This window comes from Schistocerca cancellata, chromosome 12 (assembly GCF_023864275.1).
Source record: "Schistocerca cancellata isolate TAMUIC-IGC-003103 chromosome 12, iqSchCanc2.1, whole genome shotgun sequence".
Taxonomy (NCBI): Eukaryota; Metazoa; Arthropoda; class Insecta; order Orthoptera; family Acrididae; genus Schistocerca; species Schistocerca cancellata.
The window spans coordinates 81,616,139-81,760,317 of NC_064637.1; the positions used below are offsets into that span (position 1 = coordinate 81,616,139).

At 42.8% G+C, this 144,179-nt stretch overlaps 1 pseudogene; it reads left to right on the forward strand.

Moving 5' to 3' along the window:
- Window positions 1-59,858: 59,858 nt before the first annotated feature.
- On the forward strand, window positions 59,859-59,976 carry LOC126110078 (5S ribosomal RNA; annotated as a pseudogene).
- Window positions 59,977-144,179: the final 84,203 nt, after the last annotated feature.

The following is a 144,179-nucleotide window of genomic DNA, read 5'->3' on the forward strand; positions in this document are numbered from 1 at the left end:
TTGGAGCACACACGACGAAGAATAAAACTACCAGGTGGGACCTACCGAGGGAAAGGTCAGAGAGGATGGAGAAGCAGGGGAGAGCATGGGGCAGCTGGGGAAGCAGCGGGATGAAGAGAGGAGGGGCAACCGTGGGTTCACGAAGAGGCAGGAGACACATGGGGCGGGAGAGGAAAAGGGAAGACAGGGCAGGAGGGAGCGCAGAGACACTGAAAGAACGCACAAGAGATGGAGGGGGAGTAGGAGGGGAAATCCGCTCAGAAGGAGGGAGGGGGAGGAGAGGGAGCTCTGAGGAGGAGGCAGGAAGAGGGGGTTAGAGTTGGTAGGAAGGGTAGATGTCAGGGCGAAGCTCATCATCCGGGAGGGGTAGACGGTGGAAGTTGTGTTGGGAAAGGAGATGGAGGGTTTGGAGATGGAGAGAGGGAGGGACACAACGGCAAAGGAGCGGCAACTGGTTGGGAGTGGAGAGGAAGGGAGACACCAGGGGGTGAGGGGGATCAAGTCGGCGGACAATATGTAGTGTGCGGATGTGTTCAAGGAAAAGGAGAAGGTGGGGGAAGGGGATGAGGTCATAGAGGATGCGCGTGGGTGACGGAAGGCGGATGCGGAAGGCGAGGCGGAGTGCATGGCGTTCGAGGATTTGGAGGGCTTTATAGAACCGGGGAGGGGCAGAAATCCAAGCGATGCTTGCATAACAAAGGATGGGGCGGATCATGGATTTGTAGGTGTGAAGGATGGTGGAAGGATGCAGACCCCACGTCTGGCCGGACAGGAGTTTCAGGAGGTGGAGGCGGTTGTGAGCTTTGTTTTGGATGGTAAGGAGATGGGGAGTCCAGGTGAGGTGGCGGTCGAGTGTGAGGCCAAGGTATTTGAGGGTAGGAGTGAGGTGGATAGGACGGCCATAAATGGTGAGGTAGAAATCATGGAGGCGGAAGGAGCGGCTCTGTGGAATCGATTCGTCAGTATTTGATGTGGTTTACGAAATATATCCAGCGGTAGCGTTAGGTGACTCACCCTGTATATCTTGGGTTGCCTCATGCAAATACGACTTACCGCACTCTGTAGCTCACTCGTGGCAACTATCTTACTCAAGACTATTCGTTCAGGATTTGAACCGACTTCTCGTTCGACTGAAACGGTACTACCCAGAGAACACCAAAAAGTCAGAAGTACAAGGTCGATGTTACGATAAGGAGACAGAAAACCACAGCAGCGCTTCGAGTGGCCTGACAGTGAACTTTGAATTCAGGGAAGTATGGTGCGATAACCTGTATTCTTGATTTGCGAAATACGAGCAGTACATGACAATATTTTTAATTTATACTTTGTGGGTGGATCTGGCAGTCTGATGGTAAAGTGTATTTACTTTTAAGACCTAGTATTGCAGTTTCGACGCCACTGCGGCTGTTACGAAGTGGAAATTACGTTCCTGATTGTGACCTTCTTGTGTGCACTGCACTCTCTAAATTGCATTGCAGTTCTGCTTAATTTTTCCTCTCATCCGTAGCACTGGATGGGGTAAATGATTCCATATTCGTTTCATATGAAATAGAAACTTTTTTCGTCGCATGGTATTCTGTGGACTCAAGTCTGTTTGTTACTGCATAAGAGTCCGTGTGTGAAGGGCTTGATTTAAATGCATTATTCTTGTGGTCTTCAGTCCAAAGACTGGTTTGATGTAGCTCTCCACACTACTGTATCCTGTGCAAGCTTCTTCATCTCCGAGTAACTACTGCAACCTACATCCTTCTGAATCTGCTTACTGTATTTATCTATTGGTCTCCCTCTACGTTTGCCTCAAGTGCTAATTTGATGACCTCTTGGTGATCCACAATGTGTCCTATCAACCGGTCCCTTCTTCTAATCAAGCTGTGCCGCAAATTCCTCTTCTCCCCAATTCTATTCAGTACCTCCACATCAGGTAAATGAACTACCCATCTAATCTTCAGCATTTTTCTATAGCACTACATTTCAAAAGCTTCTATTCTCTTCTTGTCTAAACTCTTTATCGTCCATGTTTCAGTTCCGTACACGGCTACACTTCATATAAATACTTTAAGATAGCATTTTCTGACACATAAATCTATACTCGATGTTAACAAATTGGTCTTCCTGAGAAATGCTTTTCTTGCTATTGCCAGTCTGCCAGTCTACATTTTATATCCTCTCTACTTCGACCATCATCAGTTATTTTGCTTCCCAAATAGCAAAACTCATTTACACCTTAAGTGTCTCATTGCATAATCCAATTCCCTCAGCATCACTTGATTTAATTCGTCTACATTGCATTATGCTCGTTTTGCTTTTGTTGATGTTCATCTTATATCGTCTTTTCAAGATACTGTCCATTCCGTTCAACTGCTCTTCCAAGACCTTTGCTGTCTCTGAGAGGATTACAATGTCATCGGCAAACCTCAAAGTTCTTATTTTTTCTCCGTGGGCTTTAATTCCTACTCCAAATTTTTCTTTTGTTTCCTTTACTGCTTGCTCTGTACTCGTATACACATTGAATAACATCGGGATAGGCTACAAACCTGTCTCACTCCTTTGTCAACTACAGCCAACCTTACGTGCCTCTCGACTGTTATAACTGCCATCTGGTTTACAGCTTTTCGCTCCCAGTATTTTACCCCTGCCACAACTAGAATTAGAAAGAGTGTTCCAGTCAACTTTCAAAATGGTTCAAATGGCTCTAAGCACTGTGGGACTTAACATCTGAGCTCGTCAGTTCCCTACACTTAGAACAACTCAAACCTAACTAACCTAAGGACATCACACACAACCATGCCCGAGGCAGGATTCGAACCTGCGACCGTAGCAGCAGCAAGGTCCTGAGTTCGAGTCTCGGTCTAGTACACAGTTTTAATCTGCCAGGAACTTTCATTATTATTACTACTATCACTAGTGGCAGCAGCTGCAGTCGTACAAGTACTGCTATTATTCACTTTATTAATTCAAAGTCAGTATGAATAACCTACCCTGCCACGTCAGACACTCAAATCATTTTAATACTAGTTGTATATTAAAATTGTTGTTTCTTAGGTAACTATGGTGTAAGAAAGGTACTGTACGAGGTGTGATGAAAAAGTAATGGGAAATTTTGCTTTTCTTGAAGTATATTTATTTATTCTTCAACAGAAACTTTGTCTACTTCAAAGCGCAGCGATTTTTCCCATCTTGGAAGCACTTCTGGAACTGATTTTTCGTTATGACGTTCAGCTCCTTCAGCGATTCTGTTTTTATCTCATCAAAGGCGGTAAAAGGACGTCCATTCATGGTTCTCTTCAACCACGGGAATAGAAAGAAGTCTCAGGGAATCGTGTCCGGAGAACACGGTGGCTGAGGAACATAACGGTTTTGTTTTATGCAAAAAACAAAAAAACAAAAAAAACGAACAAGACTCGCAGTGTGAGTGGTAACATTATCTTGATGCAATTTGCACGAGTGGTTTTGCCACAATCCTGGTCAGTTTCTTCGGATTGCTTTACCGCAAGCGGTGCATGGTTTCCAGTTATTTCTTCTTACTGACCGTATGAACATAAGCAAGAACTCAAAAATGGCTCTAAGCACTATGGGACTTGACATCTGAGGTCATCAGTCCCCGAGACTTAAACCTAACTAACATAAGGACATCACACACATCCATGCCCAACGCAGGATTCGAACCTGCGACCGTAGCAGCAGCGCGGTGCCGGACCGAAGCGTCTAGAATCGCTCGGCCACAACGGCCGGCTAAGGCAAGAACTCATGACGCACTATCCCATTGTTATCGAAGAAAAGAGTGAGAAGAACCTTCATATGTGATCGAACTTGTCGAATTTTTTTTCAGTCTTGGCTCTTCGGGCAGTTTCCATTGGGACGGTTGGACCTTCGTTTTGATGTCATACCCATACAGCCATGTTTCGTTACCTGCTATAGCCTTTTTCAGAAGTTCCGGATCATTATCGACTTCACTAAGGAATTCCTGGGCGATGTCTACGCGAGGACCCTCTGGTGACGATTCTCAGATTTTCCAGAACCGTTTCCCTTACTTCTTCCACATTGTCAGTAATATTGATGTGCTAGGGCGTCAAGGGCGGCCTCGACCATCTCTAAAACATTTATACCATTCGTAAACTCTTGTATTACTCATAGTAAATTCGCCAAAAGCCACAGTCTACATTTCCACTGCTGTTCTGCAATTTACTGTTTTTCAAACAAATTCTATGATACATCTTTTTCGAAAGTAAAAATCTCCATGCACCCGAAAACACATATAACCTTTTAGACTGTGAACAATAAATCACGAAAATATTCAAAGCAGCTGAAAATGCTAACATACAGGGTGAAAAGTATTTAATCCGACATACTTTGGTAGGTTGTAGGGGACATGAAAACAAATATTTTTCCATAATGTCATTTTTTCCTATGAGGATTATTTAAACCGGTGGAGGCCGTATTACGCTCTTCAGTTGTTAGTTTCTGCATTACGATCTTCAGTTGTAGGCAAATGCTGCCCACCAGTGTAGTATTGCATTGTCTCTGTTTACTAATGGAGCGATACACCTGGAGTGAGTACACAGATATGGTTGGTGCGTTACTACGTAGCGCACCACAGTGGACGAGCCTCACAGCGGGTTTATCAACAACAATATCCTAATTGCCGTATCCTGCATCATACGACCTTTGCTGCTGTGTACCAAAGTCTCCATGAGACCGGATCATTTAGCAGATTATTTGGACAGGGAGGCTGTCGCACGGTAAGAAAGCTGCAATTTGAGGAAGCTGTCTTGCAGCATGTGGAGCGGGATCCTTCAATCAGCACTCGTGCAATTGCACGTAACATGGGACGAATCAGACGAATGTAAGAACAGTCCTTCGAGAGCAATTGTTACGTCCATTTCTCTTACAGCGTGTCCACAACCGGGAACCAGTTGATTATCCACCAAGAGCACAGTTTTCGCAGTGGTACCCTCTGTGTTGTTTACCGATGAAGCAACATTCGGGCGTGATGGAGTCTTCAACATGCACAATTCGCATGTTTGGAGTAAGGATAACATACATGCCACAATTAGCCGACCGGGGTGGCCAGGCGGTTCTAGGCGCTACAGTCTGGAACCGCGCGACCGCTACGGTCGCAGGTTCGAATCCTGCCTCGGGCATGGATGTGTGTGATGTCCTTAGGTTAGTTAGGTTTAAGTAGTTCTTAAGTCTAGGGGACTGATTACCATAGAAGTTAAGTCCCATAGTGCTCAGAACCCATCAAGTGCGGCTCTTTGTTAATGTGTGGGTCCGTGTTGTTGGGGACTGTTTAATTGGGCCGTATCTGATACCTACGCCATTAAATGGCAGGCACTATTACAATTTTCTCGCCAGTTCATTGCCAGAATTGCTGGAAGATGTCCCGGTCCCTGCAAGACAACGCATGTGGTTCCAACATGACGGGGCGCTGAAACATTTCAGTCGTCGTGTGCGTCAATTCCTGGACCTACCGTTCCCAGAATCGTGGATTGGCAGAGGTGGTCCTCTACCATGGCCTGCTCGAGCCCCAGATATGCCCCCTCTGGACTTTTTTGTGTCGGGAGTGATGCGCAATCTTGTTTACGCAACTCCTGTTGCATCAGAAGAGGATCTGGTTGCCCAGATAGTAGCAGCAGCAGGAACAATTCAGGATACTCCTGGGGTTTTTGCCCGTGTCAGACAGAACGTGATCCGACAGTGTAACATTTGTTTACGTCTCAATGGAGGTATTTTTGAAAATCTACTGTAATTGAAATTGGGTTGTGTTAATGTGTTGTCTCTTGGTCATAAAAATGAAAAAGTATTTATTGGTTTAATTACTTTGCTGCCAGAGAAATCTTCCTCTACCAGTTTAAATACTCCTCATAGGAAAAAATGACATTAGGGAAAAACATTTGTTCTGATGTCCCCTAAAACCTCCCAGAGTTTGTCGGTTTTTCACCCTTTATATCAGGAACTCGTGAACCAACAAGGTTAAAAATAAGAACTGAAAATCGGATGTACAAAGCTGGCGAATTTAAAATATTCCTAGTACTATATTTTTTGTTCACACATAGTATGTGCGAAACCCTGGTCCGGTATAAGAGAAGGATGTTGCCCCTAATCAGATCAGAAATAAATGCAAATAAATAATAATGCTTGTTTACTAGAGATGAACTTTAGCTGTTACTATACACTCGAGAACTGAAGGTGGAGGACTTTCAAATAAACTCAGGAACCAGCACAGTGCATACCAGAGGTGTCATTGGCAAATTGGTTTACGGAAGACCTCAGCAGGGAGCTCGCTTGGCAGACTCGGCAGATGTGGCAGGGCGGGAAGGCGTGGAGCCCGGACCGCCATACGGGCAGGGCGCGGCAGCTGGTGCGGTAGTGGGGGGGACGCTCCCCCCGCGCCGGCTGGTCGCTCGCTATTGGCGAACCCGCCCTTACGCCACGCGCTCCCCTTTCAGCATTCCCTGACCCCCAGGACCACCCCTAGCTGCCGACTAACTGCGGGCGACCGACCCCAACAACTGCGCCGACGTTCTCCAAGCTCCTCGGCTGCATTCCTGCACTGACGCGTCTGGAATTCGGAACATTTCTCAAATTACATACCTCCTCCAGTACTTCTCTGTCCGACTGTCGTTGCATCGCTTATTAACTTCCGCTCTGAGGTGGCGCTACTGCCTCCTTCCGTATCTAGCTAATAGGAAGCGGATAGCTGCTCACCAGTGTCAACAACCCATTCATGCACACTTCGTATTCCATACGTTTACATGGCGAAGTAACCAATGTAAGCTAATGAAAGAAGGTTATGAATAGCCCTTTTCTCTGACATCAGTCTTCTAACTGGTTTGGTGCGGCCCACCACGAATTCCTCTCCTGTACCAACCTTTTCTCCTTCTCAGACTAGCAACTTCAACCCAGGTCCTCAATTGTTTGCTGGTTGTATTCCAATTTCTGTCTTCCTCTACAGTTCTTACACTCTACAGCTCCCTGTAGTACGTGGAAGCTATTCCCTGATGTCTTGACAGATGTGCTGCAATCCTGTCCCTTCTACTTGCCAATGTCTTCCATACATGTCTACTCTCCGATGCTGTCGAAAACCTCCTCATTCCTTAGCTTATCAGTTCACCCAACTTTCAACATTCTTTTGTAGCATAAGATATCAAAGACTTTGATTCTCTTCTGTCCCCGGTTTCCCACAGTATAGTCTCGCTGCCATTCAATGCTGTGCTCCAAACGTACGTTCCCAGATATTACTTTCTCGATTAAGGTCTATGTTTGATACTAGTAGATGTCTATTTCCTCCTTGCTCCGTCATGGATTGTTTTGCAGCCTAGGTAACAAAATTCCTGAACTTCATCTTCTCCTTGATCACCAATGCTGATGTTAAGTTTCTCGCTGTTCTCATTTCTGCTACTCCTCATTACTTTCGTCTTTCTTCGATTTCCATTCAATCCATATTCTGTACTCATTAGACTGTTCATTCCATTTAGCAGATCATGTAATTCTTCTTCATTTTCACTCAGGATGGCAACGAATCGCATCATTGATATCCTTCCACCCCGAATTCTAATCTCGCATTTGAATCTTTCTTTTATTTCGATCATTGCTTCTTTGATGTGTAGACTGAACAGAAGAAGCGAAAGTCTACGTGTCTGTCTTAAGCCCTTTTTAAATCGAGCACTTTGCTCTTGGTCTTCCACTCTTCCTGTTTCCATTCGTTTCTTGTACATATGGTATATCACTCGTCTTTCCCTATAGCTTACACCTATTTTTCTCAGAATTTCGAACAGCTTGCGCTACTTTACATTGTGGTACGCTATTACCAGGTCGACAAATTATAGGAAAGTGTCTCGATTTTTCTTCAGTCTTGCTTCCATTATCAACCGCAATGTCAGAATTGCATAGTATACTCGTACTGACATTTATGAGAATTAGTATATCCATACTATAAAACGGCTCTCAAACTAAACCCAAGTCCACTTCCAGGTAGCCCATCTAACGCCTTCCAGAGGCAACAAAAATTTGATTTTCACTGTTCCATATGACTTTGAAACTGTATATAACAATGGGAGTGCCTATGCTTCTTCACGGCAGAGAACCTTGGACTGGGAGAAAAAGGGAGAAACGTACCATAGGCCCCTACAGTCAGCAAGTTGCTGACAAGAATAATATACAGAAGAATTAAAAACAAAACTAAGGATCTATTAGACGACGATCGTCTTGGCTTTAGGAAAGGTAAAAGTGCCAGAGAGGAAATCCTGACGGTGCTGGTTGGTAATGGAAGCAAGTCTGAGGAAAAATGAAGACACGTTCATATGTATTGTCCACCTGGAGAAAGCGTTCGACCATGTGAAATGTTGCAAGATTTTCGACATTCTGAGGAAAACAGGTTTAAGCTATTGGAAAAAAGGGTAGTATAGAAAATGTACAAAAATCAAGAGAGAACAATAAGTGTGGAAGACCAAGAACGAAGCGTTCGGGTTAAAAAGTGGGTAAGATAGGGATGCGTTCTTTCGCCCCTACTGTTAAGTCTATACATCGAAGAAGGAGTGAAAGAAATAAAAGAAAGATTCAAGAGTGGGATTAAAACTCAAGGTAGAAGGATATCAATGATAAGATTCGCTGGTGACATCCCTATCCTCAGTGAAACCGAAGAAGAATTACATCTGTTGAATGGAACGAACAGCCTAATGAGTACAGAACATAGATTGAGAGTAAATCGAAGAAAGACGGCAGTAATCAGAAGTAGGAGAAATGAGAACAGCGAGAAACTTAACATCAGAATAGGGGATCAGGAAACAGACGAAGTTAACGTGTTCTGCCACTTGGGCAGCAAAATAGCCCATGATGGACGGAGCAATGAGGGCTTTTAGCAGACCAGCACTGGCAAAACGGGCATTCCTGGCTAAGAGAAGTTTGGTAGTATCAAATACTTGTATTATTTGGGAAAGAAATTTCCGAGAATGTACATTTGGAGTACAGCATTATGTAGTTTCTGAACAATGGAGCGTGGGGAAAACGAAACAGAAAAGAATCGACGCATCTGAGATGTGGTATTACAGACTAATGTCGAAAATTAGGTGGAATGATAACGAAAGGAATGTGATACTTCTCCGCAGAATTGGCGAGGAAAGGAGTATGTAGAAAACACTGACAAGAAGGAGGGATAGGCATCTGTTAGTACAGCAGGAAAAACCTTCCATGGTACTAGAGGGAGCTGTAGACGGGAGAAACTGTAGAGGAAGACAGAGATTGGAATGCATCCAGCAAATAGTTGAGGACGTTACGTTGCAAGTGCTACGCTAAGACGAGGAGGTTGGCACAGGCGAGGAGTTTGTGGCGGGCCGCATCAACCCAATCAGAAGACTGCTGACCGAAAAAAAAGAAAAAAGAAACAGAGATGAGTTTTGTAAGAACTGTCAAAGGTTACTCACATAAAAAAATTATGATATCCTGGCAGAATTGGGAAACTGTAATTTAAATGAGACGATGGAAGAATACAGGGAAGAATAGAGACAACATCCCAGTGGATGAATGATGACAGAATTCTAGCCGTTACAACCCTGTACAAGCCCTCAGGAAAAAGAGACGTAGGACGGCCTAGAAAGAAACGCAGTTAATTATGTGAAGTCGGAACGGGTGCGTTGCCTAAGTCCTGAGGCGCAGAAGAAGAAGAAGAAGAAGAAAAGGAGGAGGAGGAGGAAGACTACTTCATGTAATTACTGACTGATTAAAAAAATTAAAATTCTGTCAAAAGCTACATTAACAGCTATATAATGTTACGTTAAATGATTAACGTCATGTATTCAAGATAGAATCTTCGTATACTCGTATGTCTTGAGGTAATGTAACTGACGGCACGCATAGTTACCCAGATTATATTCATCAAGTATTTGAGAGAGACAGCACCTACTGTCTTCGAACAAATTTGAGACATGATTTCAATTCTTTAGAAAGTTTTTCTAGCTGTCACCCCATTACGAAATAATGAAAAGGAAAAAAAAATGTTTATCGCTTACTACATTTTCGATGTTAAGGCAGTTAAACATCGGTAACAGGCATGACGTTTTAATTGATTAATTATTTATTACTCATTTTTTAGACAGTAGCCACGTATACAACGACATGTCCCTGCAAAACTATATGATTATACGACACATAGTTAAGGAGATGTGATGTCATACTCTACTTGAAATTTTCAAGGCAGCAGGGATAAAATACAGGCAGCGAAAAGCTATTTACAAGATGTACAGAAACCAGATGGCAGTTATAAGAGTCGAGGAACATGAAAGGGAAGCAGTGGTTGAGAAGGGAGTGAGGAACGTTGTAGCCTATCCCCTACGTTATTCCCTCCATTAACTGTGCATTGAGCAAGCAGTACAGGAAACCAAAGAAAAATATGGAGTAGGAATTAAAGTCGATAAAGGAATGGACAGCATCTTAAATGGAGGATATATGATGAATATCAGGAAAACCAAAACAAGGATAATAGAAAACAGCCGACTTAAATCAGGTGATGCTGAGGGAATTAGATTAGGAAACGAGACCCAATAGGTAGAACATAAGTTTTGCTGTTTGAGCAGCAAAATAACTATGATGGCCGAAATAGAGAGGAATTGAAATGTAGACTGCCAATGGCAAGAAATGCGTTTCTGAAGAAAAGAAATTTTTTAACATCGAATATAGGTTTAATATCAGGAAGTAGTTTCTGAAAGTACTTGTATGGCGTTCTGGCGCTGCAGTCCGGAACCGCGGGACTGCTACGGTCGCAGGTTCGAATCCTGCCTCGGGCATGGGTGAGTGTGATGTCCTTAGGTTAGTTAGGTTTAAGTAGTTCTAAGTTCTAGGGGACTTATGACCTAAGATGTTGAGTCCCATAGTGCTCAGAGCCATTTGAACCATTTTTGAACTTGTATGGCGTATGGAAGTGAAACATGGACGACAAAGAGTTTGGACAAGAAGAAAATAGAAGCTTTCGAAATGTGGTGCTCCAGAAGAATGCTGAAGATTAGGTGGGTCGATCATGTAATTAACGAGGAGGTAGTGAATAAAATTGGGGAGAAAAGAAATTTGTGGCACAAACTGACTAGAAGAAGGGATTGGTTGGCAGGACACATTATGATACAACAAGGGATAATCAGTTTCGTATCGGAGGGAGGTGTGAGGGGTAAAAATCGCAGAATTCACTGCGAAAATATGATTTTAAGTTGTTTTTCGACCGCCATACAATATTATGGTCCCTTACGAATCTTTGTTCGCGTAAGATTGGCGTCTGTCGTATTCCTAGCAGTTGTCGCTTGCCATTTGTTGATCAGACTATCAGGACCGTGGATGGATGAGGTAGTGAACATAAACGACATACACAATCTTAACGAATGAGCTCACTGTGCTACAGCAGAACATTGCCTTGGCGCTGGTCGTCGTGTGGAACAACAATAAGATTTTGGCATGCACTTCTCGTTATTGCGATAGTGTTATTAAGGAATCAGTTGAAATTAAGTTAACAAATTACTTTTAAATAAAACTGGAGTTTTTTCTTAATTTTTGCATGTAATCCAGGTCACTCCCTGCCGAAGCAACAGATAGACAGAGTTAATGACACCTTAGTCGTAGCTGATTGATGTTCACTATGGATCACTTTTGGCATCGATTATCTTCAGCCGTGAGGTGGCGCACTGCTTACAGTATGTGTGTGTGTGTGTGTGTGTGTGTGTGTGTGTGTGTGTGTGTGTCTGACTGTATAATCTTTCGGCATATACTCTGCATACCGTGGTTTTAAATTTCTTTAGATTTCTGCCCTAAAAATGATCGGGTGTACACCTATCGAAGTATCGGCGGTTATCGAAGACGTCAGCCTGCACATCATGTATCGAAGGTAGGGCGTTGGTACCACACCGGTATTCATCTAGTCGGATGTGGAAAACTGCCGAAAAGTTACATCCAATATAGATGGTATACAGGGGTACGATTCGCAGCATAACCACGTTAATCTGTTGATAATACGTAGCTGATACGTCTTTTTTATCTTAGAAAGTTGCGTCTACGCGAGGTCGTATTCTTACTGTAACCGAAGTAATTGTACATACTGGCAGATTCGCGTTTGTCGGCGCAGATCTGAGTGTGGGAAATGAATTCAGTTACAGTACCACTTAATTCTTGTAAATTAGAAGCTGTCGCAATCTCATATACTTCGTTCTCCGTTGATTCCCGTTGCTATATCAGTCAGCAGCGATCTCTTCTTAACTAACTTTTAATGTGCTACTGGTCGACGTTTAACTGGTACAGTAAATCTTTTTAATTAGTCTATTTCGTTCATTACTTTACCGAAATTAAGTGATTCGTGTCCATTAAATTCACATGAAAAATTAACTGGCTTACTCGCAAGCGTAATTTCACTCCATCGGAGATGTTATAGCCCGCCACTTGGTCGACAACTGCTGTCTCTGAGAGGGAATGTTATTCTTCGGTAAAAATCATTAAACTGTCCTTTTCTGTCACACGCCCGCTTTGACTTATCATCATACGACTGCTTTAAACATGTGTGATAGTCTCAATTACTATATAAACGATAGTAGTCTATTTGTAGCAGTTAACTTCTTCGCAAAAAACTGTCGTAAATCCAGTACGCCAGAGGTAACATCCAATTCATAGCCGTTAAACCCTATCACCTCTGTCCTAGATAACCGAAATCAGTAACCGAATTCAGTAACAAGTCAGTAACAGGTCAAGATTGAAATTGGACCCACTTCCCGGGAAACTCGTTAAGGTTTGTTGCACGTCACTGTCCCTTTTTTAAGTGTAATGCAACCTGCCACAAACTCAGTTGCGTTTCCGCAAAATAACACTTTAATATTTGGTCGCCGGAGTGTGGAGTATTCTACCGCCAAATATCTCCTTGCGCATTTTCAGTCATTCGGATTTAAACTTGGGCTATATTTCCATTTGGCGAGAAATTCCTCCGATACGATCTTCTCAAAATTATTTTTAAATTACGATTCTGATTCTGGCAGATTTCAACTAAACACTTTTTTCATCACCGTTTTATTGACATAACACCTACCCCATGTACATGCACCCAATTGAAAGCACGTACAGAACTGCACTTCACAAAATTATAAATTCATAGGTCTGTTACTTTTTTTGTTGAAGTAGGAAGGAACTCGGTGCCCCAGTTATCTTCTTTCAGGAGGCGGAACTGTCTAGTTCGTTTTTCGTTTCAGTTCTTGCGGCTCCAAAGACCCCCTTTGCTGCCATGATGCTACCGTTCCGCTCGTGAAACAAAACGGTAACAAGTTCTGTTGACACAGTTACGAATAATTTACGTATTAGCTATATAAATAAAAATCAGTTGCCACATGTATGAGAGATCATCGCTTCAGAACGGCTGAACCGATTTGGCTGATTTCGTTGTTGTTGTTGTTGTGTTCGTAATCGTCAGAACAATCGTCATCATCATTTTCTTGGGCCTTTGTCCCACTGCAATGAGTGGTCGACCCTGTTACTATGGATTTGGCAATGTGTCAGAGGGTGGCTGGATGCCGTTCCTGTGGCCACTCCGTACCCCCCGGGACGGAAGTATTGAACTCCGGCTGTCTGCGTCCAGTGTAAGCCAACGTGCGAACGTTTTTCAGATGTCTGCGAGTCGTGTAACTGAGGCCGGACATGGGGACCAGCCCGGTATTCACCTACTGAGATGTGGAAAACCGCCTAAAAACCACATCCAGGCTGGCCGACACACCGGCCCTCGTCGTTAATCGGACGATCGGATTCGATCTGGGGCCAGCGCGCCTATCCGAGTCCAGGAAGCTAACTTGGCGGGTTAATCGTCAGAACAATATTTGTATGAAAGAAAATTTTTGGAACATCTACTGGAAAAGTTGAAAATTTTTGATGGTATTTTTGTACGAAAATCTCAATGAAAGAAATATGACGGTCGGCTTGACAGTTACATTTCTTCATAACAACAAATTCCGCATTGAATATTGATATTTTGCGAGGTAGAATACATTAAAAGCGATATTTCAGTCTGTTAGCGGTGGTGACCGTACCTTCGGTGTGTTGCAAAGATTGAACTGATGCCATTTCGTGGTAATTGGATGTGTTGCAAACATTTAATTGATTCAGTTCGTGGTTTATTATTTGTAAAAAATGCCACCAGCGAGGCGTCGAAATATCGGTCAGCGTACACGTATCGCAGGCCAACTAGATGACCATCGAATCAGTGAGACTCAAATGGTTCAAATGGCTCGAGCACTATGGGACGTAACTTCTGAGGTCATCAGTCCCCTAGAACTTAGAACTACTTAAACCTAACTAACCTAAGGACATCACACACATCCATGCCCGAGGCAGGATTCGAACCTGCGACCGTAGCGGTCGTGCGGTTCCAGACTGTAGCGCCTAGAACCGCTCGGCCACTCCGGCCGGCAGTGAGACTCACGAAGAGCGTAGACAGCATTTGCAGGAAAATCGAATAAGAATAAGTGCGATCCATTATGACTTCGGAACAACAAATAAAGGAAATCCACAGAAAAGGGGAGAGGAAATGCGTAGAAAGTAGGGGACGGAGGATATGGACCGAGAGATGAGGGAGGAGGAAATGTATATAGAGAGAGAGTGCGGGATAAGAGATGCACAGGGAGCGGGAGGAAGATGATGGATAGACACAGGGGAGAGGAGGAGCAGATAGACAAATGGAGGGGGGACGAGGAGTGGGATGGAGAGAAGGAGACAAGAAGATTAGGACGTATATTAATTTCTCATACATACTGAGCAAATGCCAAGTTCGCTAGTTAATAATAAAAATTCTATTCCTATTAACACACTATCCCGTAAACGAGCACACCATTTATCATCGTTTATGGTAGAGCCAGCAGTGACTTGTCCAAAAATTAAGCAACAAGCAGAAATTTTGCAAGGTTGCATTTATTTTGCGACAAAACAGTGTAAACGGGTTATAGTAAAGTAGAAACAATGTAAAGAACACAGCACGGAAACAACTGGAAATTGCATAACGATGGACAAAAATGTTCTTAGTTTTTTCCAACTTAACGGATCTGCACACACATTCAGACAACTGGTTAACGTGCTCAGTGTGGTGTGTGACCACTGAAACGTCCCCTTAGAAAAATTGTACATGACTGTGCTTAAAAAATGGTTCAAATAGCTTTGAGCACTATGGGACTCAACATCTTAGGTCATAAGTCCCCTAGAACTTAGAACTACTTAAACCTAACTAACCTAAGGACATCACACACACCCATACCCGAGGCAGGATTCGAACCTGCGACCGTAGCAGTCCCGCGGTTCCGGACTGCAGCGCCAGAACCGCTAGACCACCGCGGCCGGCGACTGTGCTTAAACAGACACACAATATTTTTAGCGCAACGCAATCTGACTTTCAAAAATCCCTACAAAAGAATGGCCCTGACTAACATTAACCTATACGTTTCACAAATCACTTACCTCACAAAAATCTTGGTTACTCGAACTACTGCAATACAGCGAGCGCCACTACTGCCAGCTAAATAAAAGATCCAAACTACGGGAGGCACTAACTACTGATAGGCATAATTAGCAAATGAAAGATTTTAATAGAGAACAAACAATGTATTTACCTTAATAGTCATCAAAAGTCATAATATATATAGCAGTTCATGACATCCAGTCTTACAAATTTCAAAACTCCGCCATTTCTCTCCCCACATCCACCACTGCTGGCGGCTCACCTCCAATTGCGCAACGCTACGCGCTGTTAACAGCCAACTGCCCAACGCTAGAACATTCCAACAATGCCAACCAGCCAAAGACTGCACACAGCACAGCCAATGATTTTCACACAGAGCGCTACGTAACGTTGGCAATAAGAGAATATAAACAGCCTACTTACACCACCCCTCGTACCACTATAGGGTTAACAACGACGGACGTGCTGTGAAAGATGTCACCATTCTCGTGTTGAGACAATAACGCCCATTCTTGCTGCAGAGCTGCTCTTAAGTTTTGGAGAGGGGTTGGTGGAGGCTGACGTGATGCATTCCGCCTCCCTACTGCGTCCCAGACATGCTCTGTGGGACTGAAATCGGAAGGGCGAGCAGGCCACGCCGCGCATTCAGTATCTTCCAAGAAAACATCGACACCCCGTGCTCGATGAGGTCGAGCATTAGCGTCCATCAGTACGAAGTGTGGGCCCACAACCTTTCGTAAAATCACACATGAAGAACCAAGATCTTGTCACTATACCTAAAACCAGTGAAACCTTGCCGATTCACCTGCACAATATCAGGAAGAGCAGTTCGAGTGGTCAACGTAATCACTGCCCATACCACTGGGCTATCTCCTCGATGTCGGTCTCTTTCCACAATGTTTGGGTCCCCTAATCGTGTCCCACGTTCCGTTCAGATGCGAATCCGTCGCGAATCACTCTCCAGACCAAATCGGGACCTATCTACGAAAAGGGCCTTGACCTACTGTTGTATCGTCCAGGTGACGTGTTGATGACTCTACTCTTGATGTTTCCTTGTGTGGAGACCTGTCAGAGGTACACACGCAGCAGGTCTCCGACAATAAAGGCTACTCTGCCGAAGTCTTCCGTACACCGCTTGTCTCGATACAATACGTCCCGTGGATGGTGCGAGGACAGATGCCAGTGGCCGTGCAGTACTGAGGCTGTACAGTCGTGCCCTTACGGTCAAATACCGGTTCTAAAAAAATGGTTCAAATGGCTCTGAGCACTATGGGACTTAACATCTGAGGCCATCAGTCCCCTAGAACTTAGAACTACTTAAACCTAACTAACCTAAGGACATCACACACGTCCATGCCCGAGGCAGGATTCGAACCTGCGACCGTAGCGGTCCCGCGGTTCCAGACTGAAGCACCTAGAACCGCTCGGCCACACCGGCCGGCCGGTTCTCTCTTTGTGATTTCACACGTGGTCGGCCCTGCCCTGGTCTTCGGGGTACAACTTGACTCTGTCTAAATTGTCGCCAAATCCGAGAAACAACAGAACAAGTTACATTAAGCCTTCGGGCCACATCCGTTTGTGACTGTCCTGCTTCCATTTTTCTTATGGCTCACCACTGCAGCGAGTCTGGTAGACGTTCTGTTTGTGCCATACTGCACCGTCTGTGACTGTGTACACAGCGGACAGTGGTTGTGAGTGTGGGACTACCCGACAAACACTATCCCGTCTGATAGGTGCCCTGACTTCATCGTCCTGCTCATACATAAAGCACACCAGTGGCAAGACAGAATCAATATCTTCACTGCGTGATAACAACGGCGAAGTCACTGATGACAGTGCCACTAAAGCAGAGGTTTTCCGAAACTCCTTCACCAAAGAAGACGAAGTAAACATTCCTGAATTCCAATCAAAAACAACTGCCAAGATTAGAAACATAGAAGTAGATATCCTCGGTGTAACAAAGCAGCTTAAATCACCTAATAAAGGCAAGGCCTTCGGTCCAGATTGTATACCAGTCAGGTTCCTCTCAGAGTATGCGGATAAATTAGCTCCATATTTAGCAGTTATATACAACCACTCGCTCTCAGAAAGATACGTACCTAAAGACTGGAAAATTGCTCAAGTCACACCAATACCCAAAAAGGGAAGTAGGAGTAATCCCCTGAATTACAGACTTATATCACTAACGTCGATTTGCAGTAGGGTTTTAGAACATATACCGTATTCGAACATTATGAAGTACCTCGAAGAAAACGATTTATTGACATATAGTAAGCACGGATTCAGAAAATATCGTTCATGTGAAACACGACTAGCTCTTTATACTGATGAAGTAATAAGTGCTATCGACAGGGGATATCAAATTGATTCCATATTTTTAGATTTCCAGAAGGCTTTCGGCACCGTTCCTCACAAGCGTCTTCTAATCAAATTGCGTACCTACGGAGTATCGCCTCGGTTGTGCTACTGGAGTCGTGATTTCCTGTCAGAAAGGTCACAGTTCGTAGTAATACAGGGAAAGTCATCGAGTAAAACGGAAGTAATATCCGGCGTTCCCCAAGAAAGTGTTAGGCCCTCTATTGTTCCTGATCTATATTAACGGTAAAGGAGACAATCTGAGAAGCCGTCTTAGATTGTTTGCAGATGATGCTGTCATTTACCATCTTGTAAAGTCATCAGATGATCAAAACGACTTGCAAAATGATTTAGATATCTGTATGGTGCGACAAGTGGCAATTGACCCTGAATAAGGAAAAGTGCGATGTTATTCACATGAGTACTAGAAGAAATCAGCTAAATTTAGATTACGCGATGCCACACAAATCTGAGGGCTGTAAATTCAACTGAATACTTGGGGATTACAATTATAAATAACCTAAATTGGAATGATCACATAGATAGTATTGTGGGTAGAGCAAACCAAAGACTGCGATTCATTGGCAGAACAGGTCTACCAAAGAGACTGCTTACACTACGCTTGTCCACCTTATTCTGGAGTACTGCTGTGCGATGTGGGATCCGCATCAGGTGGGACTGACGGATGACATCGAAAAAGTGCAAAGAAGGGCAGGTCGTTTTGTATTATCGCGAAACAGGGGAGATAGTGTCACAGACATGATACGTGAATTGGAGAGGCAATCACTAAAACAAAGGCGTTTTTCGTTGCGACGGGATCACCCGTTTTCTCCTCCGATTGCGAAAAGATTCTGTTGGCACCCACCTACATAGGGAGAGATGATCGTCACCATAAAATAAGAGAAATCAGGGCTCGCACGGAAAAATTTAAGTGATCGTTTTTCTCGCGTACATTTCGAGAGTGTGTAAGTAGGCTGTTTATGTTTTCTTATTGGCAACGTTACGTAGCGCTCTGTACGAAAATCACTGGCTGTGCTGTGTGCAGTCTGTGGCTAGTTTGCATTGTTGTCTGCCATTGCAGTGTTGGGCAGCTGGATGTGAACTGTGCGTAGCGTTGCGCAGTTGGAGGTGAGCAGCCAGCAGTGGCGGATGTGGGGAGAGAAATGGCGGAGTTTTGAAATTTGTAAGACTGGATGTCATGAACTGCTATGTATATTATGATTTTTCAACACTATTAAGGTAAATACATTGTTTGTTCTCCATCAAAATCTTTCATTTGCTAACTATGCCTATCAGTAGTTAGTGCCTTCAATAGTTTGAATCTTTTATTTAGCTGGCAGTAGTTCGAGTAACGAAGATTTTTGGTGAGGTAAGTGATTTGTGAAAGGAATAGGTTAATGTTAGTCAGGGCCATTCTTTTGTAGGGATTTTTGGAAGTCAGATTGCGTTGCGCTAAAAATATTGTGTGTCAGTTTAAGCACAGTCATGAATAATTTTTCTAAGGGGACGTTTCAAGTGGAACCGTAGAGAGACAACATGAAGGTGGTTCATTGAACCCTCTGCCAGGCACTTGATTGTGAATAGCAGAGTAATCACGTAGATGCAGACGTAGATCGTTGACATAGTTGTCCGTTAACAGGAAATTCCATCTTCCGTGCGCAACACGTATTGTACGAACGCCTGTTGACGTCTTGTGTGATTATACCGAGAATTAGATACAAGACGGGAAACAGTGGTTTGTTTATTTAATTCTGGACTCCAGTGTATATTCTGGATCAGTACACCGGATCACAGGCCGCCATCGGTCGGATTCAGTTCAGGACCGGCGCGCCTCCCCGTGTTCCGACAGCGGTGCTCTAACGCGCTCGGCTATGCGGCTACGAGGCTGCTTGCGAACTGTCTCTCATTCATTACATGTCTACTGAAAATGACCAATCAGTCAAAACGGGATTAGCCATTACAGCTTTTACGTAACCATTAGACTGAAATTAACTAGCCTCCAGACCATTGTTTACGCCCTGAACGTGTTTGTTTACACACATTGCGTTAGGCGGGACATAAAGCTCCCCTGGCGGCGGTACATACCGCTACTGTGCGTAGAACAGGACACAAAGAAGCGCTGGAACGACGCAGTAACAATGCGAAGTCGCCATTCCCGGTGTAGCATTCAGACAGCCGCTCCGCCATTCGTCAGGCGAGGCACTTTGTATTCACGGCAGGAGGCCGCTTTTACGACGCAGGCGCCGAGCGCATCATCCACCCTCTGCCACATGGCACGTTACACCGGAACTTACAGCATCGCTCAACGTAACACTAAAAAAATTACGCAACCAAAACGCAGATGTTCTACCATTTCCAGCCCTCGATTCGTAACAATTTTATTTTATTTTTCTGCCTGAGAAGTTAATACTCTTTTTTACGGTTCCCTTCGCTAGCAGTTTCTGTGTTGAAGCCACAACGCGAGAGGCCAGATATCGCCAGGTCCTGGGGGGATCCCCTTCGGAGAATATTTACAACCCTGGACCGTCCCCGTTTAGTGCTGGCTGACCATAAATTATCTTCCCGTAATTAAATGCCTTCGCCGGCAACCCCAAGCGAAGGGCATTCTCCCCTACAATCACACTTCCAGTACGGCAGTATGACTGCAAATACGGACGAAACCGGAAGTTCGCTTACTGACTTCGCCCAGTGCCGAACCATGATATACAATTACTGTGTAACCTAACAATTATTATTATTAAATTAGGACAAGAAAGGGAAGAAATAGTTGACAACTGAGTGAAATAAGGTTGTTGTCTATCACCGATGCTATTCATTCGGTACAACTGAGCAAGCAGTGAAGGAAACCCAGGAGAAATTTGGACAAGGAATTGAAGTTTGAAGAGAACAAGTAAAAACACTGGATTCTGGCGATGCAATTCTGTTAAAGATGGCAAAGGATTTGGAAGAGCAGTTGAACAAACTGTTAAGCGTCCTCAGAAACGGTTATAAAATGAACAGAAAAAGAGTAAAAGAAAGGTAACAGAAAGTAGGCGAATTAAACTGGGGGATGTTGATGAAATTAGATCAGAAAATGATACTCTAAAAGTGCTGAGCTAGTCGTAAAATAAATGTAAACAGATTGATAAATTAAATAAACTACGATGTCTTTATGAAGATATGCTTTCGAAATCGCATGTAATGACAGCCTATCCCACTAAAAGCAAGAGAATATGAAGACAGTATTAGATCCATAAGAAGCATAGAGCTATTCCTATGACTGACTCTTTTTTGTCACGTACAACAGTTTTGCCTGACGTGAACAGATTTGCTTACTGATGAGCTTCGCTCGAGTTTCCAATTTTTAATGAAGCTATTTCTTCCTCAAAAGACGAACTCTGTTCAAAAATTCTAACGTCTGTGGCTCTAACGAAACAATAAATTGTTTTTTTAGTCAGGAAACAATTTTATTGTTTTTGTTTGTTATCACGTCTGCGTGATAGTTTTCTCTTCAGCTGCAGTCATGCTAGCGTATCTCGCAGGTCAAATGAAGTAGGTACTGCATTCCACACGCCAGTTTCCTATTTTACGCATCCGTAAACCGGTTTGTTTGGAAGTGTAGAGGACAAAACTGGACATTCTTGCATAGATATACGATGTCCTTCTGCAGCTCATCATGTATTCTATTGTTTGCTGTGTCTTCAGAATGAAATTTTCTCTCTGCAGCGAATATTGTGCTGATATGAAATTTCATGGCAGAATGAAACTGTGTGCCGGACCGAGACTAGAACTCGAGACTCATTCTCTTTCGCGAGCAAATGCTCTACCATCTCAGGTACGCAAGTACGACTCACAACCCCCCCCTCCCCCTCCCCCACCCACACCATCGAAGCTCTAATTCCGCCAGTACCTCGTCTCCTACGTCCCAAACTTCACAGAAGCTCTCCTGTACACCTCGCAGAACTAGCATTCCTGGAAGAAAGGATATTGCGGAGGCATGGCTTAGCCACAGCGTGGGGGATGTTTCCAGAACGAAATTTTCACTCTGCAGCGGAGTGTGCACCGATATGAAACCTCCTCGTGGCAGATTAAAATTATGTGCTGGACCGAGACGAACTGCCAGGAAGTGTCTATGTCTTGTTCTTAAAAAGAAACTCAACATTTCAGTAAATGTCTGTGTGCAACAAGAAAACCATAGCTGAATAGTCCTATACTGGACTGTTTCACACTTTTTGAGGTCCTTAGCAACCCTTAGAATGACATATTTGGTGCTTTGTTTTTCCTGTAGTTACAACGTGTTACGCCATGTTCGCTCCCCTTTGTACAACCCATGTTACAAATCAGTACAAACTATGATATTCGCATTCATCGCATATCGTACTCAACAGCGAAGCTTACTGCCTACTTATGCTGCTGTCGCACTGTATAGCGAAAGTGAGCAGGGACTGTATAGATCAGTACTCTACCAGGTCACTACAGATTACTAATCGGAGTTCCAGATTTCACGGTGGGCAGTAGGAGCTTTGAAAACATTTTCATTAGGTTTCCACGAAATTTTGACATAAAATGCTTGCGTAATCTAGTCTTAGAGAAGATGGATAGATAATTTACTAAATCTAATCCACGAGGCATCCCACTGCAGGAGCTGAGAATCGTTAGAGTTGCTTACGCAGATTGTGAACCATTAATTAGTAGTTCCAAAACAGAATTAAGCAGAATGATGCGAACTGTTACAAAATCGCTGAGAAAATAGGAAAACATATTAATTAAGAGAGGCGTTCAATAAGTAGTTCAACCACGTTGTTTTCTGCAAGCAGGTTGGTTTTATTCAGGATTCTAATACGCCAGTGTGTCCGTGCAGTTCTAAGCGCTTCAGTTTGGAACCGCGTGACCGCTACGGTCGCAGGTTCGAAACCTGCCTCGGGCATGGATGTGTGTGATGTCCTTAGGTTAGTTAGGTTTAAGTAGTTCTAAGTTCTAGGGGACTGATGATCTTAGATGTTAAGTTGGTTGGTTGGTTTAGGGAAGGAGACCAGACAGCGTGGTCATCGGTCTCATCAGATTAGGGAAGGATGGGGAAGGAAGTCAGCCGTGCCCTTTCAGAGGAAGCATCCCGGCATTTGCCTGGAGTGATTTAGGGAAATCACGGAAAACCTAGATGTTAAGTCCCATAGTGCTCAGAGCCATTTGAACCATTTGAATCTAATACGCCAAATTATTCCCCATTCTTTTGGCTACAAGTCCGCAGCTCGTGGTTTCGCGGTAGCGTTCTCGCTTCCCGAGCACAGGGTCCCGGGTCTCCCGCATCGTTCCCCTACGCTCTGTCAAGGAGTATGGGACATCATCATCATCAGTTGGCTACAATGTCAGAGCCAACATCTTGTTGCATCAATAACCTCCCGATCATCCACGTACTGCTACCGTGGAGAGAATGCGTCATTGGGCCAAACAGACAGAAGTCGGAAGGTGCGAGATCTGGGCTATAGGGTGAGTCTCAACGGGCACACACCTTTGAATACCCCAACTGGTGGACGAGTGTGTTTGCATTACCAACAGTGACGACCAGTTGATCAGTGTGTTTAACCGTGATCCATCGATCATCTAGAATGAGAGGGTCCTCACCTTCCCACACTGCAGCAGTCACAGCTGTGTGCAGCTGGCCCGCACGAGAGATTTCGGATAGGTTTGTGCGACCTCGTAGCGGTGATGACAAACGCCTCGCCCAACGACTCACCGTGCTTTTGTTAGCAGCCAGGTCTCCGTAGACATTCTGCAAACGCAGTGAGTATCTGCGATGCTCTGGTTTTCCGCCAACAGAAACTAAATTACAGCTCTCTGCTTGCAACGCACCTCCGCTGCTGACGCCATTTTGGAGGCCGTGTATAGCTCCGCCATCTATTGGAACTTCATGAAACTACAGGGGCTGAAGCGAGGATATTCCATGATAGCCCACAAAAAACTCAGCATCCTTTCAACTGAAACTGAGATAGAAAAACTGGTGTTGCGTTACTTATTGAAAGCTCCTCGCATTTTAAAAATATTATTATTACTTTTGTATCGAGGAGGGCACAGTACAATTATTTACAAATTCAAAACATATTTACAACATATATAAAACACTATGAACAAGTCAAATTTATTTTCAGGCCCAGAATTCGGTATTCTTGATTGCTGGAACGCTTGCGAAACCAGATCATCCAGCGCACAGCCTTCAGGCAAATTCGGGCAGAGCAAGAGGTGCTCAGCATTTTGAAGTTCTTGTTCACAGATTGCTTGTTGCCCCGCTGCTGCAAGTTTTATTTGCACCGCATCACTCCGCTTCGCCATTTGTTTAGATACTAACTTAAGGTTTTGCTTATCACATCCTGTTACCTGTTTCGCCACAGTTCTATTGGACGAGCGGGTGATGACGTAGTTGCATCAGTTGTTCGAAGAAAGCTCTTTCTCGACTTCAGATTAGGATACAGTTCTTTGCTACCAGACATGGGATGTCTGGAATCTTTTTCCCTTAAACCTTTGCCGCAGTTCTTTGTCTAATATCCAGGCGTACCATTCCTATAAAATGCTAGAATTTGGCAACTGGATTTAGTCGCAGGCGTCCAGTTATGATGCTTTCTGTCGCGTTAAGAGCGATTCCAATGAACGTTGTGTGTGCAGAGTTCTGGCTAAATGGTGCTGCGTATTCTATATGGAGAAACATAGAGGTATATCAGACATACGTAGAACATTAGGTTGGGTCCCCATGTGATATTGGCGACCTTGGGAATAGTATTATTTCGGCTGCAGACTTTGAGCTTCATGTTACCGCAATGGTCTTTGGAGGTAAGTGTACGATCGAGATTGTAGGAGCGCCTCAGTGTTGTGCGAGGGGCGTTCAGTAAGTATTTTAACATTTTTTTTCCTCTGCCGACTTCGGTTGAAAAAATGCAGAATTTGTTGTGGGTTGTCGTGAAGTATTCCCGCTTCGGCCCCTTCAAAATGGCGCCTGTAACAGAGGTGCGCTCCAACAAATAGCTGTCTGCCCGAACACCAGAGCATCGCAGACATTCTAGACGGTTGCAGAATGTGTACGGAGACCGGGCAGTGAACAAAAGCACGGTGAGTCGTGGGGCGGGGCGTCTGTCATCATCGCAACAAGATCGAGCAAACCTATCGGATCTCCCGCGTGCCGGCCGGCCGCTACAGCTGTAACTCCTGCAGTGTTGGAACGTGCGGACACTCTCATAGTCAGATACCTCGCTGCCAACTGGACGTTTCGGTTGGTAGAGCTAATCCACCAGTTGGAGTACTCAAGGGCGAGTGCCCGCTGGGTTTCTCCCCGCCTAGTAGAAGACCATGAGGAGCAACGAAGGGCCATCTGTGCGGAGCTGCTTGCACGTTACGAGACTGATGGTCACTATTTTTCCTCCAACATCATCACAGGTAACCAGATGGCAGTTATAAGAGTCGAGGGGCACGAAAGGGAAGCAGTGGTTGGGAAGGGAGTGAGACAGGGTTGTAGCCTATCCCCGATGTTATTCAATCTGTATATAGAGCAAGCAGTAAAGGAAACAAAAGAAAAATTCGGAGTAGGAATTAAAATCCATGGAGAAGAAATAAAAACTTTGAGGTTCGCCGATGACATTGTAATTCTGTCAGAGACAGCACAGGACCTGGAAGAGCAGCTGAACGGAATGGACAGTATCTTCAAAGGAGGATATATGATGAACGTCAACAAAAGCAAAACGAGGATAATGGAATGTAGTCGAATTAAATCGGGTGATGCTGAGGGAATTAGATTAGGAAATGAGACAATTAAAGTAGTGAAGTAGTTTTGCTATTTGGGGAGCAAAATTAATTGATGATGGTAGAAGTAGAGAGGATATAAAATGTAGACTGGCAATGGCAAGGAAAGCGTTTCTGAAGAAGAGAAATTTGTTAACATCGAATATAGATTTAAGTGTCAGGAAGTCGTTTCTGAAAGCATTTGTATGGAGTGTAGCTATGTATGGTAGTGAAACGTGGACGATAAATAGTTTAGACAAGATGATAATAGAAGCTTTCGAAATGTGGTGCTACAGAAGACTGCTGAAGATTTGATGGGTAGATCACATAACTAATGAGGAGTTATTGACTAGAATTGGGAGAAGAGAAATTTGTGGCACAACTTGACTAAAAGAAGGGATCGGTTGGTAGGGCATATTCTGAGGCATCAAGAGATCACCAATTTAGTATTGCAGGGCTGCGTGGAGAGTAAAAATCGTAGAGGGAGACCAAGAATGAACACACTAAACAGATTCAGAAGGATGTAGGTTGCAGCAGGTACTGGGAGATGTAGAAGCTTTTACAGGACAGAGTAGCATGGAGAGCTGCATCAAACCAGTCTCTGGACTGAAGACCACAACAACAACAACAACATCATCACAGGTGATGAAGCATGGGTTCATCTCTTCGAACCAGAAACAAAGTAGCTAGCCACAGATTGGTGACCACACCACCTCTCCTCCGAAGGAAAAGTTCACAGCCAGGTAAAGTCATGGCGACGGCCTTCTGAGACTTCAAAGAACTTATTCTGTTTAATGCCAGCATCCTGCCTTGAGGAAGACCGTTTTTCTGGATTCTCCACCGACTTTTCTTGTTGTTCAGCGTGACAAAGTACCGCCTGTGTTGTAGTAGGCTGTCGATGAACTTCATTAAGGGGCAGTCCTTGGTGATTGTCTAAATATTCCGAGTTTGTTATGATTTGCTGTGCCATACGCCGCTGTTAGGTCCACGAATGCTACGCCCGTAATCTGTCTTCTCTCGTGCCAGTCCTCTATATGCTGAGTTAGGGTGACGACCTGGCCACGACATGATTTTCCCGGGCGAAATCCTGCGTGTTGTTTAATAAGCGTCTGGTCTGCATACCCTGATATACATGTTAATGAAGAGAAGAGAGAATACGCTGATGATCACAAGTACATCTGGCTGTAGACGGATTGACTTTCAAGGCTGTTGACCGCTTTAAAAAAATAGGAAGTTTTCTTTATAACAACAACAGAACGAATATAGAAATAGATGCCTATCTAGAAACAGAGAACAAAAAACATCTCAACTTTATCAGAATTCTAGGTAAAAAACATCTAGTACTAAACTGAAAATCCGCTTGTATCACTTGGCTGTTATAGCGGTAATGTTATACAGATGTAAAGCATTAATACTTACAAAAAAAAAAAAGATGTAGGAAAATAGATTCGAAAGAGAAATGTTAAGGAAATTTTTGGATCTGTGTATGATGAAAGAAACAAGGAATAGATGATCAGAAAAAAGAAAAATTAAGAGAACTGTAGAAATACCTCATGGTCGAAGTGCTAAAGAGGAGAAGGTTGAACTGGGTTAACGGAGAATAGACTACCTAGAACAGCATTCCACAAAACAATAGGTGGAACGAGAGGAAGAGGAAGACCCAGAAATAGCTGCAATATAACATCCGTGAGGACACAGTTCGGATGAATATAAGTACCGAATGGACAACCAGTGCAGTATAGTGAAAGAAATGGAAGAGGCTCATAGAGCATGCTTGTGGCCGATAAGGCCCTCGCCGATTCTAAAGTGAAGTAAGTATTTGGTAAGTAATTATTATAACACGCTTTGACTTGCTGTAACTCCGCTTTATAAATTTTATGAAGTTACTTCCCTACTTTATAAATCTCTATTACTGTGGAATCTGTGAACGGTTAGAAACTTATAACAGAGATACAAAAGTTGGCAGCGCATAGAAATCGTTGACAAGCCTTGGTGTAGATTGTGGTAATATCATAGAGTATGTGTATCTATGGAGTGAGCACTCTCTCCTGCGTTAAGCTCTCCAAATCAAACCGGGCTAGTCACGTGATTTTGAGACGACGCTGCTTGTCCACAATTTTCAATAATACTGAAACTTGAATGTTACACACATTCGCATTGATTTATATACGTTTATGCACGTTTAAGTTTTTTAAACATCTATGGTGCAGTATTGTCGTCGCTACGGATGTAAAGACAAGTATGTGAAAGGAGAACCGGTTACTTTTCATAGGTATGTACAAAAGATGGATAGTTGTAAATATTTTGTTGATACGGAGCACTTTATACACTGACGGGAAAAAATCGCAACTACCAAAAAGAAATTGTGTGGCGCAAGCGAAAGTTGGCAGTCGTGTTTCTATATCTGGAGGTGATGTGGCTTTAAACTTTGCACCAGTCGCATAAGAGTAACGGTAGTAACGCAAATACGAGGATGCAAATCAGATTTGCTTTAAATAAAAGCTGTAACGGTAGTGAGCTTTAGTTACTTTTGAGACTGGGCGTGGTCAGTTGATGTTAATCAAGAATGCCTTTAAGACTGCAAAGACTCCTTTATCAAAACCTCACCGAGTTTGAACGAAGTCGTGTAATAGGGCTACGAGAAGCTGGGTGTCCCTTCTGCGATACTGCAGTGACGCTTCGCAGGAATGTAGTCATTGTACACGATTACTGGGAGCGGTGGTCACGGAAATGTACGGTCACAGTGTAAGTTGGCTGTTTAGGTTTTTATGTTGGTAACGCCACGTAGCGCTCTGTATGAAAAATCACTGTGCTGTGTGCAGTCTGTGGCTGGTTAGACTCATTGTTGAAATATTCACTAGTGTAGTGTTGGGCAGATGGATGTGAACAGCGCGTAGCGTTGTGCAGTTGGAGGTGAGCCTCCATCAGTGGTCGATATGGAGAAAGAGATACCACAGTTTTGAGAGGTTGCTATAAGCGGACGATCTGGACGTGTGTCCGCCAGAAAAAGGAAATTTGTAAAGATGGACTACAGTGGGTCTGCTCTGTGATGACCTACCTACCTATTTTCTTCAAAACTTCGACTGACTCTGCTGTGGGTTTGCTCTTTTGTGGCCCATTACCTGTCTGCATGTCAAGAGTCAGCACTGACTTTCCGTTGGAAGGACAACACTACTTCTTCAAGACTGCATGGAAATCCACTACTTCCGTGTGCATTTTCTTTTACTGCTCAGACTTTGTGAAACAAAACCCGCAATTACTACTGTGATGAATGACCAGGACTGTGTTAATGGACTGTGAGGACAATTTTGCTTTTGACCAACAGTGTGTCAATAAGTGTGTGTATTTAATATCTTTGTTATTGTAATTAAGAAAACATTTTTTCAAATCAGTATTGGGCACTGGCCAAAACTATTTGTAAAATTTTTTGTGGGGAGCATGGGGGCTATGTAGGTAGGCTGTTTATGTTTTTATGTTGGTAACGCCACGTAGCGCTCTGTATGAAAATCACTGACTGTGCTGTGTGCAGTCTGTGGCTGGTTGGACTCTTTGTTGGAATACTCGCTTATGTAGTGTTGGCCAGTTGGATGTGAACAGCGCGTAACGTTGCGCAGTTGGAGGTGAGCCGACAACAGTGGTGGATGTGGAGAGAGAGATGCCAGAGTTTTGAGAGCGGACGACCTGGACGTGTGTCCGCCAGAAAGAGGAAATAAGTAAAGATGGATGTCATGAATTGATAGATATATATATGATGACTTTTGAACATTACTAAGGTAAATACATTGTTTGTTCTCTATCAAAATCTTTCATTTGCTAACTATGCCTATCAGCATTTAGTGCCATCAGTAGTTAGAATCTTTTATTTAGCTGGCAGTATTGGCTCTCGCTGTATTGCAGTAGTTCGAGTGACGAAGATTTTTGTGAGGTAAGTGATTCATGAAAGGTAGTATAGGTTATTGTTAGTCAGGACCATTCTTTTGTAGGGATTATTGAAAGTCAGATTGCGTTGGGCGAAAAATATTATGTCTCAGTTTAGTGATGATCAGAATAAGTAGGCCGGCCGGTGTGGCCGAGCGGCACTAGGCACTTCAGTCTGGAACCGCGCGACCGCTGCGGTCGTAAGTTCGAATCCTGTCTCGGGCATGGATGTGTGTGATGTCCTTAGGTTAGTTAGGTTTAAGTAGTTCTAAGTTCTAGGGGAGTGATGACCTCAGATGTTAAGTCTCATAGCGCTCAGGGCCATTTGAGCCAAGAATAAGTAAAGAGAGAAATGTCTGAGTACACTGAGTATTACTCAGCTGTCTTTGTAACAAATAACGTAGAAGTTAACCAGCACAGTCATTCATAAGTTTTCTAAGGGGACGTTTCAACAGGAAGACCGGGCTCCGGACGGTCATGTAGCACTACCGAAAAGGAAGACCGTCCTGTGTGGCGTACGACTCTGGTACGTCATACTGCATTTACACCAGCAATCTTCGCAGCAGTTGGCACCACAGTGACACAATGATCTGCTACAAATCGTTTACCTGAAGGACAGCTCCAAACCAGTCGCTCAGTAGCATGCGTTCCGCCGCCCCCACACCACCGCCATTTGCGACCTCAGTGATGTCAAGCAAGAGCTTATTGGAGGGCGGGGTGGAGGATGAAAGATGGTTCTGCATCGGTGCCAGTGATGGCTGTGTCTCGGTTAGAAGAGGGCAGGTGAGGGCCTGCAACAAACATGTCTGCGAGCTGGACGTACTGGATCTACACCTGGAGTTATATCCTGGACTGCCGTTCCGTATGATAGTAGTAGCACCCTCGTGGTTGTCCCACGTATCCTTACTGCAAATATGAACGTCAGTCTGGTGTTTCGGCCTGTTGTGCTGCCATTAACAGCATTCTGGTTGGTGCTTTCCAGCAGGATAACGCTCACCCGCGCACCGCTGTTGTAACCTAACATGCTCTACAGAGTGTTGACATGTTGCCTAGGCCTGTTCGATCACCAGATTTGTCTCTAATCGAGAACATATGGGACATCATCGGACGACAACTCTAGCGTCATCCACAACCACCATACCTTGAACGTCCAAGCGCGTCAGGCATAGAACTCACTCCCACAAACTGACATCCTGCACCCGTACAACACAGTGCATTGGCAGAGCGGTTCTAGGCGCAACGGTCTGGAATCCTGCCTCGGGCATGGATGTGTGTGATGTCCTTAGGTTAGTTAGGTTTAAGTAGTTCTAAGTTCTAGGGGACTGATGACCTCAGTCCCATAGTGCTGAGAGCCATTTGAATCTTTTTTTTTTTTTTTTACCAGCATTTCGCATTTGCTACGGCTGATCTCGCGCTTACATTAATCTGTGATCTGGTAATGTAAATCATTTATATATATATTACATAGACAAAGACGTTTCAGAAATTTCATCACTCTACATTAATTATTTTTTGGTGCTGTCATTTTTTGCCGTTAGTGTACACCGAAAAATATCGAGACACGGTATTATAAAGTCTTGCACTGTAGAGATATTTCTGGGATTTTATTGCAATGTGTAGGCTACGAGACCAGTACTAGATAAATCCGCAAGTGTGTCTGAGTAAACTGCCACTCACTGTATACATATTGATACTATGTTCACATGTAGATAAAATGTATACATGACAGTCTGAGTAATTTCCTCCAATTTATGCAGGTTCTCAAACCCTAGTGTGTATCGAAGTACAGAGTGATTATAATTGAAGTTAAACTTTCAAATCGTTGTAGAAATAACACCACTGGTCAGAATGACGTCAACTTGCAACGGAATATTATCGGAGAAGGGGGAAAATGTGTGGCACAAGAAAAATAAATACACTCCTGGAAATGGAAAAAAGAACACATTGACACCGGTGTGTCAGACCCACCATACTTGCTCCGGACACTGCGAGAGGGCTGTACAAGCAATGATCACACGCACGGCACAGCGGACACACCAGGAACCGCGGTGTTGGCCGTCGAATGGCGCTAGCTGCGCAGCATTTGTGCACCGCTGCCGTCAGTGTCAGCCAGTTTACCGTGGCATACGGAGCTCCATCGCAGTCTTTAACACTGGTAGCATGCCGCGACAGCGTGGACGTGAACCGTATGTGCAGTTGACGGACTTTGAGCGAGGGCGTATAGTGGGCAAGCGGGAGGCCGGGTGGACGTACCGCCGAATTGCTCAACACGTGGGGCGTGAGGTCTCCACAGTACATCGATGTTGTCGCCAGTGGTCGGCGGAAGGTGCACGTGCCCGTCGACCTGGGACCGGACCGCAGCGACGCACGGATGCACGCCAAGACCGTAGGATCCTACGCAGTGCCGTAGGGGACCGCACCGCCACTTCCCAGCAAATTAGGGACACTGTTGCTCCTGGGGTATAGGCGAGGACCATTCGCAACCGTCTCCATGAAGCTGGGCTACGGTCCCGCACACCGTTAGGCCGTCTTCCGCTCACGCCCCAACATCGTGCAGCCCGCCTCCAGTGGTGTCGCGACAGGCGTGAATGGAGGGACGAATGGAGACGTGTCGTCTTCAGCGATGAGAGTCGCTTCTGCCTTGGTGCCAATGATGGTCGTATGCGTGTTTGGCGCCGTGCAGGTGAGCGCCACAATCAGGACTGCATACGACCGAGGCACACAGGGCCAACACCCGGCATCATGGTGTGGGGAGCGATCTCCTACACTGGCCGTACACCACTGGTGATCGTCGAGGGGACACTGAACAGTGCACGGTACATCCAAACCGTCATCGAACCCATCGTTCTACCATTCCTAGACCGGCAAGGGAACTTGCTGTTCCAACAGGACAATGCACGTCCGCATGTATCCCGTGCCACCCAACGTGCTCTAGAAGGTGTAAGTCAACTACCCTGGCCAGCAAGATCTCCGGATCTGTCCCCCATTGAGCATGTTTGGGACTGGATGAAGCGTCGTCTCACGCGGTCTGCACGTCCAGCACGAACGCTGGTCCAACTGAGGCGCCAGGTGGAAATGGCATGGCAAGCCGTTCCACAGGACTACATCCAGCATCTCTACGATCGTCTCCATGGGAGAATAGCAGCCTGCATTGCTGCGAAAGGTGGATATACACTGTACTAGTGCCGACATTGTGCATGCTCTGTTGCCTGTGTCTATGTGCCTGTGGTTCTGTCAGTGTGATCATGTGATGTATCTGACCCCAGGAATGTGTCAATAAAGTTTCCCCTTCCTGGGACAATGAATTCACGGTGTTCTTATTTCAATTTCCAGGAGTGTATTTCCGGAGTCACGTTCAGAATGTGTTGCGCAGTGCGTGGCTTCAATGCATCTAAGTTTGCAATCGGAACACTGAACACAACATCTTTCAGACAGCCCCACAGCTAGAAGTCACGCGGATTAAGATCAGGTGATCGGGACGGCCAGGCTGCGGGGAAATGGCGGCTAATGATTCTAGCATTTTCCAAATAGCGCTTCAACAGCTGCTTAACTGGATTTGCAATGTGCGGAAGTGCGCCATCTTGCATAAAAATGTTCCCATCCACACATCCACGCTGTTGGAGAGCTGGAATGACAGGGTTGCGCAAACGACACTCATAACGCTCACCAATTACGGTACTGGCAACAGGACCGGAAGCAACTGTCTTTGAAAAAATTTGACCCTATGATAAATAATGCCGTAAACCCGCACCACAGAGTGACCTTTCAAGGATGAAGTGATACTGGTTGATTTGAGTGTGGATTTTCCGTTGCCCATATTCGGCAATTCTGTGTGTTGGCATATCTTGTCAGATGGAGGTGAACTTTTTCTGTCCACAAAATTTTTCACGGCCAATAATTATCCACTTTCATGCTAGCAAGAAATTCTAAGCCAAAGGTCTCTCTTGCTGGGTCAACAGGAAGCAACTCGTGCACACGGATAATTTTGAATGGACAGCAAAGAAGGATGTTTCGTAGAATTTTACACACCGTGCTTACGGTTATGTCCAATGTTCGGGCAATTCTCCGTGCACTACACGTTTGCACACCACCACTCGTGTCCGCCTGCATTACTGTGGCCACTGTTTCCACTGACGTCGAATCAACTCATTTCCTCCCTCTACGTGGTTGCACACCAAAAGAACCCCTCCTTTCGAATTTCCGAATTATTTTCTCCAGTCGCACGGCAGTTATCGGACTAACGCCTTTTTTCAAACCCGTCAGTGTCCGGAACTTCTGCAGAGCGACGTGTGCTCAGTCATCTTTCTTGTAACAAGCTTTGCACGCAGAGCGCGATCCTGCATTGAGACAGTCATGGCGAACGTCGCAGACGCGAAAGGAGGAAAAGCCGTTTACTCGGCGTGTTTATACGAACTTCAGTGGGTCGTGTGCATGACAGGTGTTTTCATTTACGTATTCTGACACGTATAGCGCCGTCTATTGATCAATTTTCACACTACTTTTTTTTTCTTCTGCAGTACGTTTTTCCCCTTCTCTGATAATTTCCGTTGCAATTGGACTTCATTCTGACCACTGCTGTTATTTCTACAACATTTTGAAAGTTTAACTTTAATTATAATTTCCCTGTATTTCTGAACGAGACAGTTTCCTATACCCTGTTGTTGTAAAGTAATTACACTTAATTAGGAGAGATTCATCAATATGAGTCAGCGCAACAGAAAACGTAAAAAAGTATTGTGGTTGTCTCTTATTTTATTACTCCAAAATTCGAGCATTGATTTGTACTTTTTATTTTATTGTGCGAAGTGTATGGTTTTACTTTTCCGATGAAATCGAGAAAAATGTATTAGATATTTTACTTGTCTATAAAAAGCAGAAGAGTAAAAAAAGAAAAACTGAAAATAAAAATGGATAAGCAGGAGGTGCAAATCGCTTACCGTATTTATTGTAACGATTTCATAATTCCAAAGGTGGTGTTTTTTCGTGAGACTTCGGCGCAACGCAATGAATTAGAACAGAGATTCGACAATATGAATAATGGCAGTAGAAAATGCAAAATAATTTTATTCATGTCACTTCTTATCCCGTTACCGAAAAATCGCAAATAAAGTGGAATCTGAGGTATGATACTGTGACGAAAGGCACAATACCATTGCTCTGCACATCTTTAAGCCGACTACCAAACTGTTAAGATATTAGTAAAACGCTTATAATAAATTTCACGGTACTTCTGAAGCTGGTCTGTCTGTACCAGCGAAGTAATATCACACAAAATACGCTAAGCGCCATACGGGCTAAAATGCGCCATTCCTGTATCACCTAACTTGAGCTACAAAGATTTTTGTTCTCCAAGGTTAAGTTCCTACAGCATTTCTTTGGAACAGCTGAAGCTGCAATCGTATTGGTCAAGCAGATACTATGACGTCATTTAATCCAATTACGCGCTCTGGGTGCTTCAGTTAACGCGCTATGTTCGGTGAGTGCTGTTTAAATCTACTACTCAGATTCCCACGCTTCTGTTTTCTTTGCTGAGGTCGCTGTTTCATCGAAGAAGAAGCGTTTCAGCAAAAGGTAAGCCTTTCTAACGCCTAATAAATTTATATGTCGTAGAAGTTGCTTGCGGTAGATCGGCTGGTAACCGAATTATTCGTCATGTTGTGGCTGCTTAGTAACTTCTTGTGTCAGCGTGAGCTCTAGAATTCTGATTTCGACCTGTTTCAATCTCACGAGTTGTCGATTGAAACAAAAGATTGTGACTAATGAATAACGATTCTTGTTAGCTTACGTTAACAGTATTACATGCTGTTGCCGGCTTCCCTATATGATTCTAGTGTTAAATGCCTGTCGTATTTCAAGAAACGTCATGAAAAAACCCTATACTTGCAAAACTGAACGAAGATAAAGGATATTTATAGCTGTTGCCTATGTGCGCGTGAATCACATTTGGAGGAAAAAAAAGTCCAGAACTCGCAGCATGTACTCAAACTGCATTTAGCTTCAGTTCTTAGAGTATTTTGTTCAACTATAAAAATAGATTTTATTTTCAGTAATCAGAAATAAAGGGGTTCGATTCGTAATGGTCAGCAGAATTACCTGATATTAAATGGTTGAAATTTTTGTCTTGTATCCTAGTGAATGCACGAGCTACGTTAGCTATTGCGCCATTCAAATTTACGAATAAAATGTTTTGTAAGTACTACTCCCGCGTTATTACACGTATATGTTTTTGTACTTTAACGAAAATCTGCCGAGTCCCGACATGTAAAGAAACTGGGTTGCGTATTTGGGTAGGATACTTGTGTTGTAGAAGTAATGATAGCTCATCTTTATCTTCTGCAACGATATTTATTTATAATTCATTATTTCAAAATTAGTAATGTCTTAAGACGTAAGCCTTACAGCGTTGGTAATTTCTCATCCCTCGTTTAGAATACACAATTATTGTTTTTCCTACCATTTTCAAGAGCAAGTACTAAAGGTTATCAAGTTGCTTCCACGCGCAGCGTTTATTCGAATGTTATAGCGGTGTTAGAACTGCAGTTCGAATCACGTAAGGAACTGTCTAAGCTAGCTTGTCCGCCGAGCGGGATCGACGTTTCGCGATGCTGCACGAAGTGTGTTGATGTCTGCGCGGTTCGTTCGAATGGGGCGCGCAGGCCGACGGAACGCTGCTAGATTGTCATCGTATATTGATGACGCAGTGCATTGTGAGCTAGCAGCTGATTAGTTTGTCGTTGTTCGTTGCCTACCGAAGACCGCCGAAGTTTACCGAGGGGAACCGAACTTAGCGAGAGCTGTAGCAATGGCTGTTCAGGCGCGATGCGGAGATAAACGCTGGTTGATTGCTTTTGCTTACGACTCCCTGTATGTATATGCTTGCTGTCTGTTGAAAGAGAGGTTTCACGTATTTCAATATTTTGTTTTGCGCTACAGAAACCAAGAGAAAATTAAAATGCAACATCATGACTACCTGTATTCTCTGTCCTATATAAATCTCTCTCCCTCTCTCTGTCGATCTCTATTTCGTACTGTTCTCACACATAGACACATACACACAAACACACACACACAAAAACACACACACAAACACAAACACGCACGCTACACATCTTATGAGTTTATGGCATGGACCATCTTGTACGCATATATTTTCAGGAAACACACACTGAGAATAACAAGATTAACAAGCTACCGAACAGGTCATGTAACAGCACTAAATATATGGGTTCAAGTTTTAGAACAATAGGGAAATATTTATTGTTAACATATCATATCATATCTTAAACACTATATCACAATTTTTCATTAATTGATTTACATTATTTTCTGCGTATTTGTACATACACTGTTTTAATTGCGAATATGCACTAAATATACATCTATACATTACTTTTTGTGAAGTGATGTATTACTAGGCATTACATGACAAATAATGCTGTACCAAAAGAGCGCTGCTAGGCAGAGGCGGAGGTATATTTTTGTTCGTAAAAATGTTAGCTAGCTCTTCTTGTTGAATCCTTAATAGGGCACATTCAAATGGGAAGGTGCTCGGCAACAGCGTCATTTACGCACGCGCAGTAGTGTGTCACACCAAGACCAAGGTTTCGATGGTATCTTGTCTGCAACTGCTGCATAGTGACTGCCCTTTAAATGCGAACATTTTAGGTTAGGCTTTACCGTGACTGTTATTGACTTTAAATGAAACAACAAGTTTACTGTTACCAGTCACTGTTTATTTAACTCCACGACGCGTTTCAAAGGTTTAAGCCTCCGTTATAAGGTGGATTTACATTTGTTAATATGACGTTTGTGCGTGCGTGTTGTGTTACGATTTTTTGGAGGAACTTGCGGCACTGTCAAGTGGAGAAAATAAAACACTATTTCAGAACACGGTTTTGGGTTTCTTTTGACAAAAAATAAACGCATATCTAACGGTAAACATAAAATAAGTAAAATAGAGTTCCTTCAGCGGTCACAGGTCCCTTCGCTGTCGTAACACATCACATGTATACCGTCATACTTCGTAAACAAGTATGGCGTCTGGAAACTACTGGGTGCAAGGGTCGTACACCAGAAGAGAAAACATTATCGCAAAGTACAAAGAATATACATTGTAAAAACATTGTCACAGAATAATTTTTTATAGTATTTGTAGGTGTTTGTTTTGAGGTGCCGGCCGGAGTGGCTGTGCGGTTCTAGGCGCTACAGTCTGGAGCCGAGCGACCGATACGGTCGCAGGTTCGAATCCTGCCTCGGGCATGGATGTGTGTGATGTCCTTAGGTTAGTTAGATTTAATTAGTTCTAGGTTCTAGGCGACTGATGACCTCAGAAGTTAAGTCGCATAGTACTCAGAGCCATTTGAACCATTTTTGTTTTGTTTTGAGATGTCGAATACTTGCGTTGGAATAAATACTTCAAGTGGTAAATAAATCCGAATTTGACAAGTTAAAATAGCTTAAACTTCATACTCGTTTATACAATAAGGTGAAATGTTAAAATATCTTAAACTTCATAGTTGTTTATACAATCATGTGAAATGTACAAACTTTAAATACAATAATCATATCGGCTACAGTGGTACAATTATACATAAATAACAACTTTGATTGGGATTAATAGACAGATATGAAAGGCTGGAGGAAGAGGGAGAGGAAGAGAAAGAAAAGGTGAGATGGGGAGAGAGGGTGGAAAGAGTGATTGTATGAGAGCAAGCTTTATATGGCAAGGGGTCTTAAGATTATATCTGTTACATGTAATAACTGCCTGAAGGTTGGGGTAATACATTGGTTAATGCTTTAAAATATGCAGATGAATGTACAATTTGTGCCACTGGTTGATGTACATATAGTTCCAAGCTGACAATGGGTACAAGCTGTTGGTGTGATGATACGAGTATAGATGTAAATGAGGCCAATATCTTGTACTCTTGGCAGCTGTCGTGGTAATATAACTAAATATTTATGGTAAATATTAAGATAGGTGTGTGTGTGTGTGTGTGTGTGTGTGTGTGTGTGTGTGTGTGTGTGTGTGTGTGTGTGCGTGTGTGTGTTTGTGCAATTTTCTTGATGTAGGCAGTTGCTGAAAACAGAGATGATACTATTGAAAATATTGTCGTTTTTGTCATTTAAGATGTATTCTGGTTGTTTTGTTTGGTGTTCGTATATTTGGATGCCTAGTTTTCTGCCTTTTGGTTGAATGTGTAGGATGCTGATACTTGTGTTGTTAACAAGGTGTTTTGTTTCATGCAGGTGGGTGGCTATTCTGATGTGGTTTTTTGTTTTGTGCTGCCACGTGTTCTCTGAATCTAACATCATATGATCTGCCTGTCTGGTCTAAGTAGAAGCAGTCACAGTCCAAACATTCAATTTTGTAGACATCTGTGTGATGAAGTGGGTTTCGTGTGCTGATGTTGTGGGGTAGCTTCTGTCCAATCTTGTTGTCTGTGGTAAAGGATGTGCTTATGCCTTTTCGTTTGAAGACATTGGCAGTCTGATATGAAATGTTACCTAGAAATTGGATTGTATGGAAGATGTTATTTTCTTTTTGTTTTTTGTGTTGTAATTGCTTTGCCATTATTGAGTGTTTTAGGGTGTCTACTATGGAGCTGTTGTAACCATTTGCAACAGCTGTTCGTTTCATTATTTCGATTTCTTGATCACATTTGTCTTCAGAGAGTGGTCGTCGGATAGCTCTATTGATCATGTCCTGGAATGCTGTCATTTTGTGGGCTGTGGGGTGACAAGAGGAGTTGTGGATTGTAGTGTATGTTTTGGAAGGCCTCCGAAAAATTTCAAACTGACGTCTGTTGTTGAATAACTGGTTCAAATCACTGATGTCATCTTTAGTGCCTTTGGTTAAAATGATGGTATCATCTACATATCTGTAGTAGTAGATGATATTTTTGAGGATGTGGTGATTGGAATTCAGGATTTTGTCTTCTAAGTTACTTATAAATATGTCTGCTAGCAATCCGGAAAGATGCGAGCCCATTTGCAGACCATCTGTTTGTTTGTACATTTTTATTGTTAACATTAAAGTAGTTGTGTGAAAATGTGAATTGAAGCAGGTCCTTTAGTTCAGTAATATGAGCTGAGGGATTTTTTTATGCTTTTGCAAGTTCGCATTGTCTGCCCTTTAATTTTCTTGGTGAGTACCAGTTTTTTTTTGCAAAGGAAATTACTGTGGGATTTGATATTTTTATGAAGTTAGCTATGGGGCAATTCCGTATTTAAACGTACCTCTGTTGATTCCGCTTCCTTCGCAAGTTCAACCACGTCTTCGTTGTATCTCACTCCGTAGTCTGCTTTCACTCAAGTCATTTCTATAAGTTTCCCTTTTGTTACACTGAATACACTATGTAGATGATATAATTATTCAAAGATGCTCTCCAGTTTCTTTTTGTCATTGACTTTAATACCAACGTAGAATAATTTATAACACTATGACCACTAATACTCCTCTTATGCGTAGAGACAATTGTAACACTTGTCACTAATTGTTAAAATTCATGCTGAAACCTTCAACTGACATTTACTTTGCACAATTCGCTACTAGTTTCGGTCAATGACCATTGTCAAGCTTGGCTGTCATAAACGGCAGGAAAGTTATACCATAATTTGAACAAAAGTAATTTGCTCTTTTAAGCCCACCATAGTACGTGGGGGGTTACTTACTGTCGGTGTGAACTTGCTTCTTGACGAAAATTATCGCGAGGAATTCTTACGTACTATTGTGGGAATAAAAGAGCAAATTACTTTTGTTAAAATTATGGTATAACTTCCCAAGTGTTTATGCCAGCTAAGCTTGATAATGGTCACTGACCGAAACTAGTAGCGAGTTGTGCAAAAGAAATGACAGCTGATAGTTCCAACGTGAACCTTAACAATTGTTTGGCCCCTGAATATCCCCAGCTGCAAACATACATAAACTAGTCACTAACACTACAAGATCAAGTTGCCGATAATGTTACTCCTACAGAAGGAATTTGAAAATAACCGTGGTCGTGTTGATGGAAAAGGTATCGGATTACGTTTCGGTATACAGAAGGTTATGTTCAATAGGGAGCAGTAGCTGAACTAGAGGTAATCGAACAGAAGTTATACAAGTTATAAAGTGAAGTACAAAAACTCCGTCCGAACAGGCCTTGGAAGGCCCAACGGTACCTACCGGCCGCCGTGTCATCCTCAACCCACGGGCGTCACTGGATGCGGATATAGAGGGAATGTGGTCAGCACACCGCTCTCCCGGCCGTATGTCAGTTAACGAGACCGGAGCCGCTACTTCTTAATCAAGTAGCTCCTCAGTTTGCCTCACAAGGGCTGAGTGCATCCCGCGTGCCAACAGCGTTAGGCAGACCGGATGGTCACCTGTCCAAGTGCTAGCCCAGCCCGAAAGCGCTTAACTTCGGTGATCTGACGGGAACCGGCGTTACCACTGCGGCAAGGCCGTTAGCATAATGTGAACTGTAATCATATTAAAGAAAACAATTTTTCTTCTTTATGTCCAACAGCATAATATATGTCAGATAATGACATGATTATTAGAAAGATGCATCAGACTGCTCTGGTTGTAATAACTAATCTTTATTCACGACAGCCAATTTCGGCATTTATCGCCATTGTCAAGTACGTCTAGACTGATGTGACGTCCATATTACGTCGTTACTGAACTGCCTTATAAATGTCACTGTTTTGATAAGATGGTAAATGAAGTAAATGTATGAAAAATAATACGTTAATTATGGTTTGACTGTAGTTCGACAGCTCAAATATTAAATAGTAAATAGTAAGACAGTCGAAAGAGTTGAACTGTCAGACTACTGCCAAACCATAATAAACGTATCATTTTCCACATATTTACGCCATTTGCCACCTTATCGAAACAGTGACATAAATGAGACAGTTCACTAACGACATAATATGGACGTCACATCAGTCTAGAGGTACTTGAAAATGGTGATACATGCCGAAATTGTCTTTTGTGAATAAAGATTAGTTATTATAAGCAGCTATTCTGGTCCATCTTTCCAATAATTAAAGAAAACGGTCTCCATTCTAATTACCCAGAATGGTACCAAGTGCTTATACCGTTCATTGAAGAAGATAACTAGTGTAAATACCTCTGCTTGGTACAAAAATTTTATTTGTAAGTAGTACCGATACACGAAACAGTAGCACAATTTGGCAAGCAATGGAAAACTGGATTGTCATGAGCAATACAGATGGTATCTTAAAACGTCCTGGAAACCATCTGTCCCTCACTAACTTATGCATGGTGTTCGGAAATTCCCATTAAAGACTTCTAGGACTTGTAGAGAACAGTGAGTACATAATATTTTGAGTAGGAACCCATATCCAGAAACGTACCGTTTCTGCTCTACTACGGTTTCAATTCAAATGTTTAGCCATCCACTTCTGCTTGAGGAACTGAATTAGAAGTGTCAGAGTGCAATTATTAGGTAACAGTTCGGAACGAATCATAACGAAACATATATTTATCACTTAAGCACATTCGATTGTATTAACACTTAAACACTACGTTCTGCACGTACAGTATGCTGGATTCTTTTTTGTTTTGGAATGAGCGTAAATGGTAAATGCATGTTTCGTTATCTTTCCTTTCTAAATCTTATCTAATAACCTATACTGCACCAAGCCTAATTCAGTTTGTCAAGCAGATCTGAATTGAAACCGTCGTGGAACGGAAACGGTACGTTACCAGACACGGGTTCCGATCCATAATATTATGTACTCACTCCCTGTGCAAGTCCTAGAAGTTTGTAATAGGAATTTTCGGGTACCCTATACTTTCTGTATTCAATACAAGAAAGCTAATGTGCATTAACAGTGTCACTAAATGAGGTAGGGGCACAAATGATTGGGACATGCGGAGCTTTTACTCATTAATTATGGGAAAACACTGACAAAGAACTGATTTTTAAACGGTTAGGTTAACTGATCTGAATACTACATGTTTTGATAATTTTTTCATAATGTGGGACCACAATCATAATATATTTCTTTAAAGTCAGTACCGCCATTAGACTGTTTTTTCTTTGCAAGGTTACATTTATACGATAATGATTTCGGCTTTAGATTGCCATTATCAAGTGTTTTAATGTTATACAGTGCCTAAGATGGCATACTGTCTAGTAGTGTATTTTAAATGCGACAGTATGCCATCTTAGGCACTGTATAACATTGAAACACTTGATAATGGCAGTCTAAAGCCGAAATCATGATGGTGTAAATGTAACACTGCAAATAAAAAACAGTCTAAAGGCGGTACTGACTTTAAAGAACTACATGTTTTCTTTGGTAACAGTTGATTCTTTGCATTAAGTAGGGCATATATGAAACATGGGTCCCTGGATCTGTTTTAACCTGAACAGTTACAGCCGGTTAATCGCTGAAGAACACAAAAGCTATTAAAATGATTTCTGCACCTTGTAATACTGGCTCATCGTTTAGATGGGGCGCCAGAAACTATTCCAACATTTAACTGAGATTATAAGCAAACACTTCTGATAAGACACAATGAAGAAACACTACCAAACACAAATCAATGAATGTAAACACTTCCACAAACCTTCAAAGCAGCTATTCATGAAGTTGACCCTTTACTATTGCAGCAAATAACCACATATTTTTATAACTGTTCTATTCATTTATCTTTAGTAATGAATATGGATTTTAGCAAGAATGATTTTTAAGTAAATTAATTTGTTCTTTCCTTTACATCTACACTTATGCAAAACTTCAGATACTCACCTATTAAAATTTATCTGGCGTATTTCAGAAACACATTACTAACTGAACAATTAAGGACCTGACTGCTCCAAAATAGTTAATGATCACTATTAAAGCAATAAATGTTTTAGCAGTTCCGTTAAATAGGGCACTCAGATGTACTGCATAACTAAGATAAAGGATCCTGTCTAGGTATAATGACTGAAGATTAGTACAGGGCTCTCGTCACTAAATTGAACTAAAAGCTATTATTATTTGTAGATAAAGCAGTTAACTGGTGCATGCAAGATTACGGCACTCAGCTTATAACTTGCGTAAGGGTGGTGGCCGTGGCCATCTTCTGTGGCTGATATAAAGACAGCAAACATACTCGTGGTTCTTAGTATATAAAATGCTTTGGAAATTATCTTCTTGTCGCATGACTTTTTATGATTCAGAGCAAACCAATAAAGATTATAAATATTTAGCCATAATCTTCCATATCTGAGGCACTGTTATTCAACATAGCTGCTTTTATTGCCTTATTCAGCAGAATCGATGCGAACAGTTCACATGATAGCAACCTTCTATGCTGTGGCACAAAGACTATTTAAGATGCTACCGCCAAATCCACCTTTTCTATTCCCGCCAAACGAGTTTCGTTGTGGAGGGACTTCCGAACGGGTTTTACATCAGCACAAATGTATTTGTCCTATGCATGAACAAGTTCTATAGATGTTATTTTACCGTAACCGCATTTAAACAGAACATAGATTTGAAAATTATGTGTACAGGTTAACTACAGTGAGAGAAATTGGCAGGAAATACGAACAAAATATTTACCTATAAGTTGCAGTTAAGAATATGACGACACAGATGTCACATTAAGCACAAGAAAACAGGGAAGTTACATCATGAAGAGAATAGATTGCTCCTCGCCATGTAGCGGAGATGTTGAGTCTCAGACAGGCACAACAAAAAGACTGTCAAACAAGTAAGCTTTCGGCCAAAAGGACTTCTTCCGAATTATACAACACACACACACACACACACACACACACACACACACACACACACACACAAACGCAACTCACGTGTGTGTGTGTGTGTGTGTGTTTTTTGTCTAACTCGGCCTTTAGGCTGAAATGTTATTTGTTTGACAGCCTTTTTGTTGTGCGTATCTGCGACTCACCATCTCCACTATATGGTAAGTAGCAATCTATCCTTTTCATAATATTGTCATTATTCCACTTTGGATTTTACATTGTTAGAAGTTAAAACATATAGGTATAGTCGATACTGTACGAAAGTGCTACATATTAACTATCAGTATTTCGTCTCGAACTATGTTCATAGGATTCTTCAGTGCCTCAAAGACAGCGATTAATTCTATAGTAAAAATTAAGGCTCCTTCTGGTACCTAACTTTTATATGCTCTCCTGACTATGGGCAGTGAAAGACTCACCCTACTTAGTCGTTGTTGAACAGTCGGTGTAGACGAAGAAATAATGTGGCCTTTTATTGAGCATCTTGCTATAAATTTTTGAGTGAATATTGACACGATCCTTGCCTGGATTAATGATCAGACTTGTAGATAAATGGTGCATCTTGGCGGAAAAATCACATTCGAAGATTGGGGGCTTCTTCGTGATACTAATTTTCTTTTTCAAATAATTACATAATTAATGACTATAGCGTACGACTGAGGTGATTGTTTTTCTAAAGTCACTTAGGCGACGATAGAGAAAAAGGTAATCCTTGCGATTAATCCGTTTGGATAATTTTTAGATGCCAGTAGTTGTCTTCGTAGATTAAGTGAGGTTTCGCATGCTTCTAGGAAGACAGCATTCGTTGAAGTTGACGTAATTGCTCCTAAGCATGTCCTGATGCACCCGTGCTGTAATTTTTCCAGCTTGTTCAGACTGGGCTTAGTTGCGTTGTGATACGCACATACACACTGATCAACCACAACATTATGACCAATGACTAACGACATAAACTCGTCCAGGCGATAGCAGCGTCATCTGGCGAGGAATGGCTGCTAGACAAACGGATGGTGCAATTAATAACAGTAAACGTGCTTTCCGTGTGTAGAATGAGGAAGGCCGCAGTCTATCTGAGTTTGATCGAGGACAGATTGGCCGGCCGTTGTGGCCGAGAGGTTCTAGGCGCTACAGTCTGGAACCGCGTGACCGCTACGGGCGCAAGTTCGAATCCTGCCTCGGGCATGGATGTGTGTGATGTACTTAGGTTAGTTAGGTTTACGTAGTTCTAAGTTCTAGAGGACTGATGACCTCAGATGTTAAATCCCGTAGTGCTCAGAGCCATTTGAACCATTCGATAACAGAATGTGACGACCCGGAAACTGCACGACTTGCCGGTTGTTCGAGAAGTGCGGTGGTCAGTGTATTCAACACATGGCGAAACAAATGTGAAAACAATTCCAGATGTTGTGGGGTTGGGCGGCCACCCTCCATTACAGAAGTCGAATGTCGTAGGGTGGACAGACTGGTAAAACTGGACAGGCAGCGAACTGTGGCGGAACTAACATCACAGTTTAATTTTGGACAGAGTGCAAGTGTGTCTGAACACACAACGCACCGAACACTCCTAACGATGGCTCTCCACAGCCGACGACCCATTCATGTGCCAACGTTAACACCACGAAATCGGCAAACAGCACTGAAATAAGCACATGACCATCGGCATTGGACGTCGCCGCGGTGGCAGAGCGTATCTGATAAATCCCGATGCCTTCTTCATCATACAGATGGGAGGGCGAGTATCCGTCATCTTCCAGGGAACATCTCCTTAGCACCTGTACTACGGGAGGAAGCTCCATTGTGCTTTGGAGAACAATCACGTCGGCATCATTGGGTACAGTGAAGCTCGTGCAAGACACCGTGACGGCCAAGGAGTATGGTGCACCACGTACAGCCCATCATGACGATCATCTTTCCCCTAAAGCAGTGGCATTTTTAAGAAGGTAATGCGCCATGTCTAAAGGCCAGGAATGTGGGGGTGTGGTTCGAGGAACATAGTAGAAAGCAAGTTCCAATTCCCGTGTTGGCCTCCCAACTCGCCAGTTCTGATCCCAGTCGAACACCCACTCCTCAAACTCCGTTCGTGATCACTGGTGGCAAGATTTCTTAACGTGTATCATCACTGTTTCTATATTTTGAAGGAAAATTGTAACTGCAGTCGAAACTTACTCATGAAAGAATACCATCAAACTCGAATTTTCGAAGACCGACAAGTTGCCAAAGCTTTAAAAGTGCACATCTACATCTACATCTATACTCCGCGAGCCACCTTACGGTGTGTGGCGGAGGGTACTTATTGTACCACTATCTGATCCCCCCTTCCCTGTTCCATTCACGAATTGTGCGTGGGAAGAACGACTGCTTGTAAGTCTCCGTATTTGCTCTAATTTCTCGGATCTTTTCGTTGTGATCATTACGCGAGATATATGTGGGCGGTAGTAATATGTTGCCCATCTCTTCCCGGAATGTGCTCTCTCGTAATTTCGATAATAAACCTCTCCGTATTGCGTAACGCCTTTCTTGAAGTGTCCGCCACTGGAGCTTGTTCAGCATCTCCGTAACGCTCTCGCGCTGACTAAATGTCCCCATGACGAATCGCGCTGCTTTTCGCTGGATCATGTCTATCTCTTCTATTAATCCAACCTGGTAAGGGTCCCATACTGATGAGCAATACTCAAGAATCGGACGAACAAGCGTTTTGTAAGCTACTTCTTTCGTCGATGAGTCACATTTTCTTAGAATTCTTCCTATGAATCTCAACCTGGCGCCTGCTTTTCCCACTATTTGTTTTATGTGATCATTCCACTTCAGATCGCTCCGGATAGTAACTCCTAAGTATTTTACGGTCGTTACCGCTTCCAATGATTTACCACCTATGGCATAATCGTACTGGAATGGATTTCTGCCCCTATGTATGCGCATTATATTACATTTATCTACGTTTAGGGAAAGCTGCCAGCTGTCGCACCATGCATTAATCCTCTGCAGGTCTTCCTGGAGTACGTACGAGTCTTCTGATGTTGCTACTTTCTTGTAGACAACCGTGTCATCTGCAAATAGCCTCACGGAGCTACCGATGTTGTCAACTAAGTCATTTATGTATATTGTAAACAATAAAGGTCCTATCACGCTTCCTTGCGGTACTCCCGAAATTACCTCTACATCTGCAGATTTTGAACCGTTAAGAATGACATGTTGTGTTCTTTCTTCTAGGAAATCCTGAATCCAGTCACAAACCTGGCCCGATATTCCGTAAGCTCGTATTTTTTTCATTAAACGTAAGTGCGGAACCGTATCAAATGCCTTCCTGAAGTCCAGGAATACGGCATCAATCTGCTCGCCAGTGTCTACGGCACTGTGAATTTCTTGGGCAAATAGGGCGAGCTGAGTTTCACATGATCTCTGTTTGCGGAATCCATGTTGGTTATGATGAAGGAGATTTGTATTATCTAAGAACGTCATAATACGAGAACACAAAACATGTTCCATTATTCTACAACAGATTGACGTAAGCGAAATAGGCCTATAATTATTCGCATCTGATTTATGACCCTTCTTGAAAATGGGAACGACCTGCGCTTTCTTCCAGTCGCTAGGTACTTTACGTTCTTCCAGCGATCTACGATAAATTGCTGATAGAAAGGGGGCAAGTTCTTTAGCATAATCACTGTAGAATCTTAAGGGTATCTCGTCTGGTCCGGATGCTTTTCCGCTACTAAGTGATAGCAGTTGTTTTTCAATTCCGATATCGTTTATTTCAATATTTTCCATTTTGGCGTCCGTGCGACGGCTGAAGTCAGGGACCGTGTTACGATTTTCCGCAGTGAAACAGTTTCGGAACACTGAATTCAGTATTTCTGCCTTTCTTCGGTCGTCCTCTGTTTCGGTGCCATCGTGGTCAACGAGTGACTGAATAGGGGATTTAGATCCGCTTACCGATTTTACATATGACCAAAACTTTTTAGGGTTCTTGTTTAGATTTTTTGCCAATGTTTTATGTTCGAATTCGTTGAATGCTTCTCTCATTGCTCTCTTTACGCTCTTTTTCGCTTCGTTCAGCTTTTCCTTATCAGCTATGATTCGACTACTCTTAAACCTATGATGAAGCTTTCTTTGTTTCCGTAGTACCTTTCGTACATGATTGTTATACCACGGTGGATCTTTCCCCTCGCTTTGGACCTTAGTCGGTACAAACTTATCTAAGGCGTACTGGACGATGTTTCTGAATTTTTTCCATTTTTGTTCCACATCCTCTTCCTCAGAAATGAACGTTTGATGGTGGTCACTCAGATATTCTGCGATTTGTGCCCTATCACTCTTGTTAAGCAAATATATTTTCCTTCCTTTCTTGGCATTTCTTATTACACTTGTAGTCATTGATGCAACCACTGACTTATGATCACTGATACCCTCTTCTACATTCACGGAGTCGAAAAGTTCCGGTCTATTTGTTGCTATGAGGTCTAAAACGTTAGCTTCACGAGTTGGTTCTCTAACTATCTGCTCGAAGTAATTCTCGGACAAGGCAGTCAGGATAATGTCACAAGAGTCTCTGTCCCTGGCTCCAGTTCTGATTGTGTGACTATCCCATTCTATACCTGGTAGATTGAAGTCTCCCCCTATTACAATAGTATGATCACGAAACTTCTTCACGACGTTCTGCAGGTTCTCTCTGAGGCGCTCAACTACTACGGTTGCTGATGCAGGTGGTCTATAGAAGCATCCGACTATCATATCTGACCCACCTTTGATACTTAGCTTAACCCAGATTATTTCACATTCGCATTCGCTAATAACTTCACTGGATATTATTGAATTCTTTACTGCTATAAATACTCCTCCACCATTGGCGTTTATCCTATCCTTGCGGTATATATTCCATTCTGTGTCTAGGATTTCGTTACTGTTCACTTCCGGTTTTAACCAACTTTCCGTTCCTAATACTATATGCGCACTATTTCCTTCAATAAGAGATACTAATTCAGGAACCTTGCCCTGGATACTCCTGCAATTTACCAATATTACGTTAACTTTTCCTGTTTTTGGTCTCTGAGGACGGACGTTCTTTATCAACGATGATAATGTCCTCTCTGGTAAGCCGTCAGGTATTTTATCGTTTCGCCCAAGGGGGGGTCCCTCTAACCTAAAAAACCCCCGTGTGCACGCCACACGTACTCTGCTACCCTAGTAGCTGCTTACGGTGTGTAGTGCACGCCTGACCTGTCTAGGGGGGCCCTACAGTTCTCCACCCAATAACGGAGGTCGATGAATTTGCAACCATTATAGTCGCAGAGTCGTCTGAGCCTCTGGTTTAGACCCTCCACACGGCTCCAAACCAGAGGACCGCGATCGACTCTGGGCACTATGCTGCAGATATTAAGCTCAGCTTGCACTCCGCGTGCGATGCTGGTTGTCTTCACCAAATCAGCCAGCCGCCGGAAGGAACCAAGGATGGCCTCAGAACCCAAGCGGCAGGCGTCATTCGTTCCGACATGTGCTACTATCTGCAGCCGGTCACACCCAGTGCGTTCAATAGCTGCCGGAAGGGCCTCCTCCACATTACGGACGAGACCCCCCGGCAAGCACACCGAGTGCACACTGGCATTCTTCCCCGACCTACCCGCTATTTTCCTGAGGGGCTCCATAACCCGCCTAACGTTGGAGCTCCCTATAACTAATAGGCCCGCCCTCTGTGACTGTCGGGACCTTGCCGGAGAATCGGCCACTGGCCCAACAGGCGAGGCATCCTGTGGTGGCTCGGAAACGATGTCATCACCACTAGGAAGCACCCCGTACCTGTTGGAAAGGGGTAAGGCAGCTGCCACGCGGCCAGATCCCACCTTCGCCTTTCGGCCAGGCACGCGAGAGCCCACCACTGTCCGCCATTCACCCTGGAGTGATGGCTGACCGGTAAGATGCTCACTGCCGGAAGACGCAGCGACATCAGGGGTTCCATGTGATTCCAAGGCCACCGAAGTAGGCATAGGTCTCACCACAGTTGCCCCAACGCCACTACGAGCCGACGCCTGCGCCTCGAGCTCGATGAGCCTAACAGACAAAGCCTCCACCTGCCCCCGAAGAGTGGCCAATTCTCCTTGCGTCCGCTCACAACAACCACAGTCCCTACACATGACTATGTTTACCCTACCCTATACGGTGACAAATTCCCAAGATAATCTTCTGATGAGCTACTCTGATAATCAAGAAACACTCACTGAAATACGAGACGCGAAAACTACGCTAGGTTTTCCCAGAAAAACTATTTAAAAGCTAAGCGCAGCAAATAAGTACAAAAACGCTTTATACAAACAGTACTCGCTGCTGCTGGTGCTCTCGCTCTGGCTGTCACAAGACAACTGCTGATTCAAGTGACTAGTGGCTAACGGCCGCGAAACAAACAAAGACGGTTTTAGGGCGCTTTCTGTTCTAAACGATCAAGAAAACACTAAGAAATCTAACACGAAAACTACGTAAAGTTTTATCAAGAACTGTTAGTTACTATGCAGAGCAGATAAACACAAATAGAATCCCTTCCTTAGTGGAAGGTCGTAAACAAAATGCAAAATAAACGCTTTATACAAACAGTACTGTGCTGCTGCAGGTGCTCTCGCTCTCGCTGTCACAAGACAACTGCTGATTCAAGTGGTTAACTACCACTCTAAAACTTACCAGATACCACGTAGACAGTATATAACTCAGTACTATCGAGTCTACGGTTTATTTCAAAATTTGTTCTAACCTAGTCTACGAGTTTATTGGTCAAGAGTGTTCAGGAAGCACTGAGATGACACCAACTTACGGAGTTGTAACCTAGTGTTGTGTTAGTGTTGTAAAATTCAACATGATTAATGTAAGAGTCTTTAACACACCAATGAAAACCCCGAACGAAGTTATAAAACAAAAGTTTTAGTCTGCTGGTAATATTTGCGATATTCGAATGAAGGTATGGGCTATTATCCGTTAACCTGTTCCAAATAGTATATAATCAGTAAACACTAAACTCTAAACCAATTTCTTCGGTGATAAGCATAGGATGCTCCCAGGACTATGTAACGTATACGGGCGAAATCCAAGCGTGTTTCATATGGAATTATACCGACCATACTAAGAAGAACTGCCAAAACAAAAATTTCGTATGTAGTTAAATGCTACAAAATTCAGTCTCTATTTACCAATTTGGGTGCTGGCGCAAACAGAGATTCAGTTGTAAACAGCGCAATTCCAGCTGGGAACAGTGGTGACGCTCTTAGTGGTCCTGCTGAAGCAATCTGTAATTTAGAACACCACAATGACGGAAGTAATGTTTCAAATGAACACCCACCGTTGTCAGGAACATTCCTCGCACGTAAACTATTCGACTTTGATAAAAATGAAACAGGTCTGGCAGCTAGTGCACAAAATCATAATAGCAACATAGCTAAGGTTAACAGTGCAGTTAATACCCTGTTGAAACACGAAATCAAGAGATACGGGTACATGACGTTTCAGACGTAGCAACAGACGTGAGTTAGCAATTAATCAAATCCATAACTTCGCGGATGGAACTGTAGCATTTCACGCAGAATAGATAGCAAACTCTGAAATACAAAAGACTATCCGTTGCAAAGAAACAGTCACAGAACAACTAGTTCAGTTAGCTGAGCAGCTAAAAATTCAAGCCCAGTGGTTAGTACACCTCGCTTTCTGGCCATCCAGATTTAGATTTTCTGTCACTTCCCTACATCACTGAAGGCAAATGCCTGCATGGTTCCTTCGAAAAGGGCACGGCCGATTTCCTTTCCCATCTTTTCGTCAACCGAGCTTGTGCTCTGTCTCTAATAACGAGATGTTGAACACTAATCTTCCTTCCTTCCCTCCTTCCTTCCTACATCTCAAATTAACAACGTAGGACCACATATTGACATACATAACGAACAATATAAAAAAAAGTCCGGGAGTAGCACTGGAGAAGCGGAGGATGGCGTAGTACAAGAACCCTCAACAACGTTAAATTGTGAACACGGTGGGGAGAAAGAGGAAGATGGAAAAGAATCACCGAAACACGGAACTCTGGCTGCTAGAAGTATTCATAAATACAGAAAAATGAGACGCTAAATCGAATCTGATTACAAACCCTTGACTTAAAACAATGACCCATTTCAAATGGTTCAAATGGCTTTGAGCACTATGGGACTTAACATCTGAGATCATCAGTCCCCTAGAACTTAGAACTACTTAAACCTAACCTAAGGACATCACACACATCCATGCCCGAGGCAGGATTCGAACCTGCGATAGTAGCGGTCGTACGGTTCCAGACTGAAGCACCTGGAACCGCTCGACCACAGCGGCCGGCTAATGACTCAGTATTAGCAAGATAACGGCATAGTAAGAAGCTGAAACTGATTATGCGAAACTATAAAATCTGCAATTTTAACATAAGTAAAATCTCATTACGGTTAAAATCAGCGCGTTCTCAAAAATTTTTATAAGTAGGTGAAAGATACATAGCACTACTACAGGATGTTGGTATAGACAATCCAGACACCGTAATATAATTTAATATGTAGTGAAACCGAAAATTCTGGCACAGCTATATTAACAAAGTATGATATACCATCAGTAGAAACGGGAGGGTTATTAAAAGGGAGAGTGATAGAGATTTTTACACCAGGTATACGTCTCATAAACGTGTACGCCCTGTCTGGAAGCAAGTACCGGGGGGGGGGGGGGAGGGGGGGCTGTAATTATTGTGAAGCTACTCACAGAGATCCAGTATGGGGGTGTAATTATCAAATGGCAACGTAACTTGGTAGATATGCTAACGCGTTATTGCGGAACCGATTTACGCTGGAAAAAATTTAGTTCCAATTTTGGTCAACGGTGCAGATCTAACACTATACACGGGTATGACGATATGATGTCCACGCTGTCATTTGACAAGCCATAAAGTGAGCAAACGTTGTGACTATCGAGAAGAGAAACCGTGCGCTGTTAGTGAAACTGTTTTATGTGATCGGCAGCAATTACAGTCCTGCACTGAGAGAGTATCGCCGACTGGAAGGTCTGAGGAAAGGCCCGATGGCGCAACATTTCGTCGTCGTCTTCGGTGCTCACGTCGAAGAATTGTGTAAGTGGCGGCTAATAATAAAATTAACGTTATGACTTTCTCAGACAGTCGACGGCCAGTTCCTAATCCATATGGGTATTATTTTATTTAGCGTATGGCAAGTACAAAAAAAAAAAGGTTCAAATGACTCTGAGCACTATGGGACTTAACATCTTAGGTCATCAGTCCCCTAGAACTTAGAACTACTTAAACCTAACTAACCTAAGGACATCACACACATCCATGCCCGAGGCAGGATTAGAACCTGCGACCGTAGCTGTCCCGCAGTTCCGGACTGCAGCGCCTAGAACCGCTGGGCAAGTACAAATCACGTTTATAGAGAAATAAGCTGCTACAATAACTCTATAACTTTGGCACTAAAAACAAGACATAAAGAATTAAATACAGTTACGTCACGAACAACATATATATACACTCCTGGAAATGGAAAAAAGAACACATTGACACCGGTGTGTCAGACCCACCATACTTGATCCGGACACTGCGAGAGGGCTGTACAAGCAATGATCACACGCACGGCACAGCGGACACACCAGGAACCGCGGTGTTGGCCGTCGAATGGCGCGAGCTGCGCAGCATTTGTGCACCGCCGCCGTCAGTGTCAGCCAGTTTGCCGAGGCATACGGAGCTCCATCACAGTCTTTAACACTGGTAGCATGCCGCGACAGCGTGGACGTGAACCGTATGTGCAGTTGACGGACTTTGAGCGAGGGCGTATAGTGGGCATGCGGGAGGCCGGGTGGACGTACCGCCGAATTGCTCAACACGTGGGGCGTGAGGTCTCCACAGTACATCGATGTTGTCGCCAGTGGTCGGCGGAAGGTGCACGTGCCCATCGACCTGGGACCGGACCGCAGCGACGCACGGATGCACGCCAAGACCGTAGGATCCTACGCAGTGCCGTAGGGGACCGCACCGCCACTTCCCAGCAAATTAGGGACACTGTTGCTCCTGGGGTATCGGCGAGGACCATTCGCAACCGTCTCCATGAAGCTGGGCTACGGTCCCGCACACCGTTAGGCCGTCTTCCGCTCACGCCCCAACATCGTGCAGCCCGCCTCCAGTGGTGTCGCGACAGGCGTGAATGGAGGGACGAATGGAGACGTGTCGTCTTCAGCGATGAGAGTCGCTTCTGCCTTGGTGCCAATGATGGTCGTATGCGTGTTTGGCGCCGTGCAGGTGAGCGCCACGATCAGGACTGCATACGACCGAGGCACACAGGGCCAACACCCGGCATCATGGTGTGGGGAGCGATCTCCTACACTGGCCGTACACCACTGGTGATCGTCGAGGGGACACTGAATAGTGCACGGTACATCCAAACCGTCATCGAACCCATCGTTCTACCATTCCTAGACCGGCAAGGGAACTTGCTGTTCCAACAGGACAATGCACGTCCGCATGTATCCCGTGCCACCCAACGTGCTCTAGAAGGTGTAAGTCAACTACCCTGGCCAGCAAGATCTCCGGATCTGTCCCCCATTGAGCATGTTTGGGACTGGATGAAGCGTCGTCTCACGCGGTCTGCACGTCCAGCACGAACGCTGGTCCAACTGAGGCGCCAGGTGGAAATGGCATGGCAAGCCGTTCCACAGGACTACATCCAGCATCTCTACGATCGTCTCCATGAGAGAATAGCAGCCTGCATTGCTGCGAAAGGTGGATATACACTGTACTAGTGCCAACATTGTGCATGCTCTGTTGCCTGTGTCTATGTGCCTGTGGTTCTGTCAGTGTGATCATGTGATGTATCTGACCCCAGGAATGTGTCAATAAAGTTTCCCCTTCCTGGGACAATGAATTCACGGTGTTCTTATTTCAATTTCCAGGAGTGTAATTACAAATTAACCTTGAGGTTTTTAATATATTGAACTGCACTTCGAGTCGCATCCAGGAAGTCCGTTGTTTGACCTGAGTAGGCTCTCAGAGGGCACTCTGCAATGATGTGCCGGATCGTCTGGTTCTCAGCGCCGCAGTCGCACTTTGGGGCTGGTGCTCTTCCCCATTTGTGTAGAGAGTCCGCACATCGACCGTGGCCCGTCCTGATCCTGCTGAGGATGGTCCAGGGGTACATTTCTATACGACCTTTCTTGCATCCACAGCGCCAGATTTACACCTGGTGACCAAAATTGGAACTTTTTTCCAGCGTAAATCACTTTTCCTCATTAAAGGGTTAGAATATTTACCAAGTTTCACTGCCAGGCAATAATCACAGCTCACATTGGACCTCTGAGAGTATCTGCAGCTTTAATTAAAACCATCCGGTACTAGACAGACCGACGGAATCTGTTTTTTGAGGTCAGTTTTCTCACTGTTTAAGCACATAACTACAACAAAGTATTACCTGTCCATTCCATTCGTACTTGCGAATCCGTGCCGTAAACGGAAACTGACTTTCGAATATTGTCGGCTGGTATTTCGAGAGGAACTTGAAGACAGCAATTCTCTGAAGGCCCAGTCCCGCATAACTGGTCGCAACCTTGCTTTTCTCGCCATTCGCATGAATAAAGTCTGCATATCCCTCAGTTTGTGACGTTACTCTAATCGAAGTTTCGCCATCACATAATTTCACTTGTACTGTATTTGCAACGAAAGTATACTGCAAGCCAGTAACCTTGTGTTGTGTTGCAACTTTATCTTTGCAAAGTGCCAGTCATCGAGTTCGGAAATTGTGGGGCATTCTAATCCGTACTGAAACGCAACGTTCGTAGCACATCTTTCGAATATGTTTTCCGTGGTGTTGACAATCTTACATCGTATTTACAATAGTTGTTCTGGTAAACGGCTGTCACTGCCAGAGTGAGCGAAGCAGAATCTACTAGACACGCCCTCATTCGGTGTCGAAACGGGAAGATGGGGGTAGGTCTCTGAACAAGTGTCAAATGGCTCTGAGCACTACGGGACTTAAAAGCTAAGGGCATCAGTCCCCTAGAACTTAGAACTACTTAAATCTAACTAACCTAAGGACATCACACACATCCATGCCTGAGGCAGGATTCGAACCTGCGGCCGTAGCGGTCGCGCGGTTTCAAACTGAAGCGCCTAGAACCGCTCGGCCACATCGGCCGGCCAAGTGTCAAAATTAGACTTTTTAAAATAAGATAAAGCCGTCATCAACTTGAAGTTTGGACTGAACGCCACAATGCTTCATTAGGCATGATCCTAGTACATGCCATTGTCTTCCTCCAAACTTTGAACTGACTTGTCCAGCCTGCTCTAGGAGTACCTGCAGTGTAACGTGGCCTGTGAAGCCTCACCCATCGGCATTTTTCACATTAACGAATATTGTCAGAGGCAAAAGAAGAGCTAATTGAACGGTAATAAACATTGTGCAATTTTATTTTCAATCGCGGTTTTTGTCTCCACTGAGTCGAAGACGACTTATTTCGCATAAATAGACACGTCTATATAAGACACATTTTTCGATGTAAACAAAGTTCTATTACATCACGTGTGCGACTTTAGAGTGAAAATGTAAAGAATTTTTAAAAGAGATGTCTTGCGTTGTATCTGGAAGTCGTCTTAGTCACAATTTAGTTACGCGTGAAGTGGCTCCGCAAGATTCACGAAGACTGTCTCGAAACCGTCAGCTTACGTGCCTCACCCGTAATACGTGGGAAATACCGCTCGGTAAACAGCGAATGAATGTTTTTTGTCTTGGCGTCTCACTGTTTTCTAGGCGCTTCAGTCTGGAACTGCGCGACCGCTATGGTCGCAGGTTCGAATACTGCCTCGGGCATGGATGTGTGTGATGTCCTTAGGTTAGTTAGGTTTAAGTAGTTCTAGGTTCTAGGGGACTGATGACCTCAGCTGTTAAGTCCCATAGTGCTCAGAGCCATTTGAACCATTTTTTTCTCACTTTTTTCTCTTAGTGATAGCGAATATTTTATCTGAAGTGCGGCTACTGCTTACAGTTCATACTGATAATATTCGGGTTCAAACTACGGTCTGAGATAACTTTTCGATTGTCATAATAGATGTACAATCTACATCTGTATCTGTGTCCATATTCATTTCCTTCAAAAAGGAGTTGAAGTGCACGGCAAAGGGAACTTCCCGTTTGACCACTTATTAGGGCTACTTACCGCGGTAAGTTATGTGGGCACTATGGAGGTCACTCCAATATCATAAGCGGAATCAAAGTATGTGGGACTGTGATCTGGCGTTGTTCAAAAAAGACATCAACGTATAGCCGAGAAATGGTTTTAAGACCAAACACAGAAAAACTAACGTCACTGTGCACTGTGGAGGTACTATGAAGTTACATGTAGGGGATAAGCGTACTTAGTGCTATGAGTGGGAGGGGAAGCTTAGGTAATCTACATGTGTGCATACTCTTGGCCCTTTAGTTAGCATAACAGCGCATCGTAAGTACATGTACGACTCACTGGTGAAAACCATATTTTATATTCTCTTTAGTTTCAAGAATGCTTTGTCAAATAGAAGAGATACGATTTTTAATTTCCGTACTTGTAATTTGGTTTCCATCTTTTCCACTGCAGTTTCTGAAGGTTAGGTCGCAAGTAAAAAGTATGTTATAGCGTCAGTCAGAAAATAAAAAAAAAATTATGATCACTTTCAATTGTAAAATTTTGGCATTAGAATTCTTCTTCGAGTGTCAGTAGTTTTTATGAGGTAAAACACGGCGTAATAGACCTCGACTCTTCTACTACTGGGCATGTTATGGCATTGGAGCAGTGTGATTGGTGCACTTTTCCTCGCCCTTTCCTGGAAGTTTTCAGGACACCGGAAAATACTCGGATGAGTCTAACTGCTCAAGTCGACCGATAGATCTAGTTTCTAATCTCTATCCTGCACAAAAAATGACTTGCCATGTCAGATGATTAATAAGAAATATAAATAAAAAAAATCAAGTCTCTAGAACGGATTCTCCAGTCTGAGAAAAAGACAAAAGTATTACGCTGGGAAAACTGTAAATAATATTTGCATCTGTCTTATAAAATGGTCATAGAAGAAAGTATCACACAAATGTAAATAGCTTAACACATTCGTGGGGACTGTTGCCGGTTTGCAAGTGACAGCAGGCTTATGTAATATGCTCCAAAACGTCCCACATAAAAATGTAAATTTCCGGTGCTCATATCTCTGGTTCATTGGTGATAAAACGGTGGAGTCAGGTGTTTTGGACTGCCTTTGGGCTCGGTGCCATTTGTATTCGCAACAATAGGATCGTCTTTGTGTTACTATGCTACAGTAGGTGGTCAAAGCATAAATATAGCATACTACCTCCGGCTTAAGCAAACAGAGCAAATCGGTTGGTTCTTTTTACATTTGATGTGGTCGACGGAGGGCTTAATGGGACTTACGGAGGCATTGGCGATTCATCGGAAGTTTTTTTTTTACTATACTTTTGCAGTCACCACGGACCAAAATCCAACCGAGGATTCCAAGACGTACTTGTACGCGTAAAATACGTATATAAAATCCAGCGTGAAGCGAAAACGTAGTTTATAAAGCGATTTAGCACAGAGAAATACGTTGTAAAGTATCTCCATCATCTGGAAACCCCATGTTGTAGTACTGAGGCACATGGAAAAATTTTTTGGGCGTAAAATTCGGTCTAAGGTATGAAATTAGTTTTGCGTTCTCAGATTCACATGAGTAAGCTATCAAAATTTTACTGACCAATACATTTATTTTCACATTAGTTACATGTCCTGCTGCAGTAGGAAAAAGAAGGGAACCAGAAGAAAAACGCTCCTATCGGAGAACAAAAAATGCGAACACGTTCCTGTTTATTTAAAAGACTCTGACTGAAAAGTTGGATGCCATGTGCCTCGGTACCTCCCTCAGCAACTTTAAAAATTTTCCGGAAAATATTGGCATGCGAACATATTCACCTTTGTTTGTGCTGAGAGAGAAGGCGACAATGACAAAGAGAAGGTAAAGTAATAAATGCTGGAAGACTGTGGTGGTGTTGTAGAAAGAACGAAGGACACAATACAGTGTGAGAGAAAGAGAGGGATGCAGTAGCAGTGGAGGTAGTTGACAGTGACAGCACGGTGCTAAAACGAGATTGAAGAAGACTTCACCAGGGGCGGTAGAATAAAGAGAAAGTGGAAGTGGGTAAGAGGCGATGATAATAAGGGACAGAGTATATGACAATGCAACGAGGAAGAGAGACACATCGAGAATGAGAAGCGACAGCAGAAGTAGGAAGGAAGGAATGCGATATTAGGAGTAAGAGCAAGATAGTGACAGTGGGAATAGACAGCGGTAGTAGGGCAGAACGAAGGGGACTGTGGCTGTGACAATGGCAGAGAGACACAGAGAGATAATGACAACGTTGGGCTGAGTGATTGAGTGAGAAAAGGGAACTGGGAGTAGATGGGTATGAGCGAGTTACAACAATCGACTAGTGGGAGTGAGTGAGTTAAAATTATGGCGCTTGAGGGAGTTTAAGGCAAGTTACATGTTAAAAAACGAGCGAATATGTTCGAATGCCAACATTGTTCGGAAATTTTTTAAAGGTGCTGAGGAAGGTAGCGCCAATGGCCTTGCCGCAGTGGTAACACCGGTTCCCGTCAGATCACCGAAGTTAAGCGCTGTCGGGCTGGGCTAGTACTTGAATGGGTGACCATCCGATCTGCCGAGCATTGTTGGCCAGCGGGGTGCACTCAGCCCTTGTGAGGGAAACTGAGGAACTACTTGATTGAGAATTAGCGGCTCCGGACTCGTAAACTGACACACGGCCGGGAGAGCGGTGTGCTGACCACATGCCCCTTCATATGCGCATCCAGTGACGTGGTCTGAGGATGACACGGCGGCTGGTCGGTACCGTTGGGCCTTCATGGCGTGTTTCGGACGGAGTTTAGTTTTAGTTGAGAAAGGTAGAATAAGGCAGCTGGTTCCCCAATTTTCAGAATCTTTTAAATAAAGAGGAACATATCCGAATTTTTTGTGCTTCAATAGGAACATTTTTCCTCTAGTAAGAGATATGCTGGAAATAAAGTGATCCTGTTGACTCAGTGAACGATTGAGAGGTGTTCAGACCTTGAAGTGGAGGGCAGTGTTCAAGATCACAGGTAGCAGTTGTTACAAGGATTTTTCGTTGAGATATATAAGACCGATTTCTGATGGAATATGGTTCAAATGGCTCTGAGCACTATGGGGCTTAACATCTTAGGTCATCAGTCCCGTAGAACTTAGAACTACTTAAACCTAACTAACCTAAGGACATCACACACATCCATGCCCAAAGCAGGATTCTAACCTGCGACCCTGATGGAATAGAATGACCATGAGAGCAGTTGTTTTTTTATTTCTGCGACAATGATTTTATATAAGCTGGTCTGCCTCATGTATAGTTGTATCCAAATGATTTATACATGTTAAGCTACATTCAGATCCGATGATGGCACCTTAAGTGTGTTAAAACCGGTCATCTAGTAAACAGTGTTTCAGCGATCTTGGCTTTTGAATTACTTCTACAACAGAGTGATCGCCCCACGACACACTATGTGTTCACTGCAAAAGAGTCAGATATTTTGCCTTCCAGCTCTTCAAAATTCTGAGCAAACAGCTGTGCAGGGTGTTAGCGGCATAAATGCAGATATTTTTGTTGATGACTGATGATAATGCGCTGAACAACGTTACTTCATTTGCGAACTAATAATTATAGCTATTGCTAGTATTATGTTTTCAGTCTGGTCAGTGCCTCAAAGATCACAAGGCAAAACTATTAATACGATATTTCAGAGCCTCTGTTTGTAAGAAGTACGATGAAATGTTTCTCCGAACGTGATGTGATTAGCTGTTGTATTTTTCAGGTTATTGAAGTGTATAATAGGGATATTGGTACATCTTATTTTAGTTCTAGTATGCCTCTTATTGTTAGTACTCGCAATCATCGTCAGGTTGATGAGTCAGAGAGGATCTATGAATGGCGTAAGGACGACGGTGTGTGTAAACACGAAAACCTTTTAGGTTTGCATGCATGTCCGGCGAAACATTACATCGTACTTCTTACAAACACAGACACTGCAATATTTATGCGCCGATACTAGGTAGTGACTTTCGATTAAATGGGTCGCCTATGTGGGAGTTACAGTAAGTGTGCGAGTGAAGATTAATGAGACATGGACGACGACGTACGGAAGTTGGGATCTGGCCGAGAAAGGTGCATGGATAAAGGAAATCGTTAAAGCGACCGCTCTCACTAGCAGGAAATCCGCTTTCGACTCTCGGTCGAGCACAAATTTTCAGTGTCGTAATTCCATTCTACAGTTGGAGGTTGCTCGTACCCGCAACAGTGAATACATTTCCTGTGAGCCATTAATGCTTATTTTCCTCGGGACAGTAGGTCACGTATTGACGTGTGGACGTGAGGACAGCCTACACTGACAGGTGTAGACACCTGATGACGCAGTTACGTCCATGCCGGACATATCAGGTTGAAAATTATGTGACATTTTTTCGGGAAGACTGTTAGACACTGAGAAAAAACAGCTAACACAATGAAGTGGGTACATATTGAGATACCAATGATCATAATATCTGTACCCGTTCTCCAGACACCCTGCACGCAGAACGAATCGCCTAACACTTGCAACGAAAATATTTCGGACATGGAAAGCACTATCCATACGCGGTTTCCACAGAATCGACCTGTAAATAAGGGCGAGTATCTGCACCCAATACACAGATTTTGATACATTGACGAAAGTGAAGGTTTTTACAACAGTTACAGATTTTTAAATAGAACAACGCCTATCGACAGTAAAATGGGAAATGTAGCGTTAATGAGAATGTCAGTGGCGTTTATTGCAGGAAGCTAGTGCAAGTAGTTACGAGAATTCGTGTTGTGTGAACATCGTAAACACCGAGAGCTGTTTGTTCCATCCTATTGCTTAGATGCTAGGCGACGATGTTAAGTTTGCTTACACTGTGTCGTGTGTACTGCGTTCCGACGGTCCTGTAACTTATTGTGTGATAGTGGACGTAACAAGACTTGCTTGGAAGCTAATATGTTTCAATGCGAAAAAAGGCGGACATGCTCATGGTTTATAGTGAATGTAGGAAGTATGCCGTTCGTTTGTGTACCGTGTAAGCCGATAGATGTCGCAACAGACGTCAAAATCTTCAATCTCCTTAGACAATTACAGTGAAACGGCGTATTACTGGTGCCTGCACTCCTCTGAAATGCTAGAACGTGTGCAGTAATCATTGCATGGCAGGCAGCAAATTTGTACTGACGTAGGTGATGGTCATTTTGAGGACAGGCTTTGAGGGTATATCGATTCTTTAACTGTCAGACACCACAGACAGACTGCATTCACGTCTTTCGTTTGTCGTAGGCAGTATCTCATATAACAACACGATACCTCCGTTGACATTAACTTACGCACCCACGTGAAATTCACATTCGTTTGTGCTATAATATTGAACTAACAACTCTCTGTATTTACGATGTTCAAACTACAATCTCTTGTAAACTACTTGCAAAAATGGTTCAAATGGCTCTGAGCACTATGGGACTTAACTTCTGAGGTCATCAGTCCCCTAGAACTTAGAACTACTTAAACCTAACTAACCTAAGGACATCACACACATCCATGCCCGAGGCAGGATTCGAACCTGCGACCGTAGCAGTCGCGCGGGTACGGACTGAAGTGCCTAGAACCGCTTGGCCACCGCGGCCGGCTACACTACTTGCACATACGCCTGCAACAAACACCGCTGATATTCTAATTTTGTGTACTTTCATTGTGATACGGTCAATAGGCAATGTTCCACTGACATATTTGTAACTTTTTAAAATCAATACTCATTTTAAACTCACAACACACTGTGTATGGGCTGCATAGGCGGCTCCCTGTCTACCATTCCAATCTGTGAAATTCGCACAGCCCCTTCCACTATCGAAATATCTGCGGTGCATGTTTTATGTGATTCACCCTGTGTTTAGCTATGTGCTAAGATAAAATGTGATGGGCCATCCCATTATGATCACCTGCTTAACAGCGTCTTGGTGCACATCTGGAACGCAATACAACAGGATTTCTATGTGAAATGGGCCCAACATGTCATTTGGTAGGCTTCCGGAGGTATGTGGCAACAGGTATCTATTGCACATGTTGCACAATTTCCGGAAATTACAGGCTGGTAGTTTATGGACATGAAGCTGACGCCCGATTGCGTCCCACACGTGTTCCACCGGGTCCAGAATTTGGTGCTTAAGAGGAAATCAATGTGATTTGAGTATCGTGCTCCTCAAACCGCTGTAGCACGATTTTGACATTATGACACGAACATTTATCTTGCTGGAAGACGCCATTGCCATGTTCAAGACTGAAGGCATGAGGGGATGCAGGTGGTCAGCAAGGACACAACTCTCATAGCGTTTTCGACTACTACCACAGGTCATATGGAAGTGCAGGACAATGTCTCCCATAGCTTAATGCTGCTCAACATTGGCTTGCACCCGATGCACTGTGCGCGATTTGAACAGCCGTTTGCCTGGTTGAATGTATATCCCGATAGAACTGTCCACCTAGTGTAACAAGAAACGTAATTTATTCCACCAAGTGGCATATTTCCATTGACCCACGGTTCAGTCTCCATGATCGCTTGCCCACTGTGGTCGTAATTGACGATGTCGCTGGATCAACAAATAAAAACCTTAGGTGTAGTCTGTAGCGGCACCCTAGGTTCAACAGTGTGCGCCCTAGCACTTGTGCCTGTACAGGCACTACGCACTGTCATCAAACCTGGCCAGTTCGGTGCCCAGCCTGCTATGCAAAGCGGGCAAGCATGCAGTCTCCAAGTTCTGCCAAGTAGGGTGGACACCCGACAACCGGTCGCCCACTCATGGTCTCACCATCTTTCAACCACTCTCGATAGATGCTCAAGGCAGCCGGCCAGTTTCGCCATTTCCCCCGTCCTCGTACCCAGGTACCAGGCCCCGAGAATCCGTCATATATAAGTATCAGTGGATTTCCCACCTGCGTCCCGTATTGTCGTTAGATGGTGTCCCAGTTTGTCTCTGCTCCACTTATATAATTTCCTTACTGCATCCATCACGTATCCGTAACGTCAGCAGGAGTCATTTAATCCAGAGGGCTTATTCGTATATACTGGTTGAACATTAATAAAACCTACAAACTGTGAGACGGATTCCTGACTCAAAATCATGTGGCAGGTGCCGGCCGCTGTGGCCGAGCGGTTCTAGGCGCTTCAGTTTGGAACCACGCGGCTACTCCGGTCGCAGGTTCGAATCCTGCCTCGGGCATGTAAGTGTGTGGTGTCCTTAGGTTAGTTAGGTTTACGTAGTCCTAAGTCTAGGGGACTGATGACCTCAGATGTTAAGTCTCATAGTGCTTAGAGCCATTTGGACCATTTGAACCTTTCTTTCTCCACTTCCAGTAAGGAATCCGTCCCTGCAGTTTGTCGGTTTTATTGATGTTCAATCTTTATTGGCAGTATTTAGGTAGTAACGATGATGCTAGAGCGTGGCACATTGTCGCCATGAGGAGTAATGGGTTTTGTAATGAAACTAAACGGGGCGCTCTGTTTACCTTCAAAGTACAGTTGATTGTGCTTGGTCAGAGTACACAACGAAAACAACGTCACAATGAGAATAACAACTTAAGTATACAAAGGGTTTTATTCCTTCTTTATCTTTCGCTCGCCATAATATTGACAATTTTCTGTGAATACACAACTGGCCATTAAAATTGCTACACCAAGAAGAAATGCAGATGATAAATGGGTATTCATTGGACAAATATATTATACTAGAATTGACATGTGATTACATTTTCACGCAATTTGGGTGCATAGATCCTGAGAAATCAGTACCCAGAACAAACACCTCCGGCCGTAATAACGGCCTTGATATGCCTGGGCATTGAGTCAAACAGAGCTTGGATGGCGTGTAAAGGTACAGCTGCCCATGCAGCTTCAACACGATACTACAGCTCATCAAGAGTAGTGACTGGCGTATTGTGACGAGCCAGTTGCTCGGCCACAATTGACCAGACGTTTTCAATTGGTGAGACATTTGGAGAATGTGCTGGCCAGGGCAGCAATCGAACATTTTCTGTATTGAGAAAGGCCCGTACAGGACCTGCGACATGCGGTCGTGCATTATCCTGCTGAAATGTATGATTTCGCAGGGATCGAATAAGGGGTAGAGAACGGGTCGTAACACATATGAAATGTAACGTCCACTGTTCAAAGTGCCGTCAATGCGACCAAGAGGTGACCGAGACGTGTAACCAATGGCACCTCATAGCATCACGCCGGGTGATACGCCAGTATGGCGATGATGAATGCACGCTTCCAATGTGCGTTCACCGCGATGTCGCCAAACACGGATGCGACCATCGTGATGCTGTAAACACTTTCCTGAATTCATCCTAAAAAATGACGTTTAGCCATTCGTGTACCCAGGTTTCTCCGAGCTGATTGTCCACGCTGCTGCAAACGTCGTCGAACTGTTCGTGCAGATGGTTGTTGTCTTGCAAACGTCCCCATCTGTTGACTCAGGGATCGAGACGTGGCTGCACGATCCGTCACAGCCATGCGGATAAGATGTCTGTCATTTCGACTGCTAGTGATACGAGGCCGTTGGGATCCAGCACGGCGTTCCGTATTACCCTCCTGAACCCACCGATTCCATATGCTGCTAACAGTCATTGGGTCTCGACCAACGCGAGCAGCAATGTCGCGATATATAAACCGCAATCGCGATAGGCTACAATCCGACCTTTATCAACGTCGGAAACGTCCTTACACGAGGCATCACAATAACGTTTCACCAGGCAACGCCGGTCAACTGCTGTTTGTGTATGAGAAATCGGTTGGAAACTTTCCTCGAGTCAGCACGTTGTAGGTGTCGCCACCGACGCCACCCTTGTGTGAATGGTCTCAAAAGCTAATCATTTTCATATCACAGCATCTTCTTCCTGTCGGTTAAATTTCGCGTCTGTAGCACATCATCTTCGTGGTGTAGCAATTTTAATGGCCAGTAGTGTATTAACTTCTCACTAGGAGCGATGTGTGTGCCTATGATATTTTAACACTGTTCTCCTGCTGACGCGGCTTAGCCGCCAAACCGGTGGTGTTTTACTAAGCAACAATTTTACGAGATGTGAGCGGAATTTTTCCTAACATCATGCCTTTCAACTTCTGCGATTGCCCGGAATATAAGATAGATTGTATTTGTTATCTGTGGGTCACGTAATCATGGAAAAACTGTAGGGCAATTAAGCAATCTTGAAATCTAACTCGGGTCTGGGTATAACTGATTTTTATTTGCTCCTTATGATGCACAGAATTCATATAAAATTGACAGAGAGTAAAGTTCTCCAAAATTTTAATAGAAATGGCACAAAATTACGCTTACACTATTTGCGTAAGTGTGTGTTTGTGGCAGGGGGAGGGGGCTGGAGGAGGGAGACGTACCAGTTTTTATGGAAGACAGTACAGGGAAAGGAAACCAAGACTTCCTTATCTGGTAGCTCGCAATTCAAAAGTTAAAAACTTGCGTGGCAGAATAAGTAAATTGTGCGTTGCTCAGAATATGGATCGTGCTACCGCAATTACAACACTTACCCTTCCCAAGAATCAGCTAGCGTGCACCAGTCAGCATCAGGAGCCGGCCAAGAGACAAATAGCCCAGAAACTTTCTTCTCCGCCCTCAATTCCCAACTTAAAAGACCTCCACATGGAGTGGATGACTCAATGCTGTTGCCAATGTATCAAACCAAAATACAAATTATTTCAACAAAAAACAGAGGAGTGCAGCAGCAATTTCCCATTCTTGTCATACAAACATTAACAAAGAAGGGGCAAGAGGTTGGTACTGGCCCGTAGCAGTGGCCCACAGATTGGTCAACCGCTTGGTGCCAAGTGCAGTGGTAGGGGCAACTCATTCAATTGGATATACCAAAAATTTGGAGCGAAAGCAAGCTACTTAGTCACGCTGGTCTGGCGGTGCCACAGCGTCCCATTCTTTGATGTCTGCAGAGAAAAAAGCAAAAATGTCAAGCTCAATTATTGTGTGGAGGGTGGCACTGGCGGCACAACGGCCTCTTCCCTCAGCGAGGACAGGCACTCGCCCTAGCCTAAAAAGGAACGTAGTGTGCTGCCGCTCCACTTCCCCGAAAGTTCTCGGGATGCTTGCCCCTATTAACGAGACCCACTGACCGCCTTATGCCAACAAACTGGAACTAGAAACCATGCCAGGAGCACACATCGTCAGTGAGAAAAATGTAAATCTTTGCTCCCAAGTAGACATGCACAGTACTCTCAACAACATAACCATGAAATAGTGACAGAAAAATGAAACAGTACCACACAGTAATATGTGACAGTCTTGCCACATCAGCTCTTCTCCCTATTTCAAAAAGAATAAAAAAGTGACAAAATTGCAATATTCGTTCATATCCTAGTTTAGGCATCGCAGAAATTAACTAACTCAAACAACTATCAGATCCAAAAAAGGGCACCTGGTAGTTTTCCATCAGGATATAGAAAACGGCAAGGTGTTTTACTGTCTACCACGTGTTTACATGCAAAAAAAAAGTGTGTGGAAAATTATTTACAGTGCTTGAGATTCCCAAGTTTTCAAAAATAAACTAATTACTTTTGCACGCAAAATTGTTCTCCACAAAATGGACAGTTTTATGGGGGTCTAGAAAGCAATATAAGAGTAAAAATTTCTCTTCCTCTGAGATACAACTCACTTACGTCGTGTTGTTACACAAAATTACACTACTATGAAAAAACAACTGCTATCCTTGTGGCTTACAGTTTGCTAACAGCCGGGGTTTGTTGACACTTGTGTGGCTAACACGACAACAGGCGCAGCGGTGCCACTCCGTTTATAACATTACCGCCTGTAATTTCGTGATAATTCGCTTTATTTTCTGTATCTAATATTCAAGAGCGTCAACTATTATGCAGAATTATTCTGTAAACTTCATCTCTGCCGACAACGTTATAAGAAAACTAGGGCTTGATACTCTTTTGTTTAATCTCAACTAGTTGCGTAAAAACCAAGAATGGTAATAAAACTGTTAAATTTCATTTACTTTGAGAACTGCAAAATAGCTGCGGCCCACAGATAGGTTGGAAACAATTCGTTTGGTATTTTATTGATCGTGAAAATAAATCCAGTTTCCTTTCGTAATAACAGCTCTTAGAAAAGTCAACGTACTTCGAGAAAAATAAATGACTGCATGTATATGCAAATAGTAATTACACACAAAATGGCTTCTGAAATAATAGCGAAGCAAACGGAAGGCTTGCGTATTTAATTTTCTTACTTTTAATGAACGAAATCTATTTTTTTTCTTTTTGTCTAAAATGAAAGACAATCTCAAAATAACGTACTGGTAATATGCAATTTTTTGTGCTTTAATGAACATTCAGGGTACATACATAAATCAAACTCGCTTTCATTAGCACAGCTCCGTGACAAGAGAGCAAGAGCACAAGATAACAAGAGAGAAAGGCGACAAGATAGCTTTTCACACTGCTACATGTCCGTTTCTAATATTCTAATAGTGTTATCTTCGCTTATTTTTTACCCCAGTACTAGGTACAACGTTCACGCATCACTGCACCATATAGACGATGGTACCAACAAAATTAAATATTGTTTCACGTAAGCGTAATCGACTCTGTCATTTAGTAATTATTTCTCGTAATACGTGGGAAAATTTGTTAACTCTGGCTCTGACGTCACGTTTTGTGCTTTAGCTCATGGGGTGGTTGCTGATCTGTGTCGTCCGAAGGGAGGCAACCACTTCACTGTGCCTACTGGGTGAGACTTTTCTCATATCTGCTCCACGGTCCATTTGCTTCTGTAACAATCGTAACATTTAATTAGTAAATTTTGCAACTGTATGCAACAGCAAGTGATACTCCTGACATGAATGTTTCCCATGAGTGAACGTTAGAATGAATGTGCAACTGTACAACATTTAATAAAAATGACCGTAGCTCGTTAACTTACTTCATCACAAATCAAGGCGAAACAAAACACGATTTTCACAGCAAAAGTTAAGCGCAGATCTTGATCCAGAGAATCTCGTTAACCCAAAACTCTTATGTTTAACAGTTTTTGGTGCACTATCATAGATCTGTCCATGCGATGACCCAAGTCAGATGTGCCCTATGGCCTACCAAGTTCAGAACGGGTGGCAAATCCAAATTAGATAACACGTTCCAGCAGTACGGGCTGGTGAATATACAAAAGTGACACAGAGGAAACCAATATTTCAAACATAAACGTGGGCGAGATCGGTCAGCACTCTATTGGAAAGAGCTGGTGTGTGAAAGATCCTCTTAAAGATTTTGGCAAGTGCCCCAGGGCATAGTCTTCAATTGTTGCAGCTAGCGGTAGGTCAAAAACCTCATAATATCGACAGCATTGCTTTCTGTGACGACATGAACAGAAAATCCGTAACTGAAGGCACTGGTGCAATAACGAGATACGTCTATTTTTGGACGAAAATGAGATTTTACTACCGCTGCTTAGTTCGAAAATTGCCCAGTCATGTGGAGAAAGAACGAGAGCTGTCCATGTAACCAATTCAGAATAACACACGGAATCGACTTGTCGACATTGTGTGTTTGGGGCAAGAACCAGACATGTCCAGGGCTTGCTTTGTCATTGCAGCAAACAGTAACCTGACTCTCCTATGTGAAATACATCCAAGAAGTTCTCTGTGGTTGTTCTTTCATAAGATCTATTTTTAGACTTCTTGTTCCATCCAAAAAAGCTGTTTCGGTGTGCTGCTAATGAGAAGTTTGCTGTTTCAGGGTACAGGTTCTATGAGTGCTCCACTTATAACCACCCACCACACTGCCTGCTAATTAGGACTTAAATGGGCCGTTACCTAATGTTCCCTGTTGCGCGGGAAAGGCATCTACTCTGAAGAATAAATGAAATCCGTGAAATGTGGGTGCAGTTAAAACTGAATCGCCAATGCTTATTACTCGCAGCAGTGACGACAAGCAGTAAAACTCGGATAAGGTTAAATGAATACAAAAATTGGCTGGATGGAATTACAGTAATTAGTTAAATTTGGAAAATGTTACAAGTTTGGTTAATGAATGGAAGAAAATTAAAGGTCCCCAATTACTGTCATTATACTCACTGTCTGTTAACAGCAAGAAACTTACGTAAGAATGCTTGGTCTTCTAGCAAGGCGAAAACAGCACAAAATTGGTAAACATTAATCTAGCAGGATTTCAGATGGATATGCCACAGTGAACAAGTACCTTTCAATTAGGTAGCAGCTGATGGGAATCAATTAGTGCTAATGAAAGAACAACAAAATCTCATCACCAATAAACAGTTATGTAAACCCAAAAATCCGTGACACCACTCGCTGTAATGCTTACTGTCCTTAATTTTAGTCAAAAAGTTTTTATATTTACTCATAACTCAGTGCTGTCGTTTAGCTTAAAATTCATCGTAATGATACAGCGTCATTCAATAATCGCCTTGCTATGAGCTATAGTCACGTAACTTGCAAAGTCAAAATTTCGATTATAAAAGAATGCAAAGTGCGTGATATGATTTTACTGACTCGTTGGTTTCTTGTGCCTTCAGCTTTTATTAATATTCATTAGGAATCACTGCTAATCACTTTGTACAATAACTACTATTATTGGCTCTAGACGTTAACGCACAGTTCTGACTGTAGTTGCGTAAAAATGAAAATTTATTAATCCATGAAAAAGTACTATAAAATATCTTTTACTGAACTTTACTTTGTTAAGCACAGCCGTACAAATTAATGTCTACTGGATTGAAGCACTTGAGTTAATCGTTGTTTAGGAAATTATTGAAATTTTAATTACTATTATTTCTTTAATGAAAACACTGTAATAGTTTCTCAAACATTAGGATTCTCTCGGTTCAGCAGTGGTTAGCGCAATGGACTCATCTCGGAAGGACGGTGGTTCAAACTCGAGTCCCACCATACTGATTTAGGGATTCCGGAATTTCCCTAAACCGCTTAAGGCAAATGCCGGGACGGTTCTTTCGAAAGGGCAAGGCTGCTTTGCTCCTCCATCGTTCCCTCAGCCGAGCTTGTGCTCCGTCTCTAATGACCTCGCCGTCGACGGGACGTTGAACACTGATCTCTTACCCTCCTCCTCTGGATGGAATGGACCCTACTTAGGTATTTAGTTTTGCGCAAAAGTGAAGGTCGTCACTTTGGTATAGCTCGGTATTATCCGAACAAAAAATGAACTACGGCGCTGACTATCAGTATATGAGTCTGACCATATAATTAGTTGTATCTCGCTTCGAGTTGCGAAGTCGTCGTTGCAATGTAAGGAACAGTTCGTTGACAGTGTGGGCCACAGGCTCTTCCCTTTGTAGCTTCGCAACAAATGAAACTGGGCCTACAGTACTACTCACGTTAATTTGCATAATCTTGCGGTAATTATACTGTGTCCATTTAATGCCATGTGCTCCGCCCGTCCACAAGAGACGTACGCGGAGCCATTACACACTTTACCATCACTGCTTTATGACAATTTCTCAATAAAAAAGCCGCAAGGCAACTCGACTCGACTGTCCCTCTCAACATCCTCCTACGTTCTCCTCTGCGCTGTAGTGAACCGTTGGCGTACTTACACGCTCAGCGATTATGCAGCTGCCACATCTCCATACTCTCCGACAATATCGCATCGACCCGGTTAAGCCAGAGTGTCGACTTACAATTAGCTTACAACTAATATCTGTTTAGCTTTACAATAGAAAACATTCCATTTCAACATACAGACATCAGTAAACTTATTTACAAACTCAGATCATAGAAAAAAAAAAAATACAGCGAAAAGTAAAATTGCAAGGAAAAAATATGCTAGCCCACAGAGTTGTTGTGTAATCCACTGAACACAAGCATATAGTTCGTTGTAGTGCATCATTATCACAACTTACAGGGTGACAATTATTGAACTATATGAAATAAAAACGTTGAAACTGCACGGTTAGCCGCGGGGCACGATGGGAATTAATATGCACACGCACGGTTTGGTGTAGGGACGGAGTCAACTTTCATTTAGATGGGTCCGTTAATAAGCAAAATTGGCGCTTTTGGGGGACTGAGAATCCGCATTTCGCGATGGAGAAGTATGTTCACTCTCAACGGGTGACGCGCGGGATTAGCCGAGCGGTCTAAGGCTACGCACTTTGCGGCTGGTCCTGGCGGAGGTTCGAGTCCTCCTCGGGCATGGGTGTTTGTGTTTGTCCTTAGGATAATTTACGTTAAGTAGTGTGTAAGCTTAGGGACTGATGACCTTAGCAGTTAAGTCCCATAAGATTTCACACTCGTTTTTCTCAACGGGTGACTGCGTGGTGTGCAATGTCCAGTCACGGAATGATCGGTGCGATATTCCTTGATGGCACGGTGACTATCTGACGTTACGTGAAGGTTTCGGGACATGTTTTCATTCTAATTATCTGAAATGACCCTTTGGGCTGTAATTATCGTATGGTAGTGAAACCTGGCAGACATTCTAATGCGTTAATGCGGAACCGATTTACGCTGGGAAAAAAAGTTCCAATTTCGGACACCAGGAGCAAATATTGCGCTGTGAATGCAAGAAAGACATGTAGAAATATTTCCATATGTAATGTACGAGGCACGGGATGTGGACAGAAAAGATCAAACAAGTGGGACAGGCATAATGTTGATGTTATTCTTAACCGCTACTTACGCGATTTGTACAGTATGGGCATCGGAGACGTCGAAGAGATTCTAGATTCTGCACAGAGCTATCTTTGCACCTGGTAGCCAAACGTGGAACTATTTTTTTCCCAATGTAAACCGGTTCCGCACTAACGCATCAGAATATGCCGGGTGATCAAAAAGTCAGTATAAATTTGAAAACTGAATAAATCACGGAATAATGGAGAACGAGAGGTACAAATTGACACATATGCTTGGAATGACATGGGGTTTTATTAGAACCAAAAAAATACAAACGTTCAAACAATGTCCGACAGATGGCGCTTCATCTGATAAGAATAGCAATAATTAGCATAAAAAAGTAAGACAAAGCAAAGATGATGTTCTTCACAGGAAATGCTCATTATGTCCACCCTCATTCCTCAACAATAGATGTAGTCGAGGAATAATGTTGTGAACAGCACTGTAAAGCATGTCCGCATTGGCGTCGGATGTTGTCTTTCAGCATCCCTAGAGATGTCGGTCGATCACGATACACTTGCGACTTCAGGTAACCCCAAAGCCAATAATGGCACGGACTGTGGTCTGGCGACCTGAGAGACCAAGCATGACGAAAGTGGCGGCTGAGCACACGATCATCACCAAACGACGCGCGCAAGAGATCTTTCACGCGTCTAGCAATATGGGGTGAAGCGCCATCCTGCATAAACGTCTTACGTTCTAGCAGGTGTTTATCATCCAAGCTGGGGATGATGCGATTCTGTAACATATCGGCGTACCTCTCACCCGTCACGGTAGCAGTTACAAAACCAGAATCACACATTTCATCGAAGAAAAAAAGGCCCGATAACGGTAGATGTGGTAAATCCAACCCATACCGTGACTTTCTCGTCGCGCAATGGACTTTCCACGACAGTTCTAGGATTTTCGGTAGCCCAAATTCTGCAGTTGTGGGCGTTGACAGACCCTCGGAGCGTGAAATGAGCTTCGTCGGTCCACAACACGTTACTCAACCAATCGTTATCTTCCGCCATCTTTTGAAACGCCCACACCGCAAATGCCCTCCGCTTCACTAAACCGCGAGGTAACAGTTCATGATGCCGATGGATTTGTACGGATGGCATCTAAGGGTACGCCTAAGTGCCAACCAAACAGTAGTGTATGGAATGCCGGTGCGACGTGCGACTGCACGAGCGCTGACTTCCCCTTGCATAGACGAACCCGCTACAGTCTCCATTCTTCCTGAACTGTCTCAACAGCATTACGCCTTGTGCTCGGTCGGCCACTACGGGGTATATCGTCTAAACAACCCGTGGCTTCGAAATCATTCTCGCCACAGCTGCATTTCTCAATGGATCTTTACCCGTTCGAATTCCCTTCCTCTGGCGATAGGATCGTAACGCTGAACTAGCACATTCCCCATTCTGATAATACAGCTTCATTAAAAGCGCCTCTTCAGGTAACCTCAACATGCTGCGACTGCTGGCGCATCTGATTCTCTCTCTTATAACAGCTCCTTTTATACACGATTGTCATGCGCAGTCACTGACGTTTTGCTGTCCAGCGCCATCTTCGGACATTTTGTGAACTTTGTTTTTTTTTCTAATAAAACCCCATGTCATTCCAAGCATGTGTGTCAATATTTACCTCTCTAACTACATTATTCCGTGGTTTATTAAGTTTTCAAATTTATACTGACATTTTGATTAGCCGGTATAGCTAGTTTCGCTGCGATACGATAATTTCAGCATACGGCTTGCCTCTGCATGATGACGATGTTTGGTTTGTGGGGCGCTCAACTACGCGGTTATCAGCGCCCGTACAAAGTCCCAATTTTGACGTAGTCCAATTTGTACACAATCTAATGTGGCCACTGCCACGAATGATGATGATGATGATGAAATGATGAGGACAACACAAACACCCAGTCCACAGGCAGAGAAAATCCCCAACCCGACCGGGAATCGAACCAGGGACCCAGTGATCCAGAGGCAGCAACGCTACTAGACCACGAGTGCGGAGTGACCTCTGCATGTAGCTGCATCTTAATTATAAACGTAACATGTGCAAAGAGCACCAGAAGACTGCCTTGGAATCCGACACAGCTCCTATGAAATAGAAAATTATTGAAATACTGACCACAGTAACTTTTCTTGTGTAAACCTTTCGATTAAAATCTTTCACCCGCGCTGTCAAAAGCCTGCTGCGGATATTGCTGCCGTCGGGTGCAGCATTCGATCGTGAGCGTGCTCCACATTTTATGTGACATGCCGTCGCGGGCGCCTTTGGCTGATCTCGCCATTGTCTGCCGGATGCAGTAGCGCCGGTTTTACGCGGCGGACGTAAAGGCGAGAGGAGCCGCTCGTCTGTCTACAATGGCGGCGGCGTTAGTGTCGCCGATTGTTCCTGCGGCTCTGCGAAGCCGTTCGCGACTCGGAAGAGCACTTTGCAAAGTTTATTAGCCGAGACGAGTGCGCTCTCGGCGCGAATCGCTCTATCAGATTTATACTGCGGGAATTGGAAAGGCGAGGCGCAGTCGCAGCGCGCAGCCGTAAAGAGAGTCTGCCGCTTTCATCTCGCGGCCGCTGCAGGCGACTGGCCGTAAATCACTGCCGGACGAGGTTCTCGTTCCGGCTGCCTGCAGCAGCAGCTACTGGCGGTCGGAGTTTGCAAACATGCGTGTCTGCAAACCTCCGGAGTTTGTAAACATGCGTGTCTGTAAACCTCCGGCTTACTGCCTGAAGGAACGATCGTAAATCGCCGCTTTTGTTTTCGTTACCGTTACCTCACCGAGGAACGGTGTGTGGTTACGTTCTAATTACGGTGTAAATGAAGGCCTTTGGCGAAGCCGTCGTCCGTATCCTACCTTAACTACAACGTGTCCCGAACTGCGTATTTAAACTCGAACACGCGGTAATGTGAGTCCTAATCGACGCGAAAGAAAATACCATGTTTGATTTGAAGTACCAACTGAAATTGTTGTCTCTCCTCAGCACAATGCACATTGCACATCTTGGAAGTCCACCGCAAATGCAAATCTTTAAAGGCACAACTGTTTTATAGAAATTATGAATTACGTGATCTCTCATGTTTTATCGTCATCGATTCATGGCGTGCTTCCGAATGTTCTGTCTTGTTGTGGTTTCCATTTCACGCACAATATTTCGATTTCCTCAGGTGTTGCGAGTTATCCTGTTAATATGCACCTGCTGTCTGGATTCCAATCATACTATAAGATATGGTTCGATTATGAAACAGTGTATGCACAGGCTGATTGGGAAGAAAGAACTAGAAAAGTAAAAAATTCCCCCTAGACCCGTAAACGAACTCTTGTATTCTAGCACAAACTTCTACCAACTGCGCTAACTGTGCAGTACAGATACATGGTAATGATAAAGGTAGCCGGCCGTTGTGGCCGAGCGGTTCTAGGCGCTTCAGTCTGGAACCGCGTGAAGCAGGTCGCAGGTTCGAGTCCTGCCTCGGGCATGGATCTGTGTGATGTCCTTAGGTTAGTTAGGTTGAAGTAGTTCTAAGTTCTAGGGGACTGATGACCTCAGATGTTAAGTCCCATAGTGCTCAGAGCCATTTCAACCATTTTTTGAAAAAGATAGTTGACTTAATTGTGATTACAATGTTGCTTCATTGCGAGTCTTTGATGTCAGTTTTCTACTGAAAATATTCGTCAGCATCATCATCATTTTTATCGTCAGCTCGCGAGTATTCTATGGTTCATACCGCTTTTCGCATCCACTTTCTCCGATAATTGCATTCTTCTTCTTTTAGTCCTCTGGCTTTCATCGTATCCCAAGCTCCTCCTAGGTCCTCCACGCTTTCTTCTTCCCTCTAGGATGCATTGTCACACTTTCTTTGCCCATCGCCTATTGACAATCCTTTCTAAATGTCCATACCATGATTCCCATTACTTAGTCTTAAGAAGATCATTTGCGGTGCAACCATCTTGTTTCTCTGACACTTCTTTATAACCACGTTTCTGCTCCATATGTATCGGTGTTTTCAACAACGGTGATGTATCACCCGTTCGGCCCTTTAGTCATTTTGTTAGTCCAAAGGACGATGTTCAGATGTCGTACGGCTCTTGGTTCAAATGGCTCTGCGCACTATGCGACTTAACTTCTGAGGTCATCAAATGCCAAGAACTTAGAACTAGTTAAACCTAACTAACCTAAGGGCATCACACACATCCATGCCCGAGGCAGGATTCGAACCTGCGACCGTGTCGGTCGCTCGGTTCCAGAATGTAGCGCCTAGAACGGCACGGCCACTCCGGCCGGCCGTACGGCTCTCTTGCCCTGCCCTGTTTTATCATTCATTTCGTCTTTAGTTTTTTCGTTTGATGATATCATAATCCCTAGATACTTAATAGACTTTCATCCTCTGATCTTACCGTCTCCGACCACCAGATCTTCTACGGCACTGTCGCCATTCTTCATATATTCGGTTTTTGTTCAGATAATTGCGAGGCCCCCTCATTCACACTCCTCTTTTAGCTTCCGAAGCGTGTACTCAGCATCATCCTGATCTCTTGCTTCGATGATACGTCATCAGCGAAGAAAAGTGTGTACAACATTTCATCACCCACAGGGACTCCCATGCCTCTACATTTGTTCCTCCAGGCTTCTTGTGCTTCGTTCATACGCTGTTTAAATAGCATCTCTGCTACGGCTCACCCTCGGCGTAGTGTTTTCTAACAGGAAATTTCGGTTACACTGAATTTCCTATTTTGACGGCACTCATACAGTCCGTATAGAGCTGTTTAACTTCTTTAAGATAAATAGTTGACTTTTCTACAAACTGTTTTGTAGTACCACATCATAGGTCTTCTGCAAATCCGCGAAGAATAAATGGGTTTCTATGCCTTTGGCAATTTTCTTCTCTATTAGAGACCGCAATGTAAATATTCCATATCTGTATCAGATATATGTACATCTTCAATATCTATGGGTCGAAATTTGTTACAGACATTTTCATTTTGTCAGTGTGCAAAAAATCAACCCGTAATGTTCAAAGTTAAAGTGCGCGTATTATGGTTGACCCTTTTTTTTGTATATTTGTACCATGCAAAACGACTATGGATTCGAGAGATGAATGATTTTCTGTAAGCTTTAGTAGGTGCCAGAAACTGTGTTTTTTTATTCTGATTATTATCACACTAGGTGAAAAATTGAGGCAATGCAGTGGTCATACTGCCTTCCTGTAATACTGGCTCTCTGAATGTACTCAGTAGGATTTCACGAGAATGACGAGACTTTCCTTTCAACAATTCTGATTTATGTTCTGTGTGAATCGCAGTCACATTTCTGTGTGGTACAAACCCACCTCTCATACTTTGATGTTTGCTGCCATACCTACTTTATAAGGAGCACCAAATATTGCAGCAGCACTCTAGAACTGGTCGTAGTAGAGCGCTGTGTGCAGTTTTATTAACACACGCCAAACGTTCTCGTATGTATGTTATTCACTGTTCTTTTTCACAGCTGAATTTGAAACTCTGCACTCAAATTCGGAATGTGCGCGCGCAAATTTTCGTGCACCCTTCCACATTTTGTACCAATAAAACCCCGTGACTGGTTGTTTACGTTTACGTTAAAATCTAGTCATCTTGTAAAATACTTAAAACGCTAAAGCACTTTCTGAGTTGATTCGCTACACTTTGTCGAAGGACATGTTACTGCGTTATGAAGGTCACATCGCACATCAGTGGAGCATTGAATCATTTTTTTATTTATTTGTAAACATGTCTCTGGATTCCTACCTAGAAAAAAAAAGCAAACAGTATGCGACCATGACGTCATTATAACAACTATGATTACGAACGTTAATAAATCATTTAAGAAGGACAGGGGAATGTTTCTGCTAGAAGCAGCAGATAAGCTGCTATTAACATCTTACTTAGAGAGAGAAGTGGCGCGGCTTAATACCAGTAAGATGAATATAGAGGAATTATAAGCAAAGTTTAGACAGATTGTAGTTCGTGGTCTAGAGATATATGTGCCTAGGAAGTAGCTAAAGGATGAAAAAGATCCATCATGGTTAAATAACGAAATTCGTAAGATGCTGAGGAAGCAGAGGCTATTGCACTCTAGGTTCAGAAGGGGACAAAAAACGATGAAAAGCGATGGTTGGGAGTGATTCGTGTGTCTGTGAAAAGATCTATGCCCGAAGCATACAACAACGACCACCGTCACACCTTAGCAAAAGATCTGGCTGAGAAGCCGAGAACATTCTGGTCGTAAGTAAAATCACTAAGCGGGTCTGTTACCATTCAGTCCCTTGTTGACCAGTCTGGTGTGGCAGTTGAAGATAGAAAAACGAAAGCCGAAGTTTTAAATTTTACATTCAAGAAATCATCCGCGCAGGAGGACCGTACAAACAGACCGTCTTTGACCATCGGACAGACTCCCGTATCAGCGACACAGAAATAAGCATACCTGACGTAGAGAAGCAACTTCAAGATTTGAAAACAAATAAATCATCAGGTCCGGATGGAATCCCAGTTCAATATTACAAAGACTGCTCCACGGCATTGACCCCTTACCTAGCTCGTATTTATCGTGAATCACTCACTCAGCACAAAGTCCGAAGCGACTGAAAAAAAGCGCAGGCGACTCCAGAACGACCCGGAAAATTACAGATTTATATCCCTAACTTCTGTTTGCTGCAGAATTCTTGGACACATTCTCAGTTCGAATATAATGAACTCTCCTGAGGCTAAGCAGTTTATGTTCACGAACCAGCATGGTTTTAGAAATCATCGTTCCTGCGAATCTCAGCTTACCCGTTTCTCATATGATATACTGAGAACTATGGATGAAGGGAAACAGACAGATTTTATATTTTTAGATTTCCGGAAAGCATTTGACATGGTGCCCCATTGCAGGTTGTTAACAAAGGTACGAGCATATGGAATGAGTTTACAGATGTGTGAGTGCCTCGAAGACTTCTTAGATAATAGAACTCAGTATGCTGCCTTCCAAGGCTAGTGTTCATCAGAGACAAGGGTATCGTCAGGTGTGCCCCAGGGCAGTGTGCATCTGCCGACACGTTAGTATTGTAGTAATTTAGTATGCCATCTCTTGTGCATCGTCCCTTATCTGTAAACAAAGCGCAGGCTGTGAAATGCGGATTTTCAGCGGCCCTGATCTCAACAGGCATTGGTTTCCGGACATACAATTATACGAAATGTTTTTCTAGTTTCAATCAATATTGCGTCCTGTAGGAATATGTAACACTTTTTCTTAAACATGCTGTACCTCACGACAGTTGCCTCGCCCAGTACGTGGAGCATTACGCCATGGTACCAACTCGCGTGTTGCCTCCACCAGGGAGCAGACTTCGGGGTCTCAGTTTCGCGCAACTCTTGCAGGCTGCTTCCACAACATGACATTCCACTCCTATTTTCCACTTACACCCGAAACACGTAGGCAGCAGCGACTCTGAGTGGCTAGCAATGGCTTTTTCGTTCATCCGCATCCACAGGCTCAACGAATATTCTGTCACATTATTAGTTCAAAAACTTATACAGATGTTGCAAAAATACCTTTACAATATTTGTTAACAGGTTCCTTACACCAAAGTAAGATAAAAGTTTGTGTAAATATATGCCCGAAAATCCTTCTGTTTCGAGTTACTAACGAAAGTTTATAATTTAGGTGATTGGAGCTCATCAACATGTAAACTCATAAGAAATGGTCGAAACAACCTCCGCTTGCTTCTAAACTTGCATGCTCCGAAAGCAATCCAGACATCTTTTTTCTTCATTTTTACTTGTTCTGTTGATGTGTATTGCTACTCATTCAAACTTTGGCCTCGACTACTCTGCACACAGTACCTCGTCTACAAATTCTACGACTTCACTGTTAATTTCTACAGTTTTCTTTATCATGTATGGGCTAACATTAAACTAGTCTATAATAAGTGGTTTTCAAGGATACTTTCAAACTTACTCTTTTGAATTTTTCTATTCGTTGTTGAAGTTTACTGCAGGTAAACAATAAAATGTCATCCGCAAAACGAAGGTGATTGTCATATACTTCATTACCAAACATTCCCTAATTTCTTTCCCGGTTCAGGAATCTGATAATTCCCTCTAGGGCTTCTGAGAAGGTATTACAGTAGAAGGGTTGTTTGCAAGAGGTGCAGGGAGGCCGCTGAGCAGCTGACGCCTCTGCCATCGTCTTTCCAAGGGTACGGGAAACTACTGTGCAGTATCGAGCATATGTGTCATTGCTTACTTATAGCGCCCTGCCAAAAATCTGCGCCTCCAGCAAGACACTGCAGTACCTGTCGCTCCGTAAATGCATGGGAACGATTTGAGAAACACTCTACAAAGATGGGCGTGTTTGTGTGGCCCCTCAGGTCCCATTCCCGCAATCCTGCGGCCTATCTATGGGTCGGACTCGAGCGAGAAGTGATCGCCTTGGATACAGATCCGATGAATCTCCATGAGTTTCGGGTGGGGGTTGAGCGGTCGTGGACGAGTATGATTCCCCAACGCTTCCTATGCCTCGTAGGACAGTACACACACACTCTCTCTCTCCCTCTCTCTCTCTCTCTCTCTCTCTCTCTCTCTCTCTCTCTCTCACACACACACACACACACACACCAAGAATGAACAGTCCGAATGGGACGGAAGTAGCCGCGCGGGATTAGCAGAGCGGTCTTAGGCGCTGAAGTAATGGACGGTGCGGTTGGTCCCGGCGGAGGTTCCAGTCCTGCCTCGGGCATGAGTGTGTGTGTTTGTCCTTAGGATAATTTAGGTTACGTGTAAGCTTAGGGACTGATGACCTTAGCAGTTAAGTCCCGTAAGATTTCACACACATTTGAACATTTTTGGGACGGAAGTCGGTACATGTGATGTACATGTACAGGCAAACAATGATAACAAAAAAAAGAAGAAAAAAATGGCTCTGAGCACTATGGGACTCAACTTCTGAGGTCATCAGTCCCCTAGAACTTAGAACTTCTTAAACCTAACTAACCTAAGGACATCACACACATCCATGCCCGAAGCAGGATTCGAACCTGCGACGTAGCGGTCATGCGGTTCCAGACTGTAGTGCCTAGAACCGCTCGACCACTCCTGCCGGCTGATAACAAAAATGGATGACAAAGTTATTGGAAATCCTCCTGAGGGATAAGGTGCCAAATTCTGTTCAATTGGCGCATCAGATCGTCAAAATCTCGAGATGGTTGGTGAGGGCCCTCCAGACATCTCGTTATTTCTGCTGAAATTCCGAGAGCGGTACGTTGAAAGAAGCATCGGCAAACATATCAGTTCCTCCCACATACGTCTCATGAAGTGACTGGTATGAGGAAAGCGGATATACTAGAACTAATAGGACACTTTATCGACGGTCTAAGTTCCCACGCATCAATCGCATTTGGGACTGGGAAGGTGTACTGTGTTAGGCATATCAAAATTACCTTCTGCAACAGACCGTAAAGTGGCTTCACCAGTATAAAAGTAAATCTCTTTGTATGAGGTAAATGCAGAAGCTGACCAGACAATGGTTGACATTTTCAGAAGCAGTGCTGTTTACTACGACAGAGATCTTTCACGATTAGATCCGGCAGTGCATTACGGGATGGATGTGGAAGACAGCTTATCCTGCAGCTAGATACGACAAGGCATCTTTCATCCGGCTGCCGTTACCGTAGCGGAGCGCTCTGGGAGTCCCTTAATTTCCCAGCGAGTCGTCAAAATCGGAATCCGGGCAAAGCACGGCCGTTTCCCTCGCCGCCGGGCAAACCCCTGGTTATCGCCGACCCTCGAATGGAAAGCGACATTAACGAGAGTCTCCAAGTGCGCGCTTATCTGGGGCCGGGAGGGCGGTGTGTCTGCAGTTCGGTGGCCCGCTATCTGAGGCAGCCGGCGTGGCCAATTTGCGACCTCCGCAGGGGTCTGGGAAGCCGACAGCGCTCCGTAGTTACCGATCAGCCCGAAAACAAAGAGGGGAACAAGAGAGGGAGAGTGTGCGACGTACAGTAGGAAGAAAAGATGTGCATACAATTAAGGCTCCGTTTAAGGTTTATAAACGGCTGACTGATTACGTCGCATGGGTTCCGTCCTCCTGCACGTACCATTTCTAAGGCGAAAATGTCCAGCTTTACCCGAGGTAGAAGACATATTGAAAACATGCACATCTTTTCCGTGTCTAGGCTGTGCTGGTCGGCTGCAACTTTTTCAGACGAATGGCTTTCATTAGCAACAAACTTTGTGGAGAAGTAGATGCACTGCGTTCTCAGTATAAGAAACTCCGGCTTATTACGTAATAAGTTAGTCTACATGAATTATCGTGTCTTGTGGCCCTAGCGGAATGCTTTTAAACTAAAAATCTGCATTGCGATCGATCTCAGTTACCTAAAAATATTATTACATTTGATGTCAAGAACTGCGAGTGTCCAAATTCAACCTTCCTAAGTGGAACACAGCTTTTTTAATGCGATTGAGATGCTGAGAGAACGAGAAGGAGCTAAAGCACACAGTCGTCAATGTAAGTATGCATGCTCCTGACATTTGTTGGTCTTGTGGTGAACCAGCTTTATCCGTCCTATGTAAAGATTCACGAAAAGACATATCACCGATTTCTCTGATATTCATTTAATGTATCTCAGATACGAGAGCATAGGTGGAAAGAGTACACTGAGGACCTTTATGTGAGGAGGACTTGTGTGTTGACGAGATGAAAGATTAAATAGGAATTTACAGGGAAGAGATGGGGGATTCAGTATTAGAACCGGGGCTTAAAAGAGCTTTGGACGACTTTAGGTCAAATAAGGGACAAGGGATCGATAACGTTCACTGGGAATTCATAAAATTATTGGGAGAAGTGACAAACAATGAATGTTCACGTTGGTGTGTAGAATGTATAAGACTGCGATATACTACCAAACTTTCGAAAAGAAATCATTCACACAATTCCGAAGATTGCAAGAGCGGACAAGTGCGAGAATTATTGCACAATCAGCTCAACAGCTCATGCGTTCAAGTTGCTGACAGTAATAATAAACGGAGGAATGGAAACGAAAACTGAAGATCTCTTAGATGACGATCAGTTTGTTTTAGGAAAGGTAAAGTCACCATACAGGCATTTCTGACGCTGCGGTTGAGGTTAGAGGCAAGACTAAAGAAAAATCAAGACACTTTCATAGGATTTGTCGACTTGGAAAAAACGTTCGACAGTGTACAACGGAGCCAAATCTTCGAAATTCTCAGAAAAATAACGTAAGCTATGTGGGAAGGCGGGATATGTACAGTACGACAATAAGTCTGGAAGACCAAGAACGAAATGCTCGCACAAAAAGGGATGGAAAACAGGGATGTAGTCTTTCGCCCCAACTGTTAAATCTATACAGGGAGTGGCAAATAAAATGGTCCGGAGAATAGAGTTTTATGATACAAAGGAACACAGCAGAGGAAAGGAAATACAGTACTAATCTGACTATAGCATATGTTGAAAGTCGACACCATTCATCTCTTGGCACTTTTGGGCCCTGTCAGCACGTTGCTGAAAACGAGTCGGAGCTGGACTGCTGTAGTTGCTACAGTCTCGTCCGAAATGTTCTGTTGCGGTTCTTGAAGATTATGAGGGTTGTTGCGGTACACCTTAGACCTGAGGGCTCCGCACACAAGGTAATCGCACATTGACAGATCAGGCGACCTGGTTGGCGAGCTAGGGCCGCGACCGGTCTGACCTCTGCAAACTCGGTTCAGACCGACACAGCCCTCACTGCGTTCTATACCGGCGTGGACGACGTGGCGGGCGTACATCTGGTGTGAACGTCACGGGTTGTAGTTATACGCGCTACATGCATGTCCAATCGTATTCACTCGTCCGGGTCAGTTTTACTAAAATTAAAAGTTGAAGGATATGAATGGTAAGATTGGCAGAAGACATCGCTGTCCTGAGTGAAAGTACAGAAGACTTACAGGAGCTACTGAATGGAATGAACAGTCTAACGAGTACAGAATATAGTTTCAGAGCAAATCGAAGAAAGATGAAAGTAATGAGAAGTCGCAGAAATGAGAACAGCGAGAAATGTAACATTAGAATTGGGGATCACAAAGTAGGTAAGTTAAGGAAATCTGCCACGTGGACAGCAAAATAACAAATCAAGGACGAAACAAGCAGGACATAAAAAGCAGACTAGTAATGACAAAAATTGCATTCAGGTACTACCAAACACAGGCCTTAATTTGAAATTTCAAACATTTTAAGATCCGACCACAACATTGTAAGGCATTGAAACGTGCGCTGTGAGGAAACCGGAACAGAAGAGTATCGAAGCATTTGAGATATGTTACTACAGAAGAATGTTGAAAATTAGGCGGACCGATAAGGTAAGATATGAGGAGGTTCTCCAGAGGATTGGTGAGGAGAGGATTATTTGGAAAACAATGACAAGAAGGAAGGACAGGATGATGAGACATCTGTTAAGACATCAGGGAATAACTTTCATAGTACTAGAGGGAGCTGTAGAGGATAAAAACTGTAGAGGAAGACGGAGATTGGAATACATCTCAGGACGTAGGAGAGCAATTCGTGGCTGGCCGCATCAAACTGCTCATAAGACTGGTGTCTGAAAAAAAGGCCCAAAAGCACAAAGCATAATTATTTTGCTACCCTTTTCTGCCACGTCGTCTTGACTTCTGTCAAATCAAAAAAGTGAATATGAAAACCGATTCACTTTTCTCACCGGATGGTTAGTGCCAAGTTATACGAAAGCAGGGCTAGCTAAACCTCACTACCAAAACAAATGTTGATATACATCGTAACAATGTACATTTCAGAAATTTTACAATGATGAAGATCTCAACACATTCCCGGGAAATGATCTTCAAAGTAAGATAACCGCCATTTCAGTCTCAGAAGGCCACAATTCCCTGCAAGTCACGTCGAGAGAGACAACACATTGTCATTTCCTCGCACTCTGTACAAGCCTTACAAGATATAATGCACAAATACGCAAATAAATGGCAAACATCGACATTTAGAAACAGATACTTAACAAAACTACCAGACTTCTTGCCTGAAGTGGACAGACAGTTTTAGCTGAACCTCAAGCCTCAGAAGGTGCTTAATGAAAGTTATAACGAGTATCAGTTCATTGTTGGAATTGGTCGTATTTGTGTGTATGTGGTGCATTTAGTATCTGTTGTTTATGTTCTGATTCTAGTTTCACAATCGCAACAAACTTTACACCTGCAAAAGAGACACGATTTTTATTAGCCTGAATATGAAAACTTTGTACGTTAATATTAAGAACTATAACAATCCTAAAGATTAATTAAAATTTCATAAAATAAAGTGGGCACATTATTTTTCATAGGAAATATAAGATGTTGAGACTTGATTAAAAAGCAATGAGACTGGATGTTTGCCAACAAATTTGGGTTTCGCAGACATTTTTCTCAAAACATTGTTTCTGTGCTTATGGTTCTCAGTGCCTCAAATACAATAAAATACGTGCAAATTACCATTAAAAACAAGTGAAACAAAAAATTATCAAGCTACACTACTTTTGACCAAAATCCCACAACTTCACTTGCACTCGGACTCGTAAGCAGAAGATGTTCTCTGCAGTATGCAGGACATAGTTGACAATCCAGTAGCTGCTCCATTGTCTGTAGTCACAAACACAATTGGCAGTATCCACAGACAAGTGCCATTTTTGGAGATTACTCTTGGGTATTCCAACTCCAGGACGAAGACGACTGATTGATCTCCTCACGGTCCGATTCTTCTCCTAACCTGGTGGGAAGATTTCCAAAGAGAAGAGATAAGGTAGAGTTATTCTCAAGTCGAAAAATTCAAAACTGTTTTCATACTGTGGCTGCTGTTGTCAGCAAGGTTGAATTGGTCCTGAGACAACTTCTTCCGGACCTCAGTGGATACTTTTCATCTACATCTACATAAATACGCAATCCACAGTACGGCACACGGTGGAGGGTACCCTATAACACTATAAGTCATTTCCTCACTTGTTCCATTCCCAAATACAGTGAGGGAAAAAGACTCTGTATATGTCTCCGTAAGAGGTCTATTTCACGTATCTTATCTTCGTGGTCCTTACGCACGAAGTATGCCGGAGGCAGTAGAATCGTTCTGCAGTCAGCTTCAAATGCTGGTTTTCTAAATTTTCTCGATAGTGTTCCTGGAGAAGAATGTTGCCTTCCCATCTGAGTTCCTGAAGCATGTCTCTAACACTTGCGTGTTTTCGAGCCTACTAGTAACAGCCCGCCTCCGAATTGCTTAGACGTCTTCCTTTAATCCGACCTGGCACGGTTTCCAAACACTCGAGCAGTATTCAAGGACTGCTCGAACTAGCGTGCTATATGCGGTCTCCTTTACAGATCAGCTTTCCTAGGATTCTATCAATAAACCGAAGTACACATTCGCCTTTCCTACCACAGTCCTCACTTGCTCGTTCAATTTCATATCGCTTTGTAAATTTACGCCCAGATATTTAAATGACGTGACTGTGTCAAAGAGAACACTGCTAGTGCTGTATCCAAACATCACGGGCCAGTTCTCCCTACTCATTCGCATTACCGTATGCCACAAAATCGTCAGCAAACAACCGCAGATTGCTGTCCACACTGTTCGCCAAATCATTTATGTAAATAGAGAACAACAGTGGTGTTATCACACTTCATTGGGACCCGCCTGACGATGCCCTTGTCTCTAATGAACACTCGCCGTAGAGGACAAAAACATACTGGGTTTTATTACCTAAGAAGACTTCGAGCCACTTACATATTTTGGAGCCTATTCCGTATGCTTGTACCTTCTTTAACAGCCTGCTGTGAGACACCATGTCAAAGGCTTTCCGGAAATCGAGAAACATGGAATCTGCCTGTTGCCCTTTCCACCATAGTTCACAGTATACCATGTGATAAGAGAGCAAGGAGCGATGCATTTTAAAACTTGCTGAATCGTGCACATAAGATTCTCGCTCTCAAAAAAAAAAAATAAAAAAATAAAAAAAAATAAAAAAAATAAAAAAACTTAACGGAGAATGTATTGGAGGATTCTGCAGGAAATCGAAGTTAGGGATATTGGTCTGTAATTTTGCGGGTCTGTTCTTTTGATCTTCTTATATTCATGAGTCACCTGCGCTTCTTTCCAGTTGCTTGGGACTGCGCTGGGCGAGAGATTCGCGATAAATGGAAGAAAGGTATAGGGCCAATGCCGGAGAGTATTATTTGTAGAACCGAACTGGGATTCCATCTGGACCTTATAACTTTTTTTTCAACTCTTTTTTGTGCTGAGCGTGATTTGTTCTCTCCGCTTCACGACGAATATCTTGTGGCGCTGTACCAGCGATTTAGTACAGTTCAGCAAATGGCGTTGGTGACGGGAGACAATATTTTGGAGGTGGCGGTAAATGAGGCTAACTACTTGTTGAATTGCTGAGGTCTTAAAAACGTGTGTCTTCCATGACAGCTGCCCGTTTACCCTCAATTTCAGGTATATCACGAAATTTATTGATCCCCTTCAATGAGCTACTTTTTAATTTGCTGTTCTTTATAGAAATTTATAGCACTGTCAGTACTAGATCTAAAAGGCTCTGCGTGTACCTGAAAAATATTAGAATGGTCACAAGGCGTATTTTTATTCTGTTATCATTGCTCTGCCTTCCCAAATCTTTGTTAACTTACACCCTGCAATACATCAACGGTGCACTACTTCCAATTTTCCTATCACAGATACTTTTATTGCTGCTGAGTATGTTCTAAAAGTTCCTCAAATAAACAGTGAGCTTAACCATTATTTTTGGTCGTTAGTCCGATGCCTAAGCACAGTTTCTCAGTCGTTACTAATTCTCTGCGGCCTCTAAGGGTGGACCTCTAATGTGTGACACGCCGCAAAGGTCTAGGCTCCGCGCCCGTGCTAGAGAGATGTGACTCAAACAACCGCCCGCCCACCCCAGTCTGCATTTTTCTAGGTTTGTCAGAATCCGTTCAGGTGGACGCCGGTAAGATTCTCCGTTCCTCCATACGATACAGTTCCTACATACGATACAGTTCCGACTAATAACACTAAAGTTGGCGCGCATATGTTAAATTTTGTTACACCTTCTAAATATAAGTAATAGGGATAATGAGTCTGTTATTGTCTTTACAGCTGATATCAACTAACGTGTGGTTAATGATGTTACACAGTCATTGTGTTCTTGTTGATACTTTTGTTACTTTTGTTACCTACGTCAGATACTTTTTCATATTTCAGTCCGCTCCATACAAGCCAGCATCTGCCCTCTGTTTCTATGAATAGATCTTCTGAAACACTGCTCTCTCAGAAATCCAGGAGGAAGTCTTCAGATACTCAAGCTGCGAAAAAAAGTAATAGAGTATATGGTTATGGAATACACGTAAAGAACTTTTTTGTCGCTGGTAAAACTGTGCTGTTTACCTCCTGAGGAGTTAAAACTTCAACAACCAATGGAAAAAAATTAGTTGAGCAGCTTTGAGACATGAGCCGAATATCGGTTAATTCGTTATGAAAAGGCAAACATTATGTATAACCAAGAAAATATAAATTGATAGTGCAAATTAACAATGGGTCATAGACAGTTCATGTAAGGTAAAGGGAGGCATCTTCATGATAAATTTATATTTTTTCACTTTTTAACTTGAAAGTACTTCATCTAGTTATCTAAATCATATCAACATGATTATCTATAAATAAAAAATTAACAATTTTTACTTTACAAGTACCAGTGCAATTTTATATGATGATAAACTACCATAGAAATTGGTAGGTAATTTCGTAATATGGGTTGATAATAGATAATTTCATGATACTTGTAAAATGATTAGTAGAGTGAATGATACGTACAGTTTACTTTATTTTTGGTACATGCACTTCATCATATATGTAGTTAATCTAAAATAAATGCCGATTTAAAACATGCTAGCAGTTCTTTTAAGATAAATTTGAATCAGAATTAGCATTTAACGCAGCACAGGTAGCACACATGAAAATTTCTTGCTTAGTGTCTCAAGACTGACAAACGTCATGATGTGACAATAGACAAACACACACTTTACGCATTTTGCATCATTATTGTTTCTCATACCATCAGTGCAGAGGTCTCCGCCGGTACCGTAACACCAGTCATCGTCTCCACTGGTTGCTTCTTTCGACTTCATCTCTTTCTGAGTCAAACGCAGCTGACGTCTCATCTGTGTTTTCTAGGATAGGAGTGAAATACTTTGCCCTCCCGTCTTTTTTTTTCTACTGCTGGTAGTTTCCTTGGTTTTCTCCCCTGTTTCTGTTCCTAAAGGATGTTTTGAAAGTTTTGTATCCCGCCTGGATAGGCGGTGCCTGGATCTGCTCCTGTGAACTGCTTCTGCAAAATAGGCTGATAGTGAAGGACGCGAGTAGGAGCAGGAAAAGGTGAAGTACTTCGGTACTGCCTGTAGATTTTACAAGTTTACTATAGGCAAAAATATGAGTACGTAAATGGTTACTTGACTTTGGCTGAGATGAGCACGTAGGTGCGAAGCCGTACAGGTATCGAAGCTAACAGCTAATGGAAGTTACAAAGGCAAAATGTGTAGTGGCTCGCCCACTGTGCAATAGAAACAATCTTGCTACATCGTCTGCTCGTGATCAAAATGGGCTGAATGTGGAGCGGGCGCTCGTCGAGCTCCACAGCGTCGGCTAGAGGGCGCTGTCGTCGGCGTTGTTCGTCTTCTCTCGTAGTGCCAACCTATGAGAGCGCGCCTACGTTGTGGCATCGTAGCTATCGATACCACAGAAAGCCTGATATTGTCGAACTCTGGTATTTTCTGAGAGCAGCGACGATGTGGTAACTTGTCTCGTGATGGCGCCCTTCTTGAATGGAAAAATTACTGTTCTTAAAAACATAAGAAATATTCTTCTAGCTCGAAAGCACGGAAAAAAGTTTCACTCAGACTTGTACACAAGTTAGTCCTGTTTGGCTTCTCTGTTGAATGTTTTTTTCAGATAAGAACTCATATTGTTTGCCCAGTGTGATCTGAAGGATTTCTAAATTCCTACATCCACAGGCTTCAGAAGCTGAGTAGTGTAAATGGGAAAAGTCAGTAAGAAAATGCTCTTGTCCTCCGTCATCTTCGTCATGTCTGGAGTCATGTGCGATGCATGAGAGTCCATAACAATCCATAATCAAGACAACTGACCGGGGGTGTGGAATGTAAGTGATGAAAACTGGAACGATTGCGGGAATATCTCCACTTTCGAGGAAGTTTCACCATAACGTTCAGTAAACAGTCCAGTCTTAGCTGTTCACTCATCGAACTCCCTTGAAAATAAGCAGAAGTGGCATCCGTGTGCCATTTGCACACACACATTCAAGGAGAGTATGAGTTTCTCCTTGTTCTGCGTAAGTAATTTTATAAACATACTTTTTCCCCATTACTGTATCTATTTTTCCGGGTTTAACAGCGTACGACAGGCCAGTTTCATCGTAATTACACAGTGCGTCAGGGTTGGCCTTATTGTTTAGACTCATTAGAACTTCTCCAGTTTGTTGCAGAATGTTTCAAAAAATCTTCTTACTATTTACAGAAGCACTGTTGGCATCAAGATCTCGCGAATCCTAAGGGCGAGGTAGTATTTGCTCTTAAACTACCCCTCCACAATTTGCTAATAATGTCACCGCCATGGCTTAGAAATTTCTCTAGACCAGCACTTCTTGCTCTCCGATAGCCAACATTCTTACCGCGGTAACCGTAGATACAAATCCTGTTTCTTGTATTCTCATAATATAACTAAAGAGCTGGACTTCCACATGTGATATCGGTACAAACTGTCTTCCTAAACAGCGGTCCGAGTATAAAATTCACTTACACATGCACGAAAAAGGTTAGTATTTCACTCCGGAATTTAAGCTGTAGCTTTTGTCACGTCAATAACAAAACTAAATGCTATGCATAACGAGCTAGCCACATTCCTGGCTAAGAAAATATGTTTGTTTTGCTCTTACCTTGATTGGTTATCTCAGACTTTCAGCGATAGTGCACGCACTACTATAATTTACCGAGAGCAATGAAACAGTACTAACTTCTTTCTCGATTGAGTGCATGCAGCTAGGTCAATAATATCTTGTGCTGTAAACAGTGACGTGCCAAGAAACCAATGGCTGAAGTGGGTCGTTTCCCTTCCAACAGATGTTGTCGCAGTGAGTTAAAAAAAAAAAAACGAAATTACCTGCATCAAGAAAATACTTCCCTTTACCTTATTTGTGTGTTTAGTTCAGCTGCCGGCCGCGGTGGTCTCGCGGTTCTAGGCGCGCTGTCCGGAACCGCGCGACTGCTACGGTCGCAGGTTCGAATCCTGCCTCGGGCATGGATGTGCGTGATGTCCTTAGGTTAGTTAAGTTTAAGTAGTTCTAAGTTCTAGGGGACTGATGACCACAGCTGTTAAGTCCCGTAGTGCTCAGAGCCATTTGAACCACTTTTTAGTTCAGCTGAAGCCAACCGCAGCACTGACACTAAAAATAAATAAAGAGCAATGTAAAAGTGGCCCTGCGGCGCTTTTAAGGAACTAAACATAGGTGGCAAACAGTAATCTCCCATTGTGTCCTAAATGAAATGTCCACAGTGTGTAGTACCAGTTTACGGTAGCGCGGTAGTAACTTTTAACGTGAAAACGTTACGAAAACACGGTTGATCAGCGAGGTGTAGAAAGATGCACAAAGAGGTTGCCGGGAGACGCAAGGAAACAGAAAATGGATCAGGAAACCGACTGAAATGGAAGACGTCATTATGAGGGTAATGAATATGGAGTCGTCGTGGACGAGACGTAATGGACGCTGTGCGGTGCTCTGTACCTACAGTTTAGAGTACAACAGAAAGATTTGGTGGAGTATTGAAAGTTTTTGAAAACTTGCGGCTTTCATTATTGAGACACACGATAATTTTAGGCACTGATACGAATGAGTTAATAATATTGGAAAGAAAATTTAATGGGCTGTAACAATTTTCTAAGTTAAATTCAAATAACACGAAGAACAGACTATTGAAATTTCATGACCATACTTCCTAAATGAACTAATGATTCTGCTCGAAGAAATAGAAATTATTTTCTTCAAATAATCGTCCTCGACGTAATACTCAATGATCAGAGTTACTCAACAAAATGTTTTTATGATTTCTTCATTCGTTAGTCTTGTAACATACTAATCAAGAACACTCCCGGCAAACTTTGACCACACATCTATTGTTGTCCTTTCCAATATGGCCTCCCAATGACGGTAGTAAAGTATCAACTAGGCCTACTTCTTTTATTCTTCATAGTAATGCGTCATTTTTCTACTTGTGCCAGCTGGATTGATATTTCTCCCCTGGTCTGCATTAACACCAAAAGTCTGCTTTTACAATATCCCTATCACAACTGGCCTACATATGTCATATGACCAACAATGAGTAGTTTATTTGTAGCTTCAGGTTTCTATCAAATACATGTTAATCTACACTTTTAACGTTTTCAGTAGTATGTTCAATAACGCAACTGCTTTCAAAGACAGACTTGATTTTCGAATAAACATGAAACTTGTGATCTGGCTTCATTTGTAATCCCTGATGTAAATAAAACTGTAAGTCAACCAGAAGCCGAATGTTGCGCAGTAGTTAATGTGTCAAAGTGCATGAAATTGTGAAAGGTGTGTGCAAAACACGGGAACAATGAACTTCTGAATGCACGTAATGGCAGATTAAACTTTGATATGCGTCTTGGATTGCTTGTCGGCTAAAGAAGTTGTTGTTTTGCACAGAACAGCCGTAGCTTTCAAATGCTGAGTGGCGAAATGTGTGTAACCGAATTATATAGCTAAAGATGGGGAAAACCATTAAACTCATCGTAACGCAAATAAAGATAAAGAAGCAGCTATTTCCTGTTTTTTTCCAACTGATAAAAATACTTCTCATCTTTGCTCTATTAATAAAAGTTACGAATCACAGGCTACTTGATGCAGACTGGGAATCGTTACTAAGTGCGACAATTTACAAAACAACTCTAGAACAAAACATACTCTTCGACAGTCCGTAGCTTGAACAATTTGAGCATGGGACCAAAGTTACACAAAACAGAATAAGGCGAAAAAGAACAACAGGGAAATAACAAAAAAAATCGGGCTATGCGAAAAGAAAATGGGCGATATAAATAACTTCAAAAGCGATTCCAAATTACACATTGCTGAAAAGGCAAGGGAAAAAAGCTGTGCCCAATGGAAGAACATAATGGAGGCCTTAATATGCACTCTTGACTAACCTGCAAATGTACTGGGTAAAGACAAATTTCCTTGCGTCAGTCTGTGTAGAGTTGTATGCGTCGAACAGATTTTAAAATTTGCACACATCTGTAAGATTATAATACACGGTGTAACTTCAGCAAATCAGGAAGAACAGTGGATATTTTGTATTATTGCGCCACAGACAATGCTGGTGAGAAGTGGTAAAGGAACATCTTCCAGTCGCGGAATCAAGAATTTACAGACCCTGTTGAACTATGATGTCAGTATAACCATCGCTTCCGAAGAGTTTATTGACGTACGTAACGGTAGGGACGAAAAAAATCTGATGAGGTGCTAGTATCGACAGCTTCAAGTTAAAAAGGTATATTAACTGCCCAGTTTTGGGCTATTTGTTAATACAGAAACCACACGTTTAATCAAATGTTAAAAAAACCTACAGCATCTTTTTCACCTCGATAAAATCGTTCAACACAACATTTTATCCTCTTTTTAGCACTAATATACAGCCCGCGATTACAGTATGGTAAACCAATTTTATGGTAGAGGGCTAAATTCTCTTTTACATGCAGATGTTTTCAGTCTCTTGTCTCTAAAACAAAATGACCCATAATAAGGTATTTATGGGCTGAATAAAAAAGTGAAAGGGGTACAATGATATAATTCTAAAACAAAATTAAAACCGCACCTTTTATGGAAGGAAAATCGAATAAAACAAGAATCATAAACTAATAGAGGAGGATAAACCGTTTTGTCATTTCATGTTGTTTCTTTAAGTGAGGGTATAAAAAAGGTATAGATATAAGAAAATGAAAAAATATATGGAATTATTCAAAAGGAGCTTAAGAGACAATATGCTACTCGGGTCGATATTATATGCCTCTCGACGTGCTTATATTGATTGTTCTGTGGCTACAGAGAACGGTTTGAGTACGCTTTGATATAAGAACTTGTCTTTGATAAAGTTTTGTAGTTAGAGAGAGAGAAAATATCGTTGCGCTGACTGATGTTTTTCCCACTTCAAATGTTTCTGCCTATATTCAGTAACTTGAAATTTTTAAAATCATTCTGTGGTCACCCTATTTTGTATCTTTTAGTATTTATGAAATAAATGCTCATTGAAGACCACAAAACGTGCTCAGAAAGTTTTCAATAAACTGGTTCCGGACGCGCGATCGAAGTATGGTGTAAAATGCTTTCAGACCGGTACTGTGAGTGGCCTTCATTAGTTCAGCGGTTTATTTTGCAGCACGATGCTGTCACTCATCAAACGAATTTAACTGAATTGGGAACCTAATCACATAAATTTGCTTAAACATACTTTGGATAAAGTGTCGTGCATCACCTTGGACCTGCAAATCAAATATTCTATTGAACAGATACGGATTATTAGCTTCAAACAATAAATAAGAAATTCTAATTGTAGCTTCGGAAGCTAAAAATCTCAAAACAGTGGAACGATGACAGAAACAGGGATATTGTTGAGTAAGTGCTGAATATTTAAGTATATAGCTTAAGAAATAAAATCCAAGAGAACAGGTAGAATTTGGAATGAACTCCTAGGAGAAAGATTGGATTAAAGTGGGGAGCATGTGTTTGTATGCCTACAATAAGTAGACTGATATGACGAGAGTATAAAACATTAATGCAAATTCCTTACAGCATCTCATAAATACCACATCTGTACGAATTTGTAAGAGCCAATTTCACATTGTGATATCTGCTAGGTACCAAAAATTTTACTCGATTTTTAATGAATCTCCTCATTCGGCGTTAGCAACACAGCTACAGCTTCAAATATTTGTGTAAGCTTCTCAAAACTACTATTCTACGAGTACGCAGAGGATATTCTACGTGCTATCCTCTTTTGAAACAAACAAGCAAGCGGACCACTATATCGAACAAAAACATACACCCTTAAGGTGTTCGAGAAGAATTAACAAAGTACTCATTCGAAACATCTGCGAAGGAGGAAACGTTACCATTTAACTTCCCACATTAGACAGGGAGGTCAGAGGCTCATGTGGTCAAGAACGGAAGAGAAATTATGTGGTTTCTTTATTGGAAGAATAAAACCGGTATTCACTTGTGACGTAAGGAAGTCATGGGAAACCAAAATATGAGTGACAGGATGGGGAATACAAGTGAGCCTTCCTTCCTCTCCCGCCTCCTTTTCTCGTTTGGTAAACAGGCGTTCTTGTATTCGTTCTTCTATTCTTGCTAACTGTCAACAATTCCCTTCTAACAACGCATTAGCCATTTTATTGCGTCGCCCAGCGGTGAATGTTACCCAAAATAGGCTTTGTCGAATTATACGTGAATTCAATAGGGTTATCGCTTCTTTTCGCTTACAAAGAAGTGACCTGTGATTTCAAGCGGCTGGAGGCGTTCTCAAATGAAGAAATACGACCCAACAAATCAGCGTGTGGGAGTGTGAATTGGTCAAGTCTAATACCTTAATAGTAAATGTTGTGTACGGCGGTCGTCTGTTACTTCTGCAGACGGATTTTCCTCCTTTTTCCTTTTTAACTCTCTTTGGAAAACGTTCACGGTAGCCGAATTCTCATTATCTGCATTGAAATGTCGTTGCGCGGATTTCGCCACGTATCCGATCCCCGTTTCGGCAGGGCCGGTTCCTGGCTAAAGCGCTGGTCGTTGCGGGGCGAGAGAGAACATTTGCCGGTCGAAACCAATCCCAAGACGCCTTCGCGGCTATTGGCGGGGCGGCGCTGACGTCACATGACCTACTGCTGCAGACCGGCCCCTTTCGCAATGGCCGCCGGCTCTCACCATTGGCCCGCGGTGCCGTTGCTATGGTAACCGAGCGGGCGAAAAGCCTGGGGGAGTATTAACGCTGGAGGGATGGCGGTTCCCAAACAGCGGTGAGCCGTCGCGACGCTTTGTGTGTGTGTGTGTGTGTGTGTGTGTGTGTGTGTGTAGCGTGGTCGTAATTTGAGGATGATTTAAGGCGCCTTACAGGGCAGAGTTTTACGCGCTCTGGAGACACAGTGTTGCCCGGGCGACGGCTGCAAGGTGGAGGCGCAGCATCTGGAAGAAGGCGTTCGGCCGGCTGGAGGATATGTGTTCCGGCCGTAAACGCACCGGCCGTGATTAACGACCACAGAGTCCTTCAGGCTCGCCGATAAACGGCCCATTGTCAAACGCGAGGAATTTCGTTAGAAACCTGCCGCCTGGTCAAAACCACTTGACTGTGGCGCAGGAAATTTATATAGAGCGGAAGAACAACAAGTGTGGCGAAGAATGCTGGGCTTCGCACCCTTGAACATTCCGATCGTGATTTACAACGCTTTTGGTAAAAGCGTAACGACTGGTTACCGGACGACTGTCAAACGTTGTTAGGCAACACCGACACCGTGGGCGATAAAAATCTGAGAAGTTCCTGGAAAAGGCTGGGGGCTATGTGACCTCTACTGAAGTCCACAAAACACTCTCATGCAGTAGTACCCTATACCACCCGATTTTATCTAAGTTTGTTTGCTTAATCATTGCGGAGACACTAAATAGGGATAGTGTTAACATTTTTATCACCTAGACCTGTTAAAAGTTGTGACGTTATTTTTGTTTTGACCTTTGCTATTATAGTAGTACCAGCACACCATCTGAATCTTAAAAAAAGCGAACACCCATACATAACACAGTTTTAAGCGTCTGATTACTTTAGAAATTACTCAATGTGAATTTTTATCACATCATTTCTCCTGAACTATGTGTCGTACAATAATACAGGGTGATTCAAAAAGAATACCACAACTTTAGGAATTTAAAACACTGCAACGACAAAAGGCAGAGCTAAGCACTATCTGTCGGCGAATTAAGGGAGCTATAAAGTTTCATTTAGTTGTACATTTGTTCGCTTGAGGCGCTGTTGACTAGGCGTCAGCGTCAGTTGATGCCAAGATGGCGACCGCTCAACAGAAAGCGTTTACCCCCTGCGATTTTTTCTTATGGGGGTTTGTTAAGGATATGGTGTTTCGGCCACCTCTCTCAGCCACCATTGATGATTTGAAACGAGAAATAACAGCAGCTATCCAAACTGTTACGCCTGATATGCTACAGAGTGTGTGGAACGAGTTGGAGTATCGGGTTGATATTGCTCGAGTGTCTGGAGGGGGCCATATTGAACATCTCTGAACTTGTTTTTGAGTGAAAAAAAACCTTTTTAAATACTCTTTGTAATGATGTATAACAGAAGGTTATATTATGTGTCTTTCATTAAATACACATTTTTAAAGTTGTGATATTCTTTTTGAATCACCCTGTATAATTTGGAATGCACATTCAGTGGCATATGTGAACACGGTCTGCAAAACGTGTTCCGAATACATTTAGTAGTGAAGTATGACTTTAAAATGTCGGGACAAATGCTGAAGTTTTAGTGCGTGGACAGCGAAAATGTACAGTAGTAAGCGATAAACTTATTTTCTTTCATTATATTTTGGGTGCGTGAAGGGTTTGTTTGAAGTTGATAATTACTCTTATTCTGAAATACTGGAAGAATATAGGCTGGGTGAACTGTGCGCTGTGACTTATCGCCACCTCAGGATGTACACACACTCTAGCTGTAGTACTTGTCTCAATATGTTACGCCTTCAAGGCGAGATTATAACTGTTAATGAGTACATAGTTGCAGCATTTTAAATTTTTAAATCCGGTGAATCGGAATATGTCTGAAAACGCCACGCGTAGAATCGCGGTGTGGGGGATCTAGTTTCTCAATTCCTATTTGCGCTAGTAATATACGGTGAAAATTTTTTGGTTTAGACCAAACAATGGCCATCTGTAAAGCCATTCGAACGTCTGTCTTACTGTAGCTATGTTAATATACATTAAGCACGACTTTAACGACAAACAGGAGCTGGCGTCCATGGAAATTGTGTGAATCGATTAATTCCTTTTGCAAGGACTGTAAATTGGCCTTAAATTAATGCTAAGTTAATGCCACCCTTTGGGTGTGCACCGTTCGGATTTTACGTGCCAAAACAGTCGTCCTCGTTCGGATTTTATGTGCAAAAACAATCACCTTTAACTCCGGACGGGAGGGAGACTGATTTCTAATTTTGTCTATCGCTGTATAGCACCTTGGTCTAAGACAAGTTTTAACCGTGTGAACAAATCTTTGAATTTTACGTACAAGTTTTCTTTAAGTGCGCCACTTCTGTTTCAGACTTGTGTGAATCGGCTTAAATTTTGTAAGAAGGTACACAAATACATGCAATTAATGATCATCCCGTTGTTTTGTGGATGCTCCATCCCTGAGCACGATATTAGCAACGTGGTTCGAAAGAAATTAAAAACCTGTACCAGAACAGTCGTTGCCCGAGTCAATAAAAGTCTACATCGGTTGTCAAACTAGGGCGGTTTAAAGTCAAAATTATGGTAGAGCAAACCTTTATAAACCCTAGTACCATAGTACAAGAAGAGGCGAATATTTCCGAGGCCGAGGCTGATAAAAAGGAACAGAATCAGTGACTTACCTGGCATCTTCAAATATATTTAAATCAAAACATCTTGAAATATTTGAGTTTTTTTACCAGTGAACCCTATTTCCCGAGCGCAGTTAGCTCTCTTAGCCGCAAGGTGTTAGCACACTTTCATCTTGCAATTTATAGGCTACAGTCTCTGATCGTGTGCCGAAAATGTAGAAGGTTCGCGAGTCATAGTATACAATATGTAATATCACACGACTGAAGAGCACACATGCACCAGTTAAAAAAGTTTTTCTGGGGGAATATGATTTCTGGGGGTTGATATGTCATATTACACGATACGATAAATGCCATGTAGGGTGCCACGATGGCGTGTGTCATGTTACATAACGTGACATCTGGTACCACGTTATTTTACTTGTCACGATGCATTATGTTACAGGACATGGGTACTAATACTAACAAGTATAAAACCGCGAATTTGTCAGTATGCTTTGATTTAAATGTCTTTGAAGGTGCCAGACAAATCGAAAAGCTATTTCCTTTCTTTTGCATCCGTATCTCTGCCAAGGACATATGCGCCTCTTTTGGGCTCTGATAGGAGTCTTTTACATTATGGTTTAAGTATACGAAAGACGGAAAACGAAATTTTTCTTACTTCTGGATATCATTTATGGTTTACTTGCTACTGTTGCTGGGTGAGTTTAGTGATACAGATAATACATATTTGACAATTGCCCAGATATTATATTCTTTAACAGCATCCATTTTTCGCATGTAATGTACCGGTTGTTGCACTCTTATCAGTAGATTGTTTGCATTCACTAACTTTATAATACTTGGTTCAATATTTTATTTTGCTTTATTTTGTGTAATGACCGCCGCGAACTTAGTGTCAACAAACTGGAGATGAGAGCATTGTCTATTGAAAGATGTAGCTGAATTTGTATCAAGTACTTTTAAAGCGGTTGAGCGCAAATAACTATTACTTACATACCTTTTATACCCACTTTTCACACTAGAGACATAACGTCAAACGAAGAGCTGTTCTTGAAATGTCAAGTATCTTGTCGTGAAAAGACACTAGACATACATCTGGAGCGGGCACAGTTCATAGTGAATGGTACAGACAGTGTTAGCCTATATCTTAGTGAGCAAATAATGTAGATATCAGGTTTCCTCCGTCGTAGAGTAATATTGAAAGTGGACTGAAGAGAGCAGCGGAAGAAATTACTAACCCTCAATTTAGCAAGCACTAGTCTTTTCATTTAATCAGTTGTGTTTTCGAATGCACACATACCACTAGGAAACACTGTCTTCTATCAAAGTTGCTTTGTCTTACTATATTCCTGGCCTTGTGTTTGAATGTAACCAAATATATAACAAGCAGTAACGCAAAATACGCTCTTGTGGGTTAGCATTCATTCCGCCAGCTCCTTCAATTGTCTGACCTTGTGGCACACTGCATCTATTTGGGCACTTATACATGACGTCTCGGAAGAAACGGAAATACGGCAATAGCTTAGCAGACAGAAAGTCCTGAAAGGAAAAAGCACGTTGTAAACAACGCTCTACGAGATATAATTATTTCAAATAGGAGTGGGAACAGAGTAGGTGTTGGTAAATTAAAGACAGATATTTGCTGTTACTTAGTATAAAGTTCAATTGACATCCAATGTTGTCAGCGAGAGCTTGAACAGTGCCAGCGAGAGCTTAAACAGACTTTGTAGCATGTACTGAGAAATGCAATGATCATCTACAGGGTGTGCCTGGAGGAATGGTCAGTATTCAGGGATATAACAGGTACGGTCATTCGAAGCAACAAAGTGTAGTGAGTCTGGGCTCCAAAGTTCATACTTTAAGAGTTAAACAAATCTGTTCTGCAGCCAACTCTTTGCTTTCCATGTTATGAGAGGTAGTAATATGGACCAAAACAAGAAAAAAGTCCAGTAAATATGAGCTATGAGCAGTATACCTTAAGACCTATTAGGACTTGTTCATGTTCGCTGCTGTAAAACACTTTCTTCTGCTGAACAAGTGCCCACAGCTCTTGCGCTATGCGATTTGGAGCACATACTTACTCGACGTTTGTTCTTGTTTCGGAAAATACTACCTCCTCACAAAATATGGAAAGCAAATAACTTACAATAGAAGAGATTTGTTTCACAGTATAAAAGATGGAGTGCTCATAGCTCTTAAGGTAAGCAGTTTCGAGCCAATGTTCACTAGATTTTTTTACTTGGAATGGCCATTGCTGTCATATCCCTTGGTAATGACCATTCCTCGTGGGACACCCTGTGCATTTTACTCTATGAATCAGTATAAAGTTTGTAGTGGAGGATAATTTTTGTTGTAGGACCATGCGTATACTGACTGTCGTTGGTGGCCGTTAAGAGTCGCTATTCAGAAGTTTGAGAATGTACGTAGTTTCTTCAGTGAAAGGCTGCTCTCGAAGTTTTCTGATGACTATCTTATTACAAGAACTGCGTCTGCATGACGCTCTCCCGTGGGTCAAACAAACCTGTGGCAACTCGTGCTGCCCTTCTTTGTGCAAATTCAGTGGTCCCATTAGTCCTGTCTGGTATTGCCCCCGCACACTTGAGCAGTATTCTAGGATCGGTCACACGCCTGTCTCTTTTGCAGACTGGCGGCTTTTTCCTACTAGCTATCCTAACATTGAGTAGTAGTCCGACACGTGGTGCATGAACAACTGAGCCTGTGTGGTCTCTTCATATTACATCCACAGAGTTGACTGAATCAGTTGTGGCTCATTGGTATCGCAGTTGTATTCAGTCTGCAGCTCCACATTTTAAAGCACTTAAAGCAAGTTACCAATCTTTGCACCACTTGGAAATCTTAAGGAGACTGCAATGTTCAATATTTATTGACAATACTAGTTTGTCAGACTTTCAGTATAATGAAGCTACCCACACACCATCAATATTACTGTCAATATTGTAAGTTGGCAACGCGATTTTACAGGCTCGAATACCCAGCAGAATGCGCATAACACAATTATGTCAGCTGTAACAACAGAAAACAACAAAAAAGAGGAAATTGGTGAGAAAAGGGCTGAAAAAGAGGAGCGATGAGTTGCATGTTAATTTACTAAGTGTAATCAGAATTACCTTTATGAACGGTTTTATAAACTATTTCCGGATCAGTCCTCCATCGTAGGGCAAACGATTTAGGTTGAAACATATTAAAATAGAGAAGAAAGTACGTTAGCGAGGGAACAATCGTCGTCGGCGACAGATTAGGAGTAACTTCGAGATTTTTGACGACCGGCAGAATATCTGAAAAGTTCAAGTTTAGTTGTGGAATATCAAGCAAACACAATTACTAAAACTGCATGGAAACCTACGAATCAGTTATATATGCCTGAAAATGATATGTTCACATAATTAACCTAATTTGGTGAAATTTCGATGTATTTTACAAACCTCTTACTGATCGTTGTAGGTATATGACGTATTTTTTGAAGTGGAAAACATTTTCCAAAAAGCTATGTTATTGACCAACCTACAGGCCTACTATATTTTCAAATTCATAGTCAGCAATGTGGCAGGGAATCCTCCGTTGAGCATCCTAAAGTGGTTACAATGATTACCCTTGCATAGCCCTATTAAATTTGTTTTGTGTTAAAAGACTACTTCAGAAATTGAATCTGAGATGTGATATGCTGAAAGTCGAATCGCAAACAGTAACAGTGAACTCTAACGCAGTATGGCTAGTTCATGAAGCTCTGTCAACATCTGAACGGAGAATATTGACAGACTGTCAATATTAGACTTCGAACTTCCAGTAAGTATTGGCAAAGGTGCGAATATTTTGAGAACCATCATATTTGCGCAGTTTTTTTCAGATAGCACTGCTCCACCTCCAAAAATTGAGAGGTTACCGTTAAGTCTGTCTACCAGATTACTAATAAACAACACGAAGAGCAAGAGTTTCAAGGCACTTAGCACTCTTGCAGTTATTTCTACACCCGTCGATGTCTCTCCATCCATGGTAACGTACTGTGTCCTCCCTATCACGAAATCCTCAGTGCAGTCACGTATTTCGAGTAGTACCCCATGTAACCCGTTAAGAAGCGTTGGTATTGGGCTGACAGAAATGGTTTCCGGAAGTCTAGAAATACTGCACCTACCTAATTGTCTTGATCCATGGCTTCGAAGATGTCATGTCAGAAACGCGAGGGTTGGATTTTGCGTGATCAATCATTTCAGAATCCATCTAGTTGGTTAAAAAAATGTTTGATCAGGTGAATATCCGCAAGTGAGGGACATATTAATTGAACAAAATTCCGCTTCAGTTGCCTACAACTTCTTATACATAACATAATGATTCAATAATTATGGATGACACCTAAAGATGGAGCTTTTGGGTTGGGAAGCGTAGTTTTATTCTCTTACCGTGTTATTTGGCATAGAAGAGATCACTCTGTTAGAGATACCTCATCACATACAACATATATAATTTATGTAAGTCCATGGCCTTGATAAATCAATGGAGACCGACCGACCGCCGAGTCGTCCTCTGTCTGTGGCGTCATTGGATGCGGTGTAGAGAGAGACGTGATGTCAGCACACAGCCGTCTCGGCCGTGTGCAATATATGGTTGTCAGTAATATTTGATGGTAGTGTTGTGGATCACTTATTCTGTTCCTGTTGTATAAGATGACCTGTGTCCTTTTCCAAGTGTTGTGCACTTTATTTTGTTAGAATACTTTGCAGTGTATTATCATTTGGAGGCTACCTCATGCAATGCAAGAATTTAGGGCAAGAATTAAGCAGGGGCTGTACTCCGGGTTCCTCCTCTACAAAGGAACATTTCCAAACCGAATTCAGAATTTCCTCTTTTGCTTTGCTATGTAATGATCTAATTATGAAGGTTTGCCAGAAAAAATAGAACAATCATGTCAATATGAATATTAGCTGTAAGTCTTTTAACTTAGGTAGACACGTGATGCAGCCGCGTGGTCTGAGGCGTTTTGCCATGGTTCGCGCGGCTCCCCCGTCGGAGGATTGAGTCCTCCCTCGGGCATGGGTGTGTGTGTTGTCCTTAGCGTAAGTTAGTTCAAGTTAGATTAATTAGTGTGTAAGCCTAGGGTCCGATGACCTCAGCAGTTTGGTCCCACAAAACTTACCACAAATTTCCAGGTAGAGACATACAGTGCAAGCCACTTTCGTCAGTCCGTTAAGAGAGGACATGCACTGAGAAACCTCTACTTTCACGCTCACTGATTGCAAACGTTACGTAAAAAGCGACGCAGCTACGTCCCATCTGCAAGCAAGCAGCCAAGAAAGGCAGAGTTCCGAGAGTTTAAGAGTTCCAGCAAGCGGAAGAGTTCCGGCAGCCTCGGGTGAACGAGTGTACGGCGGCTTCCACATTAGTGAGCATTATCTTGAGTTAAGCTTGTAGGCTAAGAAGGATTTGCACAGCATACCTGTACCTACATCTGGTCAAGGGTTATTGGTTTCCACCGCATATTTGTCTACATCGACCTACGTCTGTATGTCACTTTCATTGTGGCAAATACTTGAACCTAAGGGTTCGATTGAAGCAACAGAAACTGGCACTTCCATGGTTCGTGGTCTGTAGTATCGTACTTTACTGTGTATACCCGAATCTCAACGACATTATAGGCCGGGGTGGCCGTTTTATTCTGGTAAGTTGCTGGGAAGACTCATCTATATTTTACATTTGCTGTAGTTGTAAACTAGTATTTGTGCAGTCCGTATGTTCTCTGCAAACACGTGAAGAAGCAATAAAAAGCAGACCTGTAAAGCCAAGCCGATGTTACAGTATCATCACCGTATCTATCTCCTTAGCCTAACATCCAAGTCTTTTGTACTGTCTCCAACTATAGGGACCAAAAATCTCATGTCGACTCTAATCCAAGAGTGAGTTTCTAAATTTATATGTCGCGACCCACATAGGTTTAAGACAGCTACCCTCAGTTTCAGTTTCTGCGTCGTCCACAAAATGTATGAACTTCGGTGCCAATCGCAGCCGTTACCATAACTTGGTCTGGTTTTGTAATAGGTCTTTCGACAAATTTCTTCTACCCTACTCACTTAGTAATTCAACCGATATAGTCCAGGGACGTAATTGTGACTGGGGAGAAGTCATGTGTGGGGTTTCCCAAGGCTCAACCTTAGCTTCACTGTTGTTCCTCATGTATGTAAACTGTCTTCCGTGTAATACAATAATAATAATAATACACAACAGGCAGAATTAGTTTTTTTGCCGATGACGTTAGTAGTTTAATCAATCCAAGCATACTTACTGAAAAAGAAGAAATGGTGAACAATTACCTTAAAAATATCACTGACTAGTTTTCTGCGAATAATGTCACCCTCAATTCTAAAAGACTCAGCACATTCAGTTCGCACATCTTGGGGTGCGACGCCAATGATAAGTGTGAGGAATAATAAATAGTGTGGAAAACTTCAAAATTATTAGGTGTCCATATTGCTGAGAATTTAAACTTGAAAAAGCACATTCTGCAACTCCTGACTTAGTTCAGCCACATTTGCACTTACGTGTTAGAATCACTGCAAATCTTGAGGAGAGAAACACTCTGAGTTGATATATTTTGCATATTTTCCTTAAGTAATGTCATATGGAATAATGTTCTGGGGTAACACATCTTTAAGAAAGGAAGTCTTCATTGCTCAAAAACTTGCTGTAAAAATAATATGAGGTGCTCACCCTCAACCATCTTCTAGACATACATTTAAAGAATTGGACATTCTGACAATTGCTTCACAGTGTATTTATTCCCTCGTAACGTTTGTTGTAAATAATCCACTGCAGTTCAGAAAGAATAATGACGTACATAAAAACAATATGAGAAGAAAAAACGACATTCAGTATTCCTCATTAAGGCTTTATTTAGCACAAAAGGGGTGCACAACGCTGCAACTAAAATTTTTGATCACTTATCCTGATACAAAATGTCTGGCAGACGGAAAAGTGAAATCTGAAAGCAAACTGGTCAAGTACGCATTGTGTTGAGTAGAAGAATTTATATTGCAAAGTGTAAAAGGCGGTGGCTAGGAATTATTAACTCAACGTGTCTATATATTAAAAAAACTTACAAATGTTCAGCATATAGCAATGTTTAGAAATTACTTTGCAATGTGAATGTAAACTGATTCCTTCATCACTACGAATTATCGTACAACATGATCCATGGAACACGAAAGTAACCAACTGAAAGCTTCATGCATGCCCTTATGCCCTTCCGACATCCAAACACGCTTTGGTCACCCCCCCCCCCCTCCCCCAGCTATTTCAGACGAGATGCATAAGTGAAGCAAAACTGGTCTTAGATATAATTCTACACTTTGTAAACTAATCTATGAAGGTTATAACCTGGGACTCTGATTGAGAAAGTAGTAGGTCTAACCCAGACAGTTGAAAAAAAATAGGTTTTTGCCTTGTTCGGCGCACACTCGCCGGCGTTTTCTGTTGTTTTACTGCTATTTCTTTTCTGTAGGCAGGTTTTTTTCACAATCAGGAATCGGTTGAACAAGTCCTTTGGATTGCAATGAAACTCTGATGAAAATTTCAATGAAACTTTCTTCTGCCGACGAGTTTGGTCAAATCCCAGCAACTGCGTAACTATGGCACAAATAGTTTTCTTTTTCGTGGGGATATTGTACACTCGTTCATGTTGTCCACATTCACCCGGCCGTCTCGCATGGCTGTACCACGGACATTTTTTTCCACAAACATCTTCATTGCGATATCACGTCAACTGGAAAGAAGGAATGTTTTTCTTCACAGCTTTAGTAGTTGCGTTTAAATTCAATAAGCCCGCCCAGTTAGTCGTTCGGTCTAACGCACGGCTTTCCGGGCTGGGAAGGAGCGCCTGGTCCCCGGCACGAATCCGCCCGGCGGACTTGTGTCGATTTGCACTCGACTGAAGCAGAAAATCGTTACGAGACCGGTTAAAAGTGCTGCTATTTTTTGTAACACGTAGGTTACTCGATTGAAGCAGGCCTCAAGATGACGTAATGTATCTTCGAAACTGATAGCGTAAAAGTAAAAATAAAACCTAAATAACAGGGAGGGGTTGTATATCCGTTTGAACCTGCTTAGTGTATTCAAACTTTGGTCTCCCTCTGCAATTGTTACTCCCCACACTTCCCCATAATACCAAACTGACAATCCCTTTACGACTCAGAATTTGTCGTAGCAACCGATTCCTTTTTTTAGTCAAGTTATGGCATCAGTTTCTTTTTTCCCAAATTCAGTTCCATACCACTTTTTATTAGTTACGTGATCTATACAAGTAATATTAAGCATTTATATATGACAGAAAATTTTGAAAGTTGGTGCTCTCTTCTTGTCTTCCAACTTCCGTACAAGGCTACACTCCCGACAAATAGCTTCATAAAATATTTCCTAACGCTTAAATCTATATTAGATATTAACAAGTTTCTGATTTTCGTAAATGCTCTTCGTGCTATAGCCCGTCTGTAATTTATACACTCTATACCTCGGCCATCATCAAATGTTTTCCTGCCCAAAATAACAAAACTCATCTATACTGCTTTTATTGTTTTATTTGATAAGCTAATTCCCTCTGCATAGCCTCATCTAATTCGACTACATTCCGATACCGTTGTTTTTCTTTTTTGTTCTTGTCTCCTTTCAAGACACTCTCCGTTTCCTCCATATAATCTTCGGAGTCCTTTGCTGTCTCTGACAGAATTACAATGTAACCGGCAAACATTAAAGTTTTAATTTCTTCGCCCTGAACTTTAATTCCTTTTCCGTAGGAAGTGATTACGGTTTAGGTATGTGATGACACCAAGAACAGTATGCCAAGCATAAACTGCGATTGTAATATTAAGTTTATAAAAAGGCTCGCTTTCAATTGCAGGCCTTTTTGAGGGGATTTTATGCTCCCAGTTTTTGCAAACGCTATGTTCCGTCTTTTTCCATTACAGTCTGGAGTACATACAGTAAGGTTACTTTTCTGCTTGTTTATACAGATCTGACAGCACTTGTAAATGCCCGAAATTGCCTATTACCGCAAATATTATGTGCAATTATGACAGTTGAATAAGTAATTACAAACAATAAATTGGTAGTAGCGCTGGGAATATAGTATTTCATAACCTATCTTAAGGAGAAACAATAGACTTAATAGCTGTAAAATGAAAAAAAGGCAGACTCCAACTGTTCTTAGTCATGTGAGAAAAGAAGTACCACGACGAAAGCGCAAGTGGCAAAACAGATGATATCGAGGAAAACTAGTAAAATATTAAGTTTTACGTCTAAAACCAGTTTTTTCTCCTCGTGTTTGCATCTGTTCCAGTCAATTAATGCGGAAAGCTAGCCGCCTGGTTTTTCGGCGTCACACTAGACGCATGCATATGCAGACGCGCGAGAGCGAGCGCACACACACACGCTGTCACACGCATACCTACGAATTACATGCCGCTCGAAAGCCGCGGTAAAACGTAATTGGCGTCGTCAGTGTAATTAGAGAAGACGGAAGAGGCAGGGAGACGGCACCCCACACCTTCTTTGCCTTACAAGGCAAGACGCCGCTGCATTGCTGCCATAATTGCAGAGCTGTGCGCCAGCAGGCCAAGACGGTGTTCTGCGAGCCGTGTGATACGGCAGGCTCTGCTGGTGACTCATTCACCCTGCATCCTCTTAGGCTACTAGCCCACACTTTCGCGTTTCTTGAAGGGTACAACTACACACAGTCGTCTACACTAGCAGCAGGATTACGGTCCTTGCACCAGTCCGATAATTTGCCGTGCCGTCTACGAAAAGCCTGAGATGGGATCTAATAGTACCCGTTATTACTTGTACCAGTCATTTGGTTTTCATAGATCTTGAGAAAGCATATGACGCAGTGGCACTAAAGCTGTTGCTCGACGTGCCGTCGTCAGGGGAAATGCCAAAAATTTATGTAAGAAGTATCATCAACCTCTATGAGTCGAAGAATATGTCATTAAAGTAGGGAAAGAAATTTATAGAGAGGCTTTCAGAATAACTAAAGGACTGGAGCAAGAATGCCGTCTGTGTCCCACACCCTTTAAGAAGTGTGTGCAGAAGGCACTGGATCTGTGGTGTAGGAAGTGCATGGACACTGGAATTGAGGGAGGGAACTAGTCCATGTACAAAGTTTTCTGTGCTCATGATCAGCAAACGGGGAAGAGGGTGGGGTATATCTTACATACATTAGGAAATTGTTGAAAGAGTATGAAAAAGTGAGGTTTAAAAATTAATTTTGAAAAGACGAAATATCCATGTTGCGGGGAAGAGAGCAGGAACTTGGACACCGACGGACGTTTTACTAAATTGTGTAAAGAGTTCAGGTGCCCGCGTAGTATCCTATCATGTGATGGAAGATGTGACAGACGTGTCCAGCACCGGATCAGGCGGGAAAGGGTGGCTATGGTTCAAATGGCTCTAAGCAAGCACTATGGGACTTAACATCTGACGTTATCAGTCCCCTAGACTTAGAACTACTTAAACCTAACTAACCTTAGGACATCACACACATCTATGCCCGAGGCAGGATTCGAACCTGCGACCGTAGCAGCAGCGTGGTTCCGGAATGAAGCGCCTAGAATCGCTCGGACACAGCGGCCAGCAAAGGGTGGCTATCTAAAAACTAAATCCTGTAGTTTGGTCCTAAAAAAATGAGTTTAAAGGTTAAAATACATTTATGCAAAGCCATAGTGGAACGAACAGCAAGTTTTGAGAGTGAAGGCTGGGAAGCCAGAGAAGGAAATAAAATGAGACTTACAGTTTTAGAAATGGCCACCTGAGAAGTGCATGTAAAATTTCCCGACTCGACCACGTAATAAATCAGGAAATGTTAGAAAGGACACAGACGCATTATATTATCACGGATAGAACAGAAGAAAGTCAGCTAGTACAGTTTGGGCACGTCAAAACTACGAATGAAGACAGGTGTCCAAAGAGCGTACTTTCATGGAGAACTCCTGGAAGGAGAAGAGGTGAAAGACCAGGGGAAGTGTGGTTAAGCGGTGGCCAAGAATCGATGAAAACAAAGAGGAATAGCAGAGCACGAGGAAGAATGGCGAATCTGAGGCGACTGTAGAGAGAGATGGGAGATGCGGCGACAGCTGTAGGACATCCGAAAAAAAGAAGAAATATTGATTGTGGCCATGCTGGCTTTGTTTAGGAACCATAACTGTGTATTACTTGTTTTATGTTTAATTTAAAGTATTGCAACGCATTTCAAACATGTTTTTCTCGTCATCAGGCCTTCATGCATACGGATAAATGTTGCTTAAAGAAAAAACGCTTTAAACTAAATTAACATATTATATTATTTTGCTCACCGTAATGGGTTGCACAGTAGTGGGGAGCGGGACGAATTTGGCGTCCAAAAACTTTATTCCTACTGGTACACTGAAGGAGCTGTTTGCATCATTGTAGAATGATTTTGGCCAGTGAAATACGTCCAAGTCAGTGTGAGGTTAAGCAGAGCGAGAGTGTAATGTCCACAACAGCTCCTCCAATGTGGAACGATGCGAATGAGTGGTGACTCCATATTACAGGACTTTCCACTGTTATTGAGACATTTACACCGAAATATAAGTAATTGGGGCTACAACCAGATAAATCATGATTATATTATTACTGTGCATCGGACTCCACGGGTTTATCAAAATACTCAGAAAACATCCATGAACGGCTTTCAACATCCTGCCTTCGGAGTTTGGGTTCACCCTCTATAAGGTGAACGGTATGCTTCGAAGAAAGGAAGATGACATTTCATCTACCGTTTACGACGAGATCATTACAGACGGAGCGCGATCTCGCATGAGGAAGGATGGGGAACGAAATCGAACTTATTTGTGTGACAAAATACCGTTAAATTTGTATCACTAATAACTGCGAGACTAATAATATGTAAACAGTGACTGAGCCTACACGTGATTTTCAAGCAGTTTTCGTTTTGCCTGTGACGTAATCGTACCAGTGTAGGTGCTAGGACATTGATTAGAGTGTCGTTTGAAGAGGTTTTGGAGCACAACTAGGACGCTAAGTAAAACATTGAAAGTCTTTGTCAGAATATAAATAAAAATCGGTATTAAATTGAAAAATAGCGAAACGATGAAAGATGTCTCATATGACTTCTAAATGTGCTCCGAATTGTAGAAAACGCGAGGAAAGCTCGAGTCGAAAGGAATCCAAAAAGCATAAAGAGTCCAGCGCCTGAGCGAATGCGAAGGCTAAGGCCGCGTCGAAAAGGAAGCGGGGAAACGGCGCAGATTAGCTGGCCCATTCGGCATGCAGCGGCTGTAACCGAATGGGAATATCGAGAAAACTACATGTCCATTTTTGACAAAATTGAGTTACTACTGATTTTGTACTTTAACCAGAGGCCTATAGGTCGATCATGATATAATGTGACCCCTTATGTTCTGGTATATTATGTGTTGTTAACTAGCCATTGTATCATATAAATCGAAGAGAAACCCCCATATGTACAAAATATATGGGCATTCTCACAGACAGTAATCGGCATTTGTCTAGAAATGGCAAGAAAACGCATGACCTAAGACGATTTCTACAATTCCTACGAAAATAAGAAGTCATCTAGAACACTTCTTCATTTACATATACAATTGGTCAACTTGTATCAACGAATGAACCATGTGTGGAGTATAATTTCAAAGAGAATAGACAATATGTATAATTTGTTTGATTTTTGTACATATTAGCAACAAAGTAGGCCTATGAGTTAGGTAATCTTTTATGCTTATTTATTACAAAACATGGAGAAAGGCCAGATGTACACTACATAAATTATAGCTTGACGTATCGCGATTGTATACAGCCCATTGTCATTCTTCTCTTTACATGCATTTTATCTAAAAATTGGGAAGGAAACTGTAATTTCAGTATAATTTTAAGACCTGGAAGGTGTTTTGTATTTCCTGAAAAGTCCAGTTTTTTGGACATGTGGGGTTATTTCCATTCTATTATACTATTGTCTAACCACTGTGTAAAGAGAGTGACGACGAAATTACTTATCAGTGCAAAGAACTTGAAACGATTACATTCCAACGTTTTCTCGAAAAACCTACGGCGCAGACCCTAATTATGGACAAAAAAAACTTTTTTCAAATAAACCACTTTATGGCTATATGTCTATAACTATTTAAGGAGACCATGGAAAATTTAAATGAGGATGGTGGAACAGGAATGATTAACAACAGCTGAGACGCATTAATACTGCAGTCGAGGGATATAGCGTCTTTACATTTCGTGAAGCGTGCGTCCCTACATGTTTGCGTTTCTCTACATTAAGATCTAGTTGCTCTTACTTGCACGTGGCATATATTTTGTCTAAATCTAGCAAGATATTGCTGCTATTTTTTCTGTATAGAATTTCGTCACAGATGTATAGCATGGACAATGATCGCATTACATTTTTCTGGAGTACAACACATAATACCCTCATCTGAAGAAGTCTCTTCATGGAGAATAATTTCCTTTGTTCTGCCCGACAGAAAATATTACGTCGTAGTAGCAAAACTGGTTAGATACACCATCTTCCTTTGAAATCGGCGATATGGTACTGAATGAAAAGCTCTTAGAATGTCGAGATAAAACGTATCATCCTAGTATTTTATGCTTATAGAAATGAGGATATCGTGTAAAGTATGTCAGCTGGTTTTTGCACGATATCTGCTCAGGGAATCCAAAATGGTTTCCACGGAGAGTGATATTTTGTTCCTGTTAAGTCAATATGCTTCACAACCCAATTTGTTCTAAGATTCCACTACAAATACATGTGGGTTATACAGGACGGTAGCTCTATTGATCACTTTTTTTGCAAATGAGTGGAATATGTCTTCTTATCCATTGGGACCATTTGTTTGCTTAAGCTACCTTGCGATACGTTGTTGAGAACGTTGCGACGAAATCATACAACCAGTTCTGTCTAGAGCTTGACATCCGTTACACTGGACCCTGGTACATCATACCGTTATATTATTTTTTGTTGCTTTTCAAGGTAAACATTACTGATTACTTTGTCACTCATGTTTTAAGTGCTGCGGCTATTAAAAGATTGATCTGCCTTCGTGAAGGCACATTTGAAGACAGAATTAAATATTTCGGCATTTGCTGTTTCTGTCCCTGCCTTGTCCCGAAGCATCTAGACTGTGGATAGTGATTGCTGTGCCACTCACAATAGGTCGAAAACGGCAGTTATGCGGTTGTATTCCTTTATTTCTCTTTTAAAGACATGTTTCAACACAGAGTTTTATATTTCGTGTTCCCCGTTTGCTATTGTGTATTTCAAAAAAATGTTGAAATGTGTGTAAAAATCTTATGGGACTTAACTGCTAAGGTCATCAAATGGCTCTGAGCACTATGGGACTCAACATCTTAGGTCATAAGTCCCCTAGAACTTAGAACTACTTAAACCTAACTAACCTAAGGACATCATACACACCCATGCCCGAGGCAGGATTCGAACCTGCGACCGTAGCAGTCCCGCGGTTCCGGACTGCAGCGCCAGAACCACACGGCCACCGCGGCCGGCGCTAAGGTCATCATCAGTCCCAAAGCTTTCACACTAATTAACCTAAATTATCCTAAGGACAAACACACACACACACCGATGCCCGAGGGAGGACTCGAACATCCGCCGGGACCAGCCGCACAGTCCATGACTGCAGCGCCCTAGACCGCTCGGCTAATCCCTCGCGGCTATTGTGTATGTCGGTCCCTGTTTTGCCAAGAGGGATGTATAAACGATTTTTACGTCATTGACGGATTCAGCATATGCACAAAATGTCGTAGAGTCTTAGAAGAAATCATACGATATGATATTGCTGCAGCAGTTATCCAAGGGTTTGCGCACTGACTTACTGGGATCTAAAAATGGCCCATTAATATCTATGATTTTGTACATTACTTTTTATCTACGGTGCTCTTTCTGAAGAAGTTTCCCATTGTTGTTTGTGTACCACGAGGGTCCTCCGACACAACTACCTGTTAAAAAGAAAAAGAAAAAACAAACGGAAGAGAAAAGTTATAATTTAACCGCCCTCCACAGCGGAGTCATTGAAGAGAAGTGATAAAAGAAATATATTGGTAACCAGATCAGGAAGTACCCCGCCATTTTCCTGGGGTTACTGCTGTGACAGAAGATCCACCAAATCTAAATCTGGATTTTATTGCGGAGAATATTTTTTCTACCCTGTTTGTTATTTATATATTCGCTGTCGATTTCGAAGCAGCTGCGGCCTCATAATAGAAAACAGTAAAAACAGCAGAGTGGAAAAAAGTGGTGAGACCACAGCCTTTATTCCACATAACAAAATATACAACATTTGACGTCCACACTTTCGCATTATTACGCAACAAAAGTGAATGGTTGAATGAGGCGATGAACTACTCCTCTCTCGAATACAAGGAAGGCCACCTTGAACCGCTACTACCCCTCGTTCACCATCTCTTTCTTTCCAAAGATGAAGAATCCTCTTTGTAACCTGAAAAATGACACGATCGCTTGGTAATTCTCTGTTTCTGAAATATAAACTTTTATGTTAGTTTTTCTGGTCTTTAGTACAAACGTGCCTGCTTCAGGGCACGGGATGTGTCATCATCTGGAAATTTTGCCTGCTATTCGTTAGAGCATTGTCAGTTTCTGGGGCAGGTATAAAATTACCGGACACTCCTCAGGCGGCAGTTTACGAGGCCAACGGCTGGCTCTCGGCAAATAAGTTAAGTCTTTATCTCAAAAGGAAAACGCATGACATGGAACGCTCGGAACCGCACGAAAATGCGCTTACAGCATAAATCGCTCATTCCAAAAACAGTGGCACGAGCCATTCGCATGCGAACCTACACCTCTTACCTTGAGAGACATTTGAACAATAAAATATTCTGTGTCTAAAAGTATAACATTGGTAACTCTAAGACCCAAAATATCGATGTAATAGGCCCAAAACAGAATTACTGCTATATTTCAAATGATTCAAATGGCTCTGAGCGCTATGGGACTTGACATCTGAGGTCATCAGTCCCCTAGAACTTAGAACTACTTAAACCTAACTACCCTAAGGACATCACACACATCCATGCCCGAGGCAGGATTCGAACCTGCGGCCGTAGCGGTCGCGCGGTTCCAGACTGAAGCGCCTAGAACCGCTTGGCCACACAGGCCGACACTGTTATATTTCCTTCTGCTTAAATTAATTACGCTGTCAGAACAACAAATTTTTCTACTGACCTGATAGTGTTACACAACTATTCGTTTTTCGTAACGCAATTGTGGAATTTCAATGAAGTGATCAGACCACAGTGGAACAGAACAATATTCACATCTGGCTAAAACCACTATTGCACATTCAGCGCCACTTACGATATTCAAGCAGTGCAGTATCAAACGCCACGCTAATTCAATTATCAGACGATGATATTGATATATCAGAGTCATATCCTGAATTTTGTCAAGCATATTGTAATTGTACTTCGACGCAGAAAGATGACTGTATAGCACATAGAAGTCTGATACTAATTTGACGATCTTGTGACTTTACTTATGATACTTCACATTGTGCGAAATCAACAATCCTTTTCATATAGAGATAATACTGCCTGAAGGAGAATACGTTAAGTCGTTGGCAATATTTTGTTGTCTTTAGTGTGTTATTGGTCCAGTTACTTGGATATTTTATTTCTTCACGTTACCGAAGTTGCTCTCTTAGATGTTGGTGAGCCTTCAGGTGGAAGAGGAGGAGGAGGAGGAGGATGAGGAGAAGGAAGAGGAGGAGGATGGGGGAGGAGGGACACGAGATGATTGTTTAAAGTCCATTCGACAGCGAGGTCGTTATAGACGGAGCACAAGTTCAGATTAGGGAAAGATGGGGAAGGGAAACGGCCGCACCCTTTCGAAGGAACAATACCGGGATTTGTCTTAAGTGGTTTAAGGAAATCACGGAAAACCTAAATCAGGATACGGATTTGTACCGTAGTCCTCCCGAATGCGAGTGCAGTGTGGTAAGCACAGCCCTACCCCGCTCGATATGAGCCTTCAAATCTCTCTCGTAGTAAGGGGCGCCATTTTGTGGGCGAACGACACTTGACAAGTTTTTTGACCAGGGAGATTTATATCCCATGCAGATTTTTGTGCGGTTCTGAGCGCTCTAAGTCACGCACTTCCCTTATAGGACAGAATGGTATGATACAATTTCCTATAAACACAAGCGATTTTCTCATACCAGAAACAGATATTGATTACCACGCAATAAATGAAACACGGTGTCTAGTTGTTCGAGGAAATCACCTGGTACATCAAGCTGAAACTAAATCGGCAAAGAGATGCAACCAGTCAATAAGATCAGTTCACTTAGAGACATCGCTCACTGCATTTGCTTGAAGAGAGGGATATCAGCTTTTTGCGCGTATTTTCATTCCCTAATGGCTTCTGCAAATGGCATAAAGTCTTCATTCAGGCTTACAATTTACGTAATTACTATACGAAACAAATGTTGGTTACCGTCTATCTGTCTGGGTTCAATGCGGAGTTTTGTATTCAGTTCATCAAATACGCCATCCAGCATAAAGCATTAAGATTTTCATCGCGACAGGTTCAAAAGATAAACAGAAGCATATCATACGTGCGAGTCCTCCTACAAATTGTTTAATAATCATGATTCAAGAACTGAAGATTCCTGTTGCCTGCACTACAAGCAGAAATGTTCAGAGTAAAGATGTGTACGCTATTACAAACATAGATAGCTGTTGTTCTTTGATATATATCAATGTGCACCTTTGTAGGTACAGGGCCTATGAAATGGGAGATACACTGATATGAAAAAAGTCGTGGGATAGCTCCTAATATCGCGTCGGATCTCGCTTTACCTGGCGTAGTGAAGCAGTTCGACGTGTCATGGACTCAATAAAGTCGTTGAAAATCTGCTGCAGAAATATTGAGCCATGCCGCCTCTATAGTCGTCTACAATTGCGAAAGTGTTGCCGATTCAAGATGAGCACAAACTGACCTCTCGATTATGTCCCATAAATGTTCGATGCAACTCACTTAGCGTGATCTGGTTGGCCACATCATTGGCTCGAACTGTTCAGAATGTTCTTCAAACCAGTCACGAATAATTGTGGCCCTGTGACAAGGCGCACTGTCATCCACAAAAATTCCGTCGTTGTCTGGGAACACAAAGTTCATGAATGGCTGCAAATGGTCTCCATATTGCCGAACATAACCATTTCCAGTCAGTGATCAGTTCATTTAGACCAGAGGAGCCAGTCCGTTCCACGTAAACACGGCCCACGCCATTATGGAGCCACCACCAGCTTGCAAAGTGCCGCGTTGACAACTTTTGTCCATGGCTTCGTAGGGTCTGCACCACACTCAAACCCCACCATCGGCTCCTACCAACTGAAATCAGAACTAATCTAACTAGACCACGGTTTTACAGTCGTCTAGTGTCCAGCCGTATGGTTACGAGCCCAGGAGAGGCGCTGCAAGCGATGTCACGATCTTAACAATGGTACTCGCGTCGGTCGTCTGCTGCCATAGCCCATTAACGCTGTATTTCGCCGCACTGTCCTAGCCTACAGGTTCGTCCAATCTTGATTTCACGCAGTGTTGTTCGTCTGTTGTCTTTGTCAACTTTACGCAAACTCCGCTACTCTGGTCGTTAGGTGAAGGCCGTCGGCCACTGCGTTTTCCGTGGTGAGAGGTAATGCCTGAAATTTGGTATTCTCGGCACACTCTTGACATTGTGGATCTTGGAATACTGAATTCCCTAACGATTTCCGAAATGAATGTGTCATGCGTCTAGCTCCAACTACCATTCCGCGTTCAAAGCCTGTTAATTTCCGTCTTGCGACCATAATGACGTCGGGGACCTTTTCACATGAATCATGTGGCAGGTGCCGGCCGGTGTGGCCGAGCGGTTCTAGGCGCTTCAGTCTGGAACCGCGCGACCGCTACGGTCGCAGGTTCGAATCCTGCCTCGGGCATGGATGTGTATGACGTCCTTAGGTTAGTTAGGTTTAAGTAGTTCTAAGTCCTAGGGGACTGATGACCTCAGATGTTGAGTCCCATAGTGTTCAGAGCCATTTGAATCATCATCTGGTAGCTTCACCGTTGCACTACCCTCTTATACTTCGCGCACGGAACTCTACCACCATCGGTGTATGTGCATGTCGCTGTCCCACGGCTTTTATTACTACAGTGTAAGTCAGCTGTTTGATATAAGGTTAGGAATAACAGGTTTTTCAAAATGGTTCAAATGGCTCGGACCACTATGCGACTTAGCTTCTGAGGTCATCAGTCGCCTAGAACTTAGAACTACTTAAACCTAACTAACATAAGAACATCACACACATCCATGCCCGAGGCAGGATTCGAACCTGCGACCGTAGCGGTCGTGCGGTTCCGGACTGACGTACCTAGAACCGGTCGGCCACACCGGCTAGCAGGTTTTTCAAGGTTGCACTTTTGCCGGCCACCTAATTTTACTGTGCTACATTTAGAAAATTTGAGCGCAGCTAGTAGATAGTAGTATGGAACTACTTAATAGGAAATAAAAGTGATATATTCAGTTTCTAAAAGCGGCCGATTCTGTTTTGTCAATACATGCTCGTTTCGTGCCGTATGCCTGAAAGTTTTTGTTAATATTGAGGTCTACGGGAGACGAACATTGAACTTCGTACACATTTATTGCCATCACAAAATCGCCATAAAATACTGTTATTCGTATGTACATTTTGTTAAAAGTGAGAGAACACTATATTACTGCCAGATTCTGGTCGGTTAAATAACTACTTTTAATGACTTCTTTGTTGTTCTCTTGCAACAATCACGGACATTTATTGAATAAAAAGGCATACAGAGGTACTCAGTGACTTTTTATAGCTATATATTAAATATTAACAGATGTTCAAGAACTCATTTATGGTATAAAAGGAGCTCTTATGTACAAATAACTGTTACTTCTACGGAAATACATTTCTGTTTTCTGCCAAACAATTGATTACTCTCGGTAGACTAACAAAACCTTTTATGGCTTGTACGTTCATAGCCTGTGCGAGAAGGTATATTCATTGGAGGGACACCGTTTCCCTGTAATTGTTCTTACCGGTAGCACATTAAAGCCCCAAGAACGTAGCGTGTCTTCTGTTAAACGTTTACCAGTTTTTCTTGTAACTGTTCAAGTTATTCTTTATTTGTTCACATAATATTTAGAATACTTCAGTAGAAGTACATCTGGTAAGCATCAAAATTATTCCTCTCATTCCCTCCCACCGCTCACGTTTCACTTACGTGTAATGTTTCAGAAGTTCTTCGTCGATTCAGTGCGATTATTTCACGCCGAAGTATTTCTTTCGTGGAACAAGATCTACTTCACCTGTGCCAAATCCGTGTTTCAGAAGTTCTTCATTCATTCAATGTGATTATTTCATGACGAAATATTTCTGTCGTGGAACAAAGACTACTTCACTTGCGCCAAACCATTTCTGTGTGTTCCTTGTTTCTGCGTGTTGCGTAACCAGACGCACTAGACAAGAGATTTCTTCCACTAATTTTGGTATTCCCCAAGTGACTATTCTCGTTTCTGCTACTGTTCATCAGCTCTAACTGCCTGTCTATCTGTCTCTCACTCTCTCTCTCTCTCTCTCTCTCTCTCTCTCACACACAGACACACGACTTAAGTGAATGCTGGAAGACGAGTCTCCTCGTAAGTAATCCGAAAACCTCTATCGCACTACTCGTGGATGAAAAGAACCGAGGTTTTACAAACTGATCGACCCCTCAGAATACAGAAAGAAAAGTAGAAAAAAGGTGAGTGTGAGGCAGGTCCTAGGCCCGATGAAACTATTATTAATCAATATACTTGTATTTTCAGGTGATGGTGCCCCACAACTCATCACTATTTGAAAAATGTCATGATTATCGCCTCTAACTCGGGATAAAATTCTTCACTTAACGAACGTTTTCACTCTACGTATTATAATCTGGTTCTTGTATACCAGACTGAAATAATACCTAAGTAGCATTGCAAGAGTAAACTGTTACAAATCCATTATTTGATATAAATGTTGACGACAGCACACGTGTAATAAAATGTCACATATTCAGTTAAAAGCAAGTACACTATCATATTAGACAAATATTAGGTTGGTGCACAAGTTCGTAGTGTTTTTGTTTTGCATGTTGGTATTCCGGTTTTTATCGACTGTCTTTTTTATTTGTAGCTCACTGTTGCTATTTGAGTTTATATATTGTCATCGTGTCATTTGGAGACAGTGAGTGGAGCTGTGGACGCTAGGAAATGGAGTGCCAAGTGGAGAAATCGGAATATTTGTTTGAGGTTAGCAGAAGAGGCAACTAGAAACACATGCATCGTGTATGGGGACAATTGGACAGAGCACGGCAAGAAAATGGTTTTCTCGTTTTAAGGAGGATCGTTTTGACATTAGTGACTCTCCACTTTCGGGAAGACCTCTGGGGTTTGATGAGGGTCGTTTAAACGTACTAATGCACAGTGCTCCACGCCAGTGTTCTCGAGAACTGGAAAATGTAATTAACTGTGGTCATTCCATCATCGTGAGACACTTGCATGCAGTGGGGAAGGGTAAAAAATGGGGTTGTGGGCACCACATGCTTTAAGGCAAAACCACAAAAATCAGCGTGTGGCCATATGTGCATCTCTGCTAGCTCATTATCAACAGCGACCATTGCTGTCCTTTATCGTTACTGGTTACCAGGAATGCTGTATGTTAACACATGGAAAACAAAGTAATGATTCAGCCCAAACAAAGCAACAGTTCTCAAAGAAAGACCTGCGCTCGTCCACAAAAGGTAATGTTATGCACCTGGTGGAACAGGATGGTGTGTTGTACTGCAGATTACTTCCCCGAGATGTAACCGTCACTGCTGGCAGTTATTGTCAACAACTGAGAGGTCTCGCAGAAGCGTCTAAGAACAACGACCAGGAAGACCGCGTGAAGTGATGCTACTCCACGTTAACCGCCCGCCAGCTTTCTGCTAGACTGACAAAAAACGCTTCGCAGGCATTGGGTCGGGAACTCACTCTGCATCCACCTTATTCACCTGATCTCAAGCCCTCAGGTTTTCACCTTCTCCGCTCTCTATCAAACAACCTTCAAAGAACCTCCTTTCCCGATAAAAAAAAAAGCGCTCCGAAAATTTATCTACAGAGTTCTTCGCCACAAAATCATGTGATTCCTACAGTCGAGGAATCGAAAAGTTACCCTAGCGTTGGCAGACTTGTATAAGTAATGATGGTGATTATATAATTGATGACTAATGTATCTGTTCTGTGGATGTGTTGTGTTTACTAAACTTATGGAAAAACGCAACGAACTTATGCATCAACCGAATATAAAATCATTACCATCAGATAATAAAACGAAGAATTCGTCACCGAAAATAAAAGTATGACACACACATTGATGTAACCAATTATGAACAAACAATATCTTAACAACAAAAATGATTCGTATTTATACAGATTTATTTGCTGTCGCATAGCAATATAAATTACATCGTCAGCATATAAAATCTGCTAGACAGAGTACTCTTTCATGTTACATAAGAAATCGGCGATAACGCTGTGAATTGATGCATAACACATTCAACCAACTGCAGAGCTGATCGCTATTTAGTGACTTCATAGACCGATAGTGACTAGTATCTTAAGATTATACAATGAAGTACCAAAGAAACTGGTACAGGCATGCGTATTCAAATACAGAGATATGTACCAGCTCCTATGTAAGACAACAAGTGTCTGGTGCAGCTGTTAGACCAGTTACTGCTGCTACAATGGCAGGTTATCAAGATTTAAGTGAATTTGAACGTGATATTATAGTCGGCGCTCGAACGGTGGGACAGAGCATCTCTCAGATAGCGATGAAGTGGGGATTTTCACGAGTGTACCGTGAATATCAGGAATTCGATAAAATATTAAATCTCCGACATGGCTGCGGCTCCGGAAAAAGATCGTGCAAAACGGGACCAACGACGACTGAAGATAATCATTCAACGTGACACTTATGTCACCCTTCCGCCAATTGCTGCAGATTTCATTGCTGGGCCATCAACTAGTGTCAGCGTGCGAACCATTCAACGAATCATCATCGATACGGGCTTTCGGAGCCGAAGGCCCACCTGTGTACCCTTGATGACTGCACGACACAAAAGCTGTACGACTCGACTGTGCCCGTCAATACCAACATTGGACTGTTGACGACTGGAAACATGTTGCCTGGTCGGACGAGCCTCGTCTCGAATTGTACCAAGCGGATGGACGTGTACGTACAGGGAGACAGCCTCATGGATCCGTGGACCCTCCATGTAGAGGGGACTGTTCAAGCTGGTGGATGCTCTGTAACTGTGTGGGGCGTGTGCAGTTGGAGTGATATGGGACTCCTGATACGCCTACATACGACTACGACGGGTGATACGTACGTGCCATCCTGTCTAATCACCTGCATCCATTCATGTCCGTTGTGCATTCCGACGGACTTTAGAAATTCCAGCAGACAATGCGACATCCCACACGTCCAGAATTGCTACAGACTGGCTCCAGCAACATTATTCTGAGTTTAAACACTTCCGCTGGCCACCAAACTCTCGAGACATGAAGATTATTTAGTCTATCTGGGATGCCTTGCTACGTACTGTTGAGAATAGATCTCCACCCCTCGTACTTTTACGGATTTCTGGACAGCCCTGCAGGATTCATGGTGTCAATTCCTTCCAGCACTACTCCAGGCAAACGTCGAGTACAGGCCACGTCGTGTTTCGGCACGTGTGCATGCTTGCGGGGCCTACACGATATTAGGCAAGTGTAGCAGTTTCTTTGGCTCTTCAGTGTATAAACTTTGTGGCGCTTAGTACGATACGTACATGTGACATACATAACTGATTGTATATTGCATGTAACAGAAACCTAGGCGTGCTACAGTTGCTTTGGCAGGAACAAAATGCATAAAAGTAAGGAGTTACAAACATACATAGACCCTAATGCGAAACAAGCTACAGGCACGTTCCAGATGTGCACTGATTCCGTCGTACAGTAACTCTTAAGGGCCAGGCTGTAGAGATAAATAAAATTTGACACTAATCGAAATGTCTAAATACATTAAAGTATAACAGATAGAACACGATCAATTTTGTAAACAAATAGATGAATGTCACACATAACAAGCAACAGCGGAAGTTGCGTCTAATGTGTGACGAATTTAAATTTCACTCAGTAAAAGAGACGTTTGCTGAATTAAAACAATTTGTGGAGCTGAAGTAAGTTTACTAAACGTTCTGCATTATAACATGCGTTATTTGGACTCTTATATACACACACTTGGCATAAAAATGAACTACATCAACAGAATATCAGATAGAATCAGCGTCAAAACTAAACTAAACTCCGCCCGAGCAGGCCTCGGAAGGCCCAACGGTACCGACCGACCTTCGTGTCGTCCACGGCCTACAGGCGTCACTGAATGCGAATACGGAGGGTCATGTGGTCAGCACACTGCTCTCTCGGCAGTTGCCAGTTTTCGTGACCGGAGGCACAACTTCTCAGTCAAGTAGCCCCTCAATTTGCCTCATAAGGGCTGAGTGCACCCGTGCTCTGCAGACTGGACGGTCGGTCACACAGCCAAGTGCTAGCCAAGTCCGACAGCGCGTACCTTCGGTGATCTGACGAGAACCGGGGTTACCACTGCGGCAAGGCCGTTGGCACAATGAACGTCTAAACCCGTTCATGTTCGAGAAGTGCACAGTGAGGTAGCAAGGCGATACAGATAGTGCAGCTGTCTTTACAGACTTTTCAAATGAGTAAAAACAATGCCCACCGGCTGTGAAAGGTTGAGTAACCAAGTTACTCATCAGCCAGATTCTCCTTCTTTACGTTGATAGTCTTTTATTAATAATTCTTAAAATAAATTTGGCTACGTACGGAATGAGGCTAACTGTTCTGTGCTCACTGCACTTCTTGGTTCCTTGTTTTTTTGCTACTGTAGTAATTACTGTTGTCAGAAACTCCTCTCGCCGTTCACCATTGGCATATATATTTTTTATATAACCTCAATATTTCTGCTACTCCTTCTTGGCTAAACATTTTCATATTGCTCTTCGTATCTATTGCTTACTCATTTGTCATTACAGCTACTGCACTCTTTACTTCACACATTATGACTGTTATTCCTTTCTCATTACCAGTTACACTGTTCAAGAATTCAAGTTCCAGAATTGTTAATTTGCGATCTGTAACACGTGGCTCTTTTAAATCGTCTTCCCATGTTCGGACACAGCCTCACAATCTTTGGATGCTACATTTTCATCTTTACTCTGTTGTACGGTAAATTATATCTTCTCTTCCTCTCACTTCTTCAATTGTGTCGCACTCCTCTTTCAGCCATTCTTTCCTAGCCTGCTCCGTTTCTCTACACTGTTCATTATTCAGCCTTCGGTACATATTTCTTGCATCTTCAGTGTTCTTGTTTTTGGTTTTTCTTTTCTTCTCCGTTTTCGTCCTTTGCCCGCCTACATATCCTATACTTTCCGCCCGGCCTTTATGATTCCTTCTTCCAGCACATTTCAATACTCATTGAAGTTATCAGGTTGATCTTTGTCTCTTGTGTTAGTAAACTCTAGTGATAGCATTTTCGTAATTTTTTTCCATTTCCGTATCTTATCTTCTCTAGATCCTACTTCTTCACCATGGCAGCCTTCTTCACTTTTCCATTTTTATTTGTATTTCCGCCAGAAGCAAACTGAGGTCGCTATCAATATCTGCACCTGGAAATGTGTACACCTTCTTGATTCCACACTGTACCTTTCTTCCACCAATATAAAATCAGTATTTTCTGTATTTTTTCCCTGGTGATTTCCAAGTGTAGAGTCTCTTCCCGTGATTTTTGAAAAATGTGTTTGCCACTGCCATTATTTACCTGCGGAAGTCAAAAAGCCGTTCTCGTTCACTTTTGCCATTCCTCCTTCTAAGACCATGACTGACTACTACGGTCCCATCTTTCTCTTGTCCCACAATGTCTTTCGAACTACCCTTTACTGCATTGCAACATCCTTGTTTATCATCTACTAGTTTCAGTGTAAAGTTACGTGTTTCCCCTACGTGCTGGTTATTAAATTCTGAAGTTGGCAGAGACACCTGTATAATTAATACATGTTTTTGTACTCCTTTCAATCTTATACCAAGAACTCTGTTACTGCGTAGTCTAGCTTTCCGACACACTTAGCTAATTCTCTTGTCAGACTCACTCCTACTTCATTCCTTCCATTAATCGGTTCTCCTCAGAAACATTACATATTCATCTGACTGCAGTCCTCCAAGTCCGTCCCATTTTATCTCAGCAACTCATGCCTGGTTCGTATTATTCTTTTCCATCTCTGTTTTAAAGTTTTTTAGTTTTCCTGTTTGTAGCTGATTTTTAACGTTCCAGGCAACAGTCCTTGTTTTGATAACGTTGCTGATTTGAAACAAGTTGTGTCTCCACAATTCCGCCTCCCTTCCCGGAGATCCGAGCAGGGAGCTGAATATCCTTTCCTTTTGGGTAAGAACGTGAGATGTAGCCATATTTTGCGTATAAAATGGAGCCTGCCTTAAGCAAGGAAAATAATGAAATTATGATCATCATACAAGATAAAATGAGACATGGCGTCAGTCCTAAAAAGCGTTTATAGAACGCAGCATTTGCTTACATTTGGGAAAGCACACTCAGAAATATGTGAACAGGGCGGGACACCGGGAACGTAACATATTAGTTTGTCCACTGCTCCCAAATGTTTGGTAGCAAACCCCTTCTAAGAAACTGTGTAACCCAGAACTATATTCATCGATATACGCAACTGCACGCATAATTTCGAAAACCGAGTTTCTTAATTTTCTTGCTCAAACTTTGTCCAGCTATATACTCCTATGTTAATGTCTACAGGGTGAACGTTAATGAAATTGACGAACAGCAGGGAGGGATTCCTGACTGGAAATAGAGGTAGAAAGGTCCTGTGAACATGTGTCCAGAAATGGACGGTGTGCGTGCAACGACAACAAATCGTCCTGGAGCAGAGCTGCGTCACATCCACGTCACAACACATGATCAAAGTGGGTTCCATGGGACTGCAGGCGATAGCGATAGTAGCGGTTGTAATGCAGGATACACACAATCTTACTTTGACTTACACCATGTTGGCGGGCCACTCGCCCGGAGCTTGAATTAGTGTTCATCTCAATATTCTGTAGAATCGGTCCTCCAAATCTTGTGTCCGCTCAGTCCGCCGCCTCCCTGCACGTAATGTGTTTGGTGTCTGGCTCTCGACCATGTATCCTCTTGGCTGTACACAGACACCATCGCGTCTTGTTGCCGATGTGAATACCGAACCATTCTGCTACTTACGTTACTCTGCGCAAATCACAAAGCCTGCAACACACGAAGGACACACGGTAGGTGGTCAAAGGAACTTTCATTCGACAGCGCCATCTACCGTGGCAACGATGCCCTTCCGAACACATTGTAAGGTGTCAGGCAAATCCAACACCTTCCATGAAAAACCTGACATGGTAAGCAAATCCAGTAATATGTCACATAGCTCCGAATAAATCGTGACATTAAATTAACCAAAGTAATACGAGTAACGAGTGAGCAAATGGAATACCACAGACTAACACAAGAATGCCTAAATGTATGTCATACCTTCCCACCGTGAGACAGACGCAGTTACAAGGGGAGAAACGAGAACAGAAGCCGAGAGCAGAACCGTGTTAAGCTACAAGGCCCTACGATAAGGGACGGACACCCACGTCGCCAGCTAACCGCTAGGACCAGCCCCCAGCCCATGTTAAAAGCTAGAGCCCTCCATAAGAACAGTATAGATCTTACGATAACACAAAAAGGGCTACCGCAGCCGCAAGTTTTAGCGTGAGACTTTTTCGCGTCTCTGTTACATCAGGACCACCCCCCAGCCAATGTTAAAAGATAGAGCCCTCCAGAAGAACAGTATAGATCTTACGATTACACTAAAAGGACCACACCAGCTGCAAGTTTTAGCGTGAGACTTTTTCGCGTATCTGTTACGTTGGAAACTTTAAAAAATTGCCCCACCATGAAAAGTATAACGTTTCTCATTGGATAGACAGAATTTTTGTAGGCGGAGCTTACGGTTAACATTGAGACCCTGATTGGTCAGATGAAAACACAGCCAGATAGGTTTTTTAAACCAACTTCGGTAAATTGTAGTAAGGAGAAGTTAGGAGAGAGTTGCTTCCGAGACGGCGAGGTGAGCGGAGCTGTGCTGGCCGCCGCCCCCTGACGAACACCGACAAGGTAATGAATGCACGAGATGCCGCATAACAGCGCATAAAGCTTCACTCAGAACTGCAGAAGTCTCATCTGTTACACCCCCTTTTTGCGTAATATTAGTGTCGGTTGTCAATTAAAGCTCATGGTGTTCACATTTGCCACTTGAAGTAAAAATCTGAAACGCGATGATTTTTCTGTTATATAGTTATTGAGAAGCCACATCAGCCACTGTAATTTACGACAAGTTAGATAAGTAATTAAAGATAATTGAGGTCACTGTAGACCATTTTGATAGTTTTATCTCTTGTGAAACTTAATTTAAACCTAGATTATAGATGTGATATGGCATAGGTCATCCTTCGATCCATTGTAGAACTTGGAAACCCACTCAGGGAATATTCGTTCACATTTTTGTTGAACGCAGTTGGTTTTTATCATCCTGTATTAAAACATTTCCTTTTATCAATAGTGCAATTTATAAACAATGTTTTGTGAGTAGAATAAAATTTCCAATGGTAAATTTAACTGCTTTTTCGACGTTATTTTATCAGCTAACTAAAAATAGGAAAGCCTCGAACCCCTTCCACTAAATTTAGTTAGTATTAAGATTCTTTTACAGGGAATGCAGCGGAGCTGACGCTGAAATCATTAAGTATTTGGTTATACCATCACTAGCCTCACTGAACTCTTCTGAACTCTACATGTCATGTGTGGTCTGGCGCCTCCTTAACAGCAACAGGTCCCAGGTGCAAACTAGTCAATTCCCAAAAAAACACGCTCAGAGCTTCGTTGCGCGAAAGTGGTAGGGAGACACGATATACAACAAACAGACACCACGCAGAATGTTAGAACACGTTCATGGGACCCTTTTTCCTCTATTTCCAATCAGTAATCCGTCCCTGCAGTTTGTCCGTTTTTATTAAGGTTCACCCGGTATTTAAACGAGGAGTGGTAATGTCGGCTGCGGCGGGTTCTGAACTACGACAAGGTGTGGAAGAAGATCGATGTGGCGCCGCTGAGAGCACCATCCTACAGGCCTACACGGTCAGTGCGCTTCTATTAACAAACAGGAACTTGATAATTCGGTCAAGGAGAGTCAATTGACATTTGGGGGGTAATACCTCGCTCCATTGTTTCCTTTGGAGGCTGAATACCGTTTTCAGTAAATAATGATTTTATTAAGGACGACACATAGTCAAATGGTTCAAATGGCTCTGAGCACTACGGGACCCAACTGCTGAGGTCATTAGTCCCCTAGAACTTAGAACTAGTTAAACCTAACTAACCTAAGGACATCACACACATCCATGCCCGAGGCATGATTCGAACCTGCGACCGTAGCGGTCTCGTGGTTCCAGACTGCAGCGCCTAGAACCGCTCGGCCACTTCGGCCGGCGACACATAGTCCTACCCGATTAAAGATTCATGGGCAAATCGATAATTTAAAGTGGTACACACCATATACAGTCACTGGATGGAAGCTTAGGAACTGAGATGTGGTATCGTGCATTTAATGCTTTATTACACTGGGAACTGTTTCATTCTTTGAGTTTCACCAGTAACCCCCACCTCAGTTTTCTTAAAGAACTGAATTTCAATACATAAAACAACTCAATCATCTGAGTACTTTACTGTAGGATTATGGTCTGAGTAATTTGCGCCCCGCTTTAAGAAAACTAGTTTTTCACACAGCTCAGTATTGTAGTTTGCTTAGTCGACCTAGTACCTCGATTTTTCCTAATTTTTACTGCCGTGATCATTGACCGAAATATTCTTGGAGTAAGTAATACAACTCTGATTTGGGCGGAAGTTCACGGAAGTTTGAGAGGCAGACTGTGTGCAGTACAGAACGCCTTTTCTGTGGCAACTCCCTCTATAGTCTGTTGACAATACCTGTATCGCACGGTGATTAAGCAAATCAGTGACGCATTGCGTAGCTCCAATTTTCTTAGGATTCAGAGCTTCGTTCTTGCCTATGTTTCCTGATATCCAGTAAAGTAACCGTTGAGTTGGCACTATGTATTCTCACTTTTAGTTGAAGTGCACTTCGAAAGTGATTTCTGAGTTACCGATAGAAACAAGTGCAATTACAGCTTGGGCGGATTCTACGGGGAAGCCGAGTGCCGTGCGGAGGTGTGCTGCCGCCGTGCCGGGCCGCACCTGCCGCGGGTCCATCGTCCTTGGTCCTCCCGCGCCACCAGAAGCCGTCGTTACCTCGCTCGCCAAGCACCACTTTGCCCGCCCTTACAGCGCTTTAAACATTCCATTACCGGCTTTTTACCGGTGGCGCTGGCATAACTCGGCCTCTCTCTCTCTCTCTCTCTCTCTCTCTCTCTCTCCCCCTCTGTCACCCTGGGTCATTGTCGCCCGGCCGTCTGCTATATATCGCACACGGAGCGTGAGCAGTGCGCGGCCTCGCGGCCTCGCGGCTTTTACGACCGCGTAATTAAAAGACAACGAGTAATTACACCGCAGTTGCGGCTAGCGGTGCGCACCGCCAATTTCCTTCGGACTATGCGCCTCGTAGGCCTAAGTGTTCTACGAACTTTTGACCGATAGAACGGAATGCAGGAACTTGTTGGCGTCCGTCGGCTAAACACCGGTATGACGAGCCTTACTCGCCGTATTTCGCCATCTGTTTGTACCTGATTAAAAACAAGTGGAAAATTAATACCCTGCCCAGCTGTACGGTTCTGGTCATGGATTTTTACAGTCAGCGTTGGAGCGCCTGAGAACAGCTCAGAAAACTACAATGGGAGACGCTATAAGAAACACGAAGAAATATTTTCGCACTGAGTCAAGAAGCATATGAATTTCTCCAAAATGTATCTCGGCTGATAACCACGTTGCTCAAATTGCAAGAAAAAGAAAAGAAAAATCGAACTCACACAGAATGATACTCGATAGTCCTTTTGTCTGCGTACCAATCGCGAATGTAGTAGGAAGGTGTAACAATGATATTGATGTAGAAGGTCCGCCAAAAAAGGTAGTTACAAACAAATATACAGAGAAAATACTTTGCCATTTTACATTAGCTGGTCTTAAAAATTATGTCCGGTAATAGGCCTCCTCCATTCTTGAGACGTTGAGAAAGGTTTCCCGGAAGTTGTCCACAGCTCTTCGTGTCACTTCCAATGGAATGGCAGCCACTTCATGCGTGGTTACCTATCTAAGTTCTTGGGCCGATGTTCGTTTACTTGAGCTTTTAAAGTGTTCCCACAGAAAAAAATCACGTGGTTAATCGGGTGACATTGGAGGCGATGCGATTTTTCCTCTCCAAGAGGGTACACGTCCAGGAAACAACGCTTTCAAAATATCTAGACTACGTCGAGAGGTGTGAGCTGTGGTTCCGTCATTCTGAAACCAGACTTCTCCCTCTTCATGGTCCCCCACCAATCTGGTTTATCTTAGTCGGTGGAAGGTCTCTATCATTGGAACCAGACTTCTCCCTCTTCATGGTCCCCTAACAATCTGGTTTATCTTAGGTCGGAGGAAGGTCTCTGTCATTTGACTGTAGCCATTCTGATTAACCGTTGCCGTTACACCAACTTCTTCACAAAATTAGACACACCAAATTTATCAACGGCTTACCAATCTGTCACTGATGGCTCTGAAGTGGTCGTTGGTGAAGTTCCTGGTTCATGAGCATTTTCTGCTGCCTAGTAGCAATATATTTTTTTTTAAGAGTAAATGACAAGAGCAAGTGGGCCTCGTCATAGATTGAGAGGGAATGTTCTGAAGAATTTCGCCACACAAAGTTCTGCTAGTTTCAAAATCTCTCTCACTTAATTCTTGTGTAACTACAGTTTTGCATGGGTGCATGCGAAGATCTCTGTAGAGGATTATTCTTACACTCCTACCAGAGAATACCAGGGCAGCTACGTGTTTAAGTGCTGAACACTTTGGAGATTATTGCACGCACACTTTTATCACGCGCCACATTTTCCGGCACTGGTACAATGACTTGAACCTAACATTTAATTTAGCTCGACCTGCGTAATGTGTAACATTTATTTAGTCTTAGCTTTTACCGTTTCTGCAGTGGCACGACTGCACTATCGAAAATTACATTTACTTTGGACAAAACTATCAATTTGTTTGTCATTTGGAATGTGTAATTACAGATCTGCAGCCAGGCACTTTATTTTTATTCCCAACTCCCTCATCAGTTGGGATCATTTAAAAATAATGCAACATAGATGCCGTTTTGTTATGTGTGTTTCTGGGCATGCCGGCCCATTGCTATCCTGCGATGACATACTATTTTTTCGCGTCGCACACGATTTTATTTTCGTAAAAAGCAATATATATTTTACATTAATTAAATACAAACCATCTAATGAAAAACGTTTGATTCTCTGAACCGCTTGTCAGAAGCATTAAATTACTATTTAAGACATATTTCCATATTTCAACTGATATCTATAACAACGACGGTGAGATTTAACCTTGTCTTTCAGAGCCGGCAGTAAGTTTCAAAGAATAACATTCTGTGGGTACAAAGGAAGCAAGCTGTGTTGGATAGCTAAAAGAATGAAATATAAGCAAACAAAAATCTTTAGAAAAATGAAGTATACATCTCACACTAAATATTGGCATCGTTCTCGTTGATGTGCAGATAAATGTAACTAATCATCGTATGTTTGTATCCTTGTACTGAAGAACGATTGCCTTTCTGGTCGTCACTCCGAACACCGGCGCGCTGCAGCTCTCGACGCTAGTTTATCTTGGGCAAATCGATCCATGTTTGCGCCCTACACTCAGTTGAAAATGCTCACCGGTAAACTGATTGTCAAACTGACGTTTCCTTGATGCTTCGTGTCTCCTCAACCTACCCCCCTCTTTCAGTCAACGTGGGCCATCGAACTGTTCACCGACATACGTACACTGCAAGTCACAGTACGGCGCATGCCGAAGCGTATCACACACCACTACTACTCACTTCCTTGCCTTTTCCAGTGGCAAACAGAAGGAAGGAAAAACGAATTCGTACGAGTCCTGATTTCTCTCATCTTATCTCCGTGATCTTTTCGCCAAATGTACTCTGGCCGCAGTAGAATCGACCTGCAGTCGGCCTCAAGTGCTGGTTCTCCAAATTTTCGGAAAAGAGCCTTGCGAAACGAGCTTCGTCTTCCATGCAGGAATTCTCATTTGAGTTCACGAAACATTCCCATAATACTTGTGGATGATCGAACCTACCGTTAACTAAGCTAGCAGCATCCCTCTAAATTACCCCCTAATGTACTTCGATGTCTTCCTTCCTACTCAAGAATGTGTCGCACTAGCGTTCTATTCCCCATCTCCTTTTTTAGAGGAGGTACAGTTCCCCAAAATCATGCAAGTAAAACGAAGTCGAGTATTCGCCTTTCCTACTACCAGTATGACGTGCACATTTCATTTCATATCGCTTTGAAACGTTACCTAAGTATTTAATCGATGTGACTGTGTTAAGCCACACACTTATAATGCTGTATTCGTACGTTACTGGTTTGTTTTTGCTATTCATCCGTATTAACTTACATTTTTCTACATTTAGAGCAAGCTGCCATTTATCCTATCAACTATAAATTCTCTTGTATCCTTTTACAGTCACTTAACACCGACACCTTCCCGAACACAAATCAGCAAACAGTAGTAAATTGCCACTCTCCCTGTCCATGTTCTCTCCCCAAATCTGTCCAGTACCTCTTCATTAGTTAATCGATCTACTCATCCAGCTCTGAGGATTCTTCATTAACGCCGCATCTGAAAAGCTTCCGTGTAAAGGAACAATCCAAACAAATACTTCCAGAAAAGACTTCATCATCATGCATCATCTTAACCATCTTCAGCAAGTACTAGGCTTTCCTTGTGACACCTGCTTACAGAGATGAGTAGAAAAGACTTCTAACATTCAATGTTCAGAAATTTCTTTTTTGCGTGGAAGATTTTCTTATTATTTCCACTTTATGCTGTATCCTCTTTACTTTTGTTGCTGTCTTATTTTGTTGCCCTAATACTAGTCGCATAGTACTTATGGTGCATCATCAGTGCTCCAAGCATCACCTACCTTAACGCGGCTACATTCGATTACCCTTGTTTTACTTCCGTTTATGATCATCTTACACTGAAGAGTCAAAGAAACTGGTACATTGAAAGGTGGCTACACTGAGCCACAGCGCCAGAAATCGCGCCAGAGAGTATTGTTCCGCCGCCTCCACTGGCAGTGATTATTGAGACGTAGCGGCAAGCAGTTCTTACCGAGAAGTTGTGGTGGACACTGCTTGTCGTGAAGTCAGAGTGAGATGTGGTAGTGGAGAGTGTTGTTCCATGTTTTATGCAGTGGTTTGATGGGAGAGATAGCAGATGTTGTTCTAATGGAGATATTGTAATGGTCAGAGTGCATTTCGTCAATATATATGGAGGTATTTTCTTTTATTCTTTTATTCTTTCAGTGACCTGAATAATGTGTCATTACAGGTTCAGTCAACAAAGCATCTGGCGTGTGTTCTTGTATTAGAGTGTAATTTTGGGTTTCTTGCACAATTATAGTATTTGTAATTTTCTTTTATCACGTCAGTATAATTGGTATTTAAAAATTCTTGTCTTGTTGAAGAAGAACCGTGCCAGATGTGCGTTGAGTCATACTACCACATACAGAACAGCTACACTTGTGCTTTGTTGGTTTCGTAGGTTTTATAGTTGCTGGGGACTTAATTAATTAATTGTATTAACTGAAATTTTCTTTTCATTCTTTGTTGTTGTTTCATGCAGTCAGATTGCGTAATAATACTAGTCAGGGCCAACCGTTTACGAGACTTGCGTAAGCGGACATACAGCTACTAAAAATATTTGCATTCATATTTATTTTAATTAAGCCCCCATGCAACATATATCTAATATCGTGTACGGTCTCCACGAGCACGCAGAAGTACCGCAACACGACGTTGCATGGGCTTCACTAATGACTGAAGTAGTGCTGGAGGGATCCGACACCATGAATCCTGCAGGGCTTTCCAGAAATCCGTAAGAGTACGAGTGGTGGAGCTCTCTTCTGAATAGCATGTTGTAATACGTCCCAGATATGCTCAATAATGTTCATGTCCGGTGAGTTTGGTGGCCAACGGAAGTGTTTCAACTCAGAAGTGTTCCTGGAGCCACTCTGTAGCAATTCTGGACGTGGGCGGTGTCGCATTGTCCTGCTGGATTTTCCCAAGTCTGTGGGAATGCGCAATGGACATGAATGGCTGCAGGTGATCGGACAGGATGCTTACGTACGTGTCACCTGTTAGAGTAGTATGTAGACGTTTCAGAGGTCCCAATCACTGCACCTGCACGCGCCCCACACCATTACAGAGCCTCCACTAGCTTGAACAATCCTCTGCTGACATGCATGGTCCATGGATTCATGAGGTTGTCTCCATTCCCGTACACGTCCATAAGCTCGATACAATTTGAAACGAGACTCGTCCGACGAGGCAACATGTTTCCAGTGATCAACAGTCCAGTGACGGCGTTGATGGCCCAGACGAGGCGTAAAGCTTTGTGTCGTGTACCGCGCTGGGTAGCCGCGCGGTCTAGGACGTCTTGTCACGGTCCGCGCGGTTCCCTACTTCGGAGGTTCGAGTCCACTCTCGGGCATGGGTGTGTGTGTTGTCCTTAGCGTAAGTTAGTTTAAGTTAGATTGAGTAGTGTGTAAGTTTAGCGACCGATGACCTCAAGAGCTTGGTCCCGTAAGACCATACCACAAATTTCCATCTCCTTTGTGTCGTCCAGTCATTAAGGATACACGAGTGGGCCTTCGGCTCCGAAAGCCCATATCGATGTTGTTTCATTGAATGGTAGGCACGCTGACTCTTGTTGATGGCCCAGTATTGAAATCTGCGGCAATTTGCGGAACGGTTCCACTTCTGTCATATTGAACGTTTCTCTTCAGTCGTCGTTGGTCCCGTTCTTGCACGATCATTTTTCGGCCGCTGCGATGTCGGAGGTTTGATGTTTTACCGGATTCCTGGTATTCACGGTACACTCGTGAAATGGTCGTACGGGAAAATCCCCATTTAATCTCTACGTCAGAGGTGCTGTGTCACATCGCTCGTGCGCCGACTATAACACCACGTTCAGAGTCACTTAAATCTTGATAACCTGCCATTCTAGTAGCAGTAACCGATCTAACAACTGCGACAGACAGTTATTGTCTTACATAGGCGTTGCCGACCGCAGCGCCGTATTCGGCCTGTTTACATATTTCTATATTTGAGTACGCATGTCGATACCAGTTTCTTTGGCGTTTTAGTGTATAATGCCTAAGAATAGTGCTATGTATTTTGTGAGAAAAATAAATCCTGAATTATCAACTAATTAAAGCACAATATTGTTGCACCGCAGAATAATTTCTGTGCACATGCCTAATTTTTATAAAGTTCTACACGGCGAGCTCCGAGCCGAGGAGGTCAGCTCGGGGCCGGTGCCAATGTGGCGTACCGCCGATGTAGCAGAAAACAGGGCACAGGACGTGGATTGGCACACAACCTCCGAGCGAGGGAAACGAAAGGGCGAATGCCGCAATACAACCTAACAGGTCAGTGTGAAGTAACTAAAGATCTAAAGCGCTACTGCAACAGGTAAACGTTGCAGGAAGGCTCGATCTCGGCAACCCAGAATAGCTATCGAACCACCACAGCGATAGAATTAGCACTGATGAGATCGAAAAACGACGGCAGATTCATTCATGCAGCCAGAACCACCGCTTTACAGACGAGGGCTCGGCTCTTCAAATAACGGAACTTTCGGATCTCAAAGACACATGCAGTCGTGCCACCATTCTGTCTGTGTCGCTAGAGCCACGGAGAGTGCCAGTCTATTGAGATTCGATGAGACCACGACAAGCTGATCGATGATGGGCTGCCTGATGCCCGGTTGCTGACTTCAGTGCCGAGACACAACCAGCCTGATGCAAATCGCAGCTGTGGTCTGTAGTTTCTGCTTACTGACACATAGCGGATGAGGAGAAGACTGATTTTCTGCCAGCGCTCCATCCACTGAGGGACATTGTCGAGGATCTGCAAGATGTCATCCCCTGACCGTCCATGCGTGGCGTGTTTTGTGCAGCCGCTTGCCCAACTAGCGAACATCTGCTGCAGTCGTGGTCGACTCATTGTTTGTGGGTGACCAGGGCCTAGTGTTCACGACAACCGATATTCTGGACCACACAGTCGGCTATCCTCACCATACAGGGTGAAAAGTATTTAAACCGACAAACTCAGGGAGGTTGTAGTGGACATCAAAACAAATATTTTTCCCTGACGTCATTTTTTCTTATGAGGAGTATTTAAACCGGTAGAGGAAGATTTCTCTGGCGACAAATTAATTAAACCAACAAAAAAGTCCAGACGGGACATATCTGGGGATCGAGCAGGTCATGGTACAGGACCACCTCTGCCAATCCACGTTTCTGGGAAGCGTCGGTCCAGGAAGCGACGCACACGACGACTGAAACGTGCCGGCGCCCCGTCATGTTGGAACCACATGCGTTGTCTTGTAGGGAGCGGGACGTTTTCCAGTAATTCTGGCAATGCTCTGGTGAGAAAATTGTAATAGTGTCTGCCATTTAATGGCCTAGGTAGCAGATACGGCCCTGTTAAACAGTCCCCAACAACACCGACCCACACATTAACGAAGCACCGCACTTGATGAGCGCTAGTAACTGTGCCATGTGGGTTATCCTCACTCCAAACATGCGAGTTGTGCATGTTGAAGACTCCATGACGCCCGAACGTTGCTTCATCGGTAAACAACACAGAGGATGGAAATGTAGGATGCATTTCGTACTGTTCCAGGTACCACTGCGAAAACTGTGCTCTGGGTGGATAATCAACTGGTTCCAGGTTGTGGAGACGCTGTAAGTGAAATGGACGTGACAATTGCTCTCGAAGGACTGTTCTTACATTCGTCTGATTCGTCCCGACGTTACGTGCAATTGCAGGAGTGATGATGCTGCAAGACAGCTTCCTCAAATTGCCACGTTCTTACCGTGCGACGGCGTCCCTGTCCAGGTAATCTGCTAAATGACCCGGTCTCACGCAAGCGTTGGTACACAACAGCAAAGGTCGCATGATGCGGGATACGGCGATTAGGATATTGTTGTTGATAAACCCGCTGTGCAGCTCGTCCGTTGTGGTGCGCTACGTAGTACGCACCAACCATATCAGTGTACTCACTCCAGGTGTATCGCTCCATTAGTAAACAGAGACAGTGCACTACTACACTGGTGGACAGCAGTTACCTACAACTGAAGAGCGTAATACGCCCTCTAACAACTGAAGATCGTAATACGGCCTCTAACAACTGAAGAGCGTAATACGGCCTCCACCGGTTTAAACACTCCTCATAGGAAAAAATGACATTAGGTAAAAATATTTGTTTTGATGTGCCCTACAACCTCCCAGAGTTTGTCGGTTTAAATGCTTTTCACCCTGTATAATCTAAGTCACTCATACAGCACATAAAGTGGCGGTAATTACATTAGTATTCTTCTTGCAATACAGGATCAGACAGCGTGGTTCTGTCGGCTTTGACGCTATAGTTACACAAATGTAGACATCTGACGATAAGCATAACAGCCCAAAACCGCTCGTGGCGATAAAATAAAACTTATTAAAAGTATTTGTTGCTGTGTGGGGTCTCACTCAAAGTCTTTAATTACAGAAAGGCCACGGTGTTCAACAGTATCTGACATGGACAAAAATAACATTGTGTTTTAAAATGACTGAAACACTGCTTCCGGTAGGTCAACGCAGAACTTTTTAAATTTTAAATTCGGTTAGTTTAATGAGCGTCTGAACGGTACAGACACGCTGTTTTTCAAACTCCTTTTATTTACTTTCTTGTCATGATGTTTGCGTGACTGAAATGGCCACAACTTAACTGAAAATTGCAGTGGGAAATTTCGCCGTATTTTGTATTTCGAGCATTTCGCCAGCAGGTTTATTTTTAAGGAATGTTGCAGTGCGATGTTCGGGAGCATCTACGAATGCCTTAAAAGAAAAAAAAAGGTGGGAAGGTAAGTTAGGCGAAGTAGACGTCGCAGGCTAGAAGCGGTACTAGGCTGAAACACTAGCCGTAAAGGCCAGGTGTGTGTGCCTGCGCGGAAGAGGAGAGCCTACGTGTAGAGGCGGAGAGAAGCGTCTCTTTGCCACTCTCTGACCGCTCGTACCGCCTTCCTGGACACTATTCGGCCGTTGCCGCGCAGGTGTTTGACCTTTGGCAAGCCCCGTGGGCGGCTGCGCCTATTCCCGTACACAGCTAATTGTTCCGGCCGCCACACTGCGGCGCACTGCACGGCAATTAGCCGAAAGCGTGTAATTATTGAACAGCCGCGGGTAACGGTACACGCGAGGGACTCTTCCAGCCCCTCCGCTTTATCTTTCCACACCTTCCCGTCTCTCCGAGTCTTGCGTCATCTCGGCGAAAAATAAAAAGTGGTCGAAAACGTCTGCAACATCAGACGCAAGAGCAGAAACAGATAGGTCGAATATGGATTTTTGCGTTCTGCGAAGATTTTTGTGCTGTTGGCCGGGAATTCCGCTTACGTAACACTTTTATAGTTTTGTTGCTACCAAAATTTGGTTTCAGCACTTCATGTGCTATCTTCAGTGGAGTATTTGCTTATTTATTTCTCCAAAATAATAAACAAACAGAGTTTAGCAGCCAAAGTTTTTTTCGATTACTTTAAAAGTTTATTTTTTGTAAAGAAACAAACACTTAATAGTGCAGCCATTTGATAATATACACATTTGGCAGATTCACAGATATTTGTTTTGTAAATGATACGATGTATAACTAATAATATAATGGCTTTGTATCTCCTTTGAAATAATAACACCTGTTTATTTATAGAAACGCAGCATCCTTACATATGAATTATTTGACTTGTTTTGACTAGTGTTTACAAAATGCGCTGTAGAACGAAAAGTGTATATATCTACATAAACATGTTTACTAATACTGTGCTGAAGATGAGCCCCCAGGGCTCCATATGCATCGTGCATTGAAATAAAATGACGATTCTGACAGAAGGCGGTTGTTCTTTATTTTGCGAAAGCAATAGAGTCACAGAAGAAAGATTGGCAGTAATGGATAAAGTTAAATGAAAAATATTTGTTATAGCCTACATCTGTCTTCTTTACAGGTTATATGAATTTACGTTTGCAAAGAAGCGAATATTTGGTGTCAAATATTTCACTTTAGTTTACATGTGGTATAGAATTATGACGCATGTCACTGGGTTAAGGCTATTTTTAAAGATTTAAGTTTGGGGTAATAAATTTGGAAATAATACGGATATAAATTTGTCCACATACGTCGTATGACGCTGTTACTTGGGTACGCTGGTAGTTCGAATTACCGTACATTCTACAGTTCGCAATCTGCAAACAAGTAAACGTTTCCTATTTTTCTGTTTTCAGTTCGTTTCAGACTGAAAGTTACTATAAATCCAGTTATTTGTCCTTGTGGTATTTTTTTATGTTACGCTCTCGGTTCCCTTGTTTGTGATGTGTTTCTTTTGCTGTTGTCATTTCTTGCTGTTACACGTGCTTCTGATATAATCTATCACCAAAGTGCAAGGTTAATGCCGCCATTTCACGTACTGGTATAGTTATGTGGTGAACATTTATCTTGTTTCCTGTTTGTTTGTGGCATGCTATTCCGAAGTGTTGTTTGAGATGTTTATTTTGGGTGTGTTTGTATGTGTGTGTGTGTGTGTGTGTGTGTGTGTGTGTGTGTGTGTGAGAGAGAGAGAGAGAGAGAGAGAGAGAGAGAGAGAGAGAGACAGAGAGTGAGAAAGAGAGAGAGAGAGAGAGAGAGAGAGAGAGAGAGAGAGAGAGAGAGTGCGAGTGCGAGTGCGAGTGCGAGAGAGAGAGAGAGAGGTAGTGTGTGTGGTATAGAGGATTCTGCAAGGCACGACGCCAGCAACTGAAGGGTTTGCCAAATTATGCAATACTCTGCAAAAAACTGCCGAAGATGCAGTATTAATTTTCTTTGTTGATGACCTAGTTTTGAGCCCTAAGCTCAGTATCAAATCGTACTATAACACAGAAAACAATAGTAAACACTCTGTACATTGCAAAACAGTGCCACAGTACAAAGATAACTCATGAAAATTGATACATACCACTAAGCAATACAATCCATCCATTGCGACAGCCACATGACTGTTCATTTTAGATAAACAGGTCATTGCAAAACAGTGTTGGCATGAACCTCATTCACTTAACTGAGACGTCGCAGTGTGGAAGGTATTAGGGGTCGTTAGCCGGAACTGCGCCATCAAGCAGCAACTTTATTTTACGTATTTTCTTTTTTCACTCTTTACAGTTTTTTATAAAATGATTAACCGCACATGCGGTAACAAGAATTGCTAATACATATTTCAATTACAAAAAATCTTTTACAAGAGGATATTTTCTTACAATTTGTAGCGGTAACAAAAGACGTCAATACATCATCATCAGACTCCATTATCGGCAATCCGACGAAACAAATTTTGAGCCTCTCAACGACGCTAGTAATACAAAAACAAATTTTCAAAACACCAACAAACAGATCCAAGGACAAAATTTTTTCAGACTACTTACAAGGGAATCCCCCCATCGTACCCCCCTCAGATTTAGTTATAAGTTGGCACAGTGGATAGCCCTTGGAAAACTGAACACAGATCAATCGAGAAAACAGGAAGAAGTTGTGTGGAACTATGAAAAAATAAGAAAAATATACAAAACGAGTAGTCCATGGCAAGATAGGCAACATCAAGGAGAGTGTGAACTCAGAGGCGCCGTGGTCCCCGGGTTAGCGTGAGCAGCTGCGGAACGAGAGGTCCTTGGTTCAAATCTTCCCTCGAGTGAAAAGTTTAATTTTTTATTTTCAGACAATTATTATCTGACAAACTCTTAAGTGTTCGTCACTTTTTTGGGAGTGATTATCACATACACAAGAAAACCTAAATCGGGCAAAGTAGAAGAATCTTTTTACCCATTCGCCAAGTGTACAAGTTAGGTGGGTCGACAATATATTCCTGTCATGTGACGCACATGCCGTCACCAGTGTCGTATAGAATATATCAGACGTGTTTACCTGTGGCCTTGCGATGAAATGTTTTCGGTTCCCATTGGAGAGGTACGTCCTTTCATCTACTAATCGCATGGTTTTGCGGTGCGGTCGCAAAACACAGACACTAAACGTATTACAGTGAACAGAGACGTCAATGAAGGAACGGACAGATCTTAACTTTGCGAAAATAAAAAAAGTAAACTTTTCACTCGAGGGAAGACTTGAACCAAGGATCTGCTCACTCTAACCACAGGACCACGGCGCACCTGAGTTCTTACAATTCTTGATGTTGCCTATCTTGCGCATGGACCACTCAGTTTGTATATTTTGCTTATTTTTTCATAGTTCCGCACAACTTCTTCCTGTTTTCTCGATTGATCTGTGTTCAGTTCAGTTTTTCAGGGCCTATCCACTGTGCCAACTTATAACTAAATCAGGGGGGTACGATGGGGAGATTCCCTTGTTAGTACAACATGGCAAAATAAGAAACTCCAACAGAAGGACAAACTTCAACATAATTTAAAAGAACTTAAATATCTTCGTGTAAAGATTTTTGTTTGTATTTGTAACACGTATTTTGTAATGCTTGTTACCGCACGAGCGGTTGATCATTTTATTCAGAAAACTGAAAAAAAACAGAGAATAAAGAAAATACGCAAAATAATGTTGCTGCTTGACGACGCAGTTCCGACTAACGCCCCCCTGTTCTGGACTTCCTAATGCCTGTCACAATGCGGTGTCTCAGGTACCTGAATGAAGTTCAGTGCTGCACTATTTTACAATTACGTGTTTATCTAAAACTAACAGTCGTGGGGCTGTCGCAGTGAACGGTATTACATAGTTTAGTGGTATGTACCAATTTTCATGAGTTATCTTTGTGCTGTTGCACTATTTTGTAATGTACGGAGTTCTTACTGTTTGTTTTCTGTTATGGGATGATCTGATAATGAGCTTATGACTCTGAACTAGTCATCAATTAAAACAACTGAAATTGCAAATTCGACGCTTTTTGCAATTTGTTGCAAAACTTGGTAAAGAGTGACCATACATTATTTGATTTTTTTTTTTTTTGGGGGGGGGGAGGATTACCTACAAGGTTATTCTATTGTGGTCTAATTGAACATTGGGTTGTACTCATTTAATATTTTCTTTCCTTGGGCGGTTGATTTTTGCTTCTCTTCTATAGTTCTTTTTCGTAAAAGCCGTTGCTAATTTTAAGAACTGTTAAATAAGCTTCTCTCTTCGTTGGATGGCGACTCCGGAAATAGGTAAGCTACAATTAGTAAAGAAGTTAAGTTCATTGCAGCGCAAATGAGGCGTTGACACGAGAAAGGGAGTAAGTCAAGAATCCCAGATTTAACTGAAGAAGCAAAAAACAGTTTTGACACTTAAAAAGAAGTTGTATTTTCAAAATGCTTACAAAAACTCCAAATTAACTTTACGAATATGTTTAAAGCAGGCTGTCACATTTGTGTAAGAAATATAATTATGGTGTACAAAGATTGTGGTAAAATGCATGATATTTGACGTCCACGTAGTTCAACATTGCAAGGAGATTGACCTTTAAGCACTGCTAACGATGGGCCTTCGTCCAACTGGGGTAGAGAACGAACTGCAGATGTTCTCTTCCATTCCACTGAACGAGTCTTTCATTTCTATGATGGGCACCTCATTCCTCACAATTCTAATCAAAGAAGTAGAACTGATCTTCGCTGGCGCTGTATGCAATAATGTATCGCGTACCGAGACGAAATTATAGTAATCGTCCTCCATCATCGTTACAACAGGGAATGGTTGTATATTCTTTGCTTCTGTAATCTTATCATTTTATTTGTCAGGAGTCTTTGGTTGTGAAACCTCCTGTCTCTCCTCTATTACATCAAAACACCGGCCACAACGCATGTACGAATGCCATGACACTAGAAATTTCAAACTGATATTATCAACTATACTGTTTACCAATCTGTAGATTAAAGCCATTAAAACCATCCGATTTTTATTTTG